Source organism: Equus asinus, chromosome 21 (genome assembly GCF_041296235.1).
Source record: "Equus asinus isolate D_3611 breed Donkey chromosome 21, EquAss-T2T_v2, whole genome shotgun sequence".
Classification (NCBI taxonomy): Eukaryota; Metazoa; Chordata; class Mammalia; order Perissodactyla; family Equidae; genus Equus; species Equus asinus.
Window position 1 is genome coordinate 14,513,013 of NC_091810.1, and position 142,539 is coordinate 14,655,551.

General features: G+C 47.1%; 4 protein-coding genes across 6 annotated transcripts; 2 read left to right on the plus strand and 2 right to left on the minus strand.

The window, feature by feature from the left end:
- Positions 1-17,391: 17,391 nt before the first annotated feature.
- Positions 17,392-32,610, minus strand: CHCHD4 (coiled-coil-helix-coiled-coil-helix domain containing 4). 3 transcript variants are annotated; one of them, XM_014838451.3, is made up of 3 exons: positions 32,252-32,610; positions 22,061-22,159; positions 17,392-18,575 (listed from the first exon to the last, which is right to left on the minus strand). In XM_014838451.3, exons 1-3 carry the CDS (start codon positions 32,271-32,273, stop codon positions 18,274-18,276), a joined length of 423 nt encoding a protein of 140 aa, XP_014693937.1. In that variant the 5' UTR covers positions 32,274-32,610; the 3' UTR covers positions 17,392-18,273. The 3 variants fall into 3 exon arrangements, with proteins under 3 accessions (XP_014693937.1, XP_070349102.1, XP_014693938.1); XM_070493001.1 differs by having other exon boundaries at positions 32,021-32,414; XM_014838452.3 differs by lacking the exon at positions 32,252-32,610 and adding an exon at positions 23,507-23,773.
- Positions 32,611-32,673: 63 nt separating this feature from the next.
- On the plus strand, positions 32,674-50,003 carry TMEM43 (transmembrane protein 43). Its single transcript, XM_014838450.3, has 12 exons — positions 32,674-32,812; positions 36,653-36,802; positions 37,718-37,852; positions 38,464-38,558; positions 39,365-39,414; positions 39,711-39,780; positions 40,591-40,661; positions 41,591-41,712; positions 42,002-42,076; positions 42,658-42,759; positions 45,740-45,857; positions 48,171-50,003. The coding sequence occupies exons 1-12, from the start codon at positions 32,801-32,803 to the stop codon at positions 48,371-48,373; spliced, it is 1,203 nt and encodes a 400-aa protein (XP_014693936.1). The 5' UTR covers positions 32,674-32,800; the 3' UTR covers positions 48,374-50,003.
- Positions 50,004-51,069: 1,066 nt separating this feature from the next.
- On the minus strand, positions 51,070-84,166 carry XPC (XPC complex subunit, DNA damage recognition and repair factor). The gene is made up of 16 exons (XM_014838448.3): positions 84,035-84,166; positions 78,939-79,131; positions 76,755-76,873; positions 74,291-74,414; positions 72,962-73,046; positions 71,187-71,344; positions 70,583-70,703; positions 64,504-64,593; positions 62,162-63,055; positions 60,571-60,731; positions 57,834-57,915; positions 54,738-54,872; positions 54,489-54,658; positions 53,863-53,956; positions 53,225-53,314; positions 51,070-52,076 (listed from the first exon to the last, which is right to left on the minus strand). The coding sequence occupies exons 1-16, from the start codon at positions 84,135-84,137 to the stop codon at positions 51,864-51,866; spliced, it is 2,832 nt and encodes a 943-aa protein (XP_014693934.3). The 5' UTR covers positions 84,138-84,166; the 3' UTR covers positions 51,070-51,863.
- Positions 84,167-84,272: 106 nt separating this feature from the next.
- On the plus strand, positions 84,273-101,755 carry LSM3 (LSM3 homolog, U6 small nuclear RNA and mRNA degradation associated). Its single transcript, XM_014838447.3, has 4 exons — positions 84,273-84,442; positions 86,603-86,713; positions 88,929-89,024; positions 101,451-101,755. The coding sequence occupies exons 1-4, from the start codon at positions 84,422-84,424 to the stop codon at positions 101,529-101,531; spliced, it is 309 nt and encodes a 102-aa protein (XP_014693933.1). The 5' UTR covers positions 84,273-84,421; the 3' UTR covers positions 101,532-101,755.
- The last annotated feature ends 40,784 nt before the right edge of the window (positions 101,756-142,539 follow it).

The following is a 142,539-nucleotide window of genomic DNA, read 5'->3' on the forward strand; positions in this document are numbered from 1 at the left end:
CTTTTCCTCCACATGTCAATTTTCCTTGTGGGACCCACGCCCAAGCTCACTGACCTCCCATCACGCACTTGGCTATAATACATATAATGATGCTCCTCACCATGGGCTTCTTGGTGTCTACGGACATTTGCGGGGCACAGGGTATTCAGAGTGACTTCAAATGTAAGGCGATTGTCTTCCTTAACAAGGTACTGAGGGTTCTCTCCATTTGTACCGCCCGCCTCTTGAGTGTGCTTCAGGCCATCGCCAGCAGCCCCAGCAGCTCCAGGCTGGCTAAATTCAAACCTAAATCTCCAAATCCCATCCTATGTTTATTTCTCTTCTCATGGGTCCTGAACGTGTCATCTGTAGCAACCTGCTCCTCTACACTGTGGGCGCGCCCAGTGAGACCCAGGCTAGTCTTCTGGTCCTCGCTGAGCGCTGTTCCTTTTCACCCATGAGCTACATCCACAGGGGCCTGTTTTTCACACTGATGGCATTCAGGGATCTCTTCTTCATGGGGCTTATGGTCCTGTCGAGTGGAGACATGATACTTCTCTTCCACAGACATAAGCAGCGGTCCCAGCATCTTCACAGCAAAAGCCTCTCTCCAAGAAACTCCCCAGAAATAAGGATGGCTCAGATGATTCTGCTGCTAGTGATTTGTGGTCTCATATTGTGTGGACTTCATCATTTTGTCTTCCGTAGGCCTGACATGGACAAACGACCCAATCCTGGTATGTATCCATATGCTTGGGGCCAATGGCTATGCCACAGTCAGCCCTTTGATGCTAATCAGGGCTGAGAAACAAATAATAAAAACTATGCAAACCATACGGAAGAGGAAAGGTCAGCATTTAACAAAACAGCAACAGAAATATCTTAAGAAAAAAATTTTCACTCTCAGAACAATTTTGTGTTTCACACAATTTTCTCTCTGAAAAAAATTGGTTAATATGGGATTATAAATTTTCTGTCATAACAGAGTAATCTCGATATATATACATGGCTAGCAAGTACATTGTCGAGAATTTCCCCTGTATCCATATCCATTAGATTAATTTTTATTTGTATGAATTTCTTGGTTTTCCACTTCTTTTTGCATCTCAGACCTTTATTCTGGGATTATTTTCTTTCTTCCAGCATTACATTCCTTGAAAATTCTTTCAGTGAAGTTCTATTAGAGGTACATTGTCCCTTTTTTTTTTTTTTTTTTTAAAGATTGGCACCTGAGCTAACAACTGTTGCCAATCTTCTTTTTTTCTTCTCCCCAAAGCCCCCAAGTACCTAGTTGCATATTCCAGCAGTGAGTGCCTCTGGTTGTGGTATGTGGGACGCTGCCTCATCATGGCCTGATGAGTGGGGCCATGTCTGCACCCGGGATCCAAACTGGTGAAACCCTGGGCCACTGAAGTGGAGCACCTGAACTTAACCACTTGGCCACGGGGCCGGCCCCCATTGTCCATTTTTTGTCTAAAAATGTCTTCATGTTGTACTCTTTCTTGAAAGAAATTTTTGCAAGATACACAGTGCTATGTGTGCTGATATATTCTTTCAGCACTTTGAAGAAATTATTGTCTTTTGGTTTACACTGTTGATTTTGAGAATTATGTTGTCATTCTGGATATTACTCCTTTTTAGGGAAATTCCCTCCACTCCTGGCTAGTTTTAATTTCTTGTATTACTTTTAAGTATTCTATATTTTCATTAAAATGTATCTGCATGTGGATAGCATTTCTACGTTTGTATTGATACATAATGTGTTTTATTAAGCCTCAATCCATGTAATTTTCCTTTCTGGGAAAGTGCTATGTCTTTATCTCTTCAAATACTTGTTTTCCTTTCCTCCACTCACTACTTGTGAAATTCCAATTCCATGTGTGTTAAACCTTATTATTTTATTCTCTATGTCCCTTAATCTTCGTATTTTCCATCTCTTTGTTCTCTAAACTACATCCTGAATAATTTCTTTAGTCTAATATTCTAGTTCACTAATTCTCTCTTCACCTGTGTGTAAACTGCTATTTCACGCATCCTTTAATAGTGAATTAAATTTATTTTTTTGTTCCTGAGTTTATTTGTTTTTTTAAAACATATTTTGGTCATATTTGATTAACTTTTGTATGTATTTAAACATTTAAAAAATAATTTTCTCTATGAATATCTGATATCTGATATCCATGGAAATATAATTCCACTTTAGTTTATGATGGCTCTTCTTAGCATTTTCACTTTAGATTATGGGCCTATATTTGGCAATCTTAGTACACTGGAAAACTGAACATCCTAGTTGAGATGTATTTATCCAGAGGGGATTTTAATTTTCTTCCTCCTATTATATGGCACCAATGTGGGGAATTTTCAGATTAATCTTTTGTTTAGATTTTTCTGGACTCTGCACATGGGATAAATTTGAACTCCCAACTGACATGAAAGCAAGATTTTGTTCCCCAGAAGGAGCCAAGGAAGTAACAGAGTAATTTCATTGCTGACCTCCTTTTCCAGATTTTCCTAGCTCACATTTTTACTAAAGATACCGATCCTCATGGGCCTTATGTAGGAGTCCTCGTTCCTCCTTTCTGCCTTGTGTGGATGCATGAGATTGTCTCCTGTCTGTGTAGCTAAGATCCATGTTCCCAGGCTCCTGTTATCAGGAAATAACCCAAGAGGAACCTGCGCTTCCTGGTTTCAGCTCCCTCTTCATTTTAGCCCCCTGTGGATGTCCCACACTATTTTGTAAACTCAGTTATGCATTTAAAAGAAGGTTCCTTTAGACGTGGCTTATCACATGCTTGTGGGCAAAGTTCTCGTGTGTCTCTAGACCGTTCTATTACCAGAAGAGCCACTGCTCTACATATAAGGGAAAAACTTTTCAGACTAACTATATAAAGCTTTATGTCAGGCCACAGGGTCTCTTGAGAATACTGATTTTGTGATGTCCTGTGCTCTTTCTAATATGTTAATATGAGAAATATAGTTTTATGGTGTGCTTCAAATTCAACACGCAAATGTGTTATTTTCAGTTCTGCATGACATTAGGACTTCTTATCCCCATTTTAACAAAGAAGACACTTGCATATGTGGAGTTATTTACTTCCAGAGTTTATAAAACTAATAGTTTGGAAGCTGAATTCAGGTTATATAGCTCCAATACACAAATTTTCGCAGAAAATTTGTCCCTGTATATTTATAAGTCCAACCTTGACATCCTTCATAATCCAAAAATCATGTAGAATAGAATTTAACATGTTCAAAGTAGATACGCCATTTTTCTAGACCATCCTTTTATTATTAGTATCTTGTGCCATTATATTTAGGCTAGAGAGTATGACCTGTTATATATCTGTTTGGCGTGATTTGTTAGCTGTTCAACCTAATTTATGGTCATTCTTTGAGTGCTAGAAGAAGATACGAATTCTCCTTTTGTGGGACACAATGTTGTATATGTTCATTAGATCAAGCTGTTTAAGTGTGTCAGTCACTTTTGAAGTGAGTGAAGAAGACAAAAAGCCTGAATAAACCAAGTGATTAAAGCAAATGAATGAACAGTGAAATCCTTCTGAACAAAAAGCATAGGATCAGACCATTCTGTAGAAGATTTTAAAAGACTGTGAATGAACAATCCCTAAATAATAATAAAAATATTAAAACACTTAAAAATAAATAATAAAAATAATTTTAAAATATGGAAAGATGCTCAACTCATTTCATCAGACTAGTATAATCATAATACCAAACAGAGTAAATACAGTTCAATAAGAGAAAATTGTATAGCAGTTTTATTGTGGACATTGAGACACATCCCCTTAATAAATATCAGAAAATAAAATTCAATAATGATTTAACAGTAACACTACATAATAAAGAAAAAATTATCCCAGTAATGCAAGGCAAGTTCAGCATCACGAGATCTATCCACGGAAGTGACCATATTACCATATTAAAAGAAAATCTGATTATATCAATATATGCAGAAGAATGTAATCTAGAATGTTGGGTAATCACTTATGATAACATGCTTTAGGAATCCAGATAAAGACAACTTCTTTAAGCGGCGAAATGTACCTGCAAACATGTCCTTAGACAACATTACTTTTACAGGTAAAGAAATAGAAACATTCCTTTTAAAGTCATTAGCAAGACCAGGGTGCTGATATTAAATTTTACTATTCAATATTGTAAGGGAGTTACTAAAACAAGGAAAAAACCTAAATCTACTGGAAAGGAAATTTCACATTTTTAATTATTTCCCATCATAGGATTCTCTAAATATAACATCTAACAATATGCATGAGAAATCTGTAGGAATAAAACTTGTTCAGCAAGATGGCTGTATAAGACCTAATAGACAATGCAATTTTAAAAATGCTGCCATTCATAGTGGCAGAAAAACCTATGGGGTACCTAGGACAAATATGCACAAACTTAAATGGAGAACTTAATAAAAACACAATTGAAGCCCCAAATAAACCGCAAGGTGTTCATGGATAGGAAGAGACAGAATCCCCAAAATACCAATTATTATCCAAATTAATCAACAATCAAAATTCAACAGGGTTATCACTAGAAATTTACAATCAGATCTTAAAATTAATATTAAAGAAGAGCCAAAGTAACAATGAAAATTGAAAAATGAAGAAAAGAAGATAGTAAGGAATGGAGAGAGTGAAAAGAAGAAAAAAATAAGAAGAGCTTGGCTTAATAAGTATCAAATATAACATTCTGTTATAATAAGTAAGACCATGCGGTTTTCCTGTAGGCCTGTATGGTTAGACCGATGGATCAGAAGAGAGAGCCAAGAAGCTGATCCAGCCGTCCTTGTGGACTTGGTGTGTGACGGCGGAGGCATGGTAAATCACTTGGCAAATATGGGGGAACAATTGGCATCCACGTGGAAAAACCTACCTTGCAAATGGTCCAAAATAAATTCAAGGGATCTTTGTTTCCCTTTTTACCTTTTTAATTTGGGAAATGAATATGTTAAAGAATAATAATAATTATTATATTAAATAGGATTAACCTTACTAAAACCACCACTCGGCTTGTAAAAAATGGGAATCTATTCCTATATTTGAAGCCCATCTATCTTTCTCTGAACGCATTAAACCAAAAAACGCTTCTCCAAAATGAATCGCTATCTTGATTGTTGTAACCATTTTCCTTGCTTTCCATTTTAAAGTTGTTGGCATATATGTCTATAAGTATGTGCAGGGTCATGCTTACTCAGCAATAACTGCCCTTTAAGAGCCTGTGCCCCTCTGGCCCCTCATGGGCAGGACGCCAAACTTCTGGGCAGGGCACCCAGCTGCTGGGATTTGTAAGGATCCGGGGCCTGGCCAGCCCGGATGTCAACTTATCACTCAAAGAACATCACAAAGGAACACAGAGCCCTTCCACGTGAACCGTTCCTGGGGACGCTGGCCATACCAGGCATGGCCCCTCTTGGCAAGCACATAGCCTTTGTGCCCCCGGCCTATGTAAGCAAGCTCCTCCCTGCCCGCAGTAGCAGTGCACAACCCCATCCAGCCAGCTGTCCCGGACACTCCCCGTATGTAAGTCCCAATAAATCTTATGTCTCGTACGCTGCTCCAGATCTTTGCTTCGGTCTCTCTGCAACCTATCCTGCACTGCTTGCACAACTGGGCACAGCCACACTAAATGTCATTAAGATAGTTCATTAATTTCACAGTGTATATGTACGGAATCATTCTATTTTCATTCCTAGTGACTTGCTCCCCAGGCAAAGCCTTCTGTTCATAGGATTATCCTTGTTGATTAATGAAGCTATGATCCATCAGCACTTCCATGGAATGACATCATATGAATATAACGTGTTTTTCCAATCTTCTGTCTATGCGCCTGTAACAAGGCTCCTCTGAACATCACTCTAGATGTTTCCCGGTCACATGTGCAATATCTTCCCTGGGGCACATACCTTTGAGAGTATTTGCTTGTTCTGAAATTATACCTGTGCTGATTTATATTAGTTTATGCCAAATTTTTTCCAAATATCTCTATAAATTTGCCTCCCATACCTGCAATGTGTACGAGTTTTCATTCTAGCCAACATCGTGATCAAAGCTTTTAAGTTTTGTCAATCTGCTGAGTTTGAAATTGTACCTTATTTTATTTTTGATTTTGTATTTCTCTGGTTAATAATGAAGATGGGCTGGCCCCGTGGCCAAGCGGGTAAGTTTGCACGCTCCACTTCAGCCGCCTGAGGTTTTGCTGGTTCAGATTCTGGGCGCAGACATGGCGTCACTCATCAAGCCATGCTGAGGCGGCATCCCACAGAGCAGAACCAGAAGGACCTACAACTAGAATATACAACTATGTACTGGGGAGCCTTGGGGAGAAGAAGAAGAAGAAGAAGAAAAGAAAAGATTGGCAATAGATGTTAGCTCAGGTGCCAATCTTTAAAAAAAAATGAAGATAAATATATTTTCAAATGCATATTAAACATTCTTTCTTCTTTTTCTCTGAATAGCCTGTTCATGTCTTTTGCCCATTTTCCTATTGGGTTGTTTACAGTTTTATTAGTATAAGTCCATTAGATGTTCTGCATATTAATCATATGCCAATTATATACACTGCAAATATCTTCTCCCAGTTTGAAAGTTGTTTTATACTGTGTTTATGGTATATTTTTCCAACTTTTAAACTTTTTATTATAGAAAATTTGAAATGTAAACAAAAACAGAAAGGGTAGTGTGATATCAGCTATGTACTCATTACGCTGTGCGCTCAGTATGCTTTGAAAATCATCAACTCATGGCCAGTCTTGCTTCATTTATACTCACTACTTCCCCCATCTTATGCTGAAACATATCTCATTAATAATACTTTGTAAGTAAAAAATCAATGTTTCTATTAAATATAGGAACTTTCCCTTTTAAAGATAATCACAATATCATTATCACACCCAAAAATTTAACAGTAATTAGCTATATCATCAAGTATTCGATGTTTGCATGTTCCAGGTTGTTTTTGTTTTTTTCCAGTTTGTTTGAATCTGGTCCAAATAAAGTACATACATTGTGACCGATTGATGTGTATTTAAGAGGGTATCCATGCATCCCAAGTGGTCTGGGACAACCCTGGTTTTCACCATTTTACTTTATTTCCTAGCAACATCCCAAGGGATTGAAGAGTCATTTTGTATCATTAAGAACTCATAGATTTAAACATATGTAGTGTGTTTAAAATATATTCCAATTATTACGCTTACTGATGGTCAACCTGTCCTGTCTTTGGCAAACGGGAGCCTATTCATGCTGGTTCCCGGTCTTTGGACGTGACCCCACAGCGTTTGACAGCACGGCACCCACGCCTCCTTGTGTAAGAAGGTCCAAGCTCGTCTTGTGCGTTTCCTGCCTAGACTTGAAGTCAGCCACTTCCCCAAGAAGCCCTGGGACCATTTAGTAAAAATGGTTTGTACAGATCCCAATCTGGGTCCTAGAAAACTCATTACTTTTGGGTTTGTAGTTATTTCTAGGCATTTTCTATAGCAAAGCTAAAAAATATTAAAGAAAAACACATATGAGTTTACACTGATAATCCAATTTCAAATTGAGAACTAAGGATTTTTACCATACTCTATCAATTTTACAGATTTATTTCTTACACTTCCTCAATTTTACATCTTTATTTCTTGCTGATATTGTACCATTCTTTCTGGGTTTGTTTATATTTCAAGTTCTCTACAATAAAAAGTTTAAAAGTTTGGAAAAGGTATCTAAACAGGGTAAAAAACAAGTTGTGAACTCGGAGAAGATCTTTATAGGACATATAAATGTCAAAGGATTAATATTTCCAAAAATTTCCAAAGTTCGCACTTCTCAAAGACACCACATCATTTCTCATTTGCATTATCCCAGATAATAATTTTACCCACTAAAAGTACGACCTTGGACTAGTTACTGCAGGAAGTGGGAAAGGCAAGGCGGGACCTTTCTACCCTTCTGGTTCCACTGTGAGAATCCAAGAGCTGCTCTCAGCTGTGGTCAGCCCGTTCACGTCCAAGGAGCTGTGAGCCGTGTCACCCTACTTCGGATTATTTCTCTGAGCCACACGCCTTGACCTGTGCTCCTGCAGTCTGCAGAAGCTGATAACTCACCTATTCCCCTGGATTTCTTCCCTACTTCCCTGCTCATTCTAAACACAGGTCATTTTCAGTCATTCATATTTTTTTCATTTATATATATATTCATCCAAAAATATTGTTGAGCCCTTAATATATGTCAGCTACCGAGTAAGGCTTTCAAGGGTAAATGTTTTTTGTTTTGTTACTTTTTAACGGCTTTCTTGAGGTGTAAATAATATACAAAAAATTGCATATATTTAATGTATACAACTTGATGGGTTTGAACATATGCATACACCCATGGAAACAGGACAAATTTGTGACCAAAACATACCCAGCCATTGCTCTCAAAAGCTTGCAGCCTAAGAAGAGAGCCAGACGTTAACAAAATATTCAAACAAATAAATGTAAAAGATAAATATGGTGAATCCCGTGAAGAACAGATGCAGTATTTAAAGGACAGAGTACGTCAAGGGTATCATGGAAATTTTGAGTGAGGCCTGTGAGGATTAGAGACATGTAGACATGCAGAATGTGGTATCTGGAGATCCTAGAAAGTGTGTATCCCCACGTAGACAAAGACAGGGTCTAGAAATAGATGATCTGAAGAGGTAACCATAGGCTACGCCATTTTACAGAAATTAAAAGTTTGTCAGAGAGTATAGCAGATGCTCCAGGGGAAAGTCACCTCAATTCCCCACTGAAAGCCCGTCCTTCCCTTCTCTCACTCTGTGTGGTTCTATAGCACGGACTCCACCGCTCAATTCAGGAGGAGCACATAGAAGCAGGTCAGAGCCAGGATGTTTCTCTCATCTACATGGACTGATTCAGAGATAATCATGTGAACCAATCCTGAGCCTACTAGGGAAATAAACTTTTTGTTAGGTTCTGAAAAACAGGGTATTTCTTCTTTTAGCCGGATGTGCCCTTGTGAGAGGGTGGGAGCTGATCCGCTCTATGTGAAGCCTGATTCTAAAGCTGATACAGAGGCACCAGGACCGCCAAACCCACCAAGCCTAAGGTTGTAAAAACAGGAAACAAAAATTCTCCAAGTGGATTATTAAGTGTAACCGTGGAGGGGCCCACCTTCCCCTTGTGTTCCGGGTATGTTCACCTGGCTTTGAGGTAAGAGCTCGTATATTGAATATACATGTAGACGGCAGCAGCCCAAGCCCACAGGGTTCTGGAAGTTCGTGAATGGTTGTGCTGGCAGAAGAGCTGTGCACAGAGAAGTCATATCCACACTTAGAATTTGTCTGCCTGGGTGAATAAAACATCACCCTCCTGCCATGACAGGAGAGGTCAATATGTTCAACTGTCTCCATGGAACGTTTCCATTTCAGAGACTCAGCACCAACCTCTGTGGCTGGAAGGCTGGGCACACAGCAGAGGTGGTAGCCACACCAGCCTTGGTGAGCAGAAGATCCTGATGTCCACTCCCCACAGAGCCTCATCCCTGCCGCCAAGGCCATTTAGTGCACGATCACAACGAATATGAAGGAGGCTGGGAAAGAAGCTGAGTGACATCTGCAGGAGAGGTCCCTGTGTCTGCTGATGATGGAGAACTCCCTCTAATGTGGATGCCTCTGGTGGGCATTTGTGTGGTAATGACTGTCTGCATATTCTCCCTACTCTTCGAGGTTCACGCTCACACTTTCCTTAAGACCTCCTCGTCGCCAAGTTTCCAAGTCTGTATTTTCCCAAGGCCTTGATCAGCAAAGGGAAACTACTAGCCGCTGCCCATGAATCATTGTAGAGCTACACCCCAGGCCATCTCCTCTTCCCATATGAGGTGTCCAACCAGATGGACCACACAAGGTCTGTCCACTGGGAGTGTTTCTTGACACCTCTCTAATTCAGAGGCCATCCCTGTGTGAAGGCGTAGTCCTGCGACGGACCACTCCCAGCCGGTGCTGGCAAACCATGACAATCTATCTACAGATCAGGCCCTGGGTTTTTCCCTTTACTGTTAGCTGGTCAAAGAGAGTTCACCATGAGACTGTAGGTAAAAATTGAGGGAGGAAAGGTAAAGCAGTAGAAGAACCATGATTATCCAAACTCCCAGCCCACAAAGTTTACTTGTGGATTTCAAAATGGCCTGCGCCCAAACTTGTACGTGTGAAACCAACTTATATTTCTTTTTCATGCAGTATTGTGCTTCAGTGGATCCCGTTATACCTAGTTCATGATAAGTTCAGTTCACTTGCTGTCCCATGACTAGGTATTTAGTCACTCTCAGTATTCATGGGAAGCGGGAATAACTTAAAATGGACAATAGTGGACAGCAGACAAGGAGAAAGGCATCATTTCACTCCGTCTGGTCAGCACTGTGATCCTATTCCATGATTCACCAGTGGACCCTACAGCAGTCTGTCTGCCACGAACACCTCTGATACAGCTGGGTTTACTGAGGCTTAAGGACCAAGAGCCAGGGCGACTTGCTCCTGTTGCAGAGACCTTTCCGGCCTTGAGTCCCATTCCAAGCTGGCAGCCTTGTGGGTTACCTAGTAAATGGATCAGCACTGCTTGTCCCACAGTGAAATACGGTGCCTCCAAAAATCCTAAGCGGCCCACCAAGATTATGTCTCTTTCTTCGTTGTGGATAGTACAAAAGGCAGCAACTTATCTCTCAAAGGAATATTCCACGTGCTCCAGAATTTTGGGCTCTTAGAAACTCCAGCCACTTGACAATGCCACTGAACTTTCACAGGATTTCTCTCCCACCATGTTGCTCTTAATTGTCTTAATAAGATATGCAGAGTGCTTCCTACTGCCTTCCTGCCAGATCCCATTAGCACGGTGCTGTGAACCAACATGGTGATCTGGAGAATGTAAGGATGCACAAGTTCACCCAGACTCTATTCTGACAGAGGGAAGAGCGGATACAGCACTAAGGTAAGGTAATAAAGGTCACTGTTGTCCCGGCAGCATAGACAAACTACTTTGATTTTATTATCAGTTGGAATGGAAAATAAAGCATCTGCCAGAAAATAAGCACGTGCCAGGTGCCTAGAATCACAGCTGCACATTGCATCGGCACATGATTATGTTTGCAGTAATCTCTTCGTCGTTCTCCTTTACCCGCCATAGGCGGTCCCCAGGCAGCTGCATGGTGGCGCACAGGGCCACAGGGATCACTCCTGCAGCTGCGAGCTTGGCTTCCACAAGTCCATAGGGTCGACCAGTAAGGATGCAACAAGCCGGCATGGATTCAGGCAAGATCAGCCTGTTGTCATGTCCCCATCCGCCATGTCCCCTACAATGACATGGAACTGGAGGGGCCGCATGACACATGGCACAGGTGGAGGTTTGCTCTGCCATTGAAGAGCCAGCTCTCAACTACAGCCAAGTAGTTCACAGAACTACATGGAAGCCGAAAAGCTGCTTCTGGCTAAAGGAATTTTATTCTTGTTGAAAATTTTTCCTTTAAATTTCTTAATTTTCAACAAGACTTTATAAGTAGAAAGATTTCATGTTTTTTGTCTATTTCCTTTTCCCCCTAACAGTTTAACTGCATGTAGATTCTATTGAGAGCTCCCACATACTGTGATCCCTCTGCATTTTGAAGGTAGCACTCAAATTATTTCCTGTCATCTATTTTGCTAATGAGAGATCCACATCATTTTTATTGTTACTGGTTTTTTTAAAAGTTGTCTCTTTTCCTAGCAGATATTTAAGATTTTTTTCTTTATCCTTGATATGTCTGTAGCTTCCCTACTTGTGTGCAACCTGAGGACAAAGTCTTGCTTCCTTTCTGGGCAATTCTCAGTAATTGTCTCTGGATATTTCTCCCAATTATTTTTTCTCTACTCTCTGTTGGTCCCCTAATAGACTTATTTTGAAATTGTCCAACTTATTTTCAATATCTAATAGTTACTCTTAAAAAAAAATCTCTGGAGGCTGGCCCAGTGGTGTAGTGGTTAAGTTCGTTCGTGCACTCTGCTTCAGTGGCCCAGGGTTCATGGGTTCAGATCCTGGGCGCAGACCTACACACCGCTCATCGAGCCACACTGTGGCAGCGTCCCACATACAAAACATAAAAAGACTGGCACAGATGTTAGCTCAATGACAAGCTTCCCCAAGCGAAAATTGGAAACAGATGCTGACTGAGGGCCAGGCTTCCTCACCAAAAAAAAAAAAAAATCTCTGTACACGACTGTGCTGCATTTGTGACCAGCTTAAACATATTTTTTAGTTACTATTACTGGCTTACCATAAAGGATATTATAAATGCTACAAATAAACAGCCAGATGAAGAGGTTCATAGGGTGAGGTCTGGAAGAGTCCAGAAGCATCGGTCTCTGTGGAGTTGGGTTTTGCCGTACTCCCAGCACATGGATGCATTCACCAATCCAGAGGCTCCCGAACCCCATTATTTAGAGGATTTTACAGGGTCTCCGTTATGTTGGCCACAGCTGATTAAATTATTGGCCATGGCCGTTGGTTTAAACTTGATCTCAAAATTTGAGGAATTTTTCTTTCAATTATCTTTTTTTTTCTAGATTGGCCCTGAGCTAACAGCTGTTGCCAATCTTCCTCTTTCTTTTTTCTCCCCAGAGCCCCAGTACATAGTTGTATATCTTAGTCATCGGTCATTCTAGTTCTTTTATGTGGGACGCCACCACAGCATGGCTTGATGAGCGGTGCTAGGTCAGCGCCCAGGATCCAAACCAGACCCTGGTGAACCGTGGGCCACCTGAAGCAGAGTGCACGAACTTAACCACTTGGCCATACCTAATTGTACTTGATTTATTTCTGCCTGTTTTTGTTCTTTCCTAGGAGAAAATATCTTTTTTAAAAAACAGCTTTGTTGAGGCATAATTGATACATCATAAAATGCACATACTTAAAGCATGCAATTTCATGAGTTTTGACATGTCTACACCCATGAAACCATCACAATTAAAATAATGAATGTATTATCACCTCCAAAAGTTTCCTGAATCCTCTCTCCCCTCCTGGTCCAACACTAATCATTTGGCACTCTACAGAATTTTCGTAGAAATGGAATCACATAGAATGTACTTTTTTATCTGGCTTCCTTACCTTAATTAAGATTCATCCATGTTGTTGTGTGTATCACATTTTATTCCTGTTTATTGCTGAGTAGTATTCCTTTGTATGAATACACCATAATTTGTTTATCCATTCACCTGTTAATGGACTTTTTAGTAGTTTCCAGTTTTGGGTTATTGCAACTATTATGGACACTCGTGTGCAAGTTTTTATGTGGACAAATGTTTTTGTTTCTCTTGGATAAATAGGTAGGCATAAAATGTCTGGGCCATGTGGTGACTGTGTGTTTAACTTTCTAAAATGGTTGTACCATATTGTACTGGTACCATTTCTACTTGATTCCTTTCTCTCTATACTTTTTTTTAAAAATTCAGGTGAAATTCACATAACATACAGTTAATTGTTTTAAAATGTACAACTTACAGGCATTTGGTGCATCCAGAATGTCGTGCAGCCACCACCTCTCTCTAGTTTCAAAAGTTCCTTATCACCCAGGGACATCCCACACCCATTAAGCACTCACTCCCAACTCCCCCTCCCCCACTCCCGGGAGTCACTAATCTGCTTTCTATGGCTTTGGATTTGCCTACTCTAGACTCTTTGTATAAAAGGAATTGTACAATGTGGCCTTTTGTGTCTGACCTCTTTCACTTAGCATGTTTTTGAAGTTTGTCCAATTTGTAGTAGGTATCAGTACTTCATTCCTTTTTATGGCTGAATAATTTTCCATTGTATGTATATGCCACAATTTGTTTATCCAATTATCCATTGATGGACATTTAGGTTGTTTCCACCTTTGGCTACTGTGGAGAGTGCAGCTGTGAACATTCATCCACAGGTAACTGACTACCTGTTTTCAATTTGAGGGGTATAAGCCTAAGAGTGAAATTGTTGGGTAATATGCTAATTGTATGTTTAATTTTTTGAGGAACCGCCAAGGATTTTTCCATATCCTTACTAACATTTATTCCTTTTTTTTTTTTAAATTATAGCCATCCTAGTGGGTGCGAAGTGGTATCGCATTGTGGTTTTGACTTGTTTCCTTAACGACCAACAATGTTGAACATCTTTTCACGTTGGCAATTTGCGTGTCTTCCTTAGAGAAATATCTATTCAAGACTTTTGTCCATTTTTTAATTAGGTTGTCCTTTTCTTTAGGCAGGGCATGTTGTAAGAGTTCTTCAGATTTTCTGGATACCAGACCCTTATCAGATGGATGATTTGCAAATATTTTCTCCCATTCTGTGGAGTGTCTTTTCACTTTCTCCATAATGTGTTTTGATGCAAAGTTTTTAATTTTGATGAAGTCCAATTTATTTTTCTTCTTTTGTTGCTAATGCTTTTGGTGTTAAATCTAAGAATCCATGGGGAAATTTCTTGCCTTTATCTACGTTACTGCTTCACTTATCTACTTGACTCATTTACTTAAAAGGAATTTGAGCCTACTGTATTTCACCTGGTGATTGCCTGGCCTGGAGGTTGGCAAGCTCGTCCTGAGTGGGAGTTTTTGTGGTGTTTTCCCCCTGCCTCTCAGTTTGGTGCTGTGTTCACTTACAACTCGGGCCTCCACTCGAGCACTCAGCCTTAGGTATGTGCCTGAGATCGCCAACATGGTAAGAAAAGTAGAGATCTAACCCAGGAGGTAGAAGGTAGGAATTTTGGTCCAGTTTATACGATTTGAAAAAAATATTAAACTCTGAGTGCAACCACTATGGAAAGCAGGAGTTTCCTCAAAAAACTAAAAATAGAACCGTCATATGATCCAGCTATCCCACTTCTGGGTATTTATCTGACGAAAACAAGAACACTAATTCAAAAAGCTATCTGCACCCCCAGGTTCACTGCAGCGTTATTTACAGTAGCCAAGACGCGGAAACAACCTAAGTGTTTACCAACAGATGAGTGGATAAAGAGATTGTGGTATGTGCATATATACGCATGCACATATATACAGTGGAATATTATTCAGCCTTAAAAAGAATGAAATCTTAGCATTTGCAACTACAGGGATGGACCTCAAGAGCATTATGCTAAGTGAAATAAGTCAAACAGAGAAATACTGTATGATCTCACATACACGTGGAATCTAAAATAACAAGCCCATAGATACAGAGAACAGATTGGTGGTTGCCAGAGGTAGTGGGGGCAGAGGGTGGGAGAAATGGGTGAAGGGAGTCAAAAGGTACAAACTTCCAGTTATAAAAGAAACGCCATGGGGACGTGATGTACAGCATGGCAACTCTAGTGGGTAATTGTTGTTGGTGCTGTTGAGTCGATTCCAGCTCCTAGCGACCCTGTGTACAGTGGAGCAGAACCCTGCCCGGACTTTTCGTGCCATCCTCTCACCTTCTAGCGCCACATGAGACAATGCTCCACTGTATTCACAGGGTTTTCATGGCCAATTCCTTTGGGAGTGGGTGGCCAGGTCCTTCTTCCTAGTCTGTCTAGTCTGGAAGTTCCACTGAAACCTGTCCACCATGGGTGACCCTGCTGATATTTGAAATACTGGTGGCACAGCTTTCAGCATCACAGCAACACGCAGCCGCCACAGTATGACAACCAACAGATGGGTGGTGTGGTTCCCTGACCGGGAAACGAACCTGGGCTGCGGGTGGTGAGAGTGCCAAATCTTAACCACTGGGCCACCAAGGCTGACTACAGTTAATACTACTATATTACATATTTGAAAACTGCTATGAGAGTAAATCTTAAAAGTTCTCATCACAAGAAAAAAAAATTCTGTAACTACATATGGTAACGGATGTTAACTAGTCTTGTGATCATTTGACAATATATACAAATAGCAAATTATGCTGTACACCTGAAACTAATATAATGTTGTATGTCAATTATGTCTTAACAAAAAGAAATTAGCCAAACCTGATTCTAAAGCATAACCTCCACCCACTCTCCCCAATCACACTGCTCATGCAGTGGCGCTTTCTTATCACCCAGTTGTTTTTCCACTGAGAAGTGGAAAAGGATGAAACCTTTTGTCTAACCAAGTGGACTTGGGCAAAGACAGTGTGAGCAGCTCTGTTGTAAGAGGTGCCACGACTAGAAGAAAATAATCTACCCTGAGAAGCCAGTGCCATTGGGCAATACCCTTCGATTCTTTCTGCTTCCTAGTCAACGCTGGCTTCCTGACTGGACTGTAGCTTCACGCAGGCAGGTACCAGACAGGAATCACTTGCCCGCGTCCCGGGACTTGGACCGTGGAGGTTTCCTGAGGCATCCAATGAATGGGATCCATGACATGGTCACAATCAGTAACATCTTGGTGGTAATCAAAATTTTCAGTGAAAAGAGGTATGTTTGTTAAATGTGCAAGGCTGTGTGAGGCTCAAAGAAGCCACGAGGGCCCTTCTTGGGGTGGTGATAGCTTCCAAACTTGGCCAGCTCCAGGTCTTCGGCTCCTAACAAAGTTTTTAAAAAGTTTGGGATCTAGATACCAAGTTCTCTGCCTCCCAGCACCTCAGAACCACAGCTCCTCGCATGTAACTGTGCTTTTAAGCTTCAACGTGCTGTTCCCTGGTTCTCAAGTGTGGGCAGCACCCTCCCGGCACTCAGGCCCCTGGGTCCCTCCTGTTGGGCGCGGGCTGTGACTCACTCTAACAAACTGAATATGGTAAAGTGACGGACTGTCATTGGAGACTAGTTTACAAAAAGGCTCTGCCTTCCATCTCGCTCTCTCGCTTGCTCTGATGAAAACCACCTGCCATGCTGGGAGCTGACCTAGGGAGACCACCACGTGGCAAGGAACTGAGGGAGGACTCTGGCCAAGAGCCAGTGAGGAACTGAGGCCCTCAATCCAACAGCCCACAAGGAGCTGAATCCTGCCTGAAACCACCTGAGCGATTCCGGAAAGCCAGTCAGGCCTTGAGATGACTGCAACCCTGGCCAACACCTCGACCCCAAGTGTCATCAGCCTCCTGAGAGGCTGGGCCAGGGGACCCAGGTAAACAATGCCGGGATTCCTGACCAGCAGAAACTGTGAGATAATAAACGTCTGTTGTTTCAAGGTGCTCAGTTTCAAGGTAACTGTTAACATAGCAATAGATAACTAACACACCCAGGACAAACGGGGCATTACTACACCATGGCCTGAAAATTGTCAAGCGGGCACCTTGGGCAAGTTACTTAACCTGCAGGGGCTTTCAGTTCCTTACCTTCAAACAGGAAGAGGCTTCCTCGCCGAGGGATCACTGCCCTGTGTGTAGGAAGGTATCTGCTCAGAGACAAGCGTTAGCTCGCTATGAACTAGCACAGATCTTAACAGACTCCAAATGGTTTAATTCAAAGAGGAATTTCAATTAAATTTTCATAATTTTATTTCCTTACATCAAAAACACTTTTAATTAGCAAAAACAAAGGACATACTCAGAATTAGATAAAAATCATGTTTTCCTTTTAACTGACTACTTAGTTCACAGCATGTCCTCTCTCGGCTGCTACTTTGGTAAGAATCAGGTCCCCTTCTCTCAAGAACATGGCATCTGAACAGGCTGAGACAGAGCCCGTGTGAGCGCAGGCCCCGATCCAGGCTTTAGGAACAATAAGAATGGCAGAAACCAGCCTTTCTCTCACTTAGGAAGGACTGTGAACCTGAGGGTCCAGAGCTCCGCTTTCCACAGAAAACCTGGAGCTCAATGTAAAACGAAACCAAATCTGCGAAACACGGAGTACAGTTCCTGCTCGTATACTCAAGGGCAAGACGGTTTTTGAGAAACAAGTATCTGATCTTTTGGCCTCTTCTATGAGGAATGGACCCACTCCAGCATTTTTTAAAGGAAGTTTTTGGTGTTTCTTTTTCTATTTCATTTCCCAAAGCAGTATAAAATCTACTAAAAGGGCTATAATGAATCAGAATAAATCAGCTCACTCACAATGCTGAGAATATTCAGCACATTATTTCAAAGTGGCAAAATTCAGGGCAATCTGAGAAGAAAATTCAAAAGTGGCAGCTACATTTGCTGACAGGCTTATGTGACACACACAGACATCCGACTCCATCTTTCTCAGTGTATATGTCAAGGGGCCAAGACCCCTGAGGATCAAAATAAGTTATTTTGTACATTACAGTGCACAGAACAACAGAGGGAAAGACACTTTCTTGGAGAGTGACCAAAAGGCATTGTGCAAAAGGTTCCTATCACTCTGAAGGTGAAGGACGGCAGCCGGGCCTCGCGGCCTCACTAGCTTGACCCCTCCTCCTCTGTGGTTGCAGCAGCCTCAGTGGGAGCTCTTTCCTCTAAGGGTTCTGCGGGCTTCTTCTCTTCCTCCTCCTCCTCGTCTTCCTGGGGATAGAGGTCCGGGTATTTCTGCATGCACTCCTGCATGGCCCGGAACTGGGCTACACAGTCTGACCCCTTGACCTCCTCCGTGCTGTAGTGGAAGCAGGAGAAGGCCGACTTGAACTGTTCCCCACAGGGGCCGCTGGCCATTCCCCCAAGGCACGGGCAGTTCCAGTTAATGTCCCCATTTGGCAGGATCAATCCTGGAACAGGAAGACAGGCAAGGAAAATGTGAGAGATGTTCCCTAAGGTTTCAGAAAAAGTAAAACCAAGTCCAGTCTTCACAGGCCCCTGAGAAGGTGCAGAACTGCTGCCTGGGAGGCACTCGCCTGTGGACCCACCTCTCGATTCAGATGGGGTTCAAACGCCTGGCACAAATCCAGCACTCCCGGCTCAGGGGGAGAAAAGCCAGCATCAGCATCTCTCCACGTGCAAGAGAGTTCTGTGTTCTAAGCCGCCTCCCAGTGCTGTGGCTGTGGCTGTGCTCCAAGCACTACCTACTGGAAACCGTTTAAGCCAAAGCAGGGGCCATCACCTGGATGGTTCGCAAGAAGCTTGTTGAAAGTGCCAACACTTTAAGGAGCTGAGTATTGAGGTACTGATCTCCTCTTTCACTCTCCGCTCCCCTCCTGGGGATCAGGACCCGGCCCTGCCCACGCGCCCTGCCCTCAAGGCCCTCTCGCTCTGTGGCTGCTCGCACAGGCTCAGCACAGCGTGAGGACCGGCAGAGAGGAGGTGGATGGGAAGATGTCCGACACGTCAGACAAGGAAACGGCCAGAGTGGTGTGGTTCCAGTCTCGTGAAAATGAAAAACCTAGAGGAATATTAACCGTATTTACCAAACTGTTGAACTGCACATACATATTGGGAAGGGGGTGATTACAGATGGATTTTCATTTGCAGTATTACATAGGCTCCTTACTTTTGAATTTTACACTTTTTCTTCTATATGAAACTTGTTCACACCTAAATACTACTGCCTGGCTTTCTAAAATGTTTTCAAGATGATTGCTTCATTTTCAGCTTTGTCACAGAAATACGCTTCACACAGAAGTTCCTGCCTGAGTCTTCCAGAGACTGAGAGCGCTCTTTAAGAAAGACTCTCAAACGCCCAGTGAAATTACACAATTTTTCACTCCAGGAAGTACCTGGGCATGGCACTCTGAGCTAGTGTCCAAAGTCCTGGGCCTGTGCTGAACCTGCCTCTTACTTCTAGCTCAGGAAGCTTCGCTGACAGACAAATCCTCCCCGACGACAGAATGGGCTGGCAGTGAGCCGTCCACGGGCGCCGCCCCGAGCAGGCAGTTCTCCACCAGCACCGCCAGCTGCGGAGCACGTTCTTGTGCGCCCAGCTCTACACGGTACATCACAGAAGCCTTTGACAACCTTCTGCAGGAGGGACTACTAACCCCAGCTTTCAGATGAGATTTTGGGGGTTCAGTGGGGTCCACGTCAGGACCACAGCCAGGGCCCGTGGGATTCCAGAGCCTGCGCTGTTTCCCTCCCATCTCCCCACCTCTTCCTACCCCGCAGGCCATCTCAGTGCTGGAAACAGGCAAATGCTGTCCCCTGGAGGCTCAAAACTGGCAACAAATCTACAGAACCAGTTTCCAAAGGAAATAACACTAACGTTTAAAAATAACCGCCCTGGTCTGCAGGAGTCCTAGTTTCATCCTTTCTCAGGGGAAGGTGAGCTAGAATGAGGCAGCTCCTCATGGAGAACGCTGACGGTGCCCATCTGCAGAGACACAGTGTCTAACCACACAGACCAGCCTCAGGTGCTACACTAAGCCCAGACGCAGCACGTCTCCACACATGTCAGAAAAGGCCTAGAGGGGCCGGCCCGTGGCCGAGTGGTTGAGTTCACGCGTTCCGCTGCAGCGGCCCAGGGTTCAGATCCTGGGCGCGGACATGGCACGCTCGTCAGGCCACGTTGAGGTGGCGTCCCACATCCCACAACTAGAAGGACCTGCAACTAAGATATACAACTGTGTACTGGGGGTGTTTGGGGAGATAAAGCAGAAAGAAAAAAAAAAAAAGAAAAGGCTAGAGTTCTGGTCACCTCTACTGACCTCCCTGGCCAGCCTCCACCTCCTCCCAGGCCCTTGGCTTTCCCAGTGGCCCAGGTGGCCTTGTACGCCCTCCTGTCTTCCTGTTCTGTGAAAGCTAACTCTGAACCTCTTTCTCATGGCGCTCTTAGCTGCTCAGGTGCCATCTCAGCCACAGAGCACGGTGCTGGGATGCGGGCAGCTGGCGTAAACTGGCGACCTCCTTAGTCCCCTAGTCTGCTTAGTCATTTTGTAAATGAGAGCTCAGACCGTGGGTCCCAACTGTTTTATATGCTTCTTCACACAGTTAGTCACCAGAAAGGGGTGCAAAGGCAAATACCTGTAAAGTCCAAGCAGATATACCTGACAGAAGCAGGGAGGGGAGAAAGCAGGAGGGACGGTCAAGACCGGCGGGAACTGGAAGGGAGTGCGCAGTCTTGAGGCAGGCACACTGAGTTTTTAAAAACACCATGAGGCAAACAGAACAAGGCCTGATTTGTTCTGCAGGCTCCACAGAGTCTCAACCAATTAATGAAATGTGCTCAACTAATAGGATCTAAAGACAGGCAAAGTGCTGGAATTTAGACGGGATTTCTTTTTCTTTACAAGAGTGCTGATTCACGGTCCCTCCTGTAGCTGCCGTTCTCAGAAGCCAACACTGTACACCATCTGCACGTCCCCCTGTTCCCAACAGGGTGCTCGGTATGCATCCTCAGCTAGACGCTGAGCCCTCGGAGCAGGAAGGGCAGCAGGAGAAGCACCCTGCCTCAGAATACACACTTCAGTCAGCATGTGAGAAATCCCAGCCAGCAGCCCACACTCCATGGGCAGCCACGACCAGCTCCCTGAACCATAGTTATCGCCACTCCGCACTAGACCGTTTGTTGGTTGTCATCCTGGACATCAGAATGGCTTTAGTTTGGTGAACTGAGCACTGCTGATGATATGTGGACTGTTTATGAACACCGCACACACCCCCACACCTGACACAGGCTGAGTAAGTTCTAATAAGTCCAGCCCCCCACGCCTTTGGAGTGACTCTCTAGGCCCAAGTGACCACTGACCACACTAACCAGGTTGTGTGCAGCAGTTCTGACCAGGTTAGCTGAATCCCGCTGCTGGGAAACAGTCCCTCTTTCTCAAGTGAGCTTCTCATGCCAGGTGTGTGCTGGAGCAGATACAAGCGGAGCAGCGACTTCACCCCCTCACAGAACGAGGGTGTGACACCCACACACCAGCTTGCTCAGTATCTGCAGGTGTGCCAGAACTCAGTCTGGTAACGACTGAGCAGGAGGGTCCCTGTCATCATAACCCACTTGTAACTGCTAGAATCCTCTGACGTGCCCCCCAAACTTCATCACTGAGAAGCATCCACTGAGCTGAAGTCAGTGCAAACCTTCAGAAGAGAACGAGGCAGAAGACTTCAGTAACGAGAAACTCCCAGGTTCTGGCCTGATGGCCGGGGAAGAGATCAGAGAAAGGTGGAAGCACAGCCCTCACACCTCTGAGGGAGGCAGGCCACGCTGACATGGAAACCTGCAGACCCGGCCTCGGCCAGGACAAACGGGAAAGGAACTGTGGACATCGAACTTCACCCCAGGACGTATCTGCAGGTCCCTGGGAGGCCCCGCGTCACTCACCATGCTCCTCGTACGGATCGTTGGGGTCGTCAGCCACCAGCTCGGCATTGCTTGGAGTTTCGTGGTCTTCTTTGGTCACAAATATGATTCGATCCTTTCCTGGAGTTTGGAGAGCAGAGGAAGAAAGTTTCACTCAAGAGCAGCCAAGCAGCCCTAATCCCAAAGCAGCCACACAAACCAAGTTCAAAGACTGTCCCGGGGCCGCCCCATGGCTGAGAGGTCGGGTTTTCGCGCTCTGCTTCTGTGGCCCAGGGTTTCGCCCATTCAGATCCTGGGCGCGGACATGGCACCGCTCGTCAAGTCAGGCTGAGGCAGCATCCCACATGCCACAGCTGGAAGGACCTATAACTAGAATATACAACTATGTACCAGGGGGCTTTGGGGAGAAGAAGACAAACGAAAAAAAGATTGGCAACAGATGTTAGCTCAGGGTCAATCTTCAAAAAAAGAAAGAGGCATAAAGAAAAAGAAGACCTGCTTCTAGCCCCTAGGGGTTTACCCACAGGGTTCAGAAGGCACAAAAAGCCTGAGAAAGACAGAACTTTGACAAGAGGAGAAGCGCACAGTGAGGGGGGTGCCCAGCCAGCAGCCCACTCCGCTGATGGAGCCAGTGAAGTCTGGCCAAGGAGACGCCCTGTGGGAAAATATCACCATCACCTGCCTCTGACAGGCTGAGGACACAGGTCTGAGAGTGCCCATGGGCAAGACTCCCTCTAGCGTCTTGGCGCCTGATTGTGGCCAGAAGGAAGGGATCACGCGGGTGGAGAACACTGCGGCAGCTCCCCTCAGTCCGCGAGGCCTGGGGGCTACTTCCCCACAAGTGGAATGACTAGGCGGAGGAGGGACGATTTCAGAGTTGCTGATGTCGTTAACTTCTGTGTCAATCTGCAGTTGGTTATTCTTTAGAACAATCACCAAACCCCAAAAACAACAGGCTGGCGGTCGGTCAGGACTGAGGCCCTGCAAGGACAGGCACCAGGCAGCCAGCTCCTAAAGTGAACCGCACCCGGTCAGGCCAGAGCCCCCATCCCACGAGCCTGGCTGCCAGCAGGTCCTGAGCCTCCAGGGAAGCAGACTGGAGGAGGCCGAGTGCATGGGAGGAGCTTCTCCTCAGGGGCGGCCGGCCGGGTGAGCAGAAGCGGCAATCAGCACGGACGATGCCACAGCAGGTGCATTCCGCGGCTCGTCTCAGCTGACCTTACAATGGCTATCAAGTTTTACCATCCTCTGGCCCCATTTTACACAGCAGGAAACCAAGGCCAGAGTGGTCACTCCAAGTCAATCAGAGGGAAGCGGCAAGGCAGGCAGCTCCCCTGTCCAGCTCCCTCCTGGGCTCTCTCCCGGAACACCTTGTAGCTGTCAACACCTGACCTCGCCCTCCTAAACCTGTACCCTCAGGGAAACCTCAGCAGGCGTCTGTCTGGGATTCCTGCTGGGGGTCCTCACCCCGCACAGCATGGTGCTCGGTTTCTCCCGTAGTCCCTGGTGGGCAGACGGTCCCTCCTGGGCTCTGCATGTCAGCCAGCTCCTGCCATCCCCTCGCCACGCTGAGGAGGCAGCAGGAGCGCCATTTTCCGGTGGTAAGCCTGAGGCCTGGAAGCGACTTGGCCGAGCTCACACAGGGCTGGAATTTGAACCCAGCTGTGTCCCCAAAGGCCACACTGTGGAGATCCCTCGCACATGCCCACACTGTCCCCCACCCCCAGCACACACAGACACACAAATAAAAACGACAGCTGACCCTGAGTACTGGGCATGACTCAGACACTGTCCTGAGAGCTTTGTGTGCTTTGGGCAGGAATAAATGTTTTGTACCATAAATACTGACCTAATCCCTACCCAGGAAGCTTAGAATCAAGTGACTGTTTGCTGAGTGAACAAACAGGAGCGCTCTTCTAAGCTACAGGTACCTACCTGGTGAAGGGCAAGGAGAGTTTCAACAGCCCTACTGACTGCCCACTGTGACCCAGGACAAGGGGAGCCTCATCTGGAAGGGGATGCGAGGTGCCCGGCACTTAAGAAGACATCTCTAGCACCATGGGAATGGGCCCTTGGACAGGGCCGTAGTCAGTGGCCTGCAGCGAGCCAGCCTGGCTGGGGCAGAGGCTGCGCCTGCAGAAATGTGGCTCTCTGAGAGCTGCTGCATTTTCTCTGATTACGTCATACTTCTTTGTTTTCCCTTTATATTTAGGAAAGTTCAGTCACAGGCAGGCTGAGAGAAACCAAAGAAAAAGGTTTGGGTCCACACTGGGTGGGAGTACTTAAGGAAGAGGCTTGGGGAAAGCATGGGGGGTGACAGCAAAAACCAGGGCGACACCTCCAGAGAGGACAGTGCAGGGGCAGAGCAAGGCCCCTTGTGCCTTAAATCCTCCTCATACCTGCACAGGGTCTCCCACATGGGGAGCTGACCCTCGGCACACGTGGGGACCGGACCTCCAGGCCACATGACGTTTCTGCTCCAGACCTGGTCTCCGCCTCAACTCCTCCCATTTTATCTCAGAGGAGACTGCTTCTCCCACTGGCCTGGGAAAGGGTTTGGGCCAGGTGGCCAGGGCACGTTAAAGTATCTAATGACCTTGGTAATTCTGGCCAGTTTTCAAAACACTCGAAAGCAACCTGCAAAAATGCTGAACGCTAAGGAGAATAAGCTGGAGCAAATTTCTCACCTCAGCCCGGACAGTCTGTTTACCAAGATCTTAGTTTGGCCCAGCCCCAGAGGCAAGGGGTCCAAACCTGGCCGGACACCCATGGGGTGTGTGAGGGCGAGGCCAGGCCTCCAGCAGCAGAAGCTGAGTCAAACCTTCTGGCACCCACAACGCTCACAGGCTGCACAGGTTAGCCTGAGACAGGCACGCTTGGGGTCACAGGTCTGGCACAACCCCACGGAGAATGTTCCAGGTCCCTCCCACAGGGCTCAGTCCTCTTGTGCCACCTTCCCGGACGCCCCCTTTAGAGAACAGTTACACGGGATCAACGAATGTGATATTGTGATTTATAAGAAATACTTAGTTCGTCTTTGACTCCATTGCTGGCACAGAGCTCCTAAAACCCTTGAAAAGTCCCAAGGGGTGAGAGGCGGCTAAGATCTTTTGTTATGTTAATGAGGCAACTTTTAGAAGGCACCTAAGGATGGGGCTGGTTGCCAGGAGAATCAACCACAAGATTAGAGGGTGGAAACTTTCAGTCCCACCCCCTGACTTTCGGGGTGGAGAGGGGCCTGGAGGTTGACTCACTCACCAATGGCCAGTGAGTTAATCAATCATGCCCATGTAACGAAGTCTCCATGAAGACCCACAAGGACGGGGTGCAGAGCGTCCAGGTTGGTAAAGGTTTGGGGAGAGAGGTGTGCTCGGAGAGGGCACGGAGGCTCCGGGCCCCTTCCCCAGACCTTGCCCTCTGCCTCTCTTCCATCTGGCTGTTCTGGAGTTAGAGCCTTTTATAATGAACCAGTAATCAGTGAGGGAACAGTTTCTGAGTTCTGTGAGCCGCTCTAGCAAGTTAACAGAACCCAAGGAGGGGGTGGCTACAACCTTCCATCTAGAGCCAGTCGGTCAGAAGCACAGGTGATAAACCATATTGAGGATTGGCGACTGGTGCCTGAGGAGGGGTGGGGCAGTCCTGTGGGACTGCCTTCATCTGTGGGATCTGACACTACCTCCAGGTAGAGGTGTCAGAAGTGGGGTGAATTGTAGGACACCCAGCTGGTGCTGGAGAACTGGTGTGGGGAAAAAGCCACACACTGGGACTGGAATCCTTAAGAGCAGAACATAACAATTCATCTTTTAAACACGTGGGCTCAGTGCAACGTGTTTTACACCTGTCAGCTCATTTAGTCCGCTGTGAGGTGGGTATTACTTTATCTCCTTTTCAGAGACACAGGAAAGGGAGGCCCAGAGGAGGTAAGAAACCGCCCGGAAGTCACACAGTAAGTGAAGGCAGAGCAGGAAGACAAACTCTGGTCTGAAAGATCCCGAGTGTGCCACCTTACGCACAACCACGCACCATGTAATGACATTTCAGTCAACGTGGGACCGCATATACGACGGTGGTCTCATAAAATTAGTACCCTGTAGCCTAGGTGTGCAACAGGCTGTCCCATCCAGGTCTGTGTGAGTGCACTCTGTGATGTTCGCACAACAGTGAAATCGCCGAATGACGCGTTTCTCAGAACGTTTTCCCGTCATTAAGCGACACATGACTGTGCTGGCCACTGCATACCCGTCCCACCAGGCCTTCGCTTCCTAGAATGTTTAAAAGGGAACACAAGGATGATGCTTATTTACTCCGAACAGACCTGTGAAAGAAAGGACTAGTCATAAGAATGCCAACTCGAGGGATAATCAGCTAGACCAGAAGACCTCATTAAACTTCTCAGGAATTTCTCTAGAGAAATACAAAAATGCTTATTTTTACTTCCAAGACAACCTAAACAAATTGATATACGCACACTCAGGAGGATGTGGATAAGCACCTTAACCTTACACCTCCTAGAGTTCTGAATCCAAAGATATTAACTACCCCAGCTGCTGGGAAAAGGACCGTCCTTCCCAGCCAGAGACGGCCAAACGGCTTCCCATCACCGCAGCACGTGGTGAGCAAAGCTTCCTCAGCCAGAGACTGAGCCTGGACCACCTGGCCACGGAGCGATGGCACGCAGGCACGGTTGACTGGAAAGGACCCGCGTGGCACAGAAACGCGGTCTCCATACAAGGCCAATTAAGGTTTTCAGTCAAGCACCGTCTACCAGATTGAATTGATGTTGCTAAACTGAATGCTGTTAGAAGTCAATCCACTCATCGTTGGTTTTAGAGTCAGCTAAGACTACAGGCAAATGTTTACACCGTTTAAGTGGAGGTTTCTTAGACATTTTCATAATAATAAAAGAAAAATTTTTAAATCAATACAAGAATTTGTATCCTTTGGAATCCACATATTTCTCAAATTTAAGAAGCAGACATTCCCTAACGCTGGACTCAGTACAGAAGAGTCAACCTTTTCAAAAAGCCTGGAACTGGGCCTCAGGCCTTCACTCACCAGCCGAGTGTGACTCCTGACACCTCACACATAACTGGCTCTCCCGCTCCCCACTGTCCCCCTCTGAGGACCACGCACACCCATCTCCTCGGGGGCTCCCTGGGTGGTGAGCTCACAGCCATATCTCCCACGCACGCTCTGCCCTCCTGTGACCAGCTCCCTTATGCTTATCAAACTGCAGCCCCTACAGGGTTGAACTATGCAGCCCCGTGACCCTGACACTGAACTCCCAGGGTGGGATCCTCCAATCCTCAACCAGGCCACAGCCACACAGCCGGCGAGCAGACCAAGGCGGAACTGGGGTCTGTCTGACTGTTGACAGGAGCGCATCCCTCCAGTGTCAGAGAAATGGTCTCACCAGAGCACAGGGGAACCCCTCTGGCACTGTAGTTCCATAATGACACAAGCAAAAATAGCTTGATCTGGACCATCTTTCAGATTCCAAGTGCCTTGAGAGCAAAGTGCTGGATCTTGCTGCCCCTTGCCTCTTCCACTAGTCTTTTATTTAGTGGGCATTTACTTACACTTTTAAAATTAAGTTGAAGTTTACTGACACCTTTAGCTGACCGTGGTGGCTTAACCTAAGTCTTAGAGGCTTCACAGACAGAAATGAAGTGTAGGAGGGAATAATCCCACTGAACCCTGACCATTCTGAGCCTGTTTGGTGGCACCGTCCCATTCTGGATGGGTGTCTTGGTCCATTTGGACTGCTATAGCAAAATACCACCAACCAGGTAGCTCAGAAACCACTGAAACTTATTGCTCACAGTCCTGGAGGCTGCAAGTTCAAGATGAGGCAGCAGCACGGTGACCTTCTGGGGAGGGCCCTCTTCCTGGTTCACAGCTGGTGCCTTCTCACTGTGTCCTCACAGGGTAGAAGGGGCCAGAGATCTTTCTGGAGCCTCTTTTATTTTTTATTATTTTGTGTGAATCTGTGTGTGAGGAAGATTGGCCCCTGAGCTAACAGCTATTGTCAATCCTCCTCTTTTTGCTTGAGGAAGATTGTCGCTGAGCTAACATCTGTGCCAGTCTTCCTCTATTTTATGTGGGACGCCACCACAGCATGGCTGATGAGCAGCGCTAGGTCCACGCCTGAGATCCAAACCCACAAACCCCGGGCCATGGAAGCAGTGTGTGAACTTAACCACTATGCCACCGGGCCAGCCCCTCTGGAGCCTGTTTTAAAAGGGCACTAATCCCATTCACGAAGGCTCCACCCTTATGACTTAAGCACCTCCCAAAGCACCTACAAACACCAGCACACTTGGGGGTTAGGATTTCAACATATGAATTTACAGGGGGACACATTCCTACCACAGCACTGGGGAAAGAAGGGCCCCTGGGTGACCTGACGTGGTTTCTGGGCAGGCATGTATCTTTGCATCCCCAACCCCAGTACCCAGATGGTGCTCATGTTTGTTGAACAGACATAACAGGAAGGGCTCAAAATCAGCTGTAGGAAGAACGAAAGCACAGGCCTGAGCCTGAGATTCAAGCCCAGCGCTGGGAGGGCCGGCTCACAGTGGCATCAATGTCCCCGTCTCAAGATTGGGGATCAAATCTGAGCATAAGCACGTAACAGCTGTGATCTCAGGCACCTTCTTGGGGCCTCAGAAAACAGGCCCCCACCAGCTCAGCCACTTACCTCCTGTGGTTAGGGCAAGAATCGAGAGACTTCGGTTAACAAAGGAGGCGAAATGAGTTTCTACTCTCACCTGAAATTCCACTCAAAAGACAGTAATTTTGTAAATGGCGTCAAATGACAAGGGTAAAATGGCCAGGAAGAGAGGATCAGAGGCTAGCCCCGTCAATAAGATTTTGGAAGTGGGAAAGCTGTTAGAGAAGTGCTCTCTGACTTGACAATCGGAGAAAGCTGAACCCAAAGTCACAAGGAGGGGAAGCCAACTAGAAGAAAACCAATCCCCACCCCAGGGCCCCAGCACAGGCTGGGAACTGGAGGCCCCAGCGGTCACTCTGAAAGCTGGACTTCAGGGTGGGGCTGAGAACAGGACTGACTGAGCAGCTGGATCCCAATTCCCCCAATTCCGCAGTTTTACTCTCTATACAGCCATTCTTGATGCCTATCTTTCTCTCATATCTCCATCATCAAATCCAGTTGGCTCTACCTTCAAATACATCCAGAAAGATCTGCATCCCTCACCTCCACGAGCCCATCTCCCACCATCGGCTCCCTCCATTCCAGCACCCCGCTTTTACTCTGACACGCTGAGCCCACACCTACCTCCTAGGCCTCTGAACAGGCTGCTGTCTCTCTAGCTCTCTCCTCAGACATCCTCACAGCCACCCTCTCCCTGACTTCACACCTCCTGCTCAGATGCCGCCTTCCTTGACCATCCCCCATCTCCTTCACCCTCCTTTTTTTCCTCCAAGGTGCTTCTCCTCATCTAATGTATTATAGATCTGTTTACCACCTGTCTCCCCCACTGAAATGTCAGCTCTCCAGGGGCAAGGATTTGTCTATTCCACTCATTGCAGTATGTCCAGAGCCTAGAACAGTGCCCAGAACACAGTGGGTAAACAATACTTGTAAAACTAGGGGCCGGCCCAGTGGCACAGCAGTTAAGTTCGCATGTTCTGCTTCAGCGGCCCAGGGTTCACCAGTTCGGATCCCGGGTGTGGACATGGCACCACTTGGCAAGCCATGCTGTGGTAGACGTCCCACATATAAAGTAGAGGAAGATGGGCACGGATGTTAGCTCAGGGCCAGTCTTCCTGAGCAAAACGAGGAGGATTGGTGGCAGTTAGCTCAGGGCTAATCTTCCTAAAAAAGAAAAAAACTAAAAGGAGACACTGAACTCTGGATTAGGACGTGAAAGCCCCAGCCCCAGCAGAGAGAGGAAGATAGAATTGTTATCATCATTAAGAAGGTGGGAGAAGACCCTTGGATGGGTGGTCTCATTTCCCCCAGAAAAGGGAACATGAACACGCATGGGATCTTTACACACCAGTCTCTCTCAGCATATCCAACTCAGAAGGAGCACCCACCTCTCCCACTGTGTCACGTGGGCAGACTGTCACCTGTGCTCACTGCTACCTGCTCAGTGGCTGGTGCATCACAGGAGCTCAATGTTCGTGGACTGAACAGAAAAGGGCAGGCTGAGGAAAAGGAGGAGACTAAAGAGAGAATCAGTGTGGCGCCGACACAGAAAAGTGTGGGTGGGCAAAAGCCAGGGAGCAAGGCTGAGCCCACGTTGTGGGACGCCTTGAATGCCAAGCAAAGGCCTTTGTCCTGAAGGCTGGGTGGTGGGTGGACCCCTGAAGTAAACTTGTACAGGCAGCGATTCTCTCAGAACACAGGGCAGGCATGCATATGGGTTCACTCCATAAAGATGTGAGCACCCACCTGTCCATCAGGCCCTGTGCTCAGTGCTGGGGATATGGCCCAGCTAATGCTCTCAGCTCAGAGGGAAAAGACAGACAAGAAACAAGATGACAAAAATGAAGAAGGTAATTTCAGAAAGTTTAGGATGTGAAAGACACAAAGGGGCAGCGAAGACCTCTCTGAGGAGGTGAACTGAGCTGAGTCTTGAAGGATGAGGAGCCAGCCACGGAAGAGCTGGAGAAGGATGTACCAGGCTAAGGGAAGAGCCAAGAGGCCAGTGTGGCTGAGCAGTGATGAGGCGGGAAGAGAGGAGGCTGGAGCTGGGCTGGGCAGGGCTCCATCACGTGAGCCCTTCCATGGCAAGGAGTTTGGGATCATTTTTCTGAGTCCTATGGGAAGCACAGAAAAATCAGTGGGTAGAAAAACAAAAGTTGACAACTGGGGGGACAGTGATACAGATAACATAAACTAGGGAAGGCTTGAAAGTGAGTGCTATCAATCCTCATCGCCACAATAAGAGAGAGATCTCCAACCCAGGAAAAGCTAAGGGTCCATGCTTTGGTAGCAGATGGAAACTGCCTCTCGCTTGCAGATAACCTGTGACGTCTAGAAATCATCAAGGGCAAGGAGGGGCCTTATTTATCTGCATGGCCTCATTATATGGAAAAGGCTCAAAATTATTTCTTCATTTAGATGAAGAAGTAAATTAGAGACTCAGAGAAAGGAAATTAAAAACATGAGACCTACTGGCTAACAAAGTGGTGAGGGCAGAGGACTTCTGTTCAAGGCACAACGCAGGATTAATCAAGAGAAGTAGTGCCCATTAGGGCCATGGGTGCGCCCTAGGGCTTATGACCCAGGGAAGGAGGAGGGATTCTAGAAACGGCGGCGGACTGGGGAAAAGGCTTCACATTTTAGACTGAGCTGTTCCCCCACCTGGATGTCTGACCTTGGGTAGGTCATCCCCTTCTCTGGGCTTCAGATTCCCTTAATTAAACTGAGGGCCTGGACTATTCACCAAAGAATTTCCAGGTGAGTTCCAACTCTCTCTGCAATTGTATATTCTCAGGTGTCCAGCATCCCCATCACCCGGCACAGGGACGGTGCTTCATGAATATCTGCTGAATGAATGAAAACCAACTTCTCATTTTACAGGACTGGAAACTGGGGCCAGCCTCATGGCTTTAGCCATGTCGCCTCTGTGTCTTAGTTTACTCTTTGGTAAAATGCGGAAGATAACAGGGCCTGACTTACAAAGGTCGCTGCAAAACCAATGAGATAAGCCATATTAAGCTCCTTGAACCGTGCGTGATATGTAGCTGGGGCTCAGTAAGTGTTCCCGTTGGCGGCACGTCTACCACTCCAGCACAGCACGTAACCCGAGCGGCAACTTTTGGGGATAGTTAAAAGACGCGTGCAAATGGAAACACGTGTTGCGTGGTGAGGGCGACGGTAATTATTAATAACAGTATGTGGCTAGTTACGAGCCAGGGGAAACGTGCTCGGCGCTTCCCTGACCCCTCCGGCCTAGTTTATGAAATCTCCACGTGCGGGTCCCTCTGCGGTCCGGGTTCGAGCCTCACCGTGACCTTGGACCAGCCTCGCTCCTCCCAGAATCTCGGCTTTCTCATCTGCAAAACCGGGATGGCGACCCCGCCGCCCACCTGCTGCAAAGGTCCCCAGGAGGGTACCCCGAGCCGCGCCTCGGGTCGCCCGCGCCGGCAGCGGGGTCCCGGGGCGCCACGGCCTGCCTGCACCGCGTGTCCCCTGCAGGCCCTCGTAGGCCGGTCTCCATGGCAGCCCGCCCTCCCTACCTTCCTGCCGGCAGTAGGCCATGGCTGCAGCCCAGAGTTCAGACTTCGCAGCGACAGCGGCGGCGGCGGCTCACGCCGTGACCTCTCCTCTGGCGGGGCGGGCGGCTCCGAGGCCCGCGCGGACCCGCCCCCTCCAGGCCTGCCCGCCGCGCGCCTGCTTCCGCGCCCTCCCAGCCCAGCCTGACCCCTCAACCAGGAACTACATTTCCCTGCAGGCCGCGCGCCGCTCGGCCACTCTGCTGGCAGTAGGAACTACATTTCCCAGAAAGTCACGCAGTGCGCAGGCGCATCACTGAAGGACTTTGCCTACGGCAACTTTGCCGAGCAAGCTCCTGACCCTGGACTACATTTTCCAGGAGGCCTTGCGGCGCGCATGAGCAGAAAAGTCAGGGACCCTAGGGGCGGTAACTGTGGCGCGTCCCCTTAGTTCTGGGTTTCACGGGGAGTTTCGCAGCTCGCGCGCGGCCGAGAGGCAGCTGACTCCGCGCTCGGGCTGTAGGCGCGTCTCGCAGCGAAGCAGAGGGAGGGCGCGGCGAGCTGGCTCCCACCATGGCCGCGAACGTGAGTGTCTCTGTTCCGCCGGGCCACACCCGGGCTTCCCCATCAGCCGCGGCCTCCTCTTCCCCGGAGGCCGCCGAGGTCCGTCTGGACGGGCTGACCCCTCCGCGTGCCCGCTTCTGCGCCTCCGGGCGCTGTCCGTCGGTCCGGTCTCTCGGCCCCCGGCTCGGCTCGCGCGTCTGCGCGGAGGGAGGCGGGCTGGGAGGCGGTGCTCCCGGCGTTGGCCTGGGCGCTCGCGGGTCTTAGCCGGCGGAGCTCGAGAGCTGGTCGGGACCTCGGCGGGAGAGAGCCGTGCGCGGGAAGGGCGGGGCGGCCGGGACGGCCCGGGGAGCTGTCCAGCGGCGCACAGACCGCGCTGTCGGGCGGGCGGGGCTGGGGGCGGGGGGGGGGGCCGTGAACCGAGGCTGCGATGCTAGCTTGGGAGCCCAGGCGTTAGGATGCCCGTGAGAGGGAGCGCTTCCCTGCTGCCGCGCCCCTCGTCCTCCTAGCGTGGATTTGGTTAGAGAGGCCCTGGCGGAAGGCGTTCCCTTTGAAAGGCTGCGGGCTGCTTCTCCCTACAGCCAGCCATTCTTGAGAGTCTTCCCATGTAAGTCCAGCATTCATTCAACAAACCGGGCACACCTCCCACCAGGGCGCTGGCTATGTGAGAAGCTGGTGACTCACAACTCCGTCCTCGGTAAGGGCTTCTGGGCCAGCTCGGGAGCCCTGCCAGCCCCGACACTCCCGCCCTCCTGCTTTGGTGGAGCGTCCTGGCCACTCTCCCCTGGTCTGTCACACCCTCTTCTCAGGCCCCTCCTCTGTCCCCGAGCGTCCTCTCTGCCACCCACACCCCCAGAGAAGCCAGGGTTTGTGTCACCCAGAGCCCTGGCACACACCGCCTTGTGTTAGGGTTGTCTGGGAGGCCTAGGAGCCTTGAGGGCTGCAGCTAGAAAAGCCTCGGAGGTGGTCTGGGGACCCAGGGTCTGCCCGGGCAGAGGGCGGGCTGCGTCCGGGAAGGTGTCATGGAAGGTGCTGGAGAACGCAGGCTCTGGAGTCAGGCCGGCCTGGGGGCCAGTCCAGATTCGTCCTCTCAGTGGCTGTGTGGCCTTAATCTCTCGGTGTTTATATTTCCTCCTGGGATCGGTTACTGTGAAGTTCAAGGGAGACGGTGCTTAGCACAGTGCCCAGCACACAGTAGGTACCTAATATGTGGAAAAGAAAGTTGATCTTCACAATGCTGGTGGGCAGAGAGCACCTCGGGTATGTTAGGACCTCACCTTCGCCAAGGAATGTGGAAGAGTTTGTGTATCCTCTGCTGCCAAACCTTTGTTGATTCATCCAGTAGCTGGGTGCACGTTTACAGGAGCCACCAGGGCGGGTGAGGGAGAAAGATCTGAAGATGGTAGGGTGGAGCAGGGAGGCAACAGAATTTATAATCAGTGTAACAGTTGTCCTGTAACAGAGATGCTGTTACCATCTCCATTTTATAAGTGAGTGAACAGGATCAGAGAGGTAGAGCAACATACCCAGGGTTGCACAGCAAGTGATTTTCAGGGCCTGTACTCCTTGCTCATTGCTTCAGTCCCAGAGTGCTGGGACTGCGAGGGCATGTGTCACTGAGGATATATATACATGTATTTAACACACATCAAGGAGCCAACATCAAGATCGGGCTTACAGACAGCCTTGAAGAGAAAGAGAAAGGCATAGGAGGGGGCCGCTCAGGGCAGGGCGGGGCGAGGTGGGTGGCGAGGAGTGGGCAGGGAGGAGACGCCGTGATCCTGTGTCTACTGGGAGGTCCGTTCAGAGCACGGCCAGGTGTGTGACTCGCCATCACCCCTTCTGAGCCTCTGTTTTCTCATCCGTGAAGTGGGGTAGTGACAGCCCCCACCTCCTTAGGCTTGCCCATGACTGGCCTGTGATAGACTGGTGTGTTTGCCATTGTCATCATTGTCATGGCTGATGGTCACCTACCCGCCTGCAGCAAATTGCTCCACTAATATTTCCAAATGGCATGGAAGGTCAAGACCGTTTCTGAATGTGTTGGGCATCTGGTCCCTGGCAGGCCTGGACTTGTGGCATGTGGGAGAAGCAGAGAACGTGGCCTTTGCCTATTTCGAGCAGAGACTCCAACTTGAGTCTCTTCTCTGGCCCCAGCCCTGCACTCAGGGCCTGGCTCACCGGAGCACTCCCTGGGAGCCGCTGTACATCTTTGTGGCTTCTGTCAGCTCATCCCCAGCCTCCGTGCCAGGCTTGGTATCAGTTGCAGGGAAAGCTGCTAACCCTCCACCAGCCAGCTTGTATTTATGTCCTCGCCTCTCCCCACAACCTCTGTGTTGGATTATTATCCCCATTTTACAGATGAGCACCTGGAGGACACAAAGGGCTTGAGCTGCTTGCCCCCGGTCTCATGGCTGGTGTGTGGCAGAACCTGGACTCAAACCCAGTCTTCTGGCTCCGCAGTCCTGCCCTGGGTGACAACACTCTCCATCAGCAGTGGACACACCCCAGACCATGCTCCTGTTATCATTGGACAAGGCCTGACCCGCTGCCTCTGGTTTGAGGCTGACCGTGAACCCGCCTAGACGTGCCTTGCTGTCCCCTTTCCTCCCCACACCCCGCCGGAGAAGATGGGTACTGATCCCCAGGGAGCAGTTCCTCTGTCCTCACCATTGCCCACACAGTTCTTCCTGCTGTAGGTGCCCTCACCCCAGGGTCTGCCTCTGAGAGCTCACTCAAATCCCCCCTCCTCCAGGGAGCCCGCCTTGATCCCCCGCTGGAAGGGGTCACTCCTTTAGCACTGGATTCACTTCTCTCCCCAGACACTCAGCATGGCTGAGCGCTATTTGTGTGACTCAGTGGCCCTTAACCCTTTTTACCCTCCTCTCACCCCACCAAGCCAGCATGGCCCTCTGGAAGCTCAGCCGCAATCTGTCAGATTGAATTAAAAATATATCTGTAATGACCAGTTTTTAAAACAAGCTGGGGGGCCAGCCCCATGGCTGAATGGTTAAGTTCACGTGCTCCACTTCAGCGGCCCAGGGTTTCGCCGGTTCGGATCCTGGGCGCAAACATGGCACCACTCATCAGGCCATGCTGAGGTGGCCTCCCACATGCCACAACCAGAAGGACCCACAGCTAAAAATAGACAACTACGTACCAGGGGCTTTGGGGAGAAAAAGGAAAAATAAAATCTTTAAAATGAAAAAAAATGATTTGGCAGTTTCTTAAAAAACATACATCTTCCTTGTGATCCAGCACTTCCACTCCTAGGTGTTTACCCAATACCCGAGGGAAGTGGAAGCTCCTGTCTACATAAAGATGTGTACATGAGTGTCCTTAATATCTAAGAACGTGAGACGACCAGGACAGATAGCCACTGGTGAATGCTCAGCAAACGGGTGTGCTCCTCTGTGGAGTACTACTCAGCCTTGAAAAGGCGTAAGCCACTGACGCACCACCTAGGTGGACCTCAGGAGCCGTGCACTGAGTTAAAGGATCTTGACAAAAAAGAGTTTGTGCTGTATAATTCCACGTATGTCAAGTTCCAGAAGAGCCAACACGAATCTACAGTGCTACAGATTCAAATGGTTGTCCCCCTGGTGGGCGAGGAGAGGGGAGGATTGGCAGGGCGGGGACACAAGGAAGATTCCTGGGGTGATAGAAATGTTCTGTAGCTCAGTCTGGGTGTTGGTCAGATGATGGATGCATTTGTCAAAACCCATCAGACTGCACACTTATTATCTGTGCATTTATTTTATAATTAAAAAGCAGTAAAAGCTGAGTATAAATAAATAGCAAAATTCAGTTTATTTTCAAAACCGATTTTCTTTCTGATTTTTTTTTTAATTTTTCATTTTTCAGTATTCCAGTTCAAGTAACAGGAGAGAACATGTCAAAACTACAACCGAGCCCCAGCCAGGCTTCCTGGAGCGGCTGAGCGAGACCTCAGGCGGGATGTTTGTGGGGCTCATGACCTTCCTGCTCTCCTTCTACTTGATTTTCACCAATGAGGTAAAATGTTCAGGGTCCCTCTGTGCAGAGTGAGGGTCCCACAGCACCAGGATCAAAGGCTGTGAATCTAGAGGCTGGATTTGGTAATAAGGGCCGACGTTTTACAAAAGAGAGGAGGAGGGGCTGCTGAATTAATCAGAATTCTTTCTGTTTTGACCCACCTCACAACTGACAGAATCAGGAAGCGAAATGGATCATTTTACATGTCTGAAATCCTGGGCGCGGTACCAACTTCAGCCATGGTTGGATCCAGGCATTCATGCTGGGTTACCAGGAATTTCCATTTCTCCAGCTCTTGCCTGTTTTTCTCTATTGTGGATTTCTCTTTGGCAGGCTCTGCCTTTGTGGTGGCACAGGTGGCCCAGCAACTCCAGAGTCACATCCAACCAGCTTAGTAACCCCAGAGAAAAGGGGAACCATCTCTTTGTAAATCAGTTATCAAAAGTTGCAGGGAGATCTCTCAGTGGCTGGCTTGGGTCTCAGTCCTCTCTCTGAACCAGTCCCTGTGGCCCGTGGATACACATTTTGATTGGCGGGTCTGGGTCACATAATTTGGACAGCAGTGCAGATTGGCCCATGTAACTTACATGGACTGAGAGGAGGGCAGGGGAGGAAAAAACAGGGGAAAATGAGGGGAGGGGACAGGACAGACAGAAGCCCCAGCTATTCCCACCATGAGGGCAGTCCTGAGATTGGTGGTGGGGTGGAGTGGTGGGACAAGGTCTGCCAAGAAAAGCAGGAATTCTGGGTTCGGATCCCAACTCTGCCACTTGCCAGACCTCAGTTTTTCAGATGTAAAAGGGGGAGATCAGCCTCAGTGCACCCAGAGGCCCATCTTGCGCTGACAGACTGCAGTAAGCACAACCGTCTCAGCCGTGCCTGAGTGTTGGCATCCTCACTCCCCTTTGCTCACAGGGCCGCGCCTTGAAGACAGCAACCTCCCTGGCCGAGGGCCTCTCGCTCGTGGTGTCCCCTGACAGCATCCACAGTGTGGCTCCAGAGAACGAGGGGAGGCTGGTGCACATCATTGGGGCCCTGCGGACGTCCAAGGTAGGTTCGGCAATGGTTGCCGGCCTGCCGGCGGCTTGAGGCCTATTGCTGGATATTGTCTGCTTGAGGATTTGGAAAGCATGGGCCTTGGAGATGGACACGCGTGGGTGTGGTTTCCAACTCCACCGCTCAGCAGCTGTGTGGACCCAGCCCTCCTGAGTCTCAACATCTTCATCTGTAGCCTGGGGAGAATGATCGTAACGAAGTCGGGGGCCAATTTTGCAGATGCGCGGGATTGAGTAGCCAGCCTCTTGGCACAGTCCTGGGCACGTGGTGCAAGCTTTACAAACGGCGCTTCAGTGATTGTGATTAGCTTGTGTGTCCAGAGCCAGGCTCCACGGGTGCTTTCCTGTGGGAACACAATCACGTGTCCTTGGCACCTTGCTGTTGGGCCGTGCAGCCTGAGCCTGTACCATGCGGCTTGTGGCCACGGGAGAGTGCCAAGGCCTTGAACAGGCAGCTTCACTGGATTCTCCCACACGCAGCCGCTGTAGGACTCCGCGCCCTGTCCCTGTTCCCCATTCCTGTTTCTCTTCCAGTCCAGCTTCCCCTGAGCCGGGCTTCTGGGCTGATGTGAGTCTTAGCCCTTATTTTTCTTGGTTTTTTTGAAGCTCTTGTCTGATCCAAACTACGGGGTCCACCTTCCGGCTGTGAAATTGCGGCGGCACGTGGAGATGTACCAGTGGGTGGAGACGGAGGAGTCCAGGTGAGGCGCAGGGAGCGCAGGGTCAGCTGGGGGTAAGGAGGCGCAGACGCTACGATGACACGCAGGTGGCTTTCATTGTGACGCTTCTGAAATTGAAAGTATAAAATCTTCCTATCAGACAAATGCCAGATTACCCCACAATTGTTAGCCAGTGATCTTTTGGAGGTGGCAGGAACCTAATGCAGAGCGGCTCAAAGAGGAAAGCGGGAGTGATCGCTCTTGTCTAGGAAGTTATCCAGGGATGCCCATGCTCGAGGCATGACCGGATCCAGGCTGCAAACAGTGCTTTCCCGTGTGTCAGTCCTATCTTCTCTCCCGAGGGGCAGAGGCAGCCTCCCGGTTACATCCTGTCAGTTCTGACAGAAGTCCCAAGGCAGGCTCCCATTGGCCAGGCAGGGTCCCCTGGAGCTGAGCCACATGGACTATGAGTAGGGAGGGGAGCTGGCCGGGAGTCGGGGAGCCAGGACAGCTCAGCTTGGCTCAGAGAAGGGCAGCTGCAGGGGACTCTCCCAGGAAGTTCTGGAGCAGAGGGTGCAGGCAGACCTCTGAGCCCAGACGGCGGGGCTGGGCCCCTTGGTGTGAGCTCAGGATGAGAATGCTCTTTGCTCCGGTCAGGGCCTCGAGGGGTGGAACTGGCTGTCTGCTGGGGAGTGAGTGCCCTGTCTCTGGGCTGCTGCAGACAAAGCCTGCTCCACTGGGGAGTTTGGCCTGGTCGCTGCGAGCTGCTTCCTGTTGGAGATGCTGAGAGATTGGAATGCCTCCGGAGGGATGGGCTGACGCTGGGGCTGCCTGTGCTTTCCCTGCAGAGAATACACCGAGGATGGGCAGGTGAAGACAGAGAGGAGGTACTCCTACAGTGAGTACGGGGCCCCGCCCCTGCCTGCGAGCAGATGCTGGCATGTCCCTGCGCACATGTGCTCTCTGCTCTTGGCGGAGGCTGATGGCAGCAGGAAGGGTGCAGAACCAGGCGCGGGGATCCCTGGGTGCCGGTCCTCAGAGCCCTGCTCTCCTATCCATCCCATGAGGCTCGAGGAGCTGTCCCTTCGCCCCTCATGTGGTCACGGGTTTGGATAAGAGGATGCAGGGCCAGTAATCCTCAGACCTGTGGCCACTCTACCACCATTTCTGAGTTGTTCCCTCTCCCCACGACAGACACCGAATGGAGGTCAGAGATTGTCAACAGCAGAAACTTCGACAGAGAGATTGGCCACAAAAACCCCAGGTGAGAGCTGGGCCCCAGCCTGAGCACAGCCTTGCCTGCCACTGGCAGGTCCCACCTCAGCTTCCTCATCTGTGTAATGGGATTGACTGACTTCTGCGTCATGAAAGGATGAAAGCGTGGGACATGGCTCTGAGGCCAGCTCCTGTGCTGGGCACCAGGAGCACAGGGAGGCAAGACCCAACTTCTCTGACCCCAGACAAGCTCCCCTCAAACAGGTCACAAATAGAAGGCTTAGGCTGAGTACCTTAAAGGATTTGCACAGACTGCACCAGGGGGGCATTTTGTTACCTGTTAGCCATGGGAGTGGCAGGACAATCAGGGAGGGCTTTCAGGAGGCAGTGGCACTCGATCCGGGCTTTCAGAGGATTTCGGCAGAGGGCGGTTAGCAGCTCAGGGATGTGGGGATGGTGAAACAGGCGTAACACTGGAGCACAGCTGCCTGCGGCCACGGGCAGGGCTGTGCCAGGAAGGGTCTGGGACATGTGCACAGGGCGGCTTGGATGCTGCCCAGGGCTGGGGAGGGTCAGTGAGGGTGTGAAGGCCATGGAGGGCCAGCTGACGGCTGGTGGGGGGTGACATGGGCTGCCAGGGGCCTAGGCAAGAGACCTCTGAGGCTCTGGGGCATGGGAGACAGAGTGAGGGTGCTCCGTCTCGGGGGTGGAGCAGGGTGTAAAGTCAAGACGTCGGGAGCGCCTGGGCTGGTCTGCACTTGCCAGAGCCCCCAGATGGCAGCCCTTCCTGGCACAACCCAGAGGGACCAGAGCGCTCCCCGCTGGTGCCCCTCTTCACCGGCAGCGCTCTCTCCCACAGTGCGATGGCAGTGGAGTCCTTCACAGCAACGGCCCCCTTCGTCCAAATTGGCAGGTTTTTCCTCTCGGCAGGTACGTCTCCAGCCCCTTCAGGTGAGCCAGCACCAACACAGAGGCCCTGTGCCTCCACGCGGCCACCTCCTAGCACCCAGCCGGCGGGGGGTTAAAGGGTCCCACTCCCCTGGGCAGGGGGTCAGCCGGCACTTCCCCAGCATCATACTTTGGGCTGTGGGCCGGAGGGAAGGCAGATCCCAGGGTGCCAAGGCTCGTGCAGAACGCTCGCACCCCGGCCGGGTTCCTCTGAAGCGCCGCTCTTGCAGAGAATGACCACCAGGCACTGCTGCCGTGCCAGTTCTGGCCAGACAGCCGAGAGCCTTCCTCAGGTGGCCCTCGAGCAGCACTAGAGACCTGGCATCCAGCCCCGTGCCAGGAAGGGGGTGGGTCATTGCAGGCTGCCCCCAGGTGACTCCAAGAGAAGCTTTCAAGGGACAAGGTGGCATCACTGGCCACAGTAACTCCTGGGGCTCTTTCCCTGAGTCTGACCCTGGAAGGTGGGAGGGGAGGCCTGGAGATCCGGGGCGGCCATCTGTCCTGTCGCTCAGCTTGTGCCTGCTGTGCCTGCCGGCCCTGGCCTCAGGTGCTCTCTGTGTAGCCAGGGAGCCAGGCTTGGACATGGGTGACTGGACCCAAGGTGGGGTGGGGACAGGGCTAGGACCATTCCTGGAGCTGTGGTCACTCCGACTGGACAGGGAGAGGGGACAGGAAAGGCTTTCTGGAGGAAATGGTGACTGAGATGAGGCTGGCAGAGGACAAGCTGTGGAAGAGGTGGATTGGAGAAGGGCATACCAAGCCCGGAGGGGGCTGAGTCTGGAGGTGGCAGCAGGGCCAGGCTGTGAGCTGGGTGTGAGGGCGTCGTGGGCAGGGTGTCAGGCTGAGGGGCTTGCAGACCAGGGGTGTTTTAATTTGCATACTCTTGTTTCTAACCACCTCGCTTCTCTCAGGCCTCATTGACAAAATCGACAACTTCAAGCCATTGAGCCTGTCCAAGCTGGAGGACCCCCACGTGGACATCATTCGCCGGGGAGACTATTTCTACCACAGTGAAAACCCCAAGTATCCAGAGGTATGCTTGGGGGCTTGGGCTGCTCAGATAGCAAAGATCAGGGCCGTGGAGGAGCATCCCGGACAGCACGCAGGAGTCACAGTCCTGCTATCGACTGCCTCTGTTCTGTTGAACCTGTAGCTGCACTCGGCCAAATGAAATGGGAGAGGAGAGGCCTCCTGGGTGATGGGGACACGTGGGCCAAGGTGGAGGCGGGGAGAGCACCAGCGCGGGGTTCGACGGCACCATGGGCCCAGGCCCAGGCTGACTGCCGCCTGCCTCACTCCCCTCACTTCTCTCCCACCCCCAGGTCGGAGACCTGCGCGTCTCCTTTTCCTACGCGGGGCTGAGCGGCGACGACCCCGACCTGGGCCCAGCTCACGTGGTAATCCAGCTCCCCCAGGGCAGACTAAGGCAGGGCTCCCTAACCTTCCTGGGCACAGACACCTCGGACAGTGTCATGAATGCTTCGGACCCTCCCTCCAGGAAAAGCATTTAAGTGCTCACTTTCACCCACCGTCGGGCCTGCCTGGAGCAGTTTCCGAGGTCCGCGTCCCCGCAGCCACCCTGGACACCCGTGAACCGTGCCTTAGGAGCTGCAGTTCTAGAGGCATCTCATGATTATGCCTGATGAGAGTTCTTCCCATCACACGCGGGCCCTCTTCCCCCAGCCCGTTTTTTGCTCTGTCAGTACTGGGTCTCGTGTTCCTGAGCCCGTCAAGTGCAGTCCTGCCCCTGCCCCTGCTCTGCCCGGAATCCTGCTTCTGCCCAGGGTCCTCCCTGGAGCTTGGAGTGGAGCCGATTGGCCGACCTCGGGGGGCTGCTGTACACCGGCCGAGGTGTGGAAAGAGGCTCCGGGGCTGGCCTGGGTCTCCTCACTCCCCTAGTCGGCACACAGTGCAGAGGGGCGCTGGGACCGGGCGGGCTGATCATCCCCTCAGGTCTAACCCCAAATTCTCTGACCAGGTCACCGTGATTGCCCGGCAGCGGGGTGACCAGCTAGTCCCATACTCCACCAGGTCCGGGGACACCTTGCTTCTCCTGCACCATGGGGACTTCTCAGCAGAGGTGAGTTGCTGCTGCCCCCTGCGTGATGGCGGGACAGGCAGGTCCTCCACTCTGGTGGCTATTTAGTAAGCTCCTACTACTAGAGGGCCTAGCTGGTGCCATGAGGCAAGAGAAGGAAATAGAAGGAATAAGAATCTCCGTGTGTGCCAGACTGGGCCAGGTGCTGAGGACAGACCCGCGAGCAGAACAGCCTCGTCCCTCACAGGCTTCCCGCCGTGTGGGGGAGTAAGGACACATGGTGTGGAGCGTTGGGAGGGGTGGCAGACGCTCTGAGAGAAACAGACCCGATCACAGAAGGCTGCTTCAGCACTGGTCAAGGCAGTGACAATTTGAGTGACAGTTTGCTGAGTCCCAGCGGAAGGGAATCGGTCAGAGCTGGAGGAGTCGGGGTCCCTCAGTAGCTCAGGCAGGACGGTATTCATCATGTCAGGGGCACTGGGAGTGCCCGAGTGGCCGCCGCCCCAAGAGGAGGGCGTGGGGTAGACGAGGCTGCTGAGCCCGGAGGCCCCCGTGAGGATGCGCTGCCGCTTTAAGAGCACTAGGGGCAGCGGGGCTTGGAGCTGCAGAGTCCAGGACTGCGAGGGAGGGTGGGTGCCTCAGGGACAGTGGTCCCAGGCCTGGCAGCCCTGTCCCCACTCGTGAAGCGGGGAGGGTCCTGCCTCAGCTGCCAGGAGCAGAGGTGCTCAGAGGCGCTGGTCTCTTCAGTTGCGTGCCTTAAATGTTAGCCTTTCTTCTCCCAGGCAGGAAATCCTACTCTTCAACAGGAAAACAGTTTTTACTTTGTTGTTGAACACAGCGTGTCACTGGTGGGACGTTCCATACTTGCCTTGAACAGGACTGTGGGATTTTCATCCAGAATTGGCTTGGAAGAGACAGGCAGGCAGCAGGGCTTAGCTGTGACCCTCTTGAGCCTGTCATTAGGCCCTCAGCTGCCATCCCTCTCACTCCAGCCCCCAGCCCTGGGGTCGGGGCATGTTGTGGGTGGGGGCTGTACCTACTCCTTTGGCCAGGACGAGGGTGTGGCCCAGAGCACAGTTGCCAACGTCAGGGTGGGGCTGCCACCTCCAGCCTAGTAGGTCATGAGTCACCCTTTCCACCTGCAGCTCCCGGGGCCCTAGGGAGTTTCTGACGTGAAGAGGCCCTGTCCCGGCCTCCCTTTCTCTCCCAGAACCCCAGCCGTGGCTTGGCTTCCAGCCTCTTGCAGGTGGAGGCCCAGGTCTCAGAGCTGCCCACAGAGAGGAGCGGCGGGGCTCCTGGCTTGCACAACTCCCAGGAGGGAAGGCTCTGACAGACCGGCAGGAGCAGCGCGGGGTCTCTGCCAAGCGGGGAGAGAAGACCTTGAGCCGAGGAGGCAGCGCATGGCCCTGAGGAGAAGCCAGAGCCTGCGAGCCAGGATGCCCACGTCCCAGCTCTGGGACGGGAGAGTGCAGGGAGGACGATCGTGGACTCTGCCTGCCGCTGGCGGTGGAGCCCAAGCCGGCTCTCTCCTCTCTTAGCCTGCTGCCTCCTCTGGAAAATGGAACCTTTTGCATTATTGTTATCACCTCCGCCTTATTTGGTGGTTGTGAAGGGTCTTCATTCATTCAGTGTGTTTTTATTGAGCACCAGGGACACAGTGAGGGACAAAACAGACATGGCCCCTACGCTCAAGCCTGTAGCTTAGTCAGCTGCTTCGGGTGAGACCCTGAGTGGGTTACTTGTCCTCTCAGAGCCTCAGTTTCCTCTTCTGTAAAGTGGAAATAAGCATGCCTACCCTCAGCGGTGAAATAAGATAATACTTAGAAAGCATGTGGGACGCGACTGCTAACTAGGAAGCAGTAAGTGTTAGTTGCCATCACTGCTGTTACAGTAAGGCCAAGGGAGCCCGACTCAGCCTGGGGTCGGGGAGGCTCTGAAGAAATGGCACTTAGGCTGAGCCTGGAAGAGTGCAGGAGCTGGCAAGGCAGGATTAGGTGTGTGCAAAGGCCCCAAGGCAGCAGACACTTGACCTGATCTCTGGACAGGCAGCCAGTGGGGCTGGGGCGTAGATGGTGGGGCTGTAGCAGGTCACAGTGTGGAGAAGGAGGTGAGGGTGGCAGGAGCACATGGGCAGGGGGCAGGAGGCTGCCGCAGCGGTCCAGGTGGGAGACGGTGCCGACACAGGGGAGGGGTGACGGTGGTGAGAGATTTGGGGAAGTGTGGACACAGCGTTGCCAGGACTTGCGTATGGCCTGGATGGGAGGTGGTGAGGGAGGAGCGAGCCACGTTTGACACCCAGGTTTCGGCTTGTGCAGGGGGCGGGTGGCTGCTCCACCTGCCGAGACAGAGACGATGGAGAGGAGCAGTGGGGTGGAGGCTCCAATGTTGGTGTCAACGTGCCAAGACGTCAAGTGGAGATGTCTCTTAGGCAGTGGGAACCCCAGGGGTGAGGCACAGAAAGGTGCCAGAGCTGCAGCTTTAAATGAGGGCCTGGGCATCGAGAGGGGTCCCTGGGGTGGGGGCAGCGGGGGGGGGGGGGGGGGGGCGTGGAAGAATTTCAGCATGGGAAGGACAGCCAGAGGGAAGGAGCAGCCTGAGAAGGAGGGAGACCAGGAGAGTGCAGCGTCCCCGACCCTGAGAACCGAGTCTGAGATGGAGTCAAAGACTGCACGGAGCATGTCCCAGGGGCAGCACACACACTCAGACATTGCCACTGTGGCGGGTGGTGACCAGCGACCCCTGGGTGCTGCTGCAGTGTGGAGGGGGCTAAGCAGGCTCTCCCTGACAGGACAGCGAGCTAAGGACGCAGGAAGGAGGTGGGCTGTGACCTGAAGGCCGTACCTCCCCCTGCATCTCTGGGCCTTGCTCTGGGCCGTCCCAGCGGGAGAGGCCCTTAGACCTGGGTGGGAGATGTGCCCTCCTCCCTCCGATCTGTTCAGAGGGGCCAACAGCTCCCGGGTTGGCACGCCTCCGTCAGAGACATGCGACATGAGCCCTCCCTCCCACCCACTGTGTCCCACAGGAGGTGTTTCGTAGAGAGCAGAAGAGCAACTCCATGAAGACATGGGGCCTGCGGGCCGCCGGCTGGATGGCCATGTTTACGGGCCTCACCCTGATGACGCGGATCCTCTATACCCTGGGTAGGTGTGGACGGGGCTGGGGGTCCTGCCCCCGCTACAGCCCCAGGTGCCTCTGCCGTGCTGATGACAGCACTGTGTCAGCTTTTCCCGCCTGACAGGTGCTCCCTAGGCAGAGGAAGGCAAGTATGAGGGACAAGAGGCTGCCAGGGTGCGGGCTGGGTGGGTGCTGACTCCCAGGAGGCTGGTTCAGCTTCCGTGATCCGAAGGTCTGGCCCACCCATCCCCGGCTCGCTCAGTCATTCATTCCTCCATCCCTTCCTTCCACACGATCAGCCGTGGTGCGGAGGCTGGCCAGCCTTTGCAGTGAGCCAGACCTGAGGTCTGTGATGTTAGAGCTCTGGATGCTGGGGCTGTTCCCTTCTCTCAGCTTCAGGTACCTCACACCTAACCTGCAGAATTTTGTGAAATATTTGGCAAATAAGAAATACTCTAAAACTGTTATGGCTTCCCTCCCCACCCCAAGACTTGGGCTAGATTTGGGGCAGCCAGCGAGATTATGGCCTTCTCACTTGGCCTGGGGTTGGCACCAGTGAGCCCAGTAGCTGCCTGAGTGACCTAGCCTGGCCCAGGACGGAGAGCCCAGCGTGACTGAGTAGGTGCTGGGCCTAGACTGTGGCTCTGGGAGGACAGGGCTCCTCGGGGGACTCCCCATCCAGGCCTTTGCCCCACTGTGTCCCAACCAGTCAGACGTTTCCGTCCAGCCTTCTCTGGGCCCCACCACAACCTCTCCCCCACTTACCCTTTCCAGCTGCGGACAGGTCTGGCTGCAGTCCTTCCCGGACTGGCAGAGCTGGGAGGGCCGCTGCCCTTGTTTTACAGACAGGAAACTGAGGCCACAGGGAAAAGGACACTTCCTCTGAGGCTTTCCTGGGACAGCTGGATTGTGCCCAGAAAGACTGGCCAGGTCTTGGGTGCCATTCGGGAGAGGTTAGAATTTGAACAGACTCCCCCGCCGTTCCTTTGCACTAAGCCCGTTGTGGCTGTGTGACCTTGGACAGGCATTTTCCCTCTCTGAGCCTCAAGTCTCCCATTGTCTCCCAAGATGAAGAGCTGGGAATCTGTCTCAGAGGGCCCTTTGAATGTCTGACAGTCTGTGATCCTGGAATGCTGACACTCCAGGGTCAGGACAGATGTCAGAGCGTGCCAGGATCCAGAGTGCAGGGGGGGTGGTTCAGGAAGCTACACCGCAGCATTCATTCATGCCTGCATTCGTTCAGTAAGTGCTTCCCAAGTGCCTGCTGTGTGCACGACACTGCTCTAAGCCCTGGAGACCATGCAGTGAGCAGGACAGACAAGGCCCCTGTCCTCTCAAGGCCCAGGGCAACGGTGAGAGCTCAGGGTCTGGGCTCAGTCGGGAGTTGACATCCTGGTCCTGGCACTTTCTGGCTGTAGGACTTTGGGCAAGTTGAACTCCCTGGGTCTCAGTGACGTTGTGGGTGAAATGAGGTTAAGCACAGTACCAGCTTTGAGCATGAGGCTTTGGTAAGATGGTGCACATAGTGCCTGACACATGGCCAGCACTCAAAAACATGAGCTCTACTGGTTACGAGGGCCAGCTAGGGGTGCGGATGGGAAGAGACCAAGGTGAACCATGAGCTGACCTGCAGGGTCCTGTAGTCGTGGCAGGGCACTGGGGCTTGCTCTGCAAACCCAAGGGTGCCAGGCCACTGGGGCCTCCTGGGAACTGACTGAAGATCCCCCAGTGGACATCAGCTACAGAATGCCAACTTGGAGGGCAGGGTAGGCCAAGGAGAGGGTAGTTCTCTATGGATTCAGCTGGATCCTAGACTTGATTATATTGGGGCAACAGCTGTGAGATCCTTGAAGGCGGAGGCCACCTTAGGCCTATTTATTTCCCTTGGCCCCTGCACAGAGCCAGGCACACAGGTAATTGGTAATAACTCGCTGCATGAATGAACAGACACCTCCAGGAATGGCTGAGGGGCCCAAGTAGACACCACGGAAGGTTCTGGCCACAGTCTTCGTAAGGGTGCAGCACACAGGGTATTTGAGTGTCACAGGCGAATGTCTTTACATTGGCCTCAGCTGCCATCAACACAGAACCTTTACAGAGCACTTTGCGCGCCTTCTCCCTGGATGGCGGCTCAGTGCCCAGCCACAGCTCTGGTGGGCTCCTTCCTCGTGGATTTCCATCCGCACTAGGAGGTTCTTTGCTCCTACCACTGCCCCCTCCTCTCCTTGGTCACCCGGCAGCTGGGGCCCCCGCCCGTCTAGAGACAGGACCCACCTGCTGATGTCCTGAGAAGGCGGCGTGGCGGCCCTGGAAGCCTCACTGCCTTTCTCTCCCCACAGTGGACTGGTTCCCCGTCTTCCGAGACCTGGTCAACATTGGCCTGAAGGCCTTCGCCTTCTGCATGGCCACCTCACTGACCTTGCTGACCGTGGCTGCGGGCTGGCTCTTCTACAGGCCCCTGTGGGCCCTCTTCATCGGCTGCCTGGCCCTGGTGCCCATCATCATTGCTCGGACACGGGTGCCAGCCAAAAAGCTGGAGTGAAGCAGGCCCTGGCACCCACCAGACACCCGTGTGAGCCCCCGGATCCAGGCCGCCCCCCGGCCCCACCCCACTCCACGCCCGAGCATGAGTCTGCATCCGTTTTGGATTCTGCACCCACCCCGCTCTTCAAGGGGCTGGACTTGACCGCGTACATAGGTGTCAGGTTTGGTGTCCCTCAGTTAGCATCGTCCCCAGCCCTTCTCTTGCCAGCAGGCAGCTCCTGGTCTTGTAGCATGACAGGCATTCTCGTCTCCTTTTCTTGGGACCGAGTGTCGCCGCTCCGCACATCTCACTTCACTGATGTCTGCAGACAACGAGGCGGTGATGCTCGGAGACCTGCGCCTATCACTGCTGCCTCTCATTCCTGGAGGTGAGTGCCTGGGCTCTGCCACAGCCACACCGCACCCTAAAGGGCCACCGTCACAGTCGCCTTGGAGCAGGACCGCAGCAACAGGACAGAGCACTCTCCTACCCTATGAGGGAGTTGAGATTTAAAAAACAAAACAAAAAAACCACCGGAATGATTCACATTTCAGACTGTTACAGAAAAACACGCTTTAATCCGTCAGTGGAAGTTGATTCAGAGCACAGAAAGGTGTTAAGTGGGGGTGTGGCTTACCTGGTGAGAAAAACTATTACTTCTGTCAGTATTCTGGGTTGCTGGGACGCTTTAAGATGCTTTGGACCAAGTGTTTCCACCCTTGGAGAGGGGACTCGCCAGGGCAGAGAAAGGCTTTTCCTTTCATCTTCTGGCATCAGAAACTACCGATTTACTTGAATGATTCAGTTTTTAGTCAACCATCAAAGGAAGACGTTGGAAGCTCTATTCTGTTAGGTGGGCTCCTCACGGTGACCTCCCATCGGCCAGAATCAGGGATCAGAGACCTGGAGCCTGCTGGAGTCCAGCACTCTCGTTTGACCTTGTTCCTTTCATCACATCAATGCTTCTACATGAGTGTCCAGGCCTCACGTGGCGGCTTCTGAGTGGTTGGTTTATCTGTTAAGTGTCCACAGCTTTACTCCTAATTAAAACCTACCCACGCTTAATTCACTTAGCTTCTAAGTTTCATACCCTTTGAAAGATAAACTATGTTATAACCATGATGCCTTAAAAGACTCTTTGTATGTCCTTTATCTTTTTGCTATTTGGAAATTGTTCTGCTTTGCTGGAGTGCTTGTTTTAGCAAGTAAGTATTTGGTAGTCAAGTGAGGGGTCAGAACTTCTGAAACTAGTGAGCTAATCTTCTTCTTGTCCTGGGTCATCTGTGCTATAAACGGAGATTCTTCGTGTTAAAAACAGCCAGTCCCAGCGATGATTTATCTGGGTTGAAGGACTGAAATAGTATTCACTACTGCTTGTTAAACAAGCAGTTTCATCAATCTCTCAACTTTTAAAGGATGCTTTTGGAGACAACACTGTAACTAGATGATGGTGAAATGCAAAATCCTTGGGATCTGGTTTGTGCAATTTTTTCTAGCAGATTTTAAATTACTGCCAATTTCAAAAGTGTTGTTAATGAGCAAAATAATGTTAGATATTTGAAGCCTTTGGAAAATCATGAAATTTGTATTATCTTTGTATTTCTGATAAAAATTGAAAATAAATTTTTAAATATCTTTTGTTATAGGACCTTGCCATTATCCCTTCTTTTTCTGGCATTCTTTCTGAAATTTCTCTTAAAGAATTAACCATAGAATTTATTAAGAACGATATGAAGTTTTAGAACTCAATTCTACTTTGCTTTTAGTGGTTAAAATAGGTTTCAGTTTTTTAAAAAGGCATCTCAATATTCCTGGCACTAAGAAGCCTAACATAGCAAAGCCTACTTTGTTTGGACTGATTTCAAATGAATGACTCACACTTCACCCATCTTCAGAATGTGCTGGAAGAGATGGAGCCACAGCACTATCCCGTGCAAAAGGCAGCATGGGCTTTGGGTTGGGACAGACCTGAGCTCTGTTCCCACGTCTGTGATGCTTGGCTGTCTGGCGGGCTTGTCAGTACTCTCAGAGCCTCAGTATCCTCATCTGTAAAAGGGGGACAGTACTTTTCTACCTCACAGGTTCTTATGACAACTAAGCCCAGGAAATGCCTAACATTACCTTTTCATTCTCTTTTGCCTCCTGTTCTGAAGCAACAGACTGCAACTAATATCCACTCTGAAGCTAGCACTTAGAGGACTCTTTCTGTTACAAGATTTGAAGCAGGTGAATGGTAACTTCCCAAAACCTAGTGTTTCATTCCCCAATTCCAACTAGGAGCTGACATCTGCCTGAGTAATAAGTTATTTCTGCAGAGACAGCGCCATGCTCTTAACTCAACTCCCAGAAAACAAGTCACTATCTCTAGGAGCACACAGGCTCTGGTGCAGTGTGAGACGGTTTCCATGGCAACCCCAGCTGTTTCTCAACAAGAGTCTTGCAGCCAAGTTCTTGCTGCATATGAGTCACACCCCAAGTTTTTGTTTGTTTCTCTTGGGTAAAGCTGATTCAGACTTTCAATGGTTTCTTTCACTGATTAAGTAACATCTCACTTCAACACAGAGAAAAAAATTCCATGTGTGTGATGGTGAGTTGCCAGCTTACATGAAAACAAAATCTGATCACTAACGTAGCCTCAACAAGTGTACAGATCACTCTATCACCCAGGTTTTCTTAGCTGATATAAAATCTGAAAAAAAAAATGTCAAGCCAAGTCTTTTTAGATAAATGCTTTATTTTTTTCTCAAAATGTTATAAAAATTATTTCTCCTGAATATCTACAGTGCATAGAGCTTTATAAATTTATCTAGTAATGAATAAAATCTAGTTTAACACTGATCCAGTTGTACTAACATTTCTTTAATTCTAAGTTAGTGGTTTTCCTCTTCTTTCCTGATTTTAGCTCTATGCTAGTCTTCTGCCACCGTGAAATGTTATTTCGAAAAGTAGATCCCAACCATCCCACAGCTGAGACGGCCGGGGCTTCTCACCTGCTGTCTCCCGTACTACAGAGGCAGCACTGGGCGGTACTAGTAAACCCGACCGAGGGAAAACGAGGGGCCTGCAGAGGAAGGGTCCTGAGTCTGCAAGAGGCAAGAGCGCGAGTGTCTGACGGAGAAGAGTCCACCCGGAAGAAAGGACTGGCATGTTCCTAAATGCACTGTCATCCCCAAATTTCCCAGCGGTCTCTATGAAAGACCTGACGCGTGTTTCCAAGGACAGGGAGAACGACGACTAGGTGGCGGGGTCTCCGGGGAAGTGTTCTGTGGCTCAAAGCACAGCACGTGGCAGCGAGCAGCTTGAAGAAGACCCTCCCCTGGGGGAAGGTGACAAGCACTGGGGCCAGACCTGCAGCCCCACCTCGGCTTGTGCCTTCTGGCCCCAGCCCGTCTGCAGCACCTGCTGCTTCTGTGCCTTCTCAGAGAAGTCACCACCCCAAGGCCCGGGCACCCCCCGGGGGAGATGTGGGGCCTGTGCAGCAGACCTTACGACAAGGTGGCCACTTACATCACAGCCTCTCAAATGGGAAGAGGTGGGAAGCCGCCGCCTTCTTTCCCCTTTTGGTCTTGGGGCACTTCGGCTTTGGCTCTTCTTCGGCCTCTCGGTTTTGGGGCCAGGAGGCAGCCAGGATCCTGGCCGTTTCCGCTTGAGAGCTGGTCCCCTCCTCTTCGTCAGAAGAGAGTCCACCTCCTGCATCTGCATGGGGAGCTGCTGCCTCACACTGGAGAGGAAACACAGGCCCCGCTCAGTGATCAGACACCAGGAAGCACCGTCAAGAGGCAGGAAAGCTCCCAGCAATGGCCTGCCCTGAGCTGTGTGACTCTGGAAGGATGAGGGCACTGCGTGGGGCTGGGAAAGGGCCAAGACTGCTCTTCCTGTACCTTCTGCAGACTGGGGGCAGCGCAGGTAATGGAGAACCTGCTAGGCACTCAGTGCTGGGGAACACAGAGGTGTCTAGGCAAGGAACTGCCCTCATGGGGCGCACAATCAAATCTAGGAGGTGATTGACTGGGGCCTTGCGTTTATGACCTTGTTCCTGAATGAAAGTGCATTGTATTTACCTTCCCAGATGCACAGTACCAACCTCAGTCCCAAGTGCTCTGAGGACGCCCTCCCTGAAGGCTGGGGAGCTGGGCCGGGTTTGGACACAGAGGGCAAAGCAGAGCACCAGGAAGGAGCCAATGATAACACAAAGCCAGGGGAGGGGGTCACCAAAGGGATCTGAGAGAGAAGCACGACACTATCTTCTAAGGGCAGACAGGCACATGTAGGGTTGGAGAGGGCAAAGAAAACCGAGAGGCGTGGTTACAACTGCTCCCGTTTCTGCTGTCTCTGACCTGGTGCTGTTCACACCACGGGACTGCATCCAGGGCCCTGTGCGCCCCAAGATGGGAGCCCCTAGGGGGCTTCACGTCAAATTCACAGCAGCGTCCACAGCCTGGCCTGGCACGTGGCAGGAGCTGTACTAAGTGAGAACCCCAGCCTGAAGGGTGGGTGCAGGCCCTGGGAGCAGCACAAGGCTAGGAGTGGTGCAGCGCACAGAGATTCAGGAACTCGGCCTCCCCGCAGGCTTAGCACCAGACCGGACTCACAGCAGGTGCTCAGTCGTGCAGACAGGAGCAGAAGAGGGGATGCAGGGGCAGAGCAGGGGGCTGGAAAAGCCATCTGAGGTGGACTCTGGGAACATCTGTCCCAACAAGTAAGGACACAGGGCCTCAGAGACACAGGACTGTGGCTTCAAAACACAGAGCTGTCTGTGACTGGACATCTGAGCAGACCTGGGCCAGTGATCTGAGTCCCCCCTCCAACCTGGGCTTATTATTTTGGGGGTGGGGGGGGGCTGGTTTCTTTAGAAGGACCTGCACTGACCTTGGCCCCGTAGCGAAGCCTCAGCCTCTGCCTGATCAGCAGCCCTTTGACCAGCAGCTTCCAGTTCCCTAGGGCCCGCTTCTCCTTTTTCTATCAGCAAAGTGAAATGGAAGAACAGAATATGTTAAGTAATGCCATTTTCAGGGAAAATGTCAAGATGGAACCTGTGAACATACATACGTAAAGACACAGATAACATTTTAGTTAAAAAATGCTTTCTAAATCCTACCAAGTCGCAGTTTAAAATTGGTGTGATTTATAAAGTGATACATACAAAAGGCACTAAAACTAAAAGCTTTTTTGTTTCCGACTCTAAAATTTTTAGGGGAGGAGGTTGCCCAGAACCTGGACCATGGACAATTCCTTTTAACAGGCAGGTGTCACAGAAGGGGCGCGGTCCCTGGAGCTGAGCCAGGCAGACGTGGACAGTGAGAGTGGACTCTGATGCAGGCAGGACCCTGTTCTGTCAGCGCTGGCTCCCCAGGGCGCCTTCCATGAGGTCAGAGCTGGGAAGAGCTTTAGAGCACACTCTCCTCTTTCACACGGTGCAAGCGAGGTCCCTGCCCCACCGTGTGCTTGCTGTCCGCCATTCTGGTCCCCCCTCAGACCCCCAGGCCCACCCTGGCCACGCTGCTCACCTCCTTCTCCTTCTTTTCAATGAGCGCCTGCTCTTTTTCCCAGGCGGCCAGGAGCACGTCTTTGTATTCCTCGCAGACTATGTACCCATCAGTTCTGTGGGGATGCAGCACAGTTGGTCTTCCTTAAGCCTGCCTCCTGCTCCAGCCTCTCCTCCTCCCCTTCACAGAGGACAGTGGGCCGCTCCTAAGCACTTGGGGCCCTGAAGGTCAGCAGGTCCACAATTCTGGCCACCGCTGCTAATGGACACCCCCCACGCAGAGAAAGGTCTGTGGACATGGGCCCTATATCTCCTCCCCCAGGTCCTGCCTAAGAGAGCTGGAGCGCCTCCCTCTCCCCACTGCATGGCAGGACAGAAGGAAGGATGCTGAGCCTGCCAGGTCACCTGTGACCAGCCCCAGGAACAGCGTTGTAATTCAGCATTAATTAGGATGCTGGTTTCACTGGTTTGACTGCCCCTGGATAGAAGCCAGAGTAAACGTGTAAATGTGAAAGATAAAGTGTTAAGATGGATTTTGCAAATCCAGAGTAAACCGTGACAGGGAGAGATAGTGGGCTTCAGCGCTACATCAACTTCCCGTATCCTCCCGTGCCTCCTTCTGGCCTCCATGGGAGGTCCCTCACGCACACGGGATGGCAGTAGCCTCCATGGAAATCGAAGCCAGTGACGGCCTGGACACAGTCGATGTCCAGCTTGCGGGCCACACGGTGCAGATTGGGCAGGTTCAGTTGGACACAGCCGACAGGCATCATGCTGGGCAGGAAGAGGTACACGTTCCCAAATTCATTCCGGGGGACCTGCGGAGGGTGGCACACCAGGTCTGGCCAGCTGTAGAGCAGAGTGGCCCGGTCCCGCCCTACTGGGCACTGCCCTTACCTTCCCGTCAACAGCCACAGGCGGCTGGTACTCCTCTGTCTGCCACTGGCCAAACAGGCCTAGGTCATTTTGGTCCTGCAGCTGGGGCTCAGCAAGGCGGGCTTTCCGGGCCCGGTTAGAAAAGCCTTTCACCATCTACACCAGAGGAAACAGCCAGTTCACCACAAGGGCTGCCCCGTCCCGGGTGCTTACTGTACACCAGCATGGTGCTCAGTGCTGTACAGCTGTCCCCTCACTTAACCCCACAACAAACCTGAGACGGGTGTGCTTTTTCTCCCCTTGTCCGACTGCTAGGCCCACTAGCACTCCGACTCCCACCAGCCAACGTCAGAGTGCCCGCTGTCCCAGGCACTGTTCTCAGGGCTTTATGTGTCTTCTTTAATCTTCTCGACAAACCCAGGAGGGAGGTCCTAGCACCATCTCCACTTTACAGATGACCACCCTAAGAGGTGTCAATGGTTCACCTAGTGACACAGCGCCTAAGGCCAGAGCCTGTGCTTTTACCAGCCATGCCATCTTCCATACTTTCATCACTGCAAGGGAAGCTGGCACACAGAGACGAAGTCGCTGACTTAATGCTGGGTAAGTGACAGGCCAGGACCGAGACCCAGAGACCTGCGTCATGTGCCGGGAAGGCACGGACAGTCTGGGACCCCCAGCAAGCTCCCCTACAAATGTGTACTTGCCACACCAAAACTCTCCCTGTGGAGGGAAGGGGTGAAAGGCATGGGGGACTGGCAAGGAGAAGGCTGCATAACTTCCACGAGGAGTGCCGCTGGGGGGGAAAGCGCTGGCTCCAGGCCGCAGGCACAGCTGCCTCAGTGAAGGGCTGACAAACTTCTTCTGGAAAGGGCCACGAACAGCCTCTGTCACATATTCTTTCTTTCTCTCTTTTTACAACCCTTAAAAAATGTAAAAACCATTCTGAAATCAAGGGTGCCACCAGAAGAGGACGCAGGATGGATGTGACCTGCGAGCTGTGCCTGCTGACCGCTGCTCTAGCAGCCATTCCAGCCCTGGCCTCTGGGCATGCCATCTCCGTCACCCCTGCGGCCTCATAATCCCTTTCTGAGGAAACTATCCACCCAGCATCGTTCAGTAAACATCAGTGAACATCTATTACAAGCCACGCCATGACACCCGTCCTCAGGGGCAGAGAAGGGGCAGTCTTTGTTTTTGCAGGCTCCTGTGGGGAGACGAGAAGATGGCAATTCAGCGTGAAGAGGACGCGTGGAATGCGGCCCAGAGGCGGGGCCCCTCGCCCAGCCCTGAGGAGGGACAGGCTAAGACAGGCTGCTCAGAACAGGCCACATTGGAGCCGGGTCTGAAAAGGCCCAGAGGGGCCAGTCAGGTGAACAGGGCTGGGGAGAAGGGTGTTTGGGACCAAAGGGACACAGAAGTGTGAGCACACGAGTATCTGGGGACTGTGGAAGTCATCTGACACACAGGAGGAAGCATGTGGAGAGGAGGCAGGCACCAAAGCACCACGGGTCTCTGTGCCATTGGACAGACACGGGCATCTAGGTGGGCTAAGGGCAGACTACGCACGGAGTGCCACTCACGGCTCTGTGTTTCAGAAAGATCCCGTGACTGCGATGCCGGGAACAGACTGAGGGGCTGGGCCAGAGGCGGGAAAGTGGTTGTAATCCAAGCAAGAGACAGTGAGGCAGGGGCTGGAGCTGGGGCAGCAGAGCTCAGGACAAGGGAAGGACTTGAGATCTGGGATTATTCTAGAACTGTGCTAATACGATAGGCACCAGTCACACATGGCCCTGAACATGTGAAACATGGCCAGTCTGCATGGAGGTGTCCTGAAAGAGAAACACACTCCAGATATTTCAAAGCCTTAATAAAAAAGGAATGCAAAATATCTCATTAACGTTTCAAGATACTACATGTTAAAATGACAATATTTCAGATATATTTGAATTTAAATATGTTAAAATTCCACCTGTTTCTTTTAAAGTTTTGAAGATGGCTACTAAGAAATTCAAATCTGGGGCCAGCCCTGTGGCCGAGTGTTTAAGTTCGTGCGCTCCGCTGTGGGCGGCCCAGTGTTTCATCGGTTCGAATCCTGGGCACGGACATGGCACCGCTCATCAAGCCATGCTGAGGCAGCATCCCACATGCCACAACTAGAAGGACCCACAACTAAGAATATACAACTCTGTACTGGGGGGCTTTGGGGAGAAAAAGGAAAAAAAAAACCCAAGAAATTCAAATCTGTGGCTCATATATATTTCTCTTAGACAGTGCTGCTGCAGAATGAAGCAACTGTTATTTGATAAGGAGCACAAAAGCAAGCTGAGGCTCTCTGGGAAAGCCCGCTGCTCCTGCGGGCCCAGGCAGGCAGCGAGCGTGACGCCCTCAAGCCTGCGGCTGACGTCACTGGCTCCCACCGCCTGCAGCCCCTCCCCGACACTGAGGCCTCTCCACACCCCCCAGCTCCCCAGTGTCCCACCCAAACAGCTTCTCCTGGGGGTCTGAGAAAGAAAAGCAAAGGTGCCTCTGTGCCCTGCCTCTGTCCTCCCCTGGCTGCGTGTCCCTGGAAAGCCTCTGCAGCCCTGTGCTGAGCTCATGTTTCTACAGGCAGCTGCCCCGACTCAGTGGGGCAGCACACAGCGAGAACGACCGCTGGGACTGTTGTCGGGCGCTGCCATCCCAAGGACCGTAAGCTTTGGACAAGCCATCTCCCCTCTCTGAGCTCCTGTTCTCTCCTCTGTAAGAGGCGCGTCATCATGCTAACTCCTGTGGTGGTGAAGTCTCCACAGAGACCACACGCATGCAAAACAAGTGGGGAGTTCTGACACACAAGGCAACGCGGAGGACAGCGTGCACGGAGGCAGGATGCTGGCCCTGGAACGACTCAGTGACAGTTCCCATCACAGCGCCTCGGAGCAGAGATGGGCACCCGGGAGTCTGAGCGCTGCCTTCCCGCCAAGGGTTCTTGCTGCTCTGGAGGAGCCATCTGACCACCTCCTCCCTCAGGTAATATAATTCCCCTGCTTTTCTCCTCCTCTAATCCTCCCCAAGCCGACATGCAGACCGGGTGCCTATCCCGGGCATGTGCTGCTCTGCCCTCAGGCCCCTGCTTACCTTGTAGGGCACTTCTCCAAGCCTCACCACCCTTGCTTGTTTTAGCCACGTGTCCCTGGAGTGCAGGGTGTGCACGCAGTCCCTGCAGGAGCCAACAGGGGGAGACAAAGGACAGACTCAGGCCACACTGCCTGATGAGCACCGTGCACTGCACGCAGAGGGACTGCGGGACCCTGCCGCCTCACGTCCCCTCCCAGGAGAGGGAAAATCCCAGCCCGACTCTCCTCAGGCCTGCTTCGGAGGGAACCAGGGCGTTAGGCAGACAGCTAACCTGGACTTCCTGTCTCCTGGGAGCAGTGTCCATTACACATCCTAACCTGAACGGGGGGGGGGGGGGCAGGGGGGGTTTCCCAGTCGTCGGCCTCACACCTGCCTTCGCCTCTCCTCCCAGAGTGAGAGTCCCTCTGCAGCCCCAAGGGCAAAGTAAGAGCCAAGCAGTGCAGGCGAGTTTCCGCACCCCCCGCGAGGGCCTGGTTTGCTGCTAAACACTAGAGGTGGGGGAGGGACAGGCGTCCAAAGACGGGGCAGCGAATCCAAAAGGAGACCACACAGGACCCACAGTAAGCTAAGAAATCACCGTGGAATTAAGATCCACGCACATGGAACAGTCAAATAATCCCTGTGATTACAGGGAGACATCCTCTGGCTTCACCCTCCTTCCAGAGCTAAAGCAATCTCTTCTTTAGTGTGCAGCCCTGAACTCGGCCCAGAGATGGGGCTCCAAAGAGCAAGGGCACCAAGTTTCCTCCAGGGCAGAAATCAGGCCCTCAGCTACCCAAGTCTGAGGCCGACGTTCACTCACAGTACAAGGGACACGGGTCGAACCTCCTCTGTGCCACTGCCTAGCAGGGTGACCCTGAACAAGTCACTTTCCCTTCCTGAGCGTCAATATCCTCCTCCATCCATCAGGGATAATGAGCTGTCCTCTCTGCCTTGCAAGGCTGCTGGAAAGACCAGACCCTTTCCAGGGCCTGGAGCAGGGCTCTGTCCACAGCAGCACCCTCTCAGAGCCGAGAGCTCCACCTACGCTCCACTGAGGGCTGCATTCTGCCTGAAGGAGTAATGATGTCAAGGTCATGGTCTTCAGATAGGAGCAGGGAAGGCGTGGGGTGGGGGTTGGGGAGTGGGGAGGGTGCAGGTGGGCATCTTCTGGACATTCCCAAAGAGAGCAGCACAGAAGTAGACATGGCCCTCTCTAAATCTCAACTTTCTAATCACTTAATACCCGTTAGGACAGCTACTATCAAAAAACAGAAAATACGTGTTGGCAAGGATGTGGAGAAATTGGGACCCCTGCACTCTCTCTAATGGTGGGAATGTAAAACGATACAGCCATTGTGGAAAAAAGTACATCAGTTCTTCAAAAAGTAAAGAGAATTACCATATGATCCAGCAAACCCACTTCTGGGTAAAGATCCCTAAGAACTGACAGCAGGATCTCAAAGAGACATTTGCACACCCGTGTTCACAGCAGCACCAGTCACAACAGCCACAAGAGGAAGCAACCCAAGTGCTGTTGATGGATGCCAGTCACAAAAGGACAAATACTGAGTCCACTCATATGAGGTCCCTAGAGCTGTCAAATTCAGAGACAGAAAGTAGAATGGGGGTTGCTGGGGCCTGGGGGAGGGAGGAAAGGGGAGCTGGTGTTTAAATGGGGACAGAGTTTCAGCTTGGGAAGATGAAAGAGTTCTGCAGATGGATGGCGGGGATGGTTACACAACAATGTGAGTGTACTTAACGCCACCCAACTGTACGCTTAACTATGATTAACTGGTGAATCTTGTTATGTGCATTTTACTATATTAAAAAAAAAAGTCGACCTCTAACGCTTCTCCCATGACTGACAAGGTCTCTGTGGACCATGCCGGCCTCTGCCCAGACTTCCTCTCTCCCAACCGCGGGAGGAAGCCCGTGCCCTCTCACTTCTGTCAGGGTGGCCCGGCCCCCGGCAGCCTTTGACTGCTGACAGCTGAGGCCTGACAGGTGTGGCCCTTCCTGGTGTGGAACAGAACACTCCAAGGAAGGCCCTGAACGCAGGGTCCAGGGTGACTCCCCGCAGGGCCGACACGCAGGAGGCGGTCCCCAGTCAGGGGACCCAAACCACCTTTGCGTGTGGGTCTCCTTGTTTCTGTTTTCACTTTCTTTTCCCACATATTAAGAACATCATCTATTTTTTGGTCTTGCATTTCAACGTTTTTAAAAATGACTTTTCTTTTTCTTGCTATTTTTTAAAAGTTCTGCTATTTTTATTTTTTGCTTACCTGAAATTTAAATCATTAAGATTTTTTCAGTTTTAATTTTGTACATATTTTACATTCATTTTCTACTCTAATTCCTTTCCCCCTTCTCTAGCAATTCCTTTTTACTGTGGATAAAATATACATAAAATTTACTTAACCATTTTTAAGTAATCGGTTCAGTGGTATTATCAAATCCTTTAATTCTTCCCTTTTGTATGTTTTTAACTTATACTTGAGGGGTGTTTTCAAGTGCCCAACATAAACCCTATCCGTCCTACTTTTTATTTTTCCCCTGTACCTTATTTTTCCCCTGCTGGTCTTTTAATCATTGTTTTAATTTTCAAGCTTTAATCTCTTCTACGCATCACACACCCAAGAGCGCACACTCGCTCTAAAGCTCCTCCCATCTGACAGTGAGAGGAGCTGACATCACTAGCCCCTTGCCTGGGGAGACGGCCAATCCCAGGCCACAGGAAGCCCACGAGGCCACACACCTGGAGTAGACAGCTTCTCCGCGACAATACCCGAGGATGGCGGCCGTCTCGGGATAGATGGCCTCGAATTTCAGGAGGTGCCTCTTGAGGGCGTACAGAGGGTGGTTCTTGTACGTGCCAATCGCAGTGGGCAAAGGCTGGTCCAGGTGCTTCGCCTGAAACTGCAAAGGCCAGAGAGACAACGCTGAGCATGCTGTGCAGAGGAGCAGGTCTGAGGCAGGTAGTCCTCAGACCAACTTGTTCTGACTACAGACGGCTGACCAGAGGTCTCATGAGAACCAATGACTGTGGATCACTGCGTCTGTAGTGATGGCCACTAAGTAGGTTTTACATAAATCAAAAGCTATGAAGAATCAAGTACTTCTGTGGCTCGTGGCAATGTTGGAAAGCCACCTAAACTATCCCCAACCCTTAGACACCTTTGTCAGCCCCAGCAGATCAGCGCCTGCTTATGAAAGAGCTTCAAGGAAGAAAGACACGCAGCTTTCTTCAGGAAGGAGGCCTTACCTCCAAGTGACATCCCTATTCTGCAACACAGCTCTACTTGTCTCAGCTCTCACAGGAAACCCTGCAGCCTTCCTTAGTGCACTCTAATTGCTCTCTCTTCTCTGGGCACTTCTTCAAGGGTTCTGATTTCTCAGTGGGCAATTCCACTGCTGTAAGTCACATCCCATTCGCCAAGATCTCCTAAGCTTTCCCTCAGCATCTCCTGAAAACCCCGACACATTCGTGAAGACTGGCAATGTGGAGTCACTAGGAGTAGGAGCGATCCTTTGCATGGTCAGCTTCCACTACAGATACCTTCACTAGGTTAGTCATGACAGCTCTGCACAATTCCCATTTCACTCGTCCTTTCTAAGCAAAATGAGCCAGGAACACCCCCGGAGCAAGCTCTCAAAGCCCTGCATGCTACAGGGCACGCTACATGAACCCATGCCACACCATCTGAGGACTGGGAATAACTTCCCAGCAAGTCGGCACGTCCCCATGTGGAAACGCCAGCCCCACCCAACACCACAATGCTGGGCACAAGCAGCTCAGGCCTTCTTCCTGGTCAGAGGTTGGTCCTAAGACCAAGCGAGACACTGTGTTCTGTTTAAGAAGTCTGTTTCCTAGTGTGTCTTCTCAGCAGACTGAGGCTATCTCCTGCTCCCGAGTCCTGCCCTCCCCAGGAGATGAGTGTTCTAGGTCAGGGGAGAGGTGTCTGTGCTTGTGCGTGTGCATGCTGAGCAGGTGGCCTAAGAGCTCTACTGAAGACGTTTTCTGCTTTCCTTAGGACTATTTACTAGGTGACTTGCATAAACTACTTTAAAGTTCCAAATTTATAACCAGGCAATAATTAAAAGTATACAAGCTTCAAAGCCAGACAGACCCAGGTTCAAATACCAAGTCAGTTAACCTGTCAGATCCTAAAGGTTTAACTGATAAGTTAAGGCAATAATAACCCCAGCTTTACAGAGTTGTTGTAACAATTAAATGAGCTACACTAAAAGTATGCAACAAAGTGCTGGGCACACACTAGTTGCTCAAAAATGAGAATAACCGGAATAATCCAACAGGGTCTCAGAGCCCATGGAAGCCAGCACCTTACCTCCAAGTCTTCTTTCTTTTCCCTTTCCACACACGGGCTCTGGTATGGTCTCAAGGTGCTGGCCCACCACTGGGCGTCAACCCGGCACTTGCGGGTCACTGTCATCCAGGCTGGGTCGTACCTCTGGGTGACATCCCGGACCCAGCCATCACTGTCGATGCCCACGACGTAGGTCATGGGTTTGGTAGCATATCTGTAACAGGTTAGAGGCTGGCCCACCACACCGTGCACACAGTCCACACACATCCACTTTTCCTCCTGCTCACAGAACACTTCCAGCCACTGGTCTACACCAGCTGCTTTCCCTCCTTCGGCCTCCTCACCTTCACGGTGAATTTTCTTGCCTTTTTTACTCTTACTGCTTGAAGAGCTTGAGGATGTTGCTGGAAAGCCAGGATTCTTAGGGTGTCTTCCATGTTGGGTCCTAGAGTCACTCTTGGACTCTGTCTTTGTCCTCTGAGGGGCCCGGGCCCTCCTCCGCCTCAGAAGGCCAGGCTCAGAATCCTCATCAGATGAATGTTGGGCTTCCTCACTGGAGAGCTCAAAGTCAGAGCCACTGCCAGCCTTGTCACTCCCACTCTCTTCTTTGTAAGACACCCTGGAGGCCACCCGCCGCTCCTGGGCACGCAGCCGTCTCGGGGTATGCTCCTCCCGCGCCCCCGCCTCTCCCTCCTCTTCCCCACTGGAGGAGGGGTCCCTCCGTTTCCGTCCACCTGCTGCTGGCTTGCTCCTCTTCCCTTTGGTGCCTGGATTGCTAGTGCCCTCAGAAGAGGTTTCCTCTTGTCTGGTTCCTCTGCTGGTCTTTGGTTTGGTTTGGTTTTCTGGAACTTGGCTGGAAGTTTGTGAGGAGCCTCTGGGACCCTCTGTGGATCTCTCCTTGGAAGGTTTCTTTCCCTTAAACAGAATAGAAAATTTGGCTTTTTCTTTTTTGCTAATGCTATGATAGAGATCCTGTAATCTAATGGGGCTAGGTCACTGGCTAGAGAACCAGCATACACAAGATGTCCCCAGCTCACTATGACGGACTGGCTATCCTTTAGGATTACAGGAAAGCATGTGCTAAAATCTGCAGCTCCTTAGATAGGCCACAATGTAATTCTTTTCACTCTAACGTGTAGCAGAGGGAAAAGAGCTCAGGATGTGGAGACAGACAAACCTGGGTTCACAATCCAGTTCTGCTTCTCATTTGTTACATGATTTAGGTCATTTATGTCACCTGAGTCTCAGTTTCCTCAGCAATAACACAGTCACGTGTCGCTAAACGACAGAAATACACTCTGAGAACTGTCGTAGGCGATTTTGTCGTTGTGCGAACATGCGAGTGTACTTACACAAAGGCAGATGGTGTAGACCACTACACACCAAGACTGCACGGTTCTAATCTTACGGGACCGCCATCTGCATGCGGTCTGTCACTGACTGAAATGCCACTACACAGTGCGTGACTGCAATACCCACCTCACACACAAGGCATTGTGCAAACAAACACTGCCAGACGTAATAAACTTGCAGCATTAAGAATACGTCAGCCAGCCCTGGTGGCCTAGTGGTTAAGATGCGGCACTCCCATCACCACAGCGTGTGTGCGATCATTTCTCACTCAAGGAACCACACCAGCTGCCTGTCGGCTGTGTGCTGCTGTGCTGCTGGAAGCTGCACTACTGGTATGTCAAACAGCAGGGTCACCCATGGTGGACAGGTTTCAGCAGAGCTTCCAGACTCAGACAGACTAGGAAGAGGGACCACACACTTCCGAAAAAATGGGCCATGAAAACCCTACGAACAGCAGTGGAGCACTGCCTGATGCAGCGCCAAAAGGTGAGGGGATGGCGCAGAAAGGCCGGGCAGGGTTCCGCTCTACGGTACACAGGGTCGCGGGGAGTTAGAACTGACTCAACAGCACTAACACAACAACACATTAAGAATACGGAAATTACTGAAATCAATTCTGGACCAGCAAGTTTCAGAAAACACCAACACCCTAGAGAGTACAGTGCTTAGCCTCCCTCTTAGGTGATGACAGAATTCAGAGTCCTTTCCGCTTCATCACTCCACGCCGCTGACGAGGAGGACGGGTACCATCCACTGTGCTCCGGAACAGAAACCACGGCACCACAGAGCCCAGCCCTCGAGCAGGCCCCGTTGCGCATGCAAAGCTCAGACTGCTAGATGCTCCTTCATGTGTCTTCCAGCACAGAGCATGTGCAAAGCAGGCTCAAAGGAACCACGCCCCAGGAACACCGACCCTTAAAACAGTCTAACGACCAATTTATTTTTTAAGTTGATCATTTCTCACTCCTCCCTGTAACGACCCCTTTCTCTGGAAGCCTCGAGAACTTCACCTTTGCTGCTGATAACTTCAGGGGAATTGGCTGCAGAGACAATACCAGCCGGGTTGGGAGCTGCAGGGCCCGGAGAATCAGTAAAAATATCTGTAATAAAAAAGAATAACACATTTATCCTAAAAAAAAATTACGAACTTAATTAATGCAATGCTGTTTGTTGCAGAGCTTGTTTACAACAGGGCAAAGTGAGAAACAACCAAACTGTCTACCTACAGGAGTCCGGAACCCACGGCACTAGTAAAAATGATGCTGCAGAATGTACCTTTGCAGAAAAATGGGAAAATGTTCACTGGATATTAAAGAAAAAGAGAAACTTGTTTTGTGTGTGTGTGTGTGTGGAACACTGGGCCCTGAGCTAACACCTGTGCCAATCTTCCTCTATTTTATGTGGGATGTCACCACAGCATGGCTTGACGAGAAGTGCTAGCTCTGCATCTGGGATCCAAACCTGCAACCCTGGGCCACCAAAGTGGAGTGCACGAACTTAACCACTATGACACAGGGGTAGCCCTAAGAAGTTGTTTTTGGTTTTTGTTTTTTTTTAAAGACTTTATTTTTCCTTTTTCTTCCCAAAGCCCCCCAGTACGTAGTTGTATATTTTTAGTTGTGGGTCCTTCTAGTTGTAGCATGTGGGATGCCACCTAAGCATGGCTTCATGAGTGGTATGATGTTCGTGCCCAGGATCTGAACTGGCAAAACCCTGGGCCGCCGAAGTGGAGCAGGAGAACTTAACCATTTGGCCATGGGGCCGGCCCCTAGGAAGTTTTTCTTTTTTAATGTGTAATATTAACTGTCGTAAAAAAGAATTATACATAAATATGAGCATATAAGTATATTTGGAAAAGGATTCATATATTGGGTTATGGGCATTTACAGATGGGTTTCTTTCTCAGCTTACCTATCTTCTGATTGTTCTGTAATCAATATATGTTGTGTTTGTGATTAAAATAAAATAATAAAACAAAATATCACTTTGAGAAGGAAAAACAGAAAACATCATTATCCTCAGATCCCCAAAGTCTACTCCCTATATTCCGTTTTCCCCACGAAGAGTCTTTCAACTGGAGGCTGCATTTCTAAAGCTTCTGTTCACTTGTAAGGATGGGAGCCTGCTCAGGGGAATTAACCTCCCAGACAGCCGGCGACAAAGCACCTGAGCAAGATCCTCCTACACGAGCGCAGGGTGCCACTCTCTCCCACGAGTTACCATAACGCCCTACTGAGGAAGACAGAGGTGAAAATCAGAAACAGGAAGGCAGGTTTCCCGCAAAAAGCCACATTATATGTTGAGAAAAATAATTATTTTTGCCTTGTTTCTTCTGGAGTTAAAAACAGGGGGGGATGAGAAAACATCAAATAAACCCAAGTTGAGAGACACTCCACAAAATTCCTAAGCAGTGCTCTTCGAAAGCGTCAAGGTCATGAAAGACAAGGGAAGACTGAGACCTGTCTCACACTGGAAGAGACTAAGGAGACACGACAGACAATGCCCTTGAGGTCCTGGCTCCGATCCTGGAACAGAAAGAGGGCATTAGTGGAAGAACTGGGAGAATCTAAATCTATCCATGGTTTAGCTGACAACAAATTATTAACTAATTGGTACAATTAATACTGTACCCACATTAATTTCTTAGTTTCTGAGTGTACAGCATGGCAAAGGAGCACAGATCTAAGTAAGAGTCTGGATACCTGAGTATTCACCAACTAGCTGAGTGACTTCTCCAAACCTAGATTTCTTCATCTGTAATAATCCCTGCCTCGTCTTCCTCCCAGGACTATAAAGAAGATTAAACAGATCACGTATGTGATGGTCTCTGGAAGGAATCTGGTGCCACACAAATGTACATGGTCATCAGCTTTAACAAGTAATCTGTCACTATGTGTTACCGAGGAAAAAAAATTCAAGTTACAAAACTGAATGATTCCTATAAAAAATTCGATAACCTAGATGAAACGGACAAGTCCTAGAAACATACAAATTACCAAAACTGACTCAAGAAAAAACAGAAAATCTGAACAGACTAGTAATAAGAGATTGAATCAGGAATCAAAAACCTCCCAACAAAGAAAAGTCCAGTACCACATGGCTTCACTGGGGAATTCTACCAAACATTTAAAGAAGAATTAACAACAATCCTTCTCAAACTCTTCCAGAAAACAGAAAAGGAGGAATACTTCCTATCTCGTTCTATAAGGCTACCATTACCCTGATACGAAAACCAGACAGATATCACAAGAAAACTACAGACCAATATCCCTTATGAATTATAGATGCAAAAATCCTTAACAAAATACTAGCAAACCAAATCCAACAGCATATTAAAAGTTATACACCACGACCAAGTGGGATTTATCTCAGAGATGCAAGGGTGGTTCAATGAGAAAATCAAAGTAATACCCTATATTAGTACAATGGAAGGAAGAAAAACCACATGATCATCTCAATTACACAGAAAAAGCATCTGAAAGAATCCAACACAGTTTCATGATAAAAACACTCAGCAAACTAGAAATAGAAGGGAACTTCTTCAACATGGTAAGGAGCATTTATGAAAACCCACAGCTAGCAAGATACTCAATGGTGAAAGAGTGAAGCTTCCCCCCGAAGATCGGGAACAAGACACGGACGCCTGCTCTCACCACTGCTGTTCCACTCTGCACTGAAGTGCTAGCCAGAGCAACTGGGCAAGAAGAAGAAACAAAAGTTATCCAAACTGGAGAAGAAGTAAAACTACTTCTATTCACAGACGGTAATATCGTATATATAGAAAATCCCAAAGAACGCACAAGAAAGCTACCAGAGCTAACAAATGAATTCAGCAAAGTCGTACGGTGTAAGAGCAACACAAAAAACCAGCTGTTTCTTTACACCTGCCACGAATGATCCAAAAAGGAAATTAACAAAACAATACCACTTACAACAGCATCAGAAAGAATAAAACACCTAGGAACTAATTTAATCAGAGATGAAAGACACGTACACTGAAACTACAAGATACAGCTGAAAGAAATTACAAACACAAATAAAGGGAAGGACATGCATGTTTATGCGCAGGAAGACTTCACACTGTCTTGACGGCAATGCTGCTCGAGCCGATGCACAGGCTCGGTGTAAGCCTATCACCAGCCAACGGCCTCTTCTGCAGGAATGGAAAAGAGACCATCAAATTCACGTGAAACTACAAGGGGCCTCGAACGGCTAAAACACATCATAAATGAAGAACAAAGGTGCACTCACACTTCCTGATTTCAAAACTTACTACAAAGCTATAGTAATCAAAACTGGGTGGTAATGGGGTCAGGACAGACACGCAGACCAATGGCATCAACGGAGAGGCCAGAAATTAAGCCGCATGTCTGTGGCCAACTGATTTTTGACAAGGGTGTCAAGACCACTCAGTCCCTACAGGAAAACTTGTCTCGTCAACAAACAGCAAAAATAATACCACAGAGTTGAAAGAACAGTCTCTTCAACAAATACTGCCAGGACAACTGGCCATCCACACACAAAAGAGAATGAAGATGAACACCTGCCTCACAATATAGACAAACACTAACTCAAAACAGACGAAAGACATAAACGTAAGAGCTAAAACTATAAAACTCTGAAGAAAATACAGGAGGAAATCTTCGTGACCTTGGATTTGGCAATGGATTGTTAGCTATGACACGAAAAATATAAGGAAGAAAAAAAAATTGAAAAATTGGACTTTGGCAAAATTAAACTTTTGTGCATCAAAGGACTTTATCAAGGAAGTGAAAAGACAACCTACAGAATGGGAGAAAATATTTGCAAAGCATGTATCTGATAGGTGTCTAGTATCTAAAATATATAAAGAACTCCTATAACTCAACAAAAGACAAAGAATCCAATTAAAAAAAGGGCAAAGGATGGGGCTGGCCTGGCGGCAGAGCAGTTAGGTTTGCATGCTCCACTTCAGCAGCCTGGGGTTCGCTGGTTCAAATCCCTGGCACGGACTCACACTGCTTATTGAGCCATGCTATAGCAGGTGTCCCACATATTAGGTGGAGGAAGATGGGTGCAGATGTTAGCTCAGGGCCAGTCTTCCTCAGCAAAAGGAGGAGGATCAGTGGCAGATGTTAGCTCAGGGCTAATCTTCCTCAAAAAAAATGGGCAAAGGACCTGAATAGACATTTCTCCAAAGAAAATATACAAACGGCCAATACACACGTGAAAAGGCACTAATCATCATTAGTCATCAGGGAAATGCACATCAAAACCACAATGAGATACCACTTCACACCTATGAGGATGAGTATACTCACAAAAATGGCAAATAACAAGTGTTGGTGAGGATTTAGAGAAACCGGAAGCCTTGTACATCACTGGTGGGAAGGTGAAATGGTGCAGCTGCTGTGGAAAACAGTTCGGCAGTTCCCCAAAAAGTTAAACACAGAATTACCATACAACTTCCACCCCTAGGTAGAAACCCAAAAGAACTGAAAACAAGTACTCAAATAAATAAATGTACACACGTGTTTATAGGCGTACTCTTGACAAGAGCCAAAAGGTGGAAAGAGCCATCAACTGATGTCCATCAACTGAGGAATGGATAAATAAAATGTGGCCTATCCATTCAATGGGATATTATTCAGCCATTAAAAAACCGAACTGCAGACACATACTACAAATGTGGATGAACCCTGAAAACATGCTAAGTGAAAGAAGCTAGACAAAAGGTCATGTGTCATATGATTTCTTTTCTACGAAACATCCAGAATACACAAATTCAGAGAGACAGGATGCAGACTGGTGGCTGCCAAGTGCTTAAGGGGGTGGTAGGAGGAGGTAGAACGGGGAGGAGCCGTTCAATGGGTTCAGGGTTTCCTTTTGGGGTGGTAAAAATATTCTGGGAATAGCGGTTATGGTTGCACAATACTGTAAATGCACTGTATGTCACTGAATTGTTTGCTTTTTTAAAAAAACTGTATTTTGCTTTTTAAAAACCCCCACAAACAAAGCGAATATATATGTACACAAATACACAGGAATAAAGTCTGGGAGGACAGTACTCAAATATTAATGTTCTTCTCTGGGTGGTGGTATTACAGCATAATTACTGGCCATGCTGGATATCTTAGACTTTTTCAAGCCAAAACAGAAGAAGAAAGATAAAAATGCCAGTCATTTGGCCTCTAAAGATATAAAAAGTCCAATCTCTGTCCCTAAGCAAACATGGAATCGGGGGCTCAGATACAAATCTGTGCATTAACAGGAATCTTCCAGGGATGAAGATGTATTTCTACCTCTGCTTGTGTTTTCTTCAGACAGAGCCGTACGGAGAGGTACTGCTGGGTGTTTGACGAAGCCCGTCTACACTGACAGCTCTTCGCCACGCCTCCTGGTGGCAGACAGAACGCTCCTCGCTGCGGGCTGCCTCTCAGTGTCATCACCCAAATTGAAAGATACCGAAATGCTTTCTCAAGGAGTCCAGCAGCCAATTCGAAAAAATATTTCCTTGAGACTTTTTTTTTTTAAAGATTGGCACCTAAGCTAACAACTGTTGCCAATCTTTTTTTTTTTTTCCCAACCCCCCCCCACACACACACACAGTTGTATATCTTAGTTGCAGGTCCTTCTAGTTGTGGGATGTGGGACGCCGCCTCAACGTGGCCTGACGAGCAGTGCCATGTCCGCACCCAGGATCCGAACCCTGGGCCACCGCAGCAGAGCATGCAAACTTAACCACTCGGCCACTGAGCCAACCCCTCCTTGGAACTTTTGAACACAATTTCTGAATAGTTACTGGAAACAATTCTAGGCAACTAACTAAAAATTAAGTGCTTTAACACACCAGGATGCCAAGTAATCGAAAGGAAAGATTGCAGGTTTTCAACTCACACACTGGTCCCCATCCTGACTCCAATGCTTGCCAACCGAATGACCCTAAGAAAGTTATCTAGCCTCTCTGAGCTTCAGCACCCTTTTTGTATTTTATGAGGACTGAATAAGGAAGTATGTGTAAAACATCTGGAACGGCATCTGGCACATGACTGCCATCACCATTAGCTAAGAGTACTAATAAACACAGTGCTGCCGGGAGCAATCACTTACGTGGACCAATTCTTGGTCATCTCGCGCAGAGTAAATAGCAAATCTCCTCTCCAGCGTTGTCTGTAGGCCATCTCGCTCACTGGTTGAAAGGTCTGCGTTAACTGTAAAAGTTCCAATGAACCTGGAGAGAAACCAGGCATCCCGCTGTGTCAGAGGTCAGGGCAAAGAGGAACTCTGTTCTCTCGTGGCCAAGACAATCAGAGGCGGCAGTCTCGGAAGGGATTCGTGAGCCCGCCTGCCTGCGTCCTACTCCTCCCACCCTGTCCGGCTAATTCCTACTCAGCACTGAAGACCCAACTCCGACTTCACCTCCCTAGGGAGCCTTCCCAGCCCCTCAGCTGACAGAAGTGCCTACAGTCCCCAGCACACCTCTCCCAGAGCACCCACCACCTACTCTAATTACCTGGGGTGTATGGGTCTCCCCCAACCAGCCTAGGAGCTCCTCCGGGGCAGAGACCATGCCTGACACTTCTCTATCGTCAATGCTGTGCCCACAGCCTGGCATGCAGGATCACCTCGGGGACTGTCTGCGGACCTGACCCACACCCAGCCTCTGAGACACGGATCCCACAGTAAGGCTCTGCAGGACAGGCCGGAGGCCTACCATTTCACCAGGTCTGACAGGTGGCAGATGTCCACATCGCGAGGAGGCACTCTGGTAAAGCGGGCGGGGAGGATGGAGAGGGCAATAGCCTGCAGATCTGGCTGGTTGCAGACACTATTTCGATAGAAGCCATTTGCTAGCAGGCACAGAAGGTGAACCTGGGAAGAACGGGGAAGGGAAAGCTGAAAACTAGAGGGAGTTTTGCTGCTAAAGTAAAAGACATTTTGTGAGCAGGAAATATTTGTTGTCATTTCTACATATAAGAAAGTAAAAATACTAACATTAGCCATTTCCCAAGACTTTGTTTTTCACCCTTCCCTTTCTCTCTAGATACTAATTCCCTCTAAGAAATAATCAAATCTCAAAGCTTCAAAATACAAACTTTATTTAAAAAAATAAAGGCCTAGTCTTTTAGAGATATATACTGAACAATTTATGGATGCAATGCTACAATGTCTAGGGTTTGCTCCCAAAAGACCCAGAGGAAAAGTGAGTGGGGTAGGGAATAGCAAGACCGCTCAAGTGCTAGTCACGTCAAGGCTGGGGATGGAACGCGGTCACCGTGCTGCTCTCTGCACTCGCACATGTGCTTGAACCCGACTCCTCTGCCGCAGACCCCACCCCTGACCTCGCGCCCTGCTCTTCCATGACCTGCTCAAAGGAGCACCTGACTATCTTCCCCTCTCTCAAACACAGCTTTGCATCATTTTCCCTTCAAAATCAGTCTTCCTTCCTTCCCACTTAGGGCCTCTCTATTTCAATCAATGGCCCTGCCCTTCTCCCTTCACTTAAGCTCCAAATCTTGGAGTCATTTTAATTCTTCCCTTTCTTTCATCTCCAACACCAACAAGTAAACGAAACACAGCTACCTCACTTACCCTGCAAGGCCCCTGTGAGTGGGCACCACTCCAGTTCTCATCTCCTCTCCTCCCCTCACCGTGCTTGCTGTGTGCTCGTCTCAGCTCTAGATTTCTGAGGCTGCTGCAGTGTCTCTCCCATCCCTCCCACCACCCTCTCCAGTGCCTGCTGCCAATCAGAGGAAAATCAAAGTCCTCCCGTCCCTCACTCTCCACCAGTCTCCAACGCACCCAGCCTCCAGGATGCAGGCACACTGGCTGTCCCACCAGCCCCTCTGTAACTGGCTAGAGCTGTCTTCCCAGCCTCTGTCCTCTCCTCACCTCTGTGGCCTGTCCTTTTTCCCAGGCTCAGCTCCAGTCCTTTCTCCTAAATAAAGCCTACCTCAGCTACTCACACCCACACTGATCTCCTTCCTTGTTTTCAGTCTTGAGTTCCTCTGTTTGGAGGTCTGTCTTGTTCCATCTGTGAGACCAGAAACTCCTTAACGATAGGAGATAAGCTCTATACAAGTCCCCATCCCACAATGCCAAGCACCTTGCTACGTCCCCAGCACGTGTTCAGTAACTACTAGCTGAAGGCAAGAGCCACAGCACCTTAGCTGAGCCCAGAGTTAATGTTGTTAACAAGCTGGAGGAAGAGGTGGAAGGAGAGTGCCTGTCACTCAGCCCCTGCTACACGCCAGGGACGGTGCTCCGTGCTTTTCACATCGTATTTGCTTAACCCTCACACCCGCCCTCCGAGCAGACACCATTACATCCCCCACTTCAGAGACGAGGGAACTAAGGCTCAGAGAGATTCAGAAACCTGCCAAGGTCACACAGTGAGAAGAGCCACAAACAAGACCTAGGTTTGACGGACTGAGCACCCCCACGTTCCTGCCACCGCTCTGCCTCGGCGAAGGGGAATGCTGCCCTTACCTTGTGCGTGTCTTCATGGACTTCTTTATTGAAACGTTTCACCATCCTCCGAAGGTATGTCTCAAACTCCATTTTCACCTTTTCACTGCAATGAATATTGAAAAATCCGAGAGTGAAGTGGGAAACTGAAACGTGACTCCATTCCCCCAGTCAAGGCCTTGTACTCGTAGTGACTCACGAGCCACTCTCCTTGTTTTCCCGCACAAGGCTGTGCTGCTCAGGCGATCTTCAAGCTAGCTATCTTCTGCTCCCTTCACCTGCAAACCTTGGCCAGGACGTTCCCGCAGACTGCCCTTGTCTCAACCTACACCAAATCAGGCCTCGCGACCACGCTCCAGAGCTCATGTCCTCCAGGTCATCTCTGACTGTCTGAGCTCCAGACTACTGACTCCCTCTTTAGCAACCACTCCCTTTATGTTACATTAGTGCACACTCCTTTGTATGACACTGTTCTGGTCTAAAACCTCTTTCATGTCTGTGTTCCACGCTTCCTTAAGAAAACCTGACACTTCTTGAATGATTTCTATTATCTCCACCTTGTCGTGCCTAATAACATGCCCATCACACAGTGGAACTCATTAACCAATTAACTACCAGGTGCTGTGTTCCATGTTCTAAAGCCACCAGAGGCTGCAGAGGTATTGGAGACACCAGGATGGAAGGGGGCTCCCTACCACGATGGGGCACTGCCCCAAGTCCTGCAGCGTGATGGGGTGGGAAAAGCTTGAGTGTCGAGTCAGCCTGACAGGGATTTAGATCTTGGCTCATGCACTTACTCACTGAGTGACTCCTGAAACGCTACTTAACCTCTCTGAGCCTTTGGCTCCTCATTCATACACTACCCTAAAGATTAAGTAAGATAATGGACAACCTGCAGTCCCTGGCACACAGCTCGTGTTCAATACACAGGAATTTCCCCTCCCCATCTCCTGCCCCAGCCAGGACACCAATGTTTCTCGTTGGGGCTGGCCCGGTGGCATAGTGGTTAAGTTTGCAGGCTTTGCTTTGGCAGCCTGGGGTTCACGCATTTTGATCCTGGGCACGGACCTACACACTGCTCATCAAGCCATGCTGTGGCAGCAGCCCACATATAAAGTAGAGGAAGATGGGCACAGATGTTAGCTCAGGGCCAATCTTCCTCACCAAAAAAAAAAAAAAAAAAGGTTTCTCATTCAAGTCCTAAAGGTGAACCCAGGGCTCTCTCACCTAAGGTTCCTGACCACTTGGACACTGAGCCCTGGTCTCCTATGTGTTTATCAAAAGTTTCCACTAAGTAGCAGCTGTTGCCAATTACACGAGAGGACTCTGGAATAAAGTGTCTAACCTTACCTTCTTTCTCTTGCTTTCGCCTGCTCCGGTGTCTCGATCTCTATCTCCACTGGCTCCACAGGCAGAGCAGACTTAGAGAAGGCTGTGTTTTCTCCTGCATCCCCTGGCACAGGCTCACTAAGTTCTATCAACAATAATTTTATTAAATCAATAATTATCATCATCATAGCTACTGTACTAAACAAAATCAAGGTTCTGCTGGGAAGGAGGAAGTGAGGAACGGATGCAAGGTAGAAAACCCATGGAGACCACTACTCCTACCAAGCTTCGAGTAGCTAAAAAACACCAGGCATGGTCAGTCTTACATTTATTTGTCTCATTTAACTCTCACAACTACCCAGAGAAACAGCTCTTAGAGGTGGAAACTACGGCACAGAGATACAGCGTTGAATTAGATACAGACCCCTGGTATCCAGGAGCTGATGCTCATGTGTGTTTAGTAGAGACTGACTCTTTACCCAAACAAAAGCCAAGAGAGAATATCCCATTCTCTGCACTACTACAATAATGCTCATCACAATTTGCTTTGCAGAGAGGCACGATTCAGGTGTCTTCCAGTCTCAACTGGAAACTTGTAAATGACCAGGAAGGCATCTTTTTCATCTCTTCATCCCCTATATTGCTTGTAAATACTAGGAGAAATAATGGAATTTGCTGAACTGGCTCTAACTGTGAACTTCACTAGCAAAAGCCCTTTTAAAGCAGCTCTGGGCCTAGAAGCAGCAACACTCCATTGCCAATGAACACACCTAATGCCAAGATCTTGGTTTCTACATACCAGTCCCTACTAAAATGAACCAGGGCTTCTTGGAGAAAAGGCTGTTCCAGGTCTGGAGCAAGGAAAGTACAGTGTGAGCCTGGAACATCTTGTACCAGAAAACAAAAATCTTCTCAAAAACTAATGAGGCCATGTTAAAAGGACACAGTAGGGCAGCTAGCTTAAGGGGCTCCCACTTAGCCAAATTTGGGACAATCTGAAGATCAAAAAGTATAATGATAACTGATAACGTCAATTTTTAAAAAATCTCTTAAGTCCATAGTGATACTCAAATTAAATACAATTCCTAAAAAAGAGAGAGCTCTTTTTCACAGATCAGTCAGCTAATAAATGTATATGAAATGACAGAATCAGAATATTGCCATTTTGCAATGGTCAATATAATGATCTCTGATTCAGTCAAGATCACCAATGCGTGCTAAACCATTAAGTAAGAAGTTACTGGGGAACAAGATATTCACACAGAATCACAGTGCCACCCGAGATGATGCACCTCCCCACTGGCGCAAGCTGGCAGTGCCACCTACTTAGCATCACCAGCAGAACAATCTGACATTAAGTGCCTCTTAATGGATGCAATACGAAGTATTCTGCCAAAAAAAATGTTTAATCTAAATTCAACCAGGTCTCTGGACTTAATTTACAGTTTATAAGAAATCTGGGGGATACTGAAACAAGTTCACCACGACCAGGACATGCCTGATTATTTTTCAGACAAAACCAGACCATGAGACATTCTACATCCAAGGGGAAACGCAAAAAAGGTGGTAGGTGGGGGGCTGCTCTAGATTAAAAGAGACTAAAGAGACATAAGCAAATACAAGGTTCCACCTGGACTAGGTCCTGGATTGGGGTGGAAAAAAACCCAAAACAGCTGGAAAGGATATTCTCACAACTGGAGACTTATTTTTCATTTTCTTAGGTATGATAATAGTATTTTATCATGTAGGAGAATGTTTTATTCTTGGGAAATGCATACTGAATTTTTTCAGGATGTCTGCAATTTACTTTCAAATGGTTCCACAACGCACATTAACAGAGAGAAAAATACATTCAATATGGCAAAATGGTAAAGTTAGTGAATCTACGTGAAGAGTGTATGTATTACATTTTCAACTTTTTTATAGGTTTGAATATTTTCAAAATAAAAAGCTAGGGAAAAGTCACGCTAGGCAGGACTCAGGCGTGAGAACATTAGCTGCTATTTATTCTGAGTATATGGTGCACTAGGCCTCGGACATTTGCAAACTTTTTTCCCACAACAATCCTGGAGCCTAGACTGTGCACAGCTCATAGGAAGCATTCAACGATTACCGAATGTTCCCAGTGAAAAGACTCAGCTCGGACAGGTGGAATTACTCGCTCACACAGCTATGTAAGTGGCAAAGCTGGGCTCTGAACCCAGGTCTAACTACTCTCAAAGCCTGTGCTCTTCTACGAGATGCTGCCTCCCCACCTCATAATCTGCTCCACTGATATCCACCACAGGAGGAGAGACAACCTCTTTGGTAACCTGGTCACGAACTTTTCCTTGCATCAAAAGCAACTCTCCCTACTGCAACCTTATCTTTGGTCTTATTCGTTTCAAAAGAAAACAACAGGATTGCAGTAAGTGACATGACTCCAAACAGAATCAAATGGAAAAATAAGAATGAACAGTTGTGTAAACAGAGAAAGATGTTTTACCTTCTACCTCTTCCCAGTCATCTTCACTTTCCTCCTCGTCGTCTTCTCCATGGCTGCCTTTGTCCATGGCAGCCTCTTTCTTAGGACGGCGTGCGTTCTTGCGGGCACCTGGAGAGTCCCTGTGCAAAGACCACAGGAAGGAAGATGAAGCCTGCTCAGGAAGCCTAGTGCCACACTTAAGCTAAATGGAATTCTAAGGACTCCTTCTTCTATGCATTGAGATCTGCTGCAGTTATTTAAATATGATTTGTGAGCTGAGCCTCATCTCCATCAGCATGGGTCTCACATTCTCACCAACATGTGCTCTCATCATCCATCTAATGCTAGGTGTGCTGTGGGAACGGAAAGACCACCACGAACCTATAACTATGTGAAGGAAAACATAGCTGTGCCCAGAAACGGTATGGGGAAAAGGCAGAAAAAAACACAACGACAACATGAGTTCCAGAAGTAGAAGCTGTGTAGCTGCACGAACACATGTGCAGTAGATGCCAGAAAGAAGAGGAGGGAATTCACATTTGCCGATCCTGCTATGAGCCAACTCAGGAGATTTTTTCTCCACCTTCAAAAAATATGATGTAAGGAGACTGAAGCTGGTAGAACTCTAACTTCAAGATAAGTGGGGATGTGACTATACACAGGCTATGTCACAAATACCAACAGAAACATGGACAGCTAGCTAGTTAAGTAGATAACCACATAGATAAGTAACTAAAGATTGCCTCAAGACTAAATGGTTGCTAACATGCAAGAGATTCCTACAAACTCATATATAAAATGTGTTTAGAGCACTGAGTTACTTTCAGCTTTTCTAAGGTAGACACCTGCTATCAAGTGAGAACATTACCTAAGATTTCAGCAGACATTTAAAATAATCAATCCTCAGTCTTCAGCTCTAAAAATACATACTCCATTTTTAACCTACCAATTTCTCTCAACACCATAAAAACAAAAACTCCCCTTAGAATAAATGTACAGAAATGTCCTTGTGCTATGGGTTTGATGGCAGTCAACTCTCAACTGAGAGGGAAAGGGGGAACCAGAGCTTTCCTTGGCAGCCCCCAGTCTCTCTGTATGTGGATTTCTCTGGAACGAATTCAACTACTGGGGAGAGGCAGCCAGGAAGCAGTAAGCTCACATGCATTCTCAGGAAAAGTCTAAGGGCAAAGAAGAGATGAACTATGGTGGACAATGTGCCAGCTTTCTCACGCTCCCTTCTTCTGCTGCTCTCTCCTGGACTACCTTCCTACGCCAGGACTGGAAGTTGCTGGAAAAGCCGACATCAAGGGTGAGGATTTATTTTTGAAGCGAAGAAGGAACTACTGCCTCTCTATTCCTGTCCCTCTCCTCCCTCGAACTTTCTTAGGAGGCGGATAATCAGGGGTTCACTAAGCTTATAGTCATTGTTCACCACGTATTAATATGAACGTTCATTCACTGCAAAAATACTTGTTCAGTTTCTGCCAAATAAAAGGCCCTGCCCTAGAGGCCACAGGGCACACAAAAATGAACCTGGTGTAGTTCTAGCCCTCTGAGAGCCTACAGGCTAGTAAGCAGGGGTATGTGGCACGGACACAAACAAGGCAGACAAGTTACACTCTCAAGAGATTCTACAAGAAATCAGAGGAGGAAAGGGGAAGAATCAGTGAAGACTGTAGGGTAGGTGGCTTCTAATCTGTATCTCCAAGGTGGAAGAAAGCAGTCCAGGTAGAAGAAAGCGTATGAGCACAACTCAGAGGCGGCAGAGCATGAGCATGTGTCAAGTGAGCAATGAGAAGTCCAGCTGGGCAGGAGTAGAGTGCATCCGAGAGCAGGAGAAGAGAAAGCTGGAATGGCAGGTAAACATTTCATAGATGTAGTATCTTTGTGTAGCAGGAAGAGCACTGGACCAGGAGGCAGAAGACCTAGGCCTCATCCTGGTTTTTGCCATCATCGAGCTGTGTAACCACAAATAAATCACTTGCGGCAAGCTGCCACTGTCTCATCTGAAAGTCTGGGAGTTAAACTATATAACCACTGAGATTCTTTCCAGCTCTTGCTAGTGGTCTGAGCTCTATCTAGAAAAGTTTAAAGACTCATCGTTTCCATGGATCCTAGTGACAAGCAAAAAGAACAAGTTTTATTATTCGCATTTCTCTGATGGGAACCACCAAGGCCTGACGGAAAGCTTGTCAGCCACCTCACCTGAAATCTTCATCACTGAGGGCTTCATCCTTTATAACCTTGAGCTTTTCCGATTTACCAGTCACCTTGGCCACTTTCTTTTTTGCTGGACCATCTGCTGAGCCCCCAGGATCACTGCAGCCCCTCTTCCTCTTTCCTCGCGAGACTTTCGAGAGCAGCTTCTTCTTTGGGGGTTTCTCATCTTCAAAGACATCTAGGCGACCAAATGGAACATGAGGTGAGGGGCAATAAAAAAGGTGGAGGCAGTGTCGCTTCACGGGCAGGGTCATGAAAAGTCCTCTTCTGCAACCTCCCCCCAAACCACACCTCCATCACCAGTTCGCCATGCCACGTTTGGTCAACGACAAGCTTTTAGCCTTTCCCCCTCTTCGGGCTAGTCTACATTCTATGCTCACAGTAAAACCCATCTTTCTTCATCAGCATTTTATTCTACTCCTCCTAAGCTACAGAGAGACCACCACCTGACTCAAACCAAATCTAACTTCCAAATCTTAAATTTCAGCTAATATCCAGCAAGGAAAATACATCAATCCGTTTATTAACACCTTGCTTATTTACGACCTGCTAAAACTATTTATTTTAGGGATAATCTGCCCCTATTAAGTGAAATGTTTCAAGTTCATCAACATGTCCAAGTTTTACTATAACCTTCTTCCTACTCATGCACGTTTCTGTGAGCTTTCAGAACCACTTTCTGCTCCAAAGACACACTGCTATGAGACCTTGCCAACCTAACCTGAATGGCTCTGGTATCCCAAGTACCCTGGGGCTGGAAGAGGATGGCAGCAGTTCAAAAATGTCTTTATTTTCTTAAAATCATTATTGTTTTTGTTAAAGGGAAATGTAAAAAATGCCTAAGTTGTCGGTTTTAATTAAATTAGGGGATCTAAAAGTATAATCTATTAACCTATGAATATATTAGTAAATTAATTTTAATAAATAATATGGCAGGGGAGGATATTTTTCTACTTCGCAAATATATTCATGCAAATGATCTTGATTCTGAAATAAATCTTCCTTTGCCTTTGCATGACTCTGCTTCAACTAATTTTGTAAAACAAAAATACTCTAGCCTTCACTGAGGCTCTAAAAGGGGCTGCAATATTAACCTAAATATCAAATTAATTCATTCTTTTCATCTGTGGTTTGTCCTGACTCTCCGGATATTTATATTCTCCACGAATATACTTCTGCATATGGGAAAAAGACCCACCTTTCAATCTAAATAAAATCATACTTTAAACAAATTTCACATTGTAGGGCATCTGTTTTAATGCTAGATAGAATCACTGATCCAGCTGTTTCAAGATGTCTTCTAAAAGAATTTACGCATTCCTGTGTCTTAAACATTTTAATGGAGACAGAAACAAAAAATGCGAAATTTTGAAAAACAAAATAGTTCAAAATTAATTATTTAGCATCTGGGGAATAGATTTCTTATTCCAAGACCGGAAGCTGCTTAAAGGTTTCGGACTAGACGGTTTCAGCAGGGTGCCCTTAACATCAGGATTTCTGGGTCTCATCGATGGTCTTTAGCTCTCTATTAATAAGCAAAGATGCCAAGACTTTTTACTAATCTAAAAACACAGGGGGGAGGACGCTTCAGAGAAACTGTTTCTTCCTCACCAAACTGATCTGATTGGTTAAAAGGCCCACTGTATATTTCTGTTCTTTGAAGAGAGGTAGAGGAGTGAAAAGGAGGAAGGAATGGAAACAAAAAACTGAATCAAAATAATATCCAAAAGTTTAAAAAATAATCTGAATTCCAATCATGAGATAATCATTAATTACGGTACAGTCACACGATGAAATATAACTCAGTTATATTGGTTTCCACTGCATAAAGAAACACAGACTAAAAGGAAATAATCCCATTACTTGGTGGTAGTTACTTCTTGATGGTAGAAATACGGACGACTTCTCTTTCTTTATCCTCTGCTGTGTGTTTTGGTCCCAGAGAATCTAGAGGCTACTTTCCAGGACCCTCCGAGACCCCGAGTTATCCAACATGTCTAACCAGCCTCCCTGAGCTCCGCGCGGCCATTCCGCAGGGCAGGGATCACCACCACGGCTTGCCTGGCCATCAACTGAGATTCAATAAGAACACCTGCTTAAACCGTCCAGCGGCATCTCACAGCACTTAGAATAAAACACAGACTCCTCAGCTTGGTCCCCAAGCCAAGGGCCCTGACAACCTCTCTCACCTCAATTCCTACCACTCGCCCCCCCACTCACTGTGTCCAGCCACACGGCCAGGCTCATTCCCTCCTACAAGTCTTTAACCTTACTGTTCCCTCTGCCTTTTCCTCCAGAACTTCCCTGAATGGCTCCTTCAGGGCATCAGCAACTGGCTCAAAATGACACCTCCTCCCAGAGGCCCTCTCTGACCAGTGATTCGGACTTAGCTGCTTCTTCCCCACCCCTACGTCTGTTTCATTACAGCAACCTGCTTTATTTTCTTCATAGCTCTTATCACCATGTGAATCGAGTTTTTAACGTCTTATTGTCTGCCCTCCCCACCCCTCCCCAAAGATTACAAGCATCATGAGAGCAGCAACCTTGCCTGTTCTGTTCCCTACTGTAAGTCCAGTACCTGGAACAGCGCTTGGAAATAGTGGGTGTTCAACAAATATCTGTTGAAGGAATTAATGAATTACATCAATGAAAGCATTAACAGAGAAGAAATATGAAGAAACCAGAGCTGCCCTAATAGAAACAAGGAAATAATGTTTTCTTTGTCCCTAACTGCTGAAAGCAGCCAAGTGTCCCCTTCATTTGCATGCACGGAAGTGCTGTTAGAACCTGCACTTGACCATCACCGAGTCAGCGGCACCTGCGGCCCACACCACACCTGCTCCCCTGCTCACCCACAGCAAAGACCGCAGCTCCTCCCGGAGGCCACCGTGGGAACTGACCGGCAGCTCCTCGGCCTGGCAGCGTTTGAGCAAAACCTGGGGGCATCTTCACATTTAAGCTGAACTGTTAGAGCTAACCCAAATGATGTCCTAAGATGGACCATGACAGGAGCCTTATATGCTTACTGAAAACTCACAACCACCCTGCAAGGGAGTATTGTTTCACAGACAAGGTTCAGAGACACTAAGTTATTTGTCCAAAATAGTTTACCTAAGTGTATATAAGTACCCAGCATTGGAGCTATACCAAGCTGGTGCCAGGTGAAGTGTTTAGCTGGGAGGAATGATTTTAATCTTTGAATTGCCACATATTCAGAATGCATTCCGTCTGACTAGAGCACCAACCCTCTTTCACAGCCATCTGCTGAATATCACCCATCCTAAATCACGCATCACACATCACTCCTCCAGAGAGCACATCCCAATCTCTCCAGTCAAACGTGATTATTCAGAAGCCACAAAGCCTTGTATCTTCTCCCATGATATCCACACCTTGTGTATTCTGCCTTGGGTATTTTTTGTAAATGTCAACACTACACACTCTAAGCTTTTCCAAGAAAGCTCTCTCCGATGTCATCTAGCTCATGTACAGCACACAGTACACACTCAAAAAATGTTATCTGAATGAGTAAATGAATTGATAAAATGGAACTCATTAATTGTGAGGTAAATCACCTTCTATGTTTAGAAATGGTTACCATTTGACTATTTCCTAATAGACAACGAACTTATATACAGAATCACAGAATTGTTGAATCTAGTGTCAGAGTCCTTGCTGGTTACCTAATCTTCTACCCAGTTATCAGGAAGCCCAGAAATCCTTTCCAAAGCATGCATTTCGCAACTACTTAAAATATTTATTGAGCACTTAGTATACCGGGGGGCTGATGACAAGATAAAATATAGCAAAACATAAGACATGCTTTCATGAAACTTAAAGTCTAGTAAGATAAGCAATCAAAAAGGAGGCAAGCAAATTAACAAGATCATTACAGATTGTGACAAGGGCTTGAGGGCCTATGCGATCAAGAGGGCCTGGGGAAGACCATCTTAGATAGATGCTCAAGGAGTGTCTGAGTTGAGACCTGAAGGAACAGAAGAAATCAGCCATGACAAGAGCCATGAAGAACATTCCAGGCAGAAGGAACATCAAAGGCAAAGGCTCCAGGTGAGAAATAACATGGCATGTTTGAGGAACAGAAAGGAGGCCAACAAGGAGAGTATCTGGCAAGGAGGAGTGGTGGGAGACAACAGGAGAGGTAGCAGCAGCCAAATCAAGTAGGGTCTTGTAAGCCACGGTGAGGAATCTGGCTGGACTTTACACCAAGAGAAGCCACAGAGGGTTTGAAGTAGGAGCACAGCACGATCTGACCTTTTTTTAAAGGATCCTTTGAGCTGGTGTGCAGAGTACTACTGCAGAGAAACGAAAGGAAGTAGGAAGACCAATGAAGAGGTGACTGCGATCCTTCAGCTGAGAAGTGATGGTGGCTTGGACAAGGGCTGTGGCCGCGGAAATAAAGAGAAGTGGAGAGATTGGAGCTATAGTTCTGAGGTTGAACTGACAGGACTCGCTCACAGGATGTGTGCGTGCAAGGAAAAGGGGGGTCTGCTCTGACAACTGGGTGAAGGGATCATTTACCGAGATGGGAAAGTGTGGGGAAGGAACAGGTGTACCGGGGAAAACCAAGAGTTTTGCTTTGCTTGCTTTGCCCATGGCACATATAAGACGCCTATTGGAAATCCACATGCAAGAGTCAGGTTGGCTCCGAACCTCGAACTCTTGGGTGAGACTTAGCTGAAGATAGTCTGGGAGTCAGCACACCACTGCACTCTACGTCCTGGTCCATGCGTCTTCTGCGGACACAAAACAACTGCACTGCCTTTCGCCTGTCCAGCCCTGTGCATTTGCCAGAAGGCTTAGACTTTATCCTGTGGGCAACAGGCAGCAGCAAAGAGGCTACGCAGGGGAGCTCCTGTCGGGTCGGGCGGGGGAGCCGCTCAGGGCGCAGCGCTCCTCGCGCGGAGGAGACGCAACGACGTCGGGGAGGAGCCGGGCAGCGGCCCCCGCTTGTCTCCCTCGACCCTCCACCTCCAGGCGCCGGCTCCCCGCTCCCCCACCCGGGCCTGTCCCCTGCCCTCCTCCGGCATCTCCCCCTAAGCCCGGCTCGGCCTCGCTCTCACCCGCCTCCTTCTGCTCACGCCGGGCCGCGCTCTCGCCTTTGGCCTTCTGGCCGCGCGGCTCGCGCCCCCGCCGCCCGCTGCCGGCTGCGCGCTTCCTAGCCATGTTGCCCGGGCAAGACTCTCCCCACGCGTGACGCACCAAGCCGCGGGCGGCGGCCCAGGTGGCGCGAGGCACGGCCACGCCTCTTCCTTACGGGCCGAGTCTCCACCCCCGGGCGAAGCTCCGCCCCAGCCCCAAACGACCAATGCAAACCTCAAGAGGCAAGAAGGTGCAAAACAGTTCTCTTTGTGCTTCCGGTGCATTGCTTCCTCGCGTTTCCGGAGACGGGGGGGGGCGGGGGCTCGCGTACTCTCGCGAGAGGCGGGAAAGAGCGCAGGGTTTGAAACATGGCGGACGACGTGGATCAGGTGAGTGACTTCTTCGGAGCTCGCTTCGGAGCGGCTCCCGGCTCCCAGCCCTGGGCCTGCTCGGCTGTGCGTGCCAGGGTTGTCTTCTGCAAACTCGCGAGAAGGTGGCCTGTCATGCCGCCTCTTCCCAGGTCTTCGTGGCCTTAGTCGGCCCGTTGGTAACCGCGCCCCCTCCGACTGTTGCCTCAGGCCCTCAGATCTTTTCCTGTCCGAAGCCCGCCTGAAAACTAGTTATTGCTCCCGCTTGTCGCTTCCTTTGTCTTGAGTCTCACCTTTATCGGTAGAATGGAAATAATTATCCCTGTCTGCCTCACGGAGCTGTCGAAATCCTGAAAGAAAGCGTGGTGGTAAAGTTAAGGGCGAAACAATTATTACTCATTCAGCAAATCCGTAGTGAACATCAGCGTTTGCCTAGACACCGTTCTAAGCACCAGGGACACCGGCATGGACGTACGTGATCCCTGTCCCCACTTGGAGCTTATATTCTGGGGAGGACAGATGAAAAGTAAACATAAATACGTGCGTTATGTAGGAACGGTGTGGTATGGAGCACACGAGCAAGGACCTGTGATACAGAATAATTGACGGTCCTGCAGGCTTTCTCACCTGCTCTTCCCTCTTCCCAAAACGCTCTTCCTCAGATATCTTTGTGGATCAGGCCACAGCTTCTTCAGCTTTCTAGTGAAATCTCACCTCATCGAAGAGGGCTTCTCGGGCCACCTGCAGGCAATAGCACTCTTCCCCAGTCTGCTTTATTTTTCTTCAAAGCATGTTAGTTGTTCATACCACGTGTATGCTGCTTTGTTTAATGTCTCTCTCCCCGCACTGGAATGTGAGGTCCTTAAGAACAAGAGTTTTGTTTTAATCGCTATTCTGTCCTCGGCTTTTAGAACAGTGCCGGAAACACTCAGATAGTTACTGAGTGAGTGAATTGGATGATCGGGGAGGCCTCTTGGAAAAGGCAGTCCTTAAAGCTACAGGATTAAAAGCTGGACAGTGGGCATCCCAGACTGAGGTTGAAGGAGCAGTAGGGCTCTGTCATGAGTCTGTTCTTACAGTATAGTAGTCATTTATGCGCCTCTCCCCACTAAAATGAGCTCCTTGAGAGCAGGGACTGACTTCTGTAGTATTCTAATCCAGTATTGGTTAGCTGGCCCTTAACAAACACCTGTTCCACTGAGGAGGGGACCTGTTGAAGTCAGGATTTTTTTTTCCCATCTAGCCTTTTCACGCTGTGGAGCCTGCGGCATTCAGTCACTCTCCGCTGGCATCATGTGCTCACTGAAGAAGCTCAAGAATCGTATCAACTCTCCTGGCTTCTCCTTTCCCTATGCATGACTCCAAGTCATCCCACCCTCATCTCTCTGAGACCTGTGTTTCCAACAGTTCCCTAGTAGTAATAGCTTGAACCGTTTATTGGTACTTTTCTCTTTACGAGGTACTGTTTTAAATACATTAGCTCATTTAATCCTCACAAGAATCGTGAAAGGAAGATTCTGGCTGCTTCATTTTACAAACAAGGAGACAATTAGAGACGGCATGATTTTTAATCTCAGTTTGTAAGTAGCAGAGTCAGCGGCTGAACCCACGCTGCCTGACTCCAAAGCTAGTACTTTCCACCAGTATTCTCTGCTTCCTGCTAAAGGTAGTCATCCTACTGGCCGCTGGGCACCCTAAGCTCAGCCTGCCCTGTACTGAACTCGTAATCTTCCCTCAAACCCTTATCCTTGCTTAGCATTCTGACTAGTGTGTGGTAGTCATTAAGTGAATGTTTTTCAAATTACTAAGTGATATTGGAGGTAGGGCTAAAGTCTCTGAGAGTGACTCCCTAAACCTTGAAATTGGGTCAGGTAGTTTAGGTTTTGAGAGAACAAAGTGCAGTCGTGATTATCTTGTGTTTAACTCCTTCCTGTGTATGTGTGTTTCGGCTCTCGTTTGTGTAGCACGTATGTGCCAGGCACTGTTCTAAGCCTTCATATATGTCGTTTAAGCCTCACAACAGCAGTCCTGGGTAGGCACTATTGTTATCCACGTTTTACAGATTAGGAGACTGAGGCGCAGAGGGGTTAAGTAACTTGCCCGCAGTCACACAGCATAGCAGTGATTCGAACACCATGCTCTCCCTACTACTGTATTTACTAAGCCTGTTTCTTTTATCAGCAACAAACTACCAACACCGTAGAAGAGCCCTTGGATCTGATCAGGCTCAGCCTGGATGAGCGAATTTATGTGAAAATGAGAAACGACAGAGAGCTTCGAGGTAGATTACATGTGAGTAAATTTATTAAATTACCTGGAAATCAGATTATGCTTTGTCATCCCACCTACCCTTTCCCCCTTAAAATGTAAAAACTGTCCACTGTGGAAGAGTATTTTGAATGTAGACAAGAGGGAGGTGGAAAGTCACCTATATTTCTGCAAGCTGAATACAACTATTTTATTCATATTTTTAACCTATTTTCTGTTAACAGAAATGATGTGTTTATTAAAGAACATATCCATTTCTTTCATTTATTCCTTCTGTTTATTTGTAAATAACATTTACTTGTCCTGTATTCTTATTTAAAACTTCTTTAAATTACTGACATGTACGTAAATTTGTAGTTGGTTGTAAAAAATGGCACAGAAATACATAGAGTAAAAGATGAAATTCCATTTTTTCAATTGGTAGCCACTGTTAAAAGTCGTGTATAGTGTTTCAGATCTTTTCCCTATCTTTACACGTGTGTACGTATAAATGGGTCCATATGCGTATATTTGCACCACATAACCACCTCTGAAAAAAGTAAATGGGATCTTGCTATATTACTATATTTTGAGCACTTTTCTATTTCACTTACTCTTGGAAATTATTGATCATGAGTGCCTGTAAATCTCCTTTATTCTTTTTAATGACTGCATAGAATTCTGTATTGATGGTAGTGATATTTAGATGGTTTTCCATTTCTTGCTACTATAAATAATGGTACAGTAAGCATTTTTGTACGTATTTCTTTTTGTATATCTGCAAATATTTCTACAACATTGGTCCCCTGAAGTGGTCCTATTTATTTATAAAGAGAGCATACTGAAGGTTTTGCCTCTTCTTGATAACTTGTTACTTTCCTGAGTGTGTTGTTTTTATTACTTTGATTCTGCCCTACAGTGATTAAAAATAGCTAATATTTATTGAGCATTTATTATATGCCATGTACTATTATTCGAAGTGTTTTGTATGTAATATCTCATTTAATCTTTATAACAACCCTGTGCGGGTAGATAGTAATTATGCCTGTTTTGCACTTGCGGCAGCTCAGGTTCAGAAAGGTGAAGTTACTTGCTTAAGGTGACACAGCCTGTAAAAGGAGGGCCAGAGTATGAACCTAGGCTGTCTGACTTCAGCCCCATTTTTAAGTACTATGATTCTACCTTCCATAAAACCTAAAGGCAAAGAACCTCCTGTGCTTGGAAAGGAAGTAGGGGCTTAGGGAGGCAGTAGTCTTAATATACAGCTAGCCTTGAGGGAAGAGGAACCCCAGGAAATGGAATCGCAACACCTTTGCCAGGAAAAATAGAATTGAGCTTAATCACATGGGCCACTGGCACATGGAGAGACGTCCCAGGACAGACGTGTTGCCTTAACTCTTGGAGGCGTCTCCAGTTCCCTGCCTAGACGCAGTTGCCTCTATCCTGCATGGCCCCCAGGCTTCTCTGTTTGTTCTCTGGCCCCTATCTGTAGATCTTTGCTCCGTTGGTGTGCTCTGCCTGGCAGCCGCTTTCATTTTGGTGTGAGCTGGTGGGCCATTTAACGCCTTGTTAGAAGTAAGTGTAACTGCGTTTGGAACAAGGCCCCCGAAGGCTCACCTTTTAGTAAAATGCACGAGCTTTGGAGCTTGGAATGAGGACATCCCTGAATATCTGAGTTGCACCATTTATTGATTGAGCCCACAGGTGCTGGTTGTAGCTAGGCTGTAAACGGGCGGGGTGTTGCTCTGCTTGCTTTACCTTGGGGTGCTTAGTTTGAGACAGGGAGGGTTGAATGGCAGTGTCTCATGCCTTTAGGAGACTGCACTGCCGTCATCTTAGCAGCTGAAGAATTTTATCTCCTTTACTGTATCTTTCTTGTCACACTGTTCCAGAGGGAGTTGAAAGAATTCTACTGAAAAGTGATGAATTTGCTGTTTTTCATAATTAAATATTATAAATGATGTGGCTGCCTTGAATAACAAGTAGGGTGGACAGTTTAAAAATGATTTCAAGTTATTTTGAGTAAATTCATTTTTGGCCACATAGTGTTGTATTTTTATCAGGTCAATTAAGTTATTGTTGGAATGATTTGCAGAGAAACAGTATATTAGTACAGCAGGATTATCTTTATTTTTGTGTGAAAGTTTGTGGTATAAGTATTGTGGTTACTTGTAATTGAGCCATTTGCATATTGTAAGCCCTATTCATTGTTTCTTAATTTGATTATTAAATTTCTTGGTCCCGCACCCTCCCACTTCAGGCTTATGATCAGCATTTAAATATGATATTGGGAGATGTAGAAGAAACTGTGACTACTATAGAAATTGATGAAGAAACATATGAAGAGATATATAAAGTAAGTCATGCAATTCTATTCATCCCTTTTAAAGTGTCAGTTGTTCTCAACATCCAACAGCTTGACATTTATGGAAAGCCGGTCATGTTTTGACACCTACTCATGGACTCAGAGTGTAGCAATTAAAAGCACAGGCTTTGAGGGGCTGGCCCGGTGGCGTAGTAGTTAAGTTCACGTGCTCTGCTTTGGCAGCCTGGGGTTCACAGGTTCATATCCCAGGAGCAGACCTACACACCACTCATCAAGCCATGCTGTGGTGGTGTCCCATGTACAAAATAGAGGAAGATTGGCACAGGTGTTAGCTCAGGGCCAATCTTCCTCACCAAAATAAATAAATAAGTAAAAAATAAAAGGAAAAACTTTGGAGTCAGACAGACCTGGTTTCCAGTACTGGCTTGGCCACTTCCTACCTGGAGTACGTGAGGCAAGGGAATTGACTTTGCAGACTTAATCCGACATTGGTAAGCAGGAATACTCCCAGCTACCTTATAGGGTGGCCAGGATTCAATGAGACATGACAGTCTAAGATGCATGTATGTACTAGTGTATAACAGTGATACTGGGCAATGTTCTTTTGTTTGATGTGGGTTTGATCTATCAATATTTAATAGAAACTAAAACTGAGAAATTTAAAAATACTTATTAACTCGTTGAAAATAATGATAAGCTTATAACATGTTAACATAGGTAACATTTTAATGAATAATGGCTATATTTCCTAAAACAAAATATTTAGTGAGAAGTGTCTTTGTTTTACATTTTTGCAAATCTCTTTAATGCCTGACTTAGTTGATGATATCTAGATTCTCACATCTTTTTTTTCTGCATTTAATATGTTGTGATATGTTATAGTTGAAGAAAATCTGAAGTTCCACAGATGAGTAGTTTGAGAAGGGAGGTGTTTTTTTTTGTGGCTACTCTTCTTTGATGCTACACCCAAACTCAACAAGGGGTAGATTCTTAAAGTTGCATTGTCGAATCTGAAACCACATCAGTGAACTTTTCATACTTTTGTTATGTGCAAATTTATTGGTCTGCCTTGCACTTTGAATCTTTACACACACGTGATTTTGTAACATCAAGCGCTGGCCATTTGGAAAATATTAGGTCACTGAGTTATGCAGGTCTTCCAGATCTTCGCACATTCATTGTTCAACATAAAAAGAAAATCACATTTGTTAAGTCCTTTAAATATTGGGAAGCCAGTCTCTAACTCTTCTAGAGCATAGTAGTTGAAAATGTGGATTCAGATTGCAGGACTGCCTGGATTCAAATCTTGACTCCCTTGCTTACCAGCTATATAATTGTACCAAATTACCCAACCTGTCTGTGACTATAATTCCTTGTCTATAAAATGAGGATGGTAATAGGACCACTTCCTACAGCTACTGAGGATTTATTGAGAGGTTGCATGAAAGCTTGAGCTCTTAAGAGATCTGGGTTCAAATCCTGGCTGCTGATGATGAGTTATGTAAACGCAGACAAAGTTATAGAAACTTTCTAAGCCTCAGGGACTCCCTCTGTAAAATGCTGGTAACTGTGCCTGCCTCCCAGGATTATAACAGGGTACAGTGAATTTGGTGTTTGCCAAGCTGGTGACGTGGTGATCAGTGGCCATTATGATTTTGGGTAAACCTGTGTGTCCAGTTTTATTCCTTTTCTGAGTTTCACTCTCTCATTTCCAAGATTCTTATTGAAAACATTTCCACTTTAGATGTTATCTCAAACTCAGTGCATCTAAAACTAAGCTCTTGGTGTTCTTCACCTGCAAAATAGGGTCATTCTCAATTTCCTATTTCTGTGCATGATTTTCTCAGTTATTTAGACCATAGGTCTCAGAATTTCCTGGGACTTCGCCCTTTCACTCACTGTGATCAGTAACTGTTTCAGTCTATTCTTCACGTTGATTTATGTGTCATTGCTTCCCCGTTGCCATGACCCTAGCTCAGGTACTACTCTTCATGTCCACCTCCTTTCCAGCCCATGCATGTCTGACTGCCAAAGTAATGGTCCTCAAACACTGCTTTCATTTGTCACAGTCATGCTTAGAGACTTTTAAGGCCTTCTGTGCCCTGTAGAGCAAAGCACAGATTCAGGCTGAGGCCCTCCAGAGTGTGATTATAACTTTCCTGTCTCCCCTCTGATGATTCCTCTAGCCGAGTTGGTCCACTCACTGTCCTCAGAGTGTGCCATCTATAGTCTGCTTCTCTTTTCCCATATTTCTCCTACCTGGAATGTTCTCCCTGTCTCTTTCCTACAAAGCCTGTTTCAGGAACCAGCTCAGCCCCAGCTCTTCTGTGACACTTTCTCTGACCATCTCGACCTTCTTTCCTCCTTTGGTTGGATCTTCTAATTCTTGGCCCTCTCCACTGACAGTGATCTTATTTACTTTTTCATTTGTATATTGCTTTTCATCTTATGAGCTATTTGAGGGCAGAGACCAGGACATTATTTGTTGTGTTCCCCATAGTGCCTTGTAGCTGTAGGCATTAAGTATATGCTCAGGTCGTTAAAGGAGTATCGGGTAGGGGAGAGAGGAGAGATAATGAAGGATAGTCTTGTTAGAGAGGCAAGGTGCATACTATTAAGTTTTAAAATAACTGGGGGGCCAGCCCAGTGGCGCAGCGGTTAAGTGCGTACGTTCTGCTTCTCGTTGGCCTGGGGTTCACCAGTTCGGATCCTGGGTGCAGACATGGCACTGCTTGGCAAAAGCCTTGCTGTGGTATGTGTCCCACATATAAAGTAGAGGAAGATGGGCACAGATGTTAGCTCAGGGCCAGGCTTCCTCAGTAAAAAGAGGAGGACTGGCAGTAGTTAGCTCAGGGCTAATCTTCCTCAAAAAAAATAAATAAAAAATAAAATAAAATAGCTGTGAATTGGAAACAGCATGAATAGATGAAAAGTCACAGCCTTCCAAGAATTGATTTTTATCCAGTTTCAGCTTCTGGTATATAACTTGCTAACCAGTTTTATTAGGCTTTTAATATTTTGCCTTTTTGTTGATTTTATTTGAGGATGTCAGTGGGTCTATTTTTCCAAGATTTGACAGTATTATAGTTTGTAACAGTAAGTTGATTAGCCTCTTTCTGCATTCACTTCCTTGCCTGAAAAACGAGATGATTGGTAATGAGCTCTTAGGTTCCATTCAAATGTGAAAACCTCTAGTTCTGAGTTCTGTGCTAAATAATGTTTAGGGGAAAACACACAAATTTGATTTTAAGGAAATACTTTGTCATAAAAGGAAAAAAAATAAATAAATATTCACTTACTCAGGAAGAGAGTAGAGAGGGGAGAATGGTAACATGTTGCATAGCTACTATGTGCCAAACACTTGTATGTTTTATGACATTTAATTTCCCAGTAACACTGAGGTCAGTGTTATGACTCCCATTTGCCAGCTGAGGAAACCAGATTCAGCTAGGGAGAGAGATGGTAGGGGTTTCAAACCCAGGCCTAGGTGGCTTCAAAGCCTGCAGGGTTCCTTTCTCTGTATCAGGGCCTGGGGCTCAGAGTAGTTGATGATAGAACTGGTGGATGGTGTTAGCAGGATAGCACCAAGTTCTTCTAGATAGCTCAGCAATGGCTGAGCTAACATGGATAGACTGACTACAAGAGATTATCGTAAAGGCATACCTCGGAGATAGCATGGGTTTGGTTCCAGACCACCACAATAAAGTGAGTTACACAAAGTTTTTGGTTTCCAAGTGTGTATTCAAGTTATGTTTACACTATACTATAGTCTGTTAAGTGTGCAACAGTATTATGTCTTAAAAAACAATGTACAGACCTTGATTAAAAAATACCTTTTTGCTAAAAGTTACTAACTATTATCTGAGCCTCCAGCAAGTCATAATCTTTTTACTGGTAGAGGGTCTTGTAAAAATCACAGTATCTGTAAAGTGCAATAAAGCAGAGCACAATAAAACGAGGTATGCTAGTATAAATCTCTAGGATCTGGCAAGCTGTGCTTGGTCCTTCCCGTTGTAGGCTTTAAAATCTAATTTAGAAAGTGCCTACTACACAGAGAAGTTGCAGGTACTTTGAATGTAAACAGTTAAGCAAAATATCTTAGAAAGTGTACACTAGATAGGAGAAAGTGTTCTATCATAATGTAAACTTACTTTAACAGTAGACAAGTGGAAATGGGAGAGATTGGAGAACTAACCTTTGGTGAATGCCTGCTGTGTGTCAGGCACTGTGCTGTCCGTGTTATTATATATGTTGTATTTAATTGTAAGAGCCCAGTGAAACAGGCTTGAGTCAAAGCTAATCTGCATTGCCATCTCTAAGAAAGTATATAGTATACAGCTTTTCCCAAACTTATATAACCATAGGACTTTTTCTTTTAAGAATACATATTGCTACATAACAAATTACCCCAAAACTTAGTGGCTTAAAGGGACACATTTATTAGCTCACAGTTCCTGTGGTTAAGGTGTCCAGACACAGTTTAGCTGGGTCCTCTGCTTCAGGGTCTCTTATGAGGCTGCATAAGGGCTGTGGGCTCATCTGAAGGCTCAGCTGGGAAAGGATCTGCTTCCAAGCTCACTTACATGGTTGTGAGCAGGATTCAGTCCTCAAGGGTTGTTGGACTGAGCACCTCAGTTCCTTGCCACGTGGGCCTTAACTACTTGGCAGCTTGCTTCCTCAGACCCAGCAAGAGAGCTGGCCAATAAGATGAAAGTCACTGTCTTATGTAATCTGATCATAATAGTGACATCCCATTACCTTTGTAGTATTCTGTTGGTTAGAAGCAAGGCACAGGTTTCACCCACACTCAGAGGGAGGGGATTACACAAGGGCGTGAACGCCTAGAGGCAGGGATTATGGGGAGCAATCATAGAAGGTGCTTACCCTGGAAAATGCTGTGTTCATTTCTGTTCACTGGATCTCCAGAAAACTATAATTGAATTAATGGGGAGTCATGGATGAAGTGGATGCCATGTGAAGGTAAGAGAAGGGACTTTTTAATTCAGAAATATGACCAGTGAGTAAGGGATTTGGGTAAATTATATGAATGGTTTTGATGAGCATAGACGCCTTCACTAAACTTACTATCCTAGAACTAGATGCACCTTTTGCAGCTTGAAGGAAACCGGAAGAAAGGACTGCTTCATACCAGCAGACAGCAGACATGGTATTTGTTTCTCTAAGAGTGTCTCAAACTGTCCTTGTGCAGTATTGGTGTCACCGTTGAGCTTGTTAGAAATGCAAATTATGTTAGTTTCAGTACCCAAGAAGCTCATAAAACATACTTTTACGTTTTAAAGAAAGTTATGGAAACACACCTATTACTAATATTTCTGCCTGGCAGAGAAGAGATCTCACATCCTGCTCTGTCTGATAAGACATGATTCTCAGTCTTTAGGCAAAGCAGCAAGACCTCTCAAAGCCGAAAAGCTTTGGAAAATCCCTTGCCGAAAGAGGGTGGGTGATTATGGTGGCAGGTCATGAGGCTGGGCCTCAAAGACAAAAATGAGAATCTCACCTTGGAAAGCATCTGGAGCAAATGAAAGTTTCAACTGTGTTAGCAAAATGTAACAGTGTCGCAATCATCTCTGTTCAGAGCAGAGATCTTATCAACAGAACCTTTTTGTGTTAGGTGGTATGTTAACAAGATCCCTGAAAGCTATTCTGTGTGAAGTTGTTTTCCTACAAAAATATCAGACTCCTTCTATGTTGAAACATCGCCTAGTATTTGTCGCTGTTGGTCTCAATGGAAAGAAATTCAGAAGAATTATGTTGCGTCTCCTGCACTTAAAAAAAAAACTAACGTAGGGGTGAGCCTGGTGGCACCGTGGTTATGTGCGCACCTTCCTCTTCAGCAGCCCGGGGTTCTCTGGTTTGGATCCTTTGTGTGGATCTATGCACCGCTTGTCAAGCCATGCTGTGGCAGGGGTCCCACATAAAATAGAGGAAGATGGGCACGGATGTTAGCTCAGGGCCAGTCTTCCTCAGCAGAAAGAGGAGGATTGGTGGCAGATGTTAGCTCAGGGCTAATCTTCCTCCAAAAAACACAAAAACACAAATTAATGTATTTTTTTCTGAGCGTATAAATAACGCATACTCACTAAGAGACTTTAGAAGACAAAAATAATAAGAAGATAACCACCCATCTCACCAACCAGAAATATCCACTGAAATATTTTCCTATATTTCCTTCCAGTCTTTCTTGTTGCCGTTTTTTTTTATTATTAACATGGACATGACATAATGTACCAATTCTAACATGCACTTTCTGTTTCTTACATTTTAGCATCTCTAAAATGGAGCTGTATCTTACAGATATGCTAGGAATTAATTGTGTCATGGTTTAATTAGAAGCATTTGTGCTTTTTTTAGTTGCACTGAAGCTTACAAATGATGACATCTTTTTCTTTTTTTTTTTTTGAAGATTGGCACTTCCCTCTCCAAATCCCCCCAGTACATAGTTGTGTATTTTTAGTTGTGGGTTCTTCTAGTTGTGGTATGCGGGATGCCTCAGCGTGGCCTGATGAGCGGATGCGCCCAGGATCCGAACCAGCGAAACCCTGGGCCAACGAAGTGGAGCATGCAAACTTAACCACTCAGCCACCGGGCCGGCCCCCAAGACGCCTGATGATATCTTAAATGTCATGTAATATAGAATATACAATTTTATATTCTCCTTTTTTCATGTAACATTATTAACCTAAAAATTTCATCACAGAAATAGATTCTTCATAAACGTTTCATGCTCTTGTGTTGAATTCTGCCTATGACAGAAATGACTCCTCAGCTGTGGTTTCCGTTCTTACAGAGAGAGGAACAGTGCTGCTCACTTCAGGTTTGCAGCGAGCTGACCGCAGATCCACAACTTGTGCTGCTCCCATCTGCTTGGAGCAGGGTTCCTCTGAAACTGTTTGACAGTGTTGTGTGTCTGTGCACATGTGCATTCTCTGAGTGAAGTGTCGAACAGATTCTCGGCACAGTCACTGATCTCCCTAAAGATCCTGACTGCCGCCTTTGAGGGCCGGCTGCTGCAAAAGGCAGCATTCAGCTACAGCCCGCTGCGCCGAGTGCACATGGCCCTCCTCTCCAGAGCTGCAGCTGCAGAAGAGAAGCAAAGTTTGTTTAGTTAGTGAGGTGTTTTTCTTTCCATTGCCATGATTTATTAGGCAAAATGTTAAAAGTTAAATCTTCGGATAAATGAAAATATTTCTCAGTTCAACTGTAAGGACAAAACAGTTTCTTCTCTAGAAAGTATAGTATTGTTCCATTTTCCACGCAGAAGTTCTATTTTCTTGTACAAGCAACCTTGTAGGATTTTAGATGTATTTGGTAGTTTCTCCTTGGAGTGTGTAAATGTGTATTAACTGTAGATAGAGAAAGGAAAGATAATATAGTGAGAAATATCTAAAGTCAGTTTCATTCGGCAGCATGGTACTTCCCTCCAAGATAGGAAACCAGACTGAATGGTTCCTCAGCCTGACTCATGTTATGTTTTACTCTCTCTTTCCTCTGTTGAAATTACTAATGAGCATCAATATTACCAAAACAGGGAGACCCACGCACCATAGGTTTTTCCATGTAACGTAATATAATGGACTTCTGAGTGATTAACTTGACTACTGATTTGTTAATGGGGAGGTTGAGAGTAGTCATACTCTGTCAGCTTTCAGCCCTCCGTTATTCATGTGTCCGTTTTCTAGACTGCTAAAGGTCTGTATTACTTGGCCCCAGCCTACCTTTTCAAACATCTATCATGTTTACCACCTTCCGTCACCAGGCTCCCCATGGTTTGACTCGCCAGTTTCTCTGAGGATGTTGTGCCGTCTTTGGTACCTGAGCCATCTTGCTGCCTCTGCTTGCAGCAGCCTCCCTTACCTAACAGACCTTTGCCTGCAGGCCTTCTAGACAGCGTCAGACGTTTCCCTTGGACCTTTCTCTAGATGAGCACTGTCCAACAGAACTGTCTGCAATAAAGGAAATGTTCGATATCCATACTGTCCCATAATACAGTAGCCATGAGCCATATATGGCTATTTAGCACTTGAAATATGTGCTGCTGTGACTAAGGAACTGAATATTCAATTTTATTTAATTTTAATTTAGCCACTGTGGCTAGTGGCTCTTGTATTGGACAGAGCAGCTCTAGACCAACTCCCCCATACGGAAGTAATTCTTCTCGCTCTCCAAACTTCCCAGTCCATAGGTAATTGTTCTTTTTATGATCCCATATTATATATCACTTATACTGAATACGTACCATATTTTGTTTCTTATCCATTTTAAATTGCTTCCATTTTAATTTAACTTTTTGAACAGATAATAGATTCACACAGTTAAACAGTCACTAAACATGAAAAGTAATGTAATGAAGTCTTCCACCCCGTCCTCTATTCATCTTCTTTTCACTCCCCCTCCCCCCAGAGATAATCACTGTTACTGGTTTCTTGAATCCCCCAGTGTCTTTATCCATATGTGAATAAAAACTCTTTTCCTTCCCCATTTTTTTAAAATAAAAGATAGCATACCATGCCTGTTGTTACACACCTTGCTCTTTTGATTTAATATGTCTGAACTTTTTCCATTTTCATATATAGCTTCTCTATACTTTTGGCTTTAGCTTTATGGTACTCCATTGTATAGATGTACCATAATTTATTTAACTTCCTATTGATGGACAGATAGCCATTTTCAATCTTTTGCTGATACAAATCTTTCAATCATTGCTGATATGATATCCTGCCATAAATAATTTTATCTTTTGCTTATGTGTAAGTACTCTTATAGGGTAGATTCATACCTTCTCTGCTTTCTCTTCACTTCTAGAATGGGGATTCTAGAAGGATGGGTCTATGTCTTATTCATCTCTTTGTGTCTAGTGTCTATCATAGTACCTGATACATAATCATATAAAGAGAACACATATATATGTGCATGTGTGCGCACCCTCCCCAAACCCCTACCCCGGCCATATGTTTGACAGCTGGCAAGGCTTGGATCTGCAGTCCTTGGCACTGAAATAAAATCTTTCCTGTTTCAAACTAATTCATTCAACTTTTTTGAGACTGAATGTGAAGTCCACTCATGCAAACATTTATATATAAATATGTATGTATACATATTTGTACATACATATTTGTGTATATACGTGTGTGTGGTTTAAATTCTGGATGAAATTCACCACCATTACTAGAAAGCCAATACATTTTTCTTTTCTTTCTTTCTTTTTTTTTTTTTTTGAGGAAGATTAGCCCTAAGCTAACTACTGCCAGTCCTCCTCTTTTTGCTGAGGAAGACTGGCCCTGAGCTAACATCATGCCCATCTTCCTCTTCTTTATATGTGGGACGCCTACCACAGCATGGCGTGCCAAGCAGTGCCACGTCTGCACCCAGGATCTGAACTGGCGAACCCTGGGCCGCCAAGAAGTGGAATGTGCTAACTTAACCGCTGTGCCACCGGGCCAGCCCCCAGCCCCCAATACATTTTTCTGATCTTGACTTTATAGAATCCTTTTCTTACCTAAAGGACGTTAAGTTTACATGCTGAACCCCTTATACCTGCTCATGTCCTCATTCTCAAGAATTATTTGTCTATAGCCTGGTCTCCTGGGTGGATAATATAAACAGACAGCCCAAGGGAGGTAACTCACACGTGGATAGTTGAAAGTTTACCCTTTGGGGCATATTAGTTAGCGTTGGCTAGACTATGGTGACAAATCCCCCCCACCACCTCCACATGTAATGACTCAGCACAATTGAAGTTGTTTCTTGATCACATACTTGTTCTAGGCAAGTTTCCTCCACACAGTCATTCAGGAGCTCAGGCTGCTTTCTTCTTGTAACTCTGCCATCCCCTAAGTCTTTATTGTCTTTCACATCCAGCCAGTGGTAGCAAAAAGAACCAGAGTGATGCTCTTGGGAGGTTTTAGGAACCAGGCCTGAAGTGCCACATAGATCTTCTCACATTCTTTAGGCTAGAACTCAGTGATATGACCATACCCAACTGCAAGGGAACCTGAGAAATACAGTTTTTGTGCCCAAGAAGGAAAGAAAATGGAATTTTTATGACTAGCTAGCAATTTCTGCTATAGTCTGCCCCTCTGGCAACCAAATCTCTCTGTATACCTATCAGCAAAGGGTTTCAAAAAAAAATCCTCTTCTCCATGGACAAATGACGGTGGATTAATTAACCAATTCTCTTTTCCCTAGAAACCTGATAAAAGTGGAATGTCAACTGTTTTACTAGAAAACATGCTTATGGTGAACATGCCACTGCTTCACCAACTGCATGTGAACTGGGAGAACTATGAATAAGCTCTAAACACTGTTAACCTGTCGCTTTGGGCTTCCCTGAGCATGATGTGACGCTTGGAGTGGCACTTGCCCCTCCTTAGTGACTTTGAAGCTACACTCAGGGACAGTTGCTTACTTTGTGAAGCATAGAGCAGTTAAACCAGGGTGGCTTCTGCACCCACCAGGTAACTGAGCTGTCGCTTGAGTCACTAGAGAACAGTCCTTGGCCTGTTGTAAAGGCTCCCACTGAGAGACCTCCCGCTGCTGCCTGGCTGGCATGCTGTGTTATCCTCCAGGCGAGCTGTTACACTGGTCTCAGCATAGCTATACTGAGCTTTGTAAGTTTGATCATGGAGTTGCTATGAAGACCAACAAGAGTGGGTGTTCCGAACCCTGCTCCCCACACACAGAACACCCTCACCTCTGCCCCAAAGGAGACGAGCAGGACAGGCAGCTCAGGGTCCACCCTCTCCACACGATATGCAGTTCTCTGTCAGATCTACGTCTGGCCACTTGTGGTACAGATTCCTGTAAGCTAAAAAGGTGAATTAGTTGCGTTGGCCCTCTCACAGGCACTGCAGCAGAGCAGGGACAGGATATCCATGGTAAAAAGTCCCTTTCAGAAAAGGAAAGAATGGGAACAGACAGCAGTTACCGGTCCTTGGTAATGATGAATCCCCTGGGGAGGCACGAATGTTCCTGTCCAGGTAGTAGAAGAAATACCTTGGGTTAGGTCAAGTATGTCCCATGCAATATTTAGGACAGACTTATACAAAAAAAATTTTTTTGTTTATCTAGAATTCAGATTTAATTGGGTGACTTGTATTTTTATTTGTTGAATCTGGCAACCCTAAATGGGAGCTGCAGAGCTTTCACAGCTAATTTCTTGCTTGTGCTGGAAGACTCAGTCAAAGGCTTTTTTAGCCAAGCTCTGGTTTCTCTGGCAATGCAATTTCTTTAAAAACTTAGGACTTCGGATGTTTCTGATCTGTTTACTTCCAGTTAATTCTGTGGGCCAGTAACCTCAGATAAAGTTCTTCCCTAGACACAGCTTATAGACACCTTTATTTCTCTGGTTCCTCACCTCTGTTCCTCTCCCTCAAATGAATGTTGATTACTTTGAGGCCATTTGCTAAAAGTAGGTTTGGGTGGGAAGGGAACGCCCTTAATCTGATCTTTGCCTCAGGGCTGAGTTTGTTTAACTGAGAAGTTTTACTGGGCTTTGTTCCTCAGCTTTTTTCCTGCTTATTGTCTTCAGTTTGGAGTCTAAAAACAGTTGGCTTTTCTAACCCTTCTTGTAATCTCTGCCCGATAGCAGCTGGTCCTTGCCTGGGCTTGTCTCTTACACTGCCTTGCTGAGGACTTCAGGTTAACAGCAACATCTACTAACATTTGGCCTTTTCTACCCTCTTCTCCCAGAACCTATAGCTTTGGGAGATCCTTGGGCTACTTTCAAGTCCTTGCAGGCAATGGTTTTACCAAATGTTTTGCCAAGGCATAAGAGGCTTTCAAACATTTCATATCTGTTTCCTTACTGCCTAAGGCTTGACCCCCAGGCTGATGCCCCAGGTCTCCATTCCATATGTGTGAGTGAGTAGCACATAGAAGCAACTCGTAATGGCTCAGCTGCAATAGAATATTATTTCTCGCCCACAGAACAGTCCTGAGTGGGGTTTTAGGGCAGTACAATAGCTTTCTTAGAGGTGCTCAGTCAGGGCCCCAGGCTGCTTCTGTCTTGTGGCTCTGCCATCCCCTCAGTTCTCCATTATCTGAGTCCATCCAGCAGTGGGGGGAAGACCACAGAGGGCATTCATAGGAGGTTTATGGGTCAGTCAGTCACTTCTGTTCACTTTCCATTGGTGAAAACCCAATCCATGGCTATTTCTGGTTGCACGGAAGCATGAGAAATGTAGTCTGGCTGTGTGCCAGGAGAGGAGGAGACTGGATTAAGATCAATAGCTCCAGTCTCTGCCAATTATTAATATTGAGGGAAAGTGAGGTTAATGGAATGATTCTTTGTGCTACAAAGGTAAGTGATCAGGTTTTTAAAATCAGTTTGTGTTATGATGAATCTATTTGGTCTTTTGTTTTCAAATTTCTCGCTTAAAAAATAAATACTACTACTACATATTTGTATAAATCTGTTCTTTTTTTTTCCTCTTCCAGTCAACAAAACGGAATATCCCGATGCTCTTTGTCCGGGGAGATGGTGTTGTACTAGTTGCCCCTCCATTGAGAGTTGGCTGAAACAAAGGATTTATCCATGTGGAAAATAGTGTGCATGATTGCTTCTTTAAATGTAGAAGATATTCAAAAGAGAAGCCTGCCTAGATTTTGATATTAAGAAATGACCAAGGATTCTTCCACACCCGAAATGAGTTGATGTGCAGATAACTCACAAATTCTTAAGCAAAATGGCATGTTTATTTTTCTCCACCCCTTCCAATAAATGTGATCACCAAGATGCAGAACTCTGTTTTCAGGAGTTGATTTGCTCCATTGTCTTTTCAGGCAGTTTGTTTTGTTTTTTTCTTTAAATTAAATTTGTTGTTTCCTTTTTTGATTTTTTTTTTCAATGCAGTCTCCTGTCTCATGAATCCTTTAAAGTAAGCGCACAGCTTGCAGTCACTTGATGTGTGCACATTTGCAGTGCGTCCGCTGTGTTCGGGGCTCCGGGTGAGCACTGGGGACTCCAGTTTTGTCAGTCTGCTTCCTCCCCTGGAGTCTTCTGGGGCGGCAGTTGTTTACTCCAACCATTGCAGAACAGTGAGACTAGTGCTGATAGAATAATGCACGGATAGGATGCCGTGAGAGCACAGAGGAGCTCACGCACATCAGAACCGGTTGGGGGAGTGGGGGTGGCCGGGGTGCTGTGTCACCTTAAACATTAATGCTGCAGTGAAAGACAAAGCAGGATTTCTGTTACTTCTGCCTGGCCTGACGTATTTCTAAGGTCAGGCTTTAGCAGTTACATAACTGTGTGGTTCAGCTTGGTCATAGCTCCCAATGCTGCCCATATTTTGTGACTCGAAGAAACCATCTTCCCACTTGTGGATCACAGGCCATTAATCATGAGAGGTCTAAAACAACATCTCAGTGGCACATAAAACTGAAAGTGGCTGAAAGCAAAGCTATATTTATTTCTAGCTTCAGTCAGTCAGTACTTAATGCTTGAAAGGTAAGGGGGGAAGTCTAGGTATGTGTTAAACTTGTTAACAGTCTCTGAAACTTAGTTAACATGGGGCTTAGAACCTGATGTACTCCGCTATATAGGTTATTATTCCATTTTGAAATATAGAAAATCCAATATGTGAATGGCTTGTTTGTAAATAGGCTGAATGTGTGTTTGTTAATCCGTTATCAACACGATATGCTAACATACATGCACAGTATTTTAAGCCATGTGCAAGAAAGATGCTTTCAGTAGACGTGTAAAAAGGTCTCATTTTCATTATTTATTGTAGCTGTCCCTGCAAGCTAATGGAGAAGGGAAAAATAAGCATCGGTGAGCTGACGGAGGTTTTATCTTACATGCACAGACAGGAGAGAACCTCCCTTCGCTTCTGCCCCCCACCCTTGGTCCTCAGGCTTCAGTAGTCCTGATAGGTAACCTGTTTACAGCAACCTGTTCACTGTTAAAATAAATGGGACCTGTGGTTCTGATGGCAGCAAGTGGTCAATCATTAGGATCACCCTTTCTGAGTAGAACTCTTGCCTAAATGATGATGATGATAGATCATCATAATTACCATCGTTCGTTGAACAAAGTACACCAGGCAAAAGCAATTTGTATACATATTCCTGTGTAATCCCTACAGCAACTTTGTCCTGCAGAATGTTAGAAGAAACTGAAGCTCAGAGAGCTTAAAGTGCTTGCCTGTGGGTCACACAGCACAAGGCAGGATGTGAACCTGTGGGAGTGTGGGGCAGGCGTTGAGTGGAGACCCTGACTCAGTAGTAAATTGGCTCCTAATATCCACCACAGCCATGGCATGACTGGCCATCTGGCCCCCTTGCTCTGCCGCACTCTCCAAGTCTCTCCAGCATTGAGTTTATTTTTAGTGGCTTCTGATATCCATGTTTAATTTCTGGACACTTTCTACTCAGTTCTTCATCATCTTTCTCCTTTTTCTCCTAAAACTGATAGATTACACTAGAACTTTTGGCTGTGAGGACTATTGTTTGCACATACTTGTTTCTAAAAACCATGAGCCTTAAAATCTGACACAGTTACCTTCATGTGCATGTAAAAATCAACTGCAACATACAAATGTCCACTTCCTTCCTAGCTGCTAAGGTATAGGGAGAGGGGCAATGAAAGATTAGTTGCAGGATAACCATTTGCGTGTTACTAGACAGAGGGAAAGGAAGCAGTGTGGGGTTTGTGACCCCTTTTGGAGCTCGGGTCTACCTGCCTGGAGGGTTGGAGCTGGGATTCAGTCCACAACAGGGACTGCCCAGGCAGCGTCCTACCACAGTCTTCCAATCAAGGCTTCCTCTACAGGTCTGCACGGGTGCTGCCCTCTGAGGGCTTATGCAGTCAGAGGGCCCCCCAGGAGCCATGCCTTGGACTTCAGAGGCTGCATAGCACTCTGAGCTCTGGCAAGCTGGCAAGCCCGTCCTTGGAGCTGGTGACTGGTAGTGTCTGCAGCACGGTGTCACATAGGTAACATCTGACCATCTCAAACAGATGCCGATACCTACAGCCCTGTCTTGGTGATTTCCTGAGAGATTGTCAGGAATCATCATTCCCTCCCACAAAGAAAGATGGACAGACAAACTGTAGGTTGTAAATGGAGGTAGGTTGTAAGCCTGGATGAAATGTGCCCAACGTGAAACCCAAGTAACTTGAGTATCCCAAGTTAGACCAAAATCATTGGCTACAAATGAACAATTTTCACGTTTCAAATAGAATTTTTGAAGATCTGCCCAAACTAGAAGGGTCGTTCTGCACACTGAGAGACAGAAAGTGGTTCCCCACACCCCTTTATAACACAGAATGCTTACCTGTTGCCCACATTGCTCTTCGCCTGCAGTCACAAGGGGAGGAGTGCTCCGTTGTGTGAGCAGTTGCCAGCTGTGACCAAGGCTCACCTGCTTGGACAGAGAAAGTAACTGAAAATTCTGGGACTTACCCTGGCAGGATCAAGAGGCTCAGTTGATGTTTCCGTCACTCAACTCTGCTGAACTACGTGGGTGTCATTCTTGGGCAAGCCCCACCCTGGAGCGATCCAGGCTTACAACCTACCTGCCTGCCAGCTGCAGTGGTCGCGTTCTCCTCCACTGGTTCATGTGCCAGTCCAAAGCCAGTCATTATGCCATGGGAATGTAGGGCTCTGATTAGCCAGGTCTGAGCCACATGCCTATCCTGGAACTAAGGAGGTTTCTCCCTACCTGCACCATACCGTCTGAGCATGGAGAGGGGCAGTTCTCTGAAGGGGCCCAGAGGAAGGGGTGGATGGGAGCTGGAGACTAAGAATACCTATTATGTAAGGTAACTTGTAGTCTGTATAGAAAGATAAACCCCTTTGGCACTTGATTCTTGGTAATAAATTTCTTGGAACACACTTCATAGTGGAGACACTGGTTGGAAGCCATTGTTCTGGAATCTAGCAGGAGGCCCTGGAGCACCTTGAGAGGAAGTCTGTGGATGGAGGTTAGACCTACTTGATGGCTGGGCCTGATGGAAATTTGGTACCTGTATACATTGTGAAAGGATTCCCACCATCTAGTTACTTAACATCCATCACCTCACGCATTTATCTTTTTTTCTATTTAATCTGAGAACATTTAAGTTCCACTTTCTCAGCAGATTTTAGTTATGTAATACAGTGTTGCCAACTATAATCACTGTGTGTTGTACAGTAGAGCCTCAGACCTTATTCATCTTATACCTGAAGAGTTTGTACACTTTTACCAACCTCTCCCTATTTCCCCCACCCCCCAGCCCCTGGTAACCAATTTTCTACTCTCTGTTTCTAAGGGTTTTACTTTGTTTTGTTTTTTTTTTTTTTGGATTCCACATATAAGTGGTGGCATTGCAGTATTTGTCTCTGTCTGGCTTATCTCATTTAGCATAATGCCCTCAAGGTCCATCTATGTTTTTGCAAAAGGCAGGATTTCCTTCTGTCTCACGGCTGACATACCCCACCATAAATCTGTATATGCATATCTTGTACGTGTATATACCATATGTATATACCTATATACACCACAACTTCTTTATCCATTCAGGGCAAATGGTACTTTCGAAGGTGGACTTGGCTCATTGTTTTCCAGATACTTGTGTTATCCTCCCCACAACTAGACAATGCTTTTCACTTTTTTGCTCTTCTAGCCGTCTTCTTCCCATTACCATTTAGCTGAGTATATGCCAGTATACATAGCAGTATATGCCAGCTGTAGATATCTAACTAGTTATCAATTTACATGGAAAACTAACACCTAGAAATTAGGAAGCCAAGGCCAAGTGTTTAACATTCTTTTAGATCCATTGCTCAATTTTAATACCCAGAGCATGTAGATTCTTATTTTCTTGGCTGCTTCTAGAAGCTTCCTGGATGTCGAAGCAACATGCCCCACTGAGGTTTCTAACACTGATTACTCCAGAGGGATTTTTTCCTAGGTGCTCTTCCCACCCACCTACAGTGCTGTGGGGATCTGGGCTCTGGGTGATGACAGGACCCCCAGAATTGCCCTTGGTGGCATGGAAAACTGACCATAAAGTCTGGAAGTGTGGTGGCGTGCGAGAAACCTGGCTTCAGATCCCAGCTATGCCGCCTGCCAACTGGGTATGCGCCTACTTATGCCCTAAGGTCAGGTGTAAGGATTGGAAAACCTTTATTTAAGAAGCCTATGACAGTGACTGGAATGTTACCGACACATCACGGACACCAAGTTCAGAAGTCTCAGAAGTGGAGGTAGTGTTGGGAGGCCAGTTCAGTTTGCTAAGGTCACTCGTTCATCTTATTCCAACATTTTTTCTCCCCAGATAGCAATCAGGAGGATCACGAATGTAAAATAATTTAATGCAATCAATTAAAAAATTATTAGAAATGTCTACTAAGCGCCAGGCTCTGTCAGTAGAGGACTGAGCAAAGCACACTGAGTACACAATGCTAAGTGCTATGAAGGACAGGGAGGGTAAGATGATGGGCCTGACAGGAGCAGGGTAGAGGACACAACATCAGAGGGGCTCAGGGGAAGTTCGTCTAAAGAGGTAACATTTCAGCAGACATCTAAACAGCAGGAGGGAGTCCGCCCTGTGGGGATTTGGCAAAACAGCATTAGTCCAGGCAACTGGAGCCAGTGCAGAGGCTCTGAGGCAAGAACAGTCTTGCCTGGTCATGGGTCAGCACGGAGGCCAGTGGGCTGGAGGAGAGTGAGCCGAGGGAGGGTGGTGGTGATGAGGCCAGAGGGGCCAGACCGCGGAGACTCAGAGCTTCAGGTGTAATTCAGCACCTTCGTTGTACACATGAGAAGGAAGAGCCAAGAGAGTGAGAGAGACTTGCCCAAGGCCACAAGCAAGTCCAAGCTAATCGAGTTCTACCACCTAAACCGGGGCCACCATGTGACTCAACACCAGCAAGCGCTGCTCACGCACCACAGCCCCTGGGGTTATGCACCGTGTAGAGCTGCACGGTCCACTTCCTTCTCATCGCACATCAATACCTCACTTCCCTTCTCTTTTCTTCATTTTTTGTGTGTGTAAAATGTGTTTATTGGGATGGTTTCCCGCTCTTCTTGATTGGGGTACTTCAGTGCTGCCTCCTTCTGTAAGCCTTGCTTTTCCTCCTGTGGGCTGGCAGCCCACACACAGAACTACCATTTGCGCTTGGCTAGAGACGGCGGTGATTTTATAGCATTCTGGGCATTTCACATCCATGAAGTAGGAATTTGGGCTCCGCACGTCGCTTCTTGTGTATCCTCTTCTCTTCTGGAGAGGAATGAGGTACATCCTTTGCAGAGGTCGTCACCACCAGAAAGGTCACTCCCCTTTTCAAAGGAAGGGGTCTTCCTTATGAGTACCAGCTGCCATTTGGAGCACATACGAACTCATATTCCATGTTCATGAAGGGGAAAATGACTGCTTTCTTCCCCCAAGTTGTGCCTGTGGAAAGAACACAGAGTCCGAAATCAAATACTCAAGGTTCAGCTCTCTCATCCCATGTTTAGTGAATTTTGGCAAGCCTCTCACCCTTTCTGGGCCTCAATTCCTCCCCTGAAGGCAAATGCAGGGAGCCGGCATCCACGCTTCTTGCGGAGAGAGCACACCTAAACTCACAGTATTGTCAACACCAGGTGGCGCTGCGCTCTTTGTTTTCCAACTTTTCTTGGTTTGCCCTCACCGTATTAACGTTGGCCTGCAAAGTTGGTGTCATTTATTTCCTTAAATCCAAACAGTTTGTGGAACTCTAACCCAACAATATCTATTGCTGCCAGTAGCAAAGAAGGAAAGAAAACAACGTGCCGTCTGGTCCCCAGGGAGCAGCTTGTAAGGTAAAAGGCCCTTCTGATTGTGCCCACATCCTGTTGACCTAAAATGAGGTTGTTGACAAGGCCGCACTCCAGACAAGATGACTTTTGTCAGCACTCCGTCCTGTGCATGTAGGCGACCGGTGGTCAGATAGAGCTTTGTCGGGGTTTGAGGCCAGACGCCACCACTCTGTTAAGCAGATACTTTCACCTACTCACAGCCTCAGTGTCTTCATCCGTGCAATGTCCTTTCAGCTTAAACATTGTGTGTTGGGAGGAAGGCCTGGGATCATTCTGTTGCTGATGAAAAGAGCCTAAGTTTGGAGTTCTTGAAAAACTCTTGGTTACAGTATCTGAAAGCCAACAATTGTATGTGCGAGGTAAAGAATGCAGATTTGGAGTCCAGAAGCCTTGTGATCCTATCCCAGCCCCACAACTTACTAGTTGAATAACAGACCCAGTGTCTCTGATCCTCAGTTTCCTCCTGCATAAAATGAGGGTAGTGGCAGTGCCCAGCGCATGAAGAAGGGCTGAGGCTTAGGTGACGTCCATACAGGGTGTAGCTCAGGGCCTGCTGGGCAGCAGGAGCTCGGCTCATCTCTGTTTCCCTTAAGTAAACCAGTGGCTCCACACAGTGCTTCAGGTCTCCCAGCTGCCTTCCAGGCCTCTGTGGTTGGTCCAGAGTCCGAAAGGACCACTCGTAAATGTTTATCTGTCTTTCTAACAAGGATCAAAGCCATCCTTTATGAATTCATGGTTTCTTTCTTACTGAGTCTACTACAACATTTTAAAAAGTAATCTCATTGATCTCTTCTTGCATTGTTTTTTCTTTATGGCTTTTCCAGGCTGAGGATTGCTAGAAACTGGGTTGGATAAAAGCTAGTCATGATAAAGTTTTGGAAATCAGATGAGGGGGACAAGGGGGCTTCCCCTTTGCAGGGCTCGACCCTCCCTCTGCTTGGTTCTCGGCAACGTTTTTTTCACTTCAACTTTAGGGTACAAGAGAAATGAGTGGAACCAGCTCGGTGAACAAGGTCACCCAACAATATCACGAGATAATGACATCACTGTCAACTCCTGCCCAGGAAAAACCCAGGGCTCAAATAACCGAGGGAAAGGGCAGGTCATCTTCATGCAGGTCGACAGAGCTGGTTGCAGGCCATCGTCAAGTATCGGCCTGGGAGTGTTGCTAAAAATTACCCAGGGGCCACACCTGCCTCTGCTCAGTTTGCCGGGGGCAGCCTTGCTGCCCTCGCATGCTCAGGACAATAGAGTATCACCAACAGGGTTTTTTTTCCATTTCCTAGAAGAAAGGTTACCAACTGCCAGAATCAAAATAGAATGTGAATCGTGTCACAGGAATCCTGGCCGATCCAAGCACACTCACTTTGCGCAATGGCCTGGAGGGATTAGAGCAGATAAGCAAAATCTCAGAGTTATTATCACTGTTGGAATTGAGTCGTAGAAGGACTGTAGTGGGCCTCTCTCTCCAGGCTCGTGCTGCTTCTGCAATGCTGCATGTCAAGTGACTCATGTTTTCAGTGCCAGTGACACTGTGAGGGACGCTGTCACCTAGGCGAACGTGGTGCCAAAACTTTCACATGAAGAATCCTTTCGTTAAAGGGAGTGGTCCCCGACTTTATCCATTTCCCAAGTTCATGGTTTTATATATTTTCTTTTTCTTTTCCATTCTTCTCTTAAATTCTTTATTATTCTTAATAGTATGATATAGTTTTCCATATGGTACTGAAATACCCATGGTAACTTTCCTGAAGAACAAATAAAAATTAACAAATGGAAGAATTCAGTGCTTTCCAGATTTGTCTTTCAGATGTATGATGAATATTATCTTTTTTTAAATTGTGGTAAAAACACACATAAAATTTACCATCTTAACCACTTTTAAGGGAATGGTTTGGTAGTATTAAGCATATTCACATTGTTGTGCAACATACATTGTTTTCTTATTAAAGCAAAGTACTCCTGCATGTCTTTATCAATAATTAGAGATTCCTCCTATCCAATAGGTCCTTCTCCTGTGACATAATACTTTATTACTATGCCTAAACTTACTTTTCAAGGATTTCAGAGCTTTGGAAAGTAATTCTAAACAAAATCAATGGGCAATACTTAAAGTATGGGGAGCACTTAGAGAAGGAGGTGAAGCTGTTTCATCCTTTATTCGTCACAATGGAAACTCATTGGGTAGAAAGCTCCTGGACCGGCAGGAGGAGAGCTGGCCTTGAGACTGTCGGGTGAGGCTCATGGTTAGGGCATTCAGGTCATGTCATCCTTGCTTAAAGCCTCCAGTGGCTTCCCATCTCACCAGAGTAGCCTCTACACGTCCCAGCCGTCTCATTCCCTCCTGATCCCATCCCCGCCCTCTACCTCACCTCCTTCTGCCCTACCACCCTGGCCTTCTTGTTGGCTCTTGAGAATGTCAAGCTCAGTCCTCTTAAAGGCCTTTGCTTTGCTCCTACCTCTTCCAGGAACAATCTTCTCTACTTGTGCTGAGCGATAGAACCACTTATAGAGTTCACAACATTCTCAATGCCTGAGTCACATCCTATACCAATCAAATCATGATCTCTGGGGCCTTAAGGATAAGTATTTAAAAAAAAAAAAAACTACTCCCTGGGAATTCCAATGTGTAGCTGCATTTGAGAACCAATGTCCTTTATCAGTGTTCTCAAAGTGTGGTCCCAGATCAGCAATAGCAACATCACCTGAGAACTTGGTAGAAACGCAGATTGTTAGTCCCCACCCTAAGCTTACTGAATGAGAGACTTTGAGAGTAGAGCCCAGGAATATGTATTTTAACAAACCCTCCAGGTGATCTTGATGCACGCCTAAGTTTGAGAAACATTATCCTTCCTTGGTGCTCAAGATGTGGCTTGTGGACCAGCAATGTCAGCATCACCTGGAAGCTTGTTAGAAAAACAGAACCTGTTACCATCCCAGCTGTTAAAGCCAACCAACTGAATCAGAGTCTGCACTTTAACAGCATCCTCTGTGACTGATGTGCACATTGAAGTTTGAGCTTTCCCACTCTGTCCTCTGAGACAGCCTAGAGGCAATAACACCCTGGGAGCAGGAATCCACTTGGCACCTCGATTTTGGATTCTGAATATCTTTTAACACCAAAAGGAACTGGGCTCATTGGAGAAAAAGCTGATTCTAGGGCCAGTGCAGGGAAAGTGGAAGATGAGCCTGAAACATCTTGTGCCAGAAAGCAAGGAAATGCTTGAAAAGCTATGGGGACGTGTCAAAAGGACACAGGGGCTACATTTTAAAGGGGCTTTCACTGGTCAAATCTGAGATGAATTTGATAGTAGTGGATTATAACCTATTGAATAAAAAACTGATGGATTCATATGTAAAGAAGTAAATGATTGTATAAATAAGAGAGAAGGAAAAACTATTCCTTGCAGTAGGATGCCAACTAGTAAGTATAGAAGGAAAGATGGAGTGAGAAAAGTCGTCCGTGAACGCTAAAACTAATGGGTGAAAGTTTGAGGAACAGGGTATTTATATTCTAAAAGTACTTCCCCACAAATGACTTATTAGTTACAACGGGGAAAGTAGGAAGTTTACAGAGGAGAAACCTGGCAGAGACCACCTTCACCCAACAATCAAAGTTAGCATCACCCACAGTGGGAGACCAGCACCACGTGCCTCCTGCTGTGATGCACTGAGAAGGACACAGCATCACGTCTTGGCATTCCTGCCATACAGGCATCACCTGAATCTACTCCTCAGGAAGCATCGGGAAACCCAGATAGGGGAATGTTCCACAAAATAACTGGCCTGCGCTCTTAAAAGATCTCAAGGTCGAGAAAGACAAACAACAGCTAAGGAATTGTTCCAGATTAGAGGAGACTAAAGAGACATGAGGACTAAACGTAATATGTGATCCGGGACCTGGAAAAATATGTGTAATTTTAAAAGGTTATTGTTGGAGCAATTGACAAATTTAATTATGGACTGTGTTCTTATTTGAGGAAATACACACAAATATAGGGTAATGGGGCAATATGTTTGCATCATGTACTCTCAAATGGTTCTGAAAAAAGCATGTGTGCATGAGTGTGTGTATGTGTTTAATATGTATATTATATATTTATATACATAAAGACAGGAAAGAGAATGGGGCAAACATAAACAGTTGGTGAATCTAGAAGATGAGAGTTCTTTGTACTATTTTGAACTTTTCTATAAGTTTGAAATTATATCAAAATAAAAGTCATGCCCCCCCTCTCCTTGGAAAAAGCCCTTTGAGAACAAACATCAAAACAAACCAAGGAAGAAGCAGTGTTCCAGAGCACTCTTGCTTCCAAGTTAGTATGGCTCTGTCCTTCCAGTCATTCAGGTCTCTGCTCCTCTGTCATCTCCTCAGAGAGGCCCTAGCTGGTCACCCCATCTAACGTAGCACCCCCACCACTGTCGGACCCTCTCACACTACCTGTGTTCTTATTCTCATAGCACTTTGTTAGTATGTGAAATTACTCATGTAGTTATTTGTCTCCTCATTCACTGTCTCCTCCCACTAGAATGTAAACTTCATAATCATAGAGACTTTCTGTCTTGATATATGGCCCAGCACAGTGCATAACATCTATGAGGCAGCTCAGTTCTATAAGTGAAGTGAATGAACAAACAAACAGATCCACAGAGTGAGTCTCAGCTTTCCCACGTGCAGACAAGGGGCCCTACAGTGCACCGCAGACTCCTGCTCAGCCCTGACGCTGATGGAAAGAGTCTGGCTATGGAAGCACTATTGTTTAAGGGGCATCTAAGATGTCCTAGGCTTTTATGTACAATCTCTCATTTAATCTTCACAGTGATCCTGCAGCACTGGTGACGATCCCCTTATTTCATCCATTCATTTAGCAGATACTACTGAGTGCCTGTTATCTCCGAGGCACCAAGACAACACTAATTAACATGACAGACACAGCCCCCACCCCCATGGAGCCTGCCAGGTTAGCAAGAGCTGGCTGAGAAGACCATGACTCAGAAAGCTTGCCCAACTTGCTGAAGTCACACAGCAAGCACAAGGCAGAGCTGGGCAGGTAACTAACAACTCAGCGCAAACATGCGCTCCCACTGCTCTGAGAAGCTGCCTCAAAGGAGGGAGGCTGCTGGGAGTCGGCCTCACAGAGCTGTCCCACCACCTGCATCCCGTGACCTCGACATTATTCCTCCTTGTGCCCCTTTCCTTGGCAGAAAAGCAGCACGTGCTCTATCTCAGCCATTTCTGATTACGTTTCTGATTATTCCACGGCCTCTTGGTCCCATTTACTTCAGATAAGCAGGAGGCTGTTCTGCTTCATTGGGCAAAGGTTAAGTTCAATTCAACCTGAGGAATTATCTAAGTTGGAGATGCAATCAAGTAAACTTGCCAGAAAAAGAACTGAAAAAGCAAAAACTAAGAAACAAAATAAAAACCCACTTCAAAAATGTGTAATGAAGAGTCTGAGCATGAAGAATTAAAACTATGTAAGGGAGCAGGAAAACTTTCTAAAAGATGTTTGATTTTTCTTCAGCTCATTGATCCCTTTTCTCCTTGAAAGCTTTCTCTGCCAGTTAATCACTCAACTTATTACCAGGCCCTGTTTCCCTGTTTATAATATTGAGTCTCAAGAATCCCTCTGTAAGGACCACAGTAAATTTCCCTGGTTAGCAAGACAAACATTTATCTTAGAGGATCAATTACTGCGCCGGGAGGTCTGAGATTCCTGGGATTTAGCGCATGCCTTTGCCCTTGATTTCTTGGGTGACCTTCGCTTCCCCGTTCCTCAGTTTCTGAAGCTACACAAGGAAAACAATGTCACCCCGAGTCGTGTCCTGAAATTGCTCCGGGTTCCCTCTTGGAAAGTAGAAGAGGATATTAAGCCAAGGACGTGATTTATGTGTGTCCATAAATGCTTCTCCTCCTCGTTCTGGAAGCTAACTAATTATGTTTAGAATTGACCATGCATTCTTTGTGGGCATCTAAAGTAGATTCTTTATGGGAATGTCTAGCGGGTGAGTGAATAAAAGAGACACATTAACAGAGTTTTGTTATTTTAGAGAAAAATGTCATATCTCCATTTTTTGTGGCCACAAAGTTCAGAGTTGGGGAAGGAGGTGGATAAGAAAACAGCATTGTTCTTCAGAACTATGATTCACAGATGTCTTCCCCATGAGAGAAGCTGTTTTGTTGCTGTTGAGTGACATTTTATCAAGTGAGCCAGGCAGCTAACTGATAACTGTGTGGATGATGAAATTATCCACCTTTGTGTTTAGTGAATTCCCCATCATTGGAGGTAAGTAAGAATAGGCCGAATGGTGGGGTAGCACCAGAAGAAGCTTCAACTAAGTCCCCTTTGTTCCCCTCCAACTCGAAGATTCAGAGGTTCTAGTCCCTTTCAGTGTCACATGCTCTTCCGAATAGATGGTCCGAGCTGCGCAGCAGCACACAAGGACAAAAGGGGGCAATGGATGAGATCGTGGGAAAGTTTGAGATTCAAATCGTGCGAAGAATGGATGGCTTTATGTCCACTACAAAGCATGAACCAGAATTAGGATCCCGGGAGAGGAGGGTGCGTAGGGTACTGTGTATTTGAGGACACATCACATGTAGTTGAGCGCACACCTTTCAACAGGACGAGTTGCGGGAACCATGGGCTCTGCAGACTGAAAGGAATTTGCTGCAGTCGCTGAGACGCCTCTGGATGAAGCTTTCAGCTGTAGAAGCCCCACCTCTGATGAGAGGCAGGAGGAACCCCAGCGTCAGAGCCCCAGAGAGGACGAGCGCAGTGGCGGAAATTGGGGACGGTATCAGACAATTATTCTAGAGTAAATAAGCACAATGATCGTAAGAGCTGCCACCTGCTGACCCTCCACTACATGCAGGTATGACGCATGGTTTGTCTCCTACCTCTCCAGGTCTTCACGACAGGTGCTAAATGCCTATTTCACAGATGAAGAAACTGAGGCTTCTAGAGAGAGGAAGAGACTTGCCTCGCAAATGGCAGCACCAGTATTCAAACTCGAGTTTATCTGATTCAAGACCCACGTTCTTTCCATTGTGTCAACAGTCTCGATTTAAAGGTGGGGATTATTAACCCTAGTACTGTATATAGAAGCACTGAGTTCAGCAGAAGTGGAGGTAATATTGGGCAAACTGAGGTTTGACTGACGCCAAATCTCTGCCAGATGTCCTGTGAGAGGAATACCTTGCAGAATGCCAAGACTGGGGGACTGCCACGGGGTGGTCTGATCGAATCCCTTCAGTCTTCAGAGGGGAACCTGACTCAAAACCTGCCTCAGACAGTCTACTCAGGAGAACCTGGGAAGTGAGCCGCTCAAGGGCGCGAGGCGACACAGTGGTGGGCTGCGCAGAGAGTCCCTGACTCCGCGCTCCCAGGCTGTGCTGAGGGAGCTGCTTTCAGGTGACGTGGGAGGAGGTCTGTGCTGACCACCTCCTGGACGCCTGTGGGCCTGGCAGGATCCCTGTTTCCCACTGTGATAATAATAGCACCTACATTTTCCTGGCACCGCACTCTGAGAGGATTTGATGTCGTGATTTCTTCATAGGGAACATTGGGTAACAAACACAATAGTTCCTGTCTTAGAAGGAGGAGATTTTCCAAAAGATGCACAGAGGCTGGCCTGGCAGTTCTCTCTCGTAAACCCCGGGGGAGTTTGAGCAGATAGCCCAGGAGGTTCCTGTGGGGTGCCATGCAGCAGGAAGAGTGGGGAGGGGAGAAATAATTTGGGCAAAGATAAGTGAACAGATGCTTAATCCACACAGAAGATGAAGGGCATGTTTTTTAATGATAATTAAGGCAAAGAGCAGTTATGGAAGACAAATAGATTATATTAACCAGGATTTTTTTCATTGGCAATTGACAAAAAACCAACTCCACTGACTTAGGAAAAAACAATGAGCACGGGGAGCTGACTGTAGGTATGGCTGCATCCAGGAACTCAGACAGTATCACCAGGAACCTGCCTTGCTCCATCCCTTAGCTCTGCTTTGTTGGCTGTTGACCCTGTTCTCAGCCAGATACTCCCTACGTGGTGGCAATATGGCCACAGCAGCACCAAGTGGACATTCTACAGCTTAGCCATCCTACCTCTTCCCTCAAATTTCACCCAGCCAGGATTCATTAGGATGGGTCTTGTCCTGGTCGTGTGCTCCTTTCAATCACTGGGACTGACTGGCCAGGCCTGAGTCACTTGCTTCCTCCTGGAAATGAAGCAGACCTGGGGCTGGGACCCTGGCCTCCTGCCCTTAGTTCCTCCTATTTCTTTCAGTTTCCTGACCCTCGTCTCTGTCTTCAGTTGGCCCACTACTTCCCAGGCTTCATAACCACGCCTCATTCTGGCCTCAGGTAAGAAATGGCCACATCATCTAGAGGGGTCTTCTGGATTGACTTAGGGCCTTTTTGTTAGCTCAAAAGTAGATGCAGGAGATGCCAGTTCAGATTGAGGAAGGCAGTGTGGTGTGTGATGCTAGGATGGCAGACAAGTTTTCGTCTTATGTGCCAATTACGATTGAGTGACTGTCTTGCAAAGGATGGTAAAGCTGAGCCAGACTCAGAAGCAAAGGAAGCTAAGATTGATTAATAATGTCTGCTGTGAGCACTAGAGTAGGTAATCGTGGCAGACGGGCCATGTATTTGCCAAGCCTCATTAGAGAAGCAGTAGCCATGTTCATGGTCACCTCCACCTCTTAGTCCTGTGATCACAGTGCAGTGACTTAGATATACAGGCAACAGTTCCCCTGGTTGCACAGTGAGGACATTTGTCCTGAAGAGCTTCTGAAAGAATCAGCAGAGACAGTATATATAAGGTGCTGACCATGTTGCATCGTAAATGGAGGCTTTGGTTTTTAACAAAGATGGAAAGTCATCTCATTTTTCCAGAGGACCCCTCTCAAAAGTGCTGGCATGTCCTAGGACATCTCAGTTAGGAAGATTTTCATGGATTTGAACTTCTTTTTTGAAAAATGTACTGTTGGTTCCTCACTCTGATCCCCTCAGGCCTTAACAGCTCCTTACATCCAGGCCTAGCTTCCAGCAGCCAGCGTCTGCTTCTCATTGCCTTTCCTGCCCACAGTGCCTCAGCCACACCACCACCTGGGAACTTACAAAGTGTCTGACTTATCCTTGTAAGACCCCACATTACCTTGTCTTACACCAAGGGACCCACGTAACGGCAAAAGAAGTATGACAATAGGCACATGATCACAGGCCCCATTGATCTTCCCATGGGACGCATCACCAGCAGCTACTGTTGGCCTGCTACAATGTTGGAGGGGCCTCTTAGAAGAAAAGTTAAGATGCCAGCCGAGGGGTGAAATCCTGCAAGATTGGGGTGCTGTATTTTTTACTGAGGTAAAAGTCGCATGACATAAAATTCACCATTTTAGCCTTTTTAAAGTTACAGCGCGGTAGCTTTTAGTACATTCATAATTATGTACAACCATCTCCACTATCTAACTCCAGAACATTTTCACAACCCCAAAAAGAAACCCCGTACCCATTCAGCAGTCAATCCCCATTCGTCCCTCACCCCAGCACCTCATAACTCACCTGTTTTCTGTCTCTATGGATTCGCCTATTCTGGACATTTCACACAAATGCAATCATACAAAATGTGGCCTTTTGTGTCTGGCTTCTTTCACTTAGCACAATATTTTCAAGGTTCACCATGTCGAAGTAGGGATCAGTATTTCATTCCTTTTTATGGCCAAATAATATTCCATCATGTGCATATACAGTCATGCACCACATAACAACGTTTTAGTCAATGACAGACTGCGTATATAACAGCGGTTCCATAAGATTAGTACCATAGAGCCTGTGTGTAGAGGCTATACCATCTAGGTTTGTGTGAGTGCACTCTATGATGTTCACACAACGATGAACTCACCTCGCAATGCAGTTCTCAGAATGTATCCCCATTGTTAAGCAGTGTGTGACTGTACAACATTTTGTTTATCTATTCATTCATCGATGAATATTGGGTTGTTTCTGCCCTTAGCTATTGTGAATAGTGCCACTATGAAATTCTTGTAGAAGTTTTTGTTTGAACATCTATCTTCTATTCTTTTGGGTATAGACCTAAGAGTGTAACTGCTGGATCATATGGTAATTCTATGTTTAACTTTTAGATGAACAGCCAAACTCTTTTTCCCGGCAACTGTACCATTTTATATTCCCACCAGCAATGTATAATAAGGGTTCTAACTCATTGATGTCTTCGCCAACACTTGTTATTTTTCATTTTTTTAAATGATAGCCATCTCAGAGTGTGTGAAGTGGTATCTTATTGTGGTTTTGACTAGTGTCTCTCTAATGACTAATGATAATGAGCATCTTTTCACGTGCTTATTAGCCATTTCTATGTCTTTGGAGAAATGTCTATTCAAGTCCTTTGCCCAGTTTTTAATCGGATTGTTTTGTTGTTGTTAAGTTGTAGGAGCTCTTCATATATTCCAGATATTAATCCCTTATTAGATTAGATATATAATTTGCAAATATTTTATCCCATTGTGTAGGTTACCTTTTTACTTTCTTGATAGTACCCTTTGATATATCAAAGTTTTAATTTTGATGAAGTCCAATTTATCTATTTTTCTTTTGTTGCTTGTGCTTTGGTGCCATATCGAAGAATTTTTAGCCAAATTCGAGGCCTTAACTCTTATGTTTACTTCTAAGAGTTTTATAGTTTTAGCTCTTAGGTCTTTGATCTACTTTGAGTTAATTTTTGAATGTTGTATGAGGTAAGGATCTAACTTCATACTTTTGCATGTGGTTATCTAGTTGTCCCACGACCACTCTTTGAAAAGATTATTCTTTCACAATTGAATGGTCTTGGAAACCCTGTTGAAAATCAGTTGACCACTGATGGATGGATTTATTTCTGGACTCTCAGTTCTATTCCATTGATCTTTAGGTCTGTCCTTATGCCAGTATCATACCGTTTTGATTACTGTAGCATTGTAGTTAAGATTTGAAATTGGGCAGAGTAAATACTCCAGCTTTGTACTTTTTTTCAAGATTTAATTACATATGAATTTTAAAATCAGCTCATCCATTTCCGCAAAATAGGTGGTTGGAATTTTGATAGAGATGGCACTGAATCTGTTGATCACTTTGGGGAGTATTGCCATCTTTAGGTGTTTTTTTTCCTTAACTAATTGCCCTGGGTAGAACTCCAATACAATGTTGAATGGCAGTGGTGAGAGTAGACATCCTTGTGTTGTTCTTGATCTTAGAGAGAAAGCATTCAGTCTTTCACCATTAAGTACGATGTTAACTGTGGGTTTTTCATAGATGCTTTTTATCATGCTGAGGGATTTCCCTTCTATTCCTAGTTTGTTGAGCATTTTTTATCATGAAAGGGTGTTAGGTTTTGTCAAACCCTTTTTCTGCATCAATTGAGATGATCACAGTTGGTTTTTTGTTCCATTCTATTAATATGATGTGCTACATTGACTAATTTTTGTATGTTGAACTGCCATTGCATTTTTGGGATAAATTCAACTTAGTTGTGGTGTATAATCCTCTTAACATGCTGCTAGAATCCATTTGCTAGTATTTTGTTGAGGATTTTTTGCATCTATATTCATAGGGATATTGGTATTTAGTTTTCTTTGATGTCTGTGTCTGGCTTTGGTATCAGAGTACTGCTGGCTTCATAGAATGATTTAAGAAGTGTTTCCTCTTCTGTTCTTCAGAAGAGTTGAGAAGGATTGTGTTAATTCTTCTTTAAATGTTTGGTAGAATTCACCAATGAAGCCATCTGGTCCTGAACTTTTCTTTTGGAAGTTTTTGATTCCTGATTTAGTCTCTTTATTTTTTATTAGGTCTGTTGAGAGTTTCTGTTTCTTCTTGGGTCAGTTTTGGTTGTTGGTGTGTTTCTATTTGTCCATTTCATCTAGGTTTTCTAATTTGTTGGCATGCAATGGTTCACAGTATTCTCTTATAATCCTTTTTATTTATGTAAGGTCACTAGCAATATCCCCACTTTCATTCCTGCTTTTGGTAATTTGAGTCTTCTCTGTTTCTTTCTTAATCAGTCTAGCTAAAGGTTTGTCAATTTTTTTCTCTTTTCAAAGAACTAACTTGATTTCATTGATTCTCTCTATTGTTTTTCTATTCTCTATTTCATTTATTTCTGCTCTTAACTTCATTATTTTCTTGCTTCTCATTGCTTTGATTTAGTTTCTCTTCTTTTTCTATTTCCTTAAGGTGGTAAGTTAGATTATTTGATTCAAGATCTTTCTTCTTCTTCTTCTTTTTTTTTTGGTGAGGAAGATCCATCCTGAGCCAACATCTGTGGCCAACCTTCCTCACTTTTTTTTGCCTGAGGAAGATTAGCCCTGAGCCAACATCCACACCAATCCTCCTCTATTTAGAGTGTAGGTTGCCACCTCGTCATGGCTGATGAGTAGTAGGTCCATGCCCAGGATCCAAACCTGTGAACCCAGCCTGCCAAAGTGGAGCACGTGGAACCTAACCACTATGCCACAGGGTCAGCCCCTTTCTTCTTTTTTAATGTAGGCATTTACAGTTATAAATTTCCATCTTAGCACCACTTTCACTGTGTTACATAAATTTCGGTTCTTCTTTGAGCCATTGGTTGTTTAAGATCATGTTGTTTGACCTTCACATATTTGTGAATTTTCCAAATTTTCCTTCTGTTATTAATTTCTAACTTTATTTTATTGTGGTCAGAGAATATACATTGTATGATTTTGATCTTTTAAAATTTATTGAAAAATTTTTTGTGGCCTAACCTATGGTCTCTCTATGAACATGGAGGTTGTTCCACGTGGACTTGAGAGGAAAGTGTATTTTACTGTTGTTTGGCGGAGTGTTTTGTTTATGTGTTAGATCTCCTTGGTTTATAGTGTCGTTCAAGCCTTCTGTTTCTTTGTGTATCTTTTCTCTGGTTGATCTATCCATTATTGGAAGTGAAGAGTTGAAATCTCCAACAATTATTATAGAACAGTCTACTTCTCCCTTTAATTCTGTCAGTTTCTGCTTCATGTATTTTGGAGTTCTATTGTTAGGTGCATATATGTGTATAATTGTTATATCTTCTTGACAGATTGACTCTTTTATCATTATATAATGTCCTTCATTGTCTCTTGTTACAATTTGTGACTTAAAGTCTATTTTGTCTGTAGTATTGCCACTCCAACACTCTTTTGGTTACTGTTTAGATGGAATATATTTTTCCATCCCTTTACTTTCAACCTATTTGCATCTTTGGATTTAAAGTGGGTATCTTGTAGACAGCATATACTTTGATTATATTTTAAATCCATTCACTAATCCATTCACTAATTGGAGAGTTTAAACTATTTACATATAATGTAACTACTGACGAGGAAGGCCTTACTTCTGCCATTTTGCTATTTTTTCTATGTCTTATACTTTTTCTTAGTCTTCAATTCCTCCATTATGTTACTGCCTTCTTTTGTGTTAGAGATATTTTCTAGTGTACTATTTTGATTCTCTTCTTGTTTATTTTACTATATATATTTTTAGTTATTGTCTTAGTGGTTGCCTTGGAATTACAATTAACATTCTATTTTATAACAATCCAGTTCAAGTTAATACCAACTAATTTCAACAATATACTAAATGTTGCTCCTATATAGCCCTGCCCCGCCTTAAGTTGTTATTGTCACAAATTACATCTTTATATATTGTGTGCCCATCAATATATTTATAATCATTGTTTTATGTAGTTGTCCTTTCAATTATATAGAGAAAAAAGGAGTTGCAAAGTACAAATGCCTTAATACTGACTTTTATATTTACCAGTATAATTACCTTTGCTAGTCTTCATTTCTTCATGTGGATTCAAGTTACTGTTTAGTGTTCTTTCATCTCAGCCTGAAGGATCTCCTTTAGCATTTCTTGTAGGGTAGGTCTACTAGCAACAAACTCTCTATTTTTGTTTATCTGAAAAAGTCTTAATTTCTCCCTAATTTTTGAAAGATAGTTTTCTGAATATAGAATTCTTGGTTGACCATTTTATTCTTTCAATAGTTTGAATATGTCATCTCACTACCTTCTGGCTTTCATGGTTTCTGAAAAGAAATTAGCTGTTAATCATATTGAGGATCTCTTGTACGTGACGAGTCATCTCTCTCTTGCTGACTTTAGGATTCTGCCTTTGGCTTTCAACAATTTGATTATAAAGTGTCTCAGTAAGGATCTTGAGGTTCATTGAGATTCTCGGATATGTATATTCATGTCTTTCATCAAATTTGCAAAATTTTTGGCAAGTGTTGCTTCAGATATTCTTTCTGCTCTCCTTCTGGGGCTCTCATTATATACATGTTGGTGTGCTTGATGCTGTACCATAGGTCTCAGGCTCTGTTCATTTTCCTTTATTATTTTTTCTTTCTGCTCCTCAGACTGGTTAATCTTAATTGACCTGTCTTCAGGTTTGCTGATTCTTCCTTCTGCCTGCTCAAATATGCTGTTTATCCTCTCTAATGAATTTTTAATTTTAGTTATTGTGCTTTTCAACTTCAGAATTTCTCCGTAGTTCCTCTTATAATTTCTATCTCCATATTGATATTCTCTATTTCTTGACACATCATTCTCATTGTTTCCTTTAGCTCTTTGAAAATATTTTAAATAGTTGATTTATACTCTTTTTCAGGAAGTCCAACATTGGCTTCCTCAGGTCACGTTTCTACTAATTTCTTTTTTTCTGTGTATATGGGCCACACTCTCTTGTTTCTTTACATGACATATAATTTTGTGTTGAAAACTGCACATTTTGTATATAATATGGCAACTCCAGGAATCACGTTCTCCTCCCTCACTAGGGTTTATTGTTGCTGCTTCTTGTAGTTCTTGTCTGTGTGCTTGGTTCTCTTTTCTGAGTTAATTTTGTAAAGTCTATATTCTTTGTTGTGTGCAGCCACTGAAGTCTCTGTTGTGTTAGCCTAGCCCTCAGCTAGTGATTTGACAGAGATTTCAGTGGGCATAAATGACAAAGAATACAGATTTGTATTTTTTTTTAAAGATTTTATTTTTTTCCTTTTTCTCCCCAAAGCCCCCCAGTACATAGTTGTATATTCTTCGTTGTGGGTTCTTCTAGTTGTGGCATGTGGGACACTGCCGCAGCGTGGTCTGATGAGCAGTGCCATGTCCGTGCCCAGGATTCAAACCAACGAAACACTGGGCCACCTGCAGTGGAGTGCACGAACTTAACCACTCGGCCACGGGGCCAGCCCCCCAGATTTGTATTTTTTGCCTAGAACAACAACAAAATATCCCAGCATAAGCAGATAGACTCTGTGTGTATGCTGGGCCATGCCTTCAACTCTCAGCCACGCATTTCACAACTATGCCTTAGTCTTCGCTTCCTGCTTGTAGAGAGCCCCAAGGCCAGCCAAAGGTGAGAGCTTAGCACCTTCTCAGATCTTTTCTGAGCATGCACCCAGCCCTGGGCATGCAGGTGGCCTTCTAGATTCCAAGAAATATGTGGGAAACTTTTATTCCCCAAAGAGTCTCAATCTCTGGTTTTTCCTCCCAATCTTTTTGATTTATCTATAGTTTGTCTCAACTATTATCCTTTGCCTCAAGTGGCAGCAGCCAATCCATTTGCCTTTAAGTGTTTTTGACAAATGCCCCCTAGGTAGCCTGGGAGAGTTTAGTGGTAGGTGAAATAAAGTTGAGCCCTGTGGGCTGGTCCTTCAGGTGGCCACAAGACAGGTCAAAACAACCAGAATTCTTTGAGAATTAGATCCACTCTGCTCCCTATGTGCTAGGCACCTACAGCAAGAATGTAGGCTATTGTCTGCAAGGCCACTGCAGAGTCTATGTAAACCAAAGCTCTATTATCAAGATTCTAGTGGGCTTTTTTTCCCCTTGCTTAAGCATTCTCTTGGTTGCTGTAAACTTTTTATTGGTTTCTCAAGTCCCAGTAAAGTTGATTCTCACAGCTTTTGCCAGTTTATTTGCTCCTTTTGTGGAGAGATGAGACCAGTTTCCCACTCTGTCCTTTTCACTCTGGGGTGCTGTCTTTTAAGAGTCAGTGTGTACTTTGAAATAGCAGCCATTATACGTGCTGGGGCCCCATCAGGTAGACTACGTGGGAACCAAGGAGAGAAGGTAGAAGAGGCCCTGTCACCATCACGCCCAGTGACTCCCTTCAGGAATCGCTGTAACCTCAGGCTCTGCTGGGCTAGGAGTCTCGGTCCTGGCATGGCTGGGTGGCGAATGGGGAGGACATACTTCTCCCAGGGGCACCTAGAGCTACGGCTGCCCCTTGTCATTGTAGGCTCCTCATGCCAACAGAGCAGTAGGCAAGGACAGGAGTTCCTACCGTGGCAGGGATGTTGGATCTTGATCCTCATGAGGACGCAGGGCTGCTGACAGATAGTAGGATCAGGAAGGGGACACCCAGCACTCAGGGGACTCACTCGGGCTCGTCTCGGTGTTTTCCCGCCCACTGACAATTCGTATGGGAAGTTACAGTCTGAGCACTGCACAGTGACCAGGGCTCCGACGTCCCAGGGATGAAGGTGCCTTTACTCCACCAGACGAGCAATCTTAGTATGCGGGAATGCTGGTCGAGGCTGAGGGTTGTCTGGAATGCGCAGTGATACGAGGAGATGATGAACACCAATTATGACCTTGGAACCAATTGCAGAAGTGGGGCCTGTAGCTTGTCCCACAAACCCTCTTTCTTGTCTTCTTTGTAGAAAGTGTGACTGGCAACCACCTACAAGAATCAACATCAAGAGGGAGTGGACTACACGCAGGGCATTAGGGCCCCACCCGCACCTCCCACATCTCACCATTTTAGTGCGAGCGCCCCGACTTCTATCTGCTGGCGCCTGAGGGCTTTCTCTGGCTGCTAGAGCCTGCTCTGATCGAAAGCAAGGCAGTCTGGAAGTACCAGGGCATTAACACCCTACCCCCCCACAGCAGCCCTCAAGCACTCCGCACCTCAAGTAGGATGTCACTGAAGATGTCGCTGTATCTTACGCTGGCTCTCGGAGCTCCCCATGGAACGAAGCTCCAGTTGCCCACGGTGGTAACTTGTGTGATATCACCTGCTTTTTTGGCTCCTTCCCTCTCTCAGTGCTCACTCCCCTACAAGCGCTTCCTGGCATGAAATAGACTACTTGCCCTCAAGTCCTTGTCTGCTTCTTGTGGAGCCCAGGCTAAGATGCACCATGTCTGTCCTCCTTCCCTCAAGGAAGCTTAGTGTCCTACTTCTGACTGTTTTCCTTTCCTTTCAAGAATAAAAATAGTGGACACTTAGGTGGACATAATGGTTTGCTCATTGAGCGGCTGCCCATTGTACTTGCAATGAGAGACAAAAACCAAAAGCCCATTTAACCAGTCTACAGGACCCTGCGAGACCCGCCCCTGGCCTCTGCCAGTCTCCCCTTGGGCTCCTGGCCTCCTCACTTGCCGGACGCAGCCCCACCAGCCTTTTTCTAGTTTTATAACACGCTATGCCATGTCCCATCTCGGAGCCTTTGTACATGCTCTTCCACTTGCAATGCTTTTCCCACCATTTGTCATTCAGTGAATAATTACTTAACCTTCAGATTTTAGCTTTTTAACACCATTTCCTCAGAAAGGCCTTCTCTGAATTTTCTAATGTAAACCATTTTCCTCCATTATTCTCTTTCAGAGGGCACTTTTCCGTTTTCTGCTTATAGTACATTGTCTTGGTATATTTATTGGTGTATTTATCTGATTAATATCTTCCTTTCAACTAAGCCACACAGAAATGTTGAGAGGGGCCCTGAAGTTCTCCAAAGCAGATGGATCGCAGTGGTGAGGCTGTGAGTGTTCAGAGGGAGGGAGTGGCCCTGCCAGGAGCACACATAGCTCTGGGGCCGGCCTTCACTCCTGGTGATGCGGATGCGGAGTTGGGGAGGGGCAGCATTTCCAGAAACTTTGAGAGCTGCTTCTGTCTTGACCCTATAACCCCGTCTCGTTAGCTCGTTTCTCTGCTCCTCTAGACAGCAAAAATCTTCAGAGGAATTGTACTCACCTCTTGCTCTCCTCTCAGTCTCAAAATCAGGCTTTTGTACCCGTTACTTCACTGAAATTGTCCACAAGGCCGGTAATGACTTCCAAGTTGCTAAATCCCACGGTCACTTGTCACTCCTCGTTCTTTCTTGACTAGTCAGCAGCAGTGCACACTGCTGTCACTCCCTGCTTCTGGAAGCACTGTCTTCCCTTCCAGAACACTGCTCCTCTTCTCCGACCCCACTCAGTCCCTTGCTGATCTCCCCTTGTCTCACGTAGGAGGTTTGAAATGCCTCCTGTAGGTTGACAACTCCCAAATCAGCATCACTTCCACGGGCCTCCTCCTTACACTTCCATGCTGCCTCTTTGCCACCTCCACTTGGATAATTGTAAATACGGCAAACTCGACACGTCCCAAACCAAACTCCCAATTCTCTCTTCGCCCCACCCTGCCCCTCCTGCTATTTTCCCCACCTCAGTAAATGGCAACTGCGTCTTTCTACTAGCTCAGGCTGAAACCCTTGGGGGCCCCTTGACTACCTCCATCCAACCCAGTCCAGCAGCTCTGGGAGAATGCTCTCCCTGCTTCTGCCCTTGCCTTCCTGCAGCCCTTTCTCAGCCCTGCAGCCTGAGTGACCTTTAAAAACGTGAGTCCAGCCATGTGAGTTCTTGGCTCAAAAAACTCCAGAATATATCCAAAGTCCCAACCACAGTGTACATGACCCTACCTGATCTGCCTCTCTCTCTCTTCCCTCATCTCTGACCCCTCTTCTCCTCTCTCCCTTGGCTCCAGCCTGGTTTCCCTGGTGTTCCTAAAATACACCAAGCTCACCCGCCTCAGGGCCTTTGCACTGTTTCTTCCTGCTTGCAGTACTCCCCACAGATGTCCCCAAGCCTTGCTTCTTTATTTCTTCAGATTTCTGCTCAAATGCCAGCTTCTCTGCAGTATCTTCCTTGACAGTATCAGTAGCAGTCCTATGTCCTCAGAACTTCTTATGCCCTTAATCTGCTTTATTTTTTTTCAAAGCACCTATCACATCTAACATTGTCTATATTCAATATTCTATTTTCTCTATATTCTATATTTTCTATATTCTTGCTTATTATCCACCTACCCCGACCAGAACGTGAATTTTCTGAAAGCGGGAGCTGCGTGTCTGGTTAACCTTTGTAGCCCCGTGCCTGGAGCAGGGTGTGCTCAAGGAATGAATGAGGCTGTGCTCGATAAACAATTGTCGTTACTAAATCAATGAGTGGGTGAGTCTGTCTTCATTCCGTGTGGATCTCAGGGGCCTGTTGAGGAGCTCACCTGCTAATTGGAGTTGTGAACTGGGCTTCTTTTGTTTATTTGTTTATCATTCGTCTTGTCATGAAAATATTTTGTAGTTTTGTTATGCTAACCATGGGGCTGTACAAACATTCAGACTTTTAACATTGCAGCTTGTTGTGAAACCCCTGGGAAGTGTGTGTGCAACACGGCTCTAAGGACATTTCTTCTCTGTAGGCTTTTTATTTTACTTATTTTTATTTAGTAAGAATATTGTTTTATCATGAGGCTTTGCCCTAATAAAATTTTTGTGCGTCTTACCACCTCAAAAACAAATGATTTTTTTCTTTAGTTGAACTTTAAACTGAATTTACAAAGCCGTCATAATAATGTCAGACACACTGTCTTTGGCTGAATGAACTTCAGCGAATTGGATGAAAAAACCCAACGTCGTTGGAACTAACTAATTTTCTATTTGAATCATGTAATGTGTTGAATCATGTAAAACTATCATTATTTAACAGTTTGCATCATTCTTCTTCTAATGGAGCCAATACTTATCATTGTCATTTTAGTTTTCACATGTACATAAGAAAACTTCAAACTCAAAACGAGTGAAATTTTTTTTGAAAAACAGACATTTCATGTACATCAAATGTAAGTCGTGCTTCAAGTGGGATTCTAAAGAAATAGCTCATCCCTGACTCCCTACTGACCTCCTTATTTGTTTTAAAGGCAGAAAAGCAGAACATTTATACCCTTAAAGATGCTGTTCCCCCTTCTCAAAGCCTGATCCTGCTTGCAAAGGGCAAAGGGGCCCTTCTTTTTCTTGTAAACCTGAGTCCCTGACACTGGCTCCCTATAGGACCTTGGGCCAGTCCTGTCCTCTTGCTGGGTCTGGTTTCCTTCCCACGTAAAGCCTCCAGGGGTTTCCAGCTCTGGCACTCTGTGGTTTGTTTCCCCTGGGAAGATGGCCGTGACATTGATGTTTGACCTCACTGGGAAAGCATGTCAGACAGCAGGGCCTGCTATCTCAGCAACCTTCATCTTGACCTCCATTGCTTCACTTGAAACCCAACGCCAGCGTTTCTGGGACAGCCTCCCTCATTGATAAAGTGTCCCGTAACTTCTCAATGAGCCCACACACTGTAACGGCAGCGATAACGGACTATATCTGGCTCGCCCGGAATCCTGCCTATGTTCCACACAGTGCTACGGCTATCGGTTATCTGCTGAGCATGAATGACCGGAGGCAGAAAGAGCACAAGGAGCTTGTGCTGGTGAGAAGTGGAAGTGATTAATTTGTGTCGCATGCTCCAGCACTGGTCTCAGCAAGTGTGAGGCGGAATGTACGTTGACAGCTGTCTCGGAGTTCACACCACACCGTCAGCACTCTGCAGGAAACAGATGACTTCAGGGCGGCTCTCAAGCTTGTTGACAGCTTGAGCTTTCCGATAAAGTTGTCAGAAAATGAAAAGGACAGTCCTAGGAAGTCCTGGCCTTGGAGATGTTCTGGTAGCGGAGGGTAACCGATGGATGGGATGTTGCAGAAGAGGTTGCAAATGCATCGAGCGGAGAGACAATGTCTGTTCTGTTCTCCATGATATCATCATAACCTAGCACAGTACCTCTCCACCCTGCTCAGTGGCTCAGGGCCAAGGCTTCCCCACCAGGCACCACTTAGGGCCACAGGAGACAGTGGAACTAAGATGAGGTGAGTGAGCAAGCTAGGCGGACCCTTAGAAGGAGAGCCAGGACCTAAGTGTAAGGAAGGGGCCAAATCCAGAGATAATCAGAAAGAGGTAGGAATTCAGGGCAGGGAGATAAGAATTCACACTAGTGGAGAAGAGGTAAAGTGAAAAGTCAAGGTCAAATGGGTCGGAGGACAGAGATACTATGTGGTCACTTTCATAAGCCTGACAGGGTGGGATGCCTGGTGCATTGGCCTGGCTTTAAAAATGCCCAGCCGGCCTGGTGGCACAGCAGTTAAGTTCACACGTTCCGCTTCAGCGGCCCGGGGTTCGCTGGTTCAGATCCCGGGTGCGGACATGGCACCACTTGGCAAGCCATGCTGTGGTAGGTGTCCCACGTATAAAGTAGGGGAAGACGGGCACGGATGTTAGCTCAGGGCCAGTCTTCCTCAGCAAAAAGAGGAGGATTGGAAGCAGTTAGCTCAGGGCTAATCTTCCTTAAAAAAAAAATTGCCCAGAAGTGGGATGCTCATTTTGTCTTGCTGATAACTCTGCACTGTAGAGCATCATCAGTGAGCTCCTGTTCAGGAAAGCCAATTCAGAAAAACAGAGATGCTTAAGGGTCATTCCCCACACACACCCCTAAAATGAAAGTATTTTTGTCAACTCCCATGAAAGAATGGATATTCTTCTAACTTCAATTACCTACTTTATGCAACATCAGTTAGAGAATTGGTGCTACTTTTAGCCACTTTGCTGTTATTCTCTAGGCCCAGCTGAGAAGAAGCCATAAAGTGGCAGCTTTCTAAACTTCCCCATATAGCCAAAGCAATAAGCTATACCAGACCCGTGTGGGCTGGTGATCCACGTGACTCTATCTTTGCTGTAGAATTTCATCCAGTTGAATTGCAGCAGTGGAGAAAACAGTATAAACTGCATGGTTGTATAGGAGTCCATGACCCCACTGCTACCCACTCTGCTTACTTGTTCTCTTGGCAGCTCCGCCCCTCATCTTTTTCGCTCTGATTTGCAGGTAGTTTTCAGTCAGGCCAGAAAGAACCCTAAAAGCTCTACATTCCACAACCTCCCCCAAAACTCAAGCACCATTGGGCTTTGGCATCAGTCCACAAAGATCGTGTTCTCTCTTTCAACCCGGAGCGCGTCACAGGAGAGCCTGAGCCGGGCGGGGGGGTTTGAGGAAGCTGGACAGCTTCCCAGCCTCTCACGAGGCAGGTGTTCATGGCCTCATTCTTTTGTTCAAAGTGAATTCCTGGAACATAACCCATTTTCTGATATCAATGCAAAAACACCTCTAATGCCAAGCGGTGTCCTTTGGGGTCACATCAATGGACCCTCCGGGCAGCCTGCTCTCCAGAAAGGGAGAGATGGGCTGGGCGCGGCAGGCAGGAGTCCGTTCCTGCAGGGCCTCTGGCGCAGTGGTGACGAGTTGGGATTTTGAGCAATGGGAAGTTATTAGGGAGTTTAAAGCAGTGACAGGCCAGGATCCGATATTCATTTTTCAGAGATCTGTCAGCAGAGTGGCTAGTGGGATGGAGGGAACGAGGGAAGCCAGTTAGGAGGTTACCGAAGGATCCTTCAGTCCTTTATTCATTCGTTCTCCAAGTATGTGCTGCACGCCAGCTGCAGGCGTAGGGCCCTGGGGATAAGGTTCTCACCCTCCTGGAGAAAACTGTGATTAGTGCTGTGCAGAAAATACAACGTGCTATGGTAAAGAGTGGCATGGGAGGGAGGTGACGGTCACTTCAGAGGGTTGAAGGGGTGGTCCCTTTAGAGGGTGGAAGCGACATTTGTGCTGAGACCTAAATAATGGGAACAGTGAGTCATGTGAGGTGGGGATGGGGGAGTGTTCCAGGCAGAGGAAAAGCGAGTGCAAAGGCCTTGAGGCAGGAGTGAGCTCGACATGTGACTGGGGGTGGTGAGTGAGGACTCCAGTCCCAAACAAGGGTGGAGATGTGGGCAGGGGCCTGCCCCGGCAGCTCCCTGACGCCCACCGTTAGGAGCCTGGGTTTTACTCTGCCGGGGACGAGAGGCTGTTACAGAGTTTTGAATGAGGGCCAAATCCAGCCTGCCTCCTGTTTGTGGTGAAGGTTTAACGGAGCCCAGGCTCGCTTGTTCCTCTGTGGCTCTTTCACGCTGCAACAGCAGAGCTGTGTGGTTGTGACAGAGACCACCTGGCACACCAAGCCTGAATCCCTGACTCGCTGGCCCTTTCCAGGGCAGTCTGCTGACTCCCCATCTAAGCACTGTTTTCAGAAGGTTATCTGGCTGTCGTGTGGGGTAGCATGATGGAATAGAGCCGCGAAGCAACTGCAGGACACACAGGAAGGTGAAGCCTTTCGTAGCTTCGGTCCCTCTTGGCTGATGATTTCTCCAGCACCAGAGAGAGGGAGGCCGCGGCTTGGCCCAGAGAGCTCATCTCTCTGGGAGCACACGGCTTTAAAGACGGACGGTGTCTGTGCAGGGAGCGTGGCCTGGTGCCCTGTGGCCAGCAGCAGACTCGGCTTTGCCTGGTGAACTTAGCAAGTAGGAGTTAATCGCTGATTGTGGGGCCTCCACCCAAAGCATGACTGCCTGTCTTTTGTCTGCAGCACCTCATCACCGATTTGGGACTTAGAGACAGCACGGGCCAAGCAGCTGCTTCCCATTACCTGCGTGTCCCATTTAAGCAGCCCGCTGTGACTGCCAAGCATGCCCGCACCACTCCCAAGAGCGAGACAGAGAGCAGAGACACTGTGAGAAAGAGACTCCATTTCCAAATTCTAGGGTCGGTTGGCTTTGCTTTGTTTCTTGAGAAAAACATCAAATAAGTAAAATAGTTGACATTGTGTTAGAAAACTAACCTCAAACATCTGGGTTCTTTGTACCATGGGAGTTTATTTTCATTCCTTTGGTTGTAACTGATAAATATTCACAGAATAATTGAGTTAGTGCATTTCTTTAGAAGGGAAACCATCCGTGTTGTGTAAAGAAATGGTGAGGATGAGGGCAGGGACAAGAAGAGGAGATTCAGGGTGATAGAGCCACTGTCCCCAAGTAGCTCACTGTAGGTGGGAGGCCAGAATATACTTCAAATTTATTTCAACAAGCGTTCATTGAGCACCTACTCTGTGCCAACCACTACTGAGTGCTGGGGAATCTGAGTTGAATAAGACGAGGTCCCTGCTGTCTAGGGACAATCTGGTAACAAGTATAATAGTGATGCTATGACAAGATAACAAAAGCAAATCACTTGTAATAGCTCTTAATCCTCACGACATCCCTTGAACATAAGTATTATCATTCCAATTTTAAATCGAGATTTGAAGAGTAAATGCCAGAGCTGAGATTTGAAACCATATTCATTTGCCACTAGAGCCTTTTGCTGCCCCTCAGATTGGTAGAACTGGAGAGTCGGTGTAAGTTCCAGAGAGGCGGGTTTCAGGTCAGGAACAAAAGGGGCTACTTTGCAAGGTGATGAGCTGTCAAGGGTGGTGTGAAAGTAGAAACATATGGAGGCATGGCTGGATGCGGAGCCTCAAAGGGTATTATCAGAAATTAGTCTCTCTCCCTGTCTCGGCTCCACTTCCCCGTAGTTTGGCTTCCATATCAAATAGATCCTTCCCCATGGAGAGGCCAGGGTGCCCCCAGAGGCTCCAGGCTAGCATTCTATCTGCTCAGTAGCCTCAACAGAAAGAGGGCATCTTTTCCCAATAGTTCCAGCTAAAGCCCCAGGATAACTCTGATTGGCTTGGCTTGAGTCACATACCCATCTCTCAGCCAATCCCTGAAGCCATATGAATGTGGGACTCCCACTGAGTAAGCCTACCCAACCACATGGACTGGGAGCGGTCCTTACTCCCCATCTCCTGAGGTACCCCAGTGACACTCCTCCCAATGATACAGAGGCATCGAGCTCTTCAGAGTCTTTGGCTGGAAGGTCGTGGTATCCAGCATGATGGAAGGAGGGTGGAGGTAGAGTTCAATGGGTTTCGCTGGTCACTCACTGTGAGACCTTGAGTAAATACCCTCCTCTCTCTGAGCCTCATTCGTAAACTGGAAATTCACGGCACTTTCCTTGCTGGCTGCAGGCATGATTAAACTGGTGCTGACCACAGTGCCTGGCCCAGAAAATGATGCCCAACATTCCCAGGGAGGGATTTATGTGAGAGGGGATATGAGAGAGCCAGGGCTAATCTCAGGACCAGGTTGCAGGCAGGGCTAAGGTGTGGGTGAGTCGCCAGTGATTTGGCCAGATTGACAGCCATGAGGCCAGGCCTGACTGCATGACAGATGCTGGGTCTCCATATTGAGCTCCTGGGGTGGAGGCCACTCAGATAAGTGCTGTTTGTGAAGGCCCAGCAGAGCCTATTTCCCTCTCCAGCTTCTCAAGCTCTAGCAGATGACCAGAAAGCAACATTCCCAGAATGAATTGGCTCAACTCCTTGCAGAAATGCTGCCAGAAAAGGACAATTAGCTATGGGCCCTTGGCTTTTGTAGGGGCCTGCGTTAGACACAGCTGAGTGGGAGGAAACACACATTCAGGGTCTTCTTTGTGGCCCCGGAAGGGGAAAGGGGGGCCGTGTGGTGGCCAGCATGGAACTCTGTAGCCAGGCTACCTGCATCTGAATCCTGGCTCTGCCCATCCCCAGCCATGTGCCTTGGGCAGGGTCTCACTTTTCTCACCTGTGAAACAGTGGCAATGATGATAAAAGTTGTATCTGCCTCAAAGTTTTGTTGTAAGGATTAAACAAGTCATATATTAGCTCGAGCTATTTTTACAGGTCAAAACCGGTTGCCAGCAGCAATTTCGTACGGTTCAACCTAAAGTTCTTGACCCAAAGCGTTAACTATGGTCATTTGACATATGCTATCTGTGGCCCTCACCCTAGTCATACGAGGAGGGTACTGTCATATCTGTGCTCCAGGCAAGGGCGTGGGAGGGCTGTGCAGCCACCACTGTGAAGCGTGTGCTCTGGGCCAGCCCGTACGAAATCGAATGTCAGAGGGGCTGAGTTCCCTGCCTGGGGTCCCGCAGACACAGAGCTGGCCTGAGACCTGTGTGTGACTATTTTTCTTTGCTGGCTCCTGCAGCAGGATTATTTTTAGAAGACATGACCATTTGTTCTAATCGGGGTCCCTTATCTGAGGATCCAGGTGATAAATTCCTCGTAGAAGTCAGTGCTAAGAAAAAAATCTGTCCTCCCAGTGAACTGGAACATTTCCTTTTATCGGAGGAACCTGTGAGGGCAGGGCAACTAGCTGGGCGGTTTCCAGAGACAGGTGAATTTTTATTATTATCTTTATTATACCTACCATCATGGAGCATTTATTACCTACTAAGACAGCACACTAAGTGCATCACATGAACAATCTCCTTGCTACGCAGAGTGTGGTCCGGGGCCCAGCAGCAACAGCATCAGCTGGGAGCTTGTCAGACGTGAAGCATCTCCGGCTCCTCCTGGGACCTGCTGAATTCAAATCTGCATTTTAACAAGATGGCCAGGTGAGTCGTAGACACAGTTAATGATTGCTGCATCCTGCGTGGTGTCGTTTAATCTCCACTACACCCAATGAGGTACAGACTATTATCCCCATTTTACAGATAAGTAGTTGGTTTAGTGAGGTGAAGCCACCAGACTCAGGCCACACAACTGGGTCCCGACTGATTCCAGAGGCTGTGCTCTTATCACTACCCCACCCTTGGAAACTAGGAGGGAACGTCGTGAGTCGAGGCCCAGAGGTGGGCAAGACCAAGAACCTTGGGACAGCCAGGTTATCGACAGTGGTTCTCAGCCAACGTAAAGCTCTGGGCACCTTTCCCAGAGATTCACAGAACTTGTACCTGACAGAACTCCCAGGTGCCCAAGTTCAGGTGACAGTCTGCAGCCCCAGAACCAAGCTCTAGTGTGGACGTGAAAAGGACAGCCTTTGGGGTCAAGTCAAAACCCACCAGCTGAGCGTCCACAGGCCCGTCCGTATAACCTCGCCGAGCCTCAGCTTCATCACTCGTAAATGGGTCACAGGTACCCACTGTGTCAAATTATTGGGAAGATGAAACAATCTCATGATGTTAAATTCCTTCATCCAGTGCATGATAAGCTTAGCACGATAAATGTAAACCAAGTAAATGGATGAATGAGTGAATAAAGGAACAAACAAACAAACACACACACTCACACACACACGCAGGGCACCCTTTTATTCACAGCACTGAGTTCCCAAACTAGGCACAAGTAGTCTGAAACTGATGTAATGCGCTGAATTGTCCCCCATGAAATGGAAACTGGGCAGCCACATGTTCCTTGAAAAATGCGACCGTGCTCTCAAGGCTGCTGGGAGGGTGGAGGCCAGCCCCGTGGGACTCCCACTCTTCCCAGGACATTTCTCTGATGTCTTTGCCTGTTTGGTATCAAGGTCTTACTAGCTTTAAAAAGTGAACTAGGGAGTGTTTTACGGATCAACTTGGCCAGGCTGCAGTCCCCAATTATTCAGTCAAACACTAGATGCTGCCGTGAAGGTATTTTATAGATGTGATTATCATTCATAATCAGGTGGCTTTAAGTAAAGGAGATTATCCTAAATAATCTATGACAGTCTGTTGAAAGGCCTGAAGAGCAGAACTGAGGTTTCCTTGAAGGCGAAGAAACTCTGTGCGTGGACTGCAGCGTCAGTTGGTGCCCAAGAGTCCCGACGGCCTACCCCATGGGTTTCAGACCCGCCGAGACGGCCCTCACAATTGCGTAAGTCAATTCCTTGCAATAAGTCCACATATATATCCCACAGGTTCTGCTTCTCTGGTTGAACCCTGACTGATAGCAGACTTTGACACCAGAAGTGGTTCTGGAGGAGCAGAGCCTTAAGGAAGAGTTTTCTGAATCGGTTCTGGGTTTACTGGAACGGTTCCTCTCATGGATTAGATTTAAAGCCACTGGCGACTCTACTCGCAGTGGTAAAGAGGACGCTGGTAGATCTTGGTATGATGTGGCAATAAAGATATGCAAAGTATGGCTTTTGGATAAGATAAGGAAAAGCATGTCTGGAATATAAGAAATCCATTAGGATGTCCTGTGATTCACGTCAACGGAAAACTATGACACCCCAATTCAGGCTCAACTGCTAATGGCCCAGACCCTTCAGCTATGACGGTTTGGATCACCCCACCAGATAAAGAACCATGACCAGCTGAGGTCAAAGGAAATATAGCATGGGCAGTAGAAGTAGGTAGTTATATATATCAGACAACCACATAACCAGTTGCAGAAATGAGGATTGAATAGCTATGAGTTCCTTATTTTGTTATGAATATTTGTGTATATCTGTTAGGCAAATATTTTTGTTGTCTTTCCTCCCTTATCCCCCTGTCATCTAACATGAGACGTATTAATAACAGTTAATCTTACATCACAGTGTTTAAGTCTCAGAGTAGCAAGGGGAGTATCATCCCCCGAGGCTTTGCATTCTCTTCTGGGGCAAAGTTTAGCGTGTTTTCAGCTGTAGGCAGAATAGTTACATTATATTAGGTGGAAGATCTAGCGATTCCTTTTTTGGAGCTTGAGTATGGTTTCAGGAGGTGTGTTTGGGTGCCAAGTTAACAAGGGGTGGACTGTGGGGCTCAGTTTTCTCCCTCCGCTTGGCTGGGCTCTAGTCCCCGGTTATTCAGCGAATCACTAATCTGGTGCGGCTGTGAAGATGTTTTGTAGGTGGATTCATATTCATAACGAGTTGACTGTAAGTAAAGGGGATTATCCTAGATTGTCTGGCTGAGCCTAATTCAATCAACTGAAAGGTCTTGCAAGCAGAACTGAGGTTTCCCTGAAATTCTCTGTAATTCTGCCTATGGACTGCAGCTTCATGTTGTGGCCAACAGTTCTGCCTGCCCTTACTGACTGCCTACTGCAATAGCACAGGCCAATTCCTTGCAATAAGTCCTTTTATATATAGAATGATATCTACATGATGTTACATATGTATATGATGCCCTGATTCTGTTTCACTGATTGAATCTTGACTGATACGTTCCTCTCCTATTTTCTGGAAGAGATTGTATAGAATTGGTGTTGATTCTTCTTTGAATGTTTGGTAGATTCTCCAGTGAAACTGTCTAGCCTGGAGATTTCTTTTTTGAGAGTTTCTTAAATTATAAATTTGATTTTCTTAATAGTTATAGTGTTATTGAAATTATCTGTTTCATATTGAGGGAGTTGTGGTAGTTTGTGTTTTTCAAGAAATTGGTCCGTTGTCTAATTTATGTTTGTACGTTGCTCATACAATTCCCGTATTATTCTTTGGATGTGTGCAGGGTACGGAGGAATATCCTCTGTTTCAGTCCTGATGTTGGCAATTTGTGTCTTTTTTTTTTCTCTATCAGTCTTGTTAGAGGTTTAGCAATTTTATTTATCTTGTGTAAAGAACCAGAGCTTTGTTCCATTGACTTTTTCTACTTTTTAATACATCCCCCCCAAGTTTTACTGAGATATAATTGACATATAACATTGTATTAGTTTAAAGGTGTACAACATAATGATTTGATATATGGATATATTGTGAAACAATTAACAAAATAAGTTTAGTTAACATCCATAACCTTACATAGTTACAATTTTTTCTTGTGAGGAGAAGTTTTAAGATCTACTTTCTTAACAACTTTCAAATATGCAGTACAGTATTATTAACTATAGTCACCACGCTATACATTACATGCCCAGAAATTTTTAACCTTCTAACTGGACGTTTGTACTTTTTTGTGTGTGAGGAAGATTGTCACTGAGCTAACATCTGTGCCAATCTTCCTCTATTTTATGTGGGATGCCGCCACGGCATGGCTTGACAAGTGGTGCTAGGGCTGAGCCTGGGATCTGAACCTGCGAACTCCAGGCTGCCAAAGCAGAGCGCGTGAACTTAACCACTATGCCACCAAGCTGGCCCCTGGAAGTTTGTACTTTTTGACCCCCTTCACCCATTTCCCCCACTCCCCAACTCTGGCAACCACCAATGAGTTCTCTGGTTCTACGAGTTTGGGTCTTTTTAGATTCCATATGTAAGAGAGATCTTATGGTATTTGCCTTTCTCTGTCTGACTTATTTCACTTAGCATACTGCCCTCAAGGTGCATCCATGTTGTTGCAAATGGCAAGATTTCCTACTTTTTTGTGGCTAAACAATATTCCGTTTTCTTTATGCATTCATCCATCAGTGGACACTTAGGTTGTTTCCATATCTTGGCTGCTGTAAACAATGCTGTAATGAACATCAGAGTGCCCGTATCTCTTTGAGAGTGATTTCATTTCTTTCAGATAAATACCCAGAAGTGGAATTGCTAGATCATATGGTAGTTCTATTTTTAATTTCTTGAGGAATCTCCATACTGTTTTCCATAGTGGCCACACAAGTTTGCATTCCCACCAGCAGTGTGCAAGGATTCCCTTTTCTCCACACCCTCGCCGACACTTGTTATTTCTTGTCATTTTGATAACAGCCATTCTGAGAGAGGTGAGGTGATATTTCACTGTGGTTTTGATTTGCATTTCCCTGATGATTAGTGATGTTGAGCATCTTTTCATGTACCTGTTGGCCATCTGTATGTCTTCTTTGGAAAAATGTCTTTTCAGATCCTCTGCCCATTTTTTAATCTGATTGTTGTTTTTTTGCTGTTGAGTTGTATGAGTTCTTTATATATCTTGGATATTAACCCCTTATCAGATATAGGATTTGCAAATATTTTCTCCCATTCCATAGGTTGTCTTTTCATTTTGTTGACATGAACAATATGGTGAAGTCTTTCGGCCAGAACATTTTACGTAACGTGGGGTGACAGTGTTGTGGAGAATGAGGCTGTGGTGTCGGGCTGTGCACCTAAGAGTGCACCTGGTCCTGTGGGCCACAGGGGAGCAGAGTCTGTGAAAAGAAATGAGCAGAGGAGTGACAGGATCATAGCTACGTGACATAATTGGATTTCTGCACATCACAGAGGATGAATTGCAGGGAGAAGCAGCTCAGACACTGCCAGAGATTTTTAAAGAAAAGGCAGGAGATGATGAAGGCACAACCTAAGGTGAGAGCTGTGGGCCTGGAGAGCGGGGGTGGATCAGGTAAGGAGAGATGTTCCAAGAGAGGCATTGAGGCGTTAACCACACTGGAGGTCTGAGTTTCCCCTCCTGGCTCTGGATCCCGCCAGTCAGAAGCCCTCCCATCGGCGTCCGTCTTAGAGGTCCCGGTGCCTCCTCTTTCCGTCTTACCTGGTTGCTAATTTCCCCAAACAGGATATTCACACACAAAGACACAGTGTAATTAAACTTCTGCAAACCAAAGACAAAGAAAAATCTTGAAACTAGGTCAGATGCAGTGTAGCTGATTTACAGAGTTAATAATAACTCCAGAAGCACACACAGAACAGCATATGCTTCATTAATGTGCTATTTTTGCCTGGTTTTTGGTATCAAAGTTACGCTGGTTTCATAAAAGGAATTTAGAGGCTTTCCTTTTTTCTCTATGCACGGAAATGCTTTAAATAGCATTGGAGTTATTGTTTCTCTAAGGATTTGGTTGAATTCACTTCGGGCCTGGTGACTTTTTTCTTTATATCTTTTTAAGGATGTTCCCATGAAACTATCAAAATGACAGATATTTCCATCACCCCCAAAAGGTTCCTTGTGCCCTTTTGCAATCCATCCCTCCTCCAGCCCTGTCCCCAGGCAACCCCGACATGCTTTCTGCTGTTATAGATTTGTTTGCATGTTCTAGAATTCATGTAAATGGAATCAAACAGAATGTGCTCTTTCTTTGTCTGGCTTCATTCACTCAGTATAATTATTTTGAAATTCACCCATTTTGTGTATACCAATAGTTCTTTCATTTTTATTGCTGAGTAAAACTCCATGACATGAATATACCACCATTTGTCTATACATTCACTAGTTTAGGGACATTTCAATTGTTTCCAGTTTGGGGCTATCATAAATAAAGCTACTGTAAACATTCATATACAAATCTTTGTGTGGATATATGTATTTTTTCTCTTGGATAAAGACTTAGGAGTGGAAATATTGGGTCACATGGTAGGTGTATATTTAACTTTTTAAGAACCTGTCAAACTGTTTTCCCAAGTGGCTGTCCCATTTTGCATACCCACCAGGAGTGTACGAGAGTTCCAGTTGCTCCACGTCCTCGCCAACACTAGATACGGGCAGTCCTCCTATGAGTTTCTGAGTTTCGAAAGTTTGCCAACTTTCTCAATTTCTTCTCTTTATCTTAGGCTGGGTTGCCCAGACAGTAGAGTTGGAAGGAAAGCTTAGGTACCAATATTTCATTGCAGGGTGGGGGTGAGGCGTACAGATAGAGGGAAAATGGGAGGGGAAGCAGGGAAAGAGCGAAAGCAAACGCAAGGTGGTCATTGCTGAGCTGGTCACAGCAGCACCAGAAAGGTCTCTCAGCCACGCCCTGTCTCCAGAGAAGCCATATGGAACTGGGACACCTTGAAGAGTGTCTGGGAGGGGAAGGAGAGGAATTTATCCAATGATGGTTTCCCATCTCCTGTCTTTCATTGGTCCAAATTTACCCCATGGAGCTTTAACTCCCCTGAATGTTTTGCGCGGCCCTTTTGGACAGCTACTGGGGAATCCAGGTTCGACACCCCAGGGCATAGCATGGACACCCCAGGGCACAGCGCTTCCCCTGAATCTAGAAACAAGAGCCTTTGAGTGTCTGGTCGGGTTGGACCAGGGCACTGGGGCAGTGTGTTTCCTGTAGCAGAGGTGAGAGGAAGGCATGCCGACATCCAGACAGGACTCTGGGGGAGGCTGGCCCACAGCAGTTAGGAGATGAGCTTGCGGTGGGGCCAGGGCTCCCCTGAGCAAGCAAATGAGGCCGAGGTCGGGGCACGGTTGGTGGAGTTGAGTGACCCGGGGGAGGTCTGTAGGCTGAGTTGGGTGCGATCTCCTGCTGTGTGGTAGTTTGTGTCTGCTAGCTCCCCTGCTCTCCGCTGTGGCCCTGATGTGTAGGCAGGGATTCATAGCCCTGTGTTTCCGACAAAGGAAGTTAAGTCTTACCCTGGTGGCTTGCCCAGGATCATACATCAAGTGGGTGACTCACTTGAGACTTTGGACTCTGGGCCCAGTGCTGTTTCCACGTGCAATATGGATGCCAAATATTCACAGATGTACATTTGGGGAGCTATGTGTGGTTTGGGGCACCTTCTGGAAGACAGAAACAGCACATCCCAAATCTTTTGTTTGTTCTTTTTTCAGCCACTTTGGGGAAGTGAAGCAGCGGGAGGTCCTGATGACAAAGTTTCCGTGGGAAGGAGGTCAGGGATCCGGGGTCTAGTCCCACTTCGTGTAACATTGGACTAATGATTGTTCCCTTGGGGCTGCTACTCACTCATTGACTCTTGAAGCAAACATCTGGTAAGAGTGTACGCACTGTGTGCCAGGCTCTGTGCTACCTGTGGGGAATATCAAAATGAGTACAATGTCCCTGCTGTCATGAAATTTCTAATCCTGACCTAGATTACATGGGAGGATTATTAATCTGTATACCCCATAGGGCTGTTGGGAGAATTAAATGAGTTAATATATGTAATGCACTTAGAATAGTGCCTGCATATCACTGACGTTTAATAAAGATGATGATGATGATGACGATGATGACGACAGTGACAACTGGCCTCATGGGAAACACACTTCCTAAGTCTTTCTATACGAGGAGGTTGGGAGTGGGCAGTACATTTTATCAGTTAAGACCACATGTTGATTGTGGCGTCATAAACTCTGGGGTTTGAATCTCAACTCTATTAAATATTAGCTTCTTGAGTAAGATACCTATCTTCTTTGTGCCTTGGCCTCTTTCATCTGTAAAATAGCTCTTCAATTTTGCCTTTTTCAGGATGAAATGAGATAATGCCTGTGAGATGGGTTGTTTGTAAAAATGACCCCAGTTTGTCACCCTCCCTGATATCCATGCCTCCTATCTCGTGGTGGAGTCTCTTTCTCCTCTTCCCTGAGTACAGGATGGCCTTGTAACTTGATTTGGCCAACCGAACATACCTTCTCATTTTGAGTGAGTGCACCTTCTCACTTTGGGACCTTGACATCAGCATATGAAGAAGCCCAAGCTAACCTGAAGGATGATGGGAGACATAGCAGCAGTCATCCGCATCAATCCAGTGACAGTCAGTCAATCCCCAGAAGCAGAGCTAGCCTCCTGGCCTCCAGTTAACCACAGATGCATTAGAGAGACTGGTCAATACGAGGAGAACTGCTAACTGAGCCCAGCCTGTATCACCAACCCCCAGAACTGTGAGCTAGCTAAAGGACTCCATCAAAAAACCGTTAGAACTAATAAATGAATTCAGTAAAGTTGTAGGATACAAAAGCAATACTCAAAAATGTGTTGCATTTCTATACACTAACAATAAACTATCAGAAAAAGAAATGAAGAAAACAGTCCCATTTACAATTGCATCAAAAAACAATAAAATGCCTAAGAATAAATTTAACCAAGGAAGTGAAAGACCTGCGTAATGAAAACTACGAGACATTAATGAAAGAAATTGGAGAAGAGACATAAATGGAACGACATTCTGTTCTCATGGATTGGAAGAATTAATATTGTTAAAATGTCCATACTACCCAAAGCAATCTACAGATGCAATGCAATCACTATCACAATTCCAATGGCGTTCTTCACAGAAATAGAAAAAACAATCTTAAAATTTGTATGAAACCACAGAAGACCCTGAAAAGCCAAAGCAATCCTGAGAAAGAAGAACAGAGCTGGAGGCATCACACTCCCTGATTTCAAACT

Coding starts and splice junctions, on each gene's coding strand:
- TMEM43 (XM_014838450.3), top strand. Junction 39,781..40,590: donor ATTGGCCACAAAAACCCCAG/GTGAGAGCTGGG, acceptor TCTCTCCCACAG/TGCGATGGCAGTGGAGTCCT. Junction 41,713..42,001: donor AAAACCCCAAGTATCCAGAG/GTATGCTTGGGG, acceptor TCCCACCCCCAG/GTCGGAGACCTGCGCGTCTC.
- LSM3 (XM_014838447.3), top strand. CDS start 84,422: ATGGCGGACGACGTGGATCAG. Junction 86,714..88,928: donor AGCTTCGAGGTAGATTACAT/GTGAGTAAATTT, acceptor CTCCCACTTCAG/GCTTATGATCAGCATTTAAA. Junction 89,025..101,450: donor CATATGAAGAGATATATAAA/GTAAGTCATGCA, acceptor TTCCTCTTCCAG/TCAACAAAACGGAATATCCC.
- XPC (XM_014838448.3), bottom strand. CDS start 84,137: ATGGCTAGGAAGCGCGCAGCCGGCAGCGGGCGGCGGGGGCGCGAGCCG. Junction 70,704..71,186: donor CTGTCAGACCTGGTGAAATG/GTAGGCCTCCGG, acceptor GTTTCTCTCCAG/GTTCATTGGAACTTTTACAG. Junction 53,315..53,862: donor TTGAAAAGAAGGAGAAGGAG/GTGAGCAGCGTG, acceptor CTTTGCTGATAG/AAAAAGGAGAAGCGGGCCCT.
- CHCHD4 (XM_070493001.1), bottom strand. CDS start 32,273: ATGGCCTACTGCCGGCAGGAAGGTAGGGAGGGCGGGCTGCCATGGAGA. Junction 22,160..32,020: donor GAGGCTGGTCCAAGGTCACG/GTGAGGCTCGAA, acceptor TCCAAACTCCAG/GAAAGGATCGAATCATATTT. Junction 18,576..22,060: donor CGATCCGTACGAGGAGCATG/GTGAGTGACGCG, acceptor TTCCTGTTCCAG/GATTGATCCTGCCAAATGGG.